This window comes from Staurois parvus, unplaced genomic scaffold (assembly GCF_062004578.1).
Source record: "Staurois parvus isolate SC_StPar_1 unplaced genomic scaffold, SC_StPar_1.0 ptg000136l, whole genome shotgun sequence".
Lineage (NCBI taxonomy): Eukaryota > Metazoa > Chordata > Amphibia > Anura > Ranidae > Staurois > Staurois parvus.
Genome location: NW_028317932.1, coordinates 14606290 through 14750468, shown reverse-complemented (window position 1 = coordinate 14750468; position 144179 = coordinate 14606290). Strand labels below are relative to the sequence as shown.

At 43.4% G+C, this 144179-nt stretch overlaps 1 long non-coding RNA gene across 1 annotated transcript; it reads right to left on the bottom strand.

The window, feature by feature from the left end:
- Positions 1 to 46085: 46085 nt before the first annotated feature.
- LOC149465973 (uncharacterized) lies at positions 46086 to 111252 on the bottom strand. Its single transcript, XR_016312198.1, has 3 exons — positions 111135 to 111252; positions 52098 to 52285; positions 46086 to 46423 (listed from the first exon to the last, which is right to left on the bottom strand). It is a non-coding gene; the product is annotated as an uncharacterized LOC149465973 (long non-coding RNA).
- Between the last annotated feature and the right edge of the window lie 32927 nt (positions 111253 to 144179).

The following is a 144179-nucleotide window of genomic DNA, read 5'->3' as shown; positions in this document are numbered from 1 at the left end:
AAACATTGTATCTATTTGTTTCCATAAATGGATCCATTTATGGAAACAAATAGATACAATGTTTCAACCGCTGTATGGAAGGACAGTCCCAGAACTGTCATTAATAGTCTATTTCTGACAGTTCTATGACATTCCCTCCATACAGCGGTTGAAACAGCTGTATGGAGTGAATGTCCCAGAACTGTCAGAAATAGACTATTTATGACAGTTCTGGGACTGTCCTTCCATACAGCGGTTGAAACATTGTATGTATTTGTTTCCATAAATGGATCCATTTATGGAAACAAATACATACAATGTTTCAACCGCTGTATGGAAGGACAGTCCCAGAACTGTCATTAATAGTCTATTTCTGACAGTTCCATGACATTCCCTCCATACAGCGGTTGAAACAGCTGTATGGAGTGATTGTCCCAGAACTGTCAGAAATAGTCTATTTCTGACAGTTCTGGGACATTCACTCCATACAGCTGTTTCAACCGCTGTATGGAGGGAATGTCATGGAACTGTCAGAAATAGACTATTAATGACAGTTCTGGGACTGTCCTTCCATACAGCGGTTGAAACATTGTATGTATTTGTTTCCATAAATGGATCCATTTATGGAAACAAATACATACAATGTTTCAACCGCTGTATGGAAGGACAGTCCCAGAACTGTCATTAATAGTCTATTTCTGACAGTTCTATGACATTCCCTCCATACAGCGGTTGAAACAGCTGTATGGAGTGAATGTCCCAGAACTGTCAGAAATAGACTATTTATGACAGTTCTGGGACTGTCCTTCCATACAGCGGTTGAAACATTGTATCTATTTTTTTCCATAAATGACATTCTGCAAATACACTTAGAGGAGCGCTGCAGATACACTTTTTGCCGGCTTGGAATTAATCTTATTTTCATCCTACTTCTTCTTCTTCATCCTCATCCTCATAAGAAGAAAAAGAAGAAGTAGGATGAAAATAAGAATAATTCCAAGCCGGCAAAAAGTGTATCTGCAGCGCTCCTCTAAGTGTATCTGCAGAATGTCATTTATGGAAAAAAATAGATACAATGTTTCAACCGCTGTATGGAGTGAATGTCCCAGAACTGTCATAAATAGTCTATTTCTGACAGTTCTGGGACATTCACTCCATACAGCTGTTTCAACCGCTGTATGGAGGGAATGTCATAGAACTGTCAGAAATAGAATGTTTCAACCGCTGTATGGAAGGACAGTCCCAGAACTGTCATTAATAGTCTATTTCTGACAGTTCTATGACATTCCCTCCATACAGCGGTTGAAACAGCTGTATGGAGTGAATGTCCCAGAACTGTCAGAAATAGACTATTTCTGACAGTTCTGGGACATTCCCTCCATACAGCGGTTTCCGGCAAAAAGTGTATGTGCAGAGTTCCTCTATTCTGCAGATACACTTAGAGGAGCTCTGCAGATACACTTAGAGGAGCTCTGCACATACACTTTTTGCCGGCTTGGAATTATTCTTATTTTCATCCTACTTCTTCTTCTTCTTCTTCTTCTTCTTCATCCTCATCCTCATCCTCTTCTTCTTCTTCTGAGGATGAGGATGAGGATGAAGAAGAAGAAGAAGAAGAAGAAGTAGGATGAAAATAAGATTAATTCCAAGCCGGCAAAAAGTGTATGTGCAGAGCTCCTCTAAGTGTATCTGCAGAATAGAGGAACTCTGCACATACACTTTTTGCCGGCTTGCAATTATTCTTATTTTCATCCTACTTCTTCTTCTTCTTCTTCTTCTTCTTCTTCTTCTTCATCCTCTTCTTCTTCTTCTGAGGATGAGGATAAAGAAGAAGAAGAAGAAGAAGAAGTAGGATGAAAATAAGATTAATTCCAAACAGGCAAAAAGTGTATGTGCAGAGCTCCTCTAAGTGTATCTGCAGAATAGAGGAACTCTGCACATACACTTTTTGCCGGCTTGGAATTATTCTTATTTTCATCCTACTGCTTCTTCTTCTTCTTCATCCTCATCCTCATCCTCAGAAGAAGAGGATGAGGATGAGGATGAAGAAGAAGAAGAAGAAGAAGAAGTAGGATGAAAAGAAGAATAATTCCAAGCCGGCAAAAAGTGTATGTGCAGAGTTCCTCTATTTCTGACAGTTCTCTCACAGCTTCTTCACATGTACAGCGGTTGAAACATCTGTATCCTAAATGGAAACTAATAGATACAAATTGTATCTATTAGTTTCCATTTAGGATACAGATGTTTCAACCGCTGTACATGTGAAGAAGCTGTGAGAGAACTGTCAGAAATAGAGGAACTCTGCACATACACTTTTTGCCGGCTTGGAATTATTCTTCTTTTCATCCTACTTCTTCTTCTTCTTCTTCATCCTCATCCTCATCCTCTTCTTCTGAGGATGAAGATGAAGAAGAAGAAGAAGTAGGATGAAAAGAAGAATAATTCCAAGCCGGCAAAAAGTGTATGTGCAGAGTTCCTCTATTTCTGACAGTTCTCTCACAGCTTCTTCACATGAACAGTGGTTGAAACATCTGTATCCTAAATGTAAACTAATAGATACAATGTTTCAACCGCTAAACATGTGTTCCTTCTGTCAGAGAACTGTCAGAAATAGCGGAGCTCACTGCAGGGACACTTTTGCCGGCTGATCGGGAAATGTTCGATTCGCGCACCCGAAGTAGGCAAAATTTCGGTTTCGCCGCGAATCGAATATTTCCTGAAATTCGACTCGAATTCCGGTTCGCCTGGTTCGATTCGCTCATCTCTAATAACAACATCTTTAAAGTTGAATTCCATCCTTAACTTCAGTCTTGCACGGTTGTACAGGCTTCTCTCCTGCACTGAAATTGCTTACTCTCACGAAAGGGGGCTATGTTACAGTATTTTTACTGTTTATTCAGAATATGTAAATACTTTGATGTGCAAAATCTGGACACAGGTTCACTTTAAGGAGGACAATCAGTAAAGTATGTGTTATCCTTTCGGCCGACTGTTATTGATTAAAGCTCCTGTCAGGGGTAAGTGCATTCTTGTCTATTGCAAGCATGCATATCAGTCCGCTAATCCGTAGTTTTTTTAGCAGTCAAATCATGAACTCTCTGGTTTCTATTTAATGTCTATGGCTGACTTCAGTCTGTTTTCATGGAAATGCACTCAAAGGGATTCTATTAAAATGGCACAAATGATCAAATTATAAATAAATCAAATTACCCTAAACGTAAATGTTGGTACATAAGTGCCTTTGGATATCTTACAGTATAACTAAAGGCAAACTTTTTATTTTAAGATTTGGAGAGAGTGGTGATAGGTTATAACCCCAGTCAGTTTTTTTTATATATATATATCAAAGAAGGTTTTATTGAGAACAAACAAACATTGGTGCAGCAGTCTAGTGCTAGGAAGCACCCAAAAAGAAAAATACAGCTCCTAGTCATGTACAAAAGTAAGGTATTCAGGCAATAGGTAGTACAACATTTATGTGTCGCAGATACAAAGAAACCATAGAAACAGATAAAGAATAAAGATAATACACATCAGCCCAAGGGGTCCTGTAAGGGCTACATCTGGGCCAGTACCAGAGGGCCAAGTCCAGAGGTATCCAGCCAGGGGACCCATAACCTCTTAAATTTACCAGGACAGCCTCTATGTTGATATACCTATTTTTCCAAAATGCAGAGGATCGCCAAGAGAGAATATCCATTCCTGCAGGGAGGGAGATGTTACAGATTTCCAATAAATCCAAAGCAATTTACGTGCAACAAACAGGGCTCTGGAGATAGCCTCCTGGCTACATCCCCCAAAATATTCAACAAGCAACACTTGGGGTCTAAAGGTATAGTAACCTGGAATACAGAGTTAACAGTGTCAACCACCCCCTTCCAAAAGAGTTGATGTTTGGGGCATCACCAAAGTAAGTGAATAATATCACCATGATCTTGCTGACATTTAATGCAACAGGCGTCTGACTGGATGCCCATGTAAAGGCAGTGGTGTATAATGTACTCTAAGTAAAATACACAATTGAGACAGTTTTTGAGACACATTGAGAGAGCAGGTGGTAACTGCAGCCCTATCAGGTTTTTATTATTTTTTGTGTCCATGTTTGGGAGATCACCTCTTTCTAATTGTCCTGATCATGAATGTCACTGGGAATGTAAATGATGGAAAATCTGAAATTTTGAATTGCCGCCAGAACAGAAATATAGGAGACATTTTCCAATGGGTACACATGCTCCTGTGACAGCTGTTTAAGATGAGCTATTCCCCACATTGAAAAGTCATCCTCTCACTTCCTGTTGGGACTACAGGAAGTGAAGGGAAATCTATCTAATAAAACAGAACTGACAGTGGATTATATCCACTTCTTACTCTGTCCAAACTGAAAAAAAAAAGTTTGGGTTTTAAATATATTGTACTTTGAGTTAGCTGTTAGAATTTTTGTTTGGATGCGCATTATATACAGTTGTGTTCAAAATAATAGCAGTCAGACATCACTAACCTGATCAATCACTGTTTTTGGTAGAAATGATATTTCTACATGGCAAATAATTTACTAGCAGGTGTAGTAGAGTAATAGAAATCCAACAGACCCAACAGTCATGACATGCATGCTGCTGATTCTGTGTAATTGAATCACTAATTGAAAGGGGCATGTTCAAAATAATAGCAGCGTGGAGTTCTATTAGTGAGGTCATTCATTCTTTGAAAAACAGGCGGCAATTATTGCCCTTATTTAAGGAAGAAAGGCAGCAAATGTTGTACATGCTGGTTACAGTGCATTTCTCTCTGAAATTCTGAGGAAAATGGGTCGTTCCAGACATTGTTCAGAAGAACAGTGTACCTTGATTAAAAAGTTGATTGGAGAGGGGAAAACATATAAAGAAGTGCAGAAAATGATAGGCTGCTCAGCTAAAATGATCGCAAATGCTTTAAAATGGCAACCAAAACCTGAAAGACATGGAAGAAAGCGAAAAACTACCATTCGAATGGATAGAAGAATAGCCAAAATGGCAAGGACTCAGCCAACAATCAGCTCCAGGAAGATCAAAGAAGGTCTAAAGTTACCTGTGAGTACTGTTACAATTAGAAGACGCCTATATGAAGCCAAGCTATCTGCAAGAAGCCCCCGCAAAGTCCCACTGTTGAAAAAAAGACATGTGCTGAAGCGGTTACAATTTGCCAAAGAGCACATTGACTGATGGACTGATGAAAGTAAGATTGTTCTTTTTGGGTCTAGTGGCCAGAGACAGTTTGTCAGACGACCCCCAAACACTGAATTCAAGCCACAGTACAATGTGAAGACAGTGAAGCATGGTTGTGCAAGCATCATGATATGGGGATGTTTCTCATACTACGGTGTTGGGCCTATTTATCGCATACCAGGGATCATGGATCAGTTTGAATACATCAGAATACTTGAAGAGGTCATGTTGCCTTATGCTGAAGAGGAAATGCCCTTGAAATGGGTGTTCCAACAAGACAATGACCCCAAACACACCAGTAAACGTGCAACATCTTGGTTCCAGACCAACAAGATTGACGTTATGGAGTGGCCAGCCCAATCCCCGGATCTTAATCCAATTGAAAACTTGTGGGGTGACATCAAAAATGCAGTTTCTGAGGCAAAACCAAGAAATAGAGAAGAACTGTGGAATGTAGTCCAATCATCCTGGGCTGGAATACCTGTTCACAGGTGCCAGAAGTTGGTTGACTCCATGCAACACAGATGTACAGCAGTTCTCAGAAACAGTGCTTATACAACTAAATATTCATTAAGTGATTCAAATGAAAGCAAAATCTTCAAACATTTTTCAGTTTATATAGTGAATGTTTGAGTTTGTAAAGAAGAATACAAACACTGCTATTTTTTTGAACAGTCTAATATTCACTTTTCTTCAATTTATTTAGAGGAACAACACAAATTTGATATATTTTTCTTCATGTTTTGATTTGGAATAGAATGTGTAGTGTTCCCAATGCATTTGTGTGTATGGAAATAAAAGCTATTAGAAGGATTTTGAGTTTTATTCGCTTTTTGTGTCATTATTGTTATTGGAGCTTACTAACTTAGATGAGGTAGCTGCATTAGTTTTCTCTTTTAATGCGTTTTTCCTATTTTTCACCTGGTGATCTTGCTTGTAAGTTTGTTGTTTCAACTTCCTGTAACAAACCAAGCTGCCCAGCAAAAGTGGCAGTTACAAGGTTGAGACAAACTATTTAACACTGACAAGGGTGCTTGCAATGGTCAGATTTTATTTGTCTTTGTAAAACCTTTATCCAAAACTAAAGAAAAAGGCTTTGATGTTTTATGCACATGAACCCCTCCCTGATGCCTGATGGTGGCAGGCAGGGTTTTCACAAACAGAAGCGACCCTAGTGGTCTCTTCTATCATAATTGTTTCTCCTTGCCTGTCACAGTAATGTACACTAAGCAATGCACTGAGCATGTGCAACTCAAAGCCTTCAGGGCCCTGGTGCAAGAACCATTACAGGTTCCCCCAACACCCACCACTTTCCATCAGTCCCGGGGCCCTTTCCATTTGTATAAGGGTCTTTGCCTCTGGTCCCAGACCCTTCCCTCCGGGCCTTGGTCCCTTTATTCTTGTCGCAAGGCCCTTTATTACTGTCCCACAGTGGGACCCTTTCACATCTTCTGCAGCGGGCCCCCTTCCTGGCATCTTTGTGCCCCCCACAGTGGCAGAAAGCAAGATATATGTCACCAGCCCACCAGGGAACTCCAAATAAGGGTTCAACACAGTGGCAGAACAACCAGAGTCACAAAGGTCACACTTGCGAACAGGCCCTTTTGTTCTGCCACCATGGGGGTTCCCAGCCTTCCCTTGCTGTCCTGCCCCTGCCATTGACAGTGTCAGTCCAGCATTCTTTTCTCCATGGCAGCAGAGACAGCACTTTAGGACCCAGAGCTGGTTACATTATGGGGCTGATGGGCACAGGCGCAGAGGGCCAGCACTTTTGGTTGTAGACAGCCGAGCCCCCACCAGTCACCTAGCAGCAGTGAAACTGCATAGCCCTCTCTGCTGGATGCAATCTGGGCGATGCTCCTGATCAGATCGAATATTAAATACAATAGAGGTTTAATTGACCAGAGCCCCCACCTTACTGGTATGGAACCCACATGGCTGCTGAATATATTGTTGATATATATGTGATTGTACTCTTGACTCTAATAAATACTGTGTTTATGTCCACAGTATTTACAGTATTAGACTCAAGAGTACAATCACATATAATGTATATCATTGAGATTCTAGGCTACAATGAAGCTGGCCATACAAGTGAATTTTGGATCGTTCTTGATGAAGCTGTTGGAGTTAAAACCTTAGTTGGCCTATTGAGGCCCTCCCACTCGCCAGGCAGACAAATGTTAGTTGAACAGTGGCTGCATCCAATCAGATTCAGTCGTTTTTCCAGTATTCCAAGAGCCTTGATCCATACTGTTAGCATGGATGGAGCAGATGTCTCTTGCTCAGCCCTGCTGTGTATATTACAGTGTATGGCCAGCTTTACAGAAGTTCACATCAGAAAACATTATTTTAGCCAAACATTATGCAGATATGAAAAGCACTACTTTTTTATGCAATTAAATTTTTATTTTTTGAATGTCAAAATCATAGTCAAGAAGTTCATAACTCACAAGACACAAGTTCATTTCATAAACCAGAAGCACTCAACAAGGACCCAGGTCGAAGTTCTTTTAGTTTTCAAGAGTATTACACAGATTTGTGACAGCATCAATGCACAATTCATTCTGCAACTTTTCTCATTTAAATTCCTACATAGTACTTCCTAGAAAGTAAATATTGTCGGCTTGCTTGGCATGTTGTATTTTAGTGATACAACTCCCACTTATATACCGGTAGTTTGCTGCAAGATATTTTTGAGCATGGTCTCCAAGCAACCATTCAGGTTTCCCTACTATTAATTTCAGGCCTAGTCCATGATTCATAGGTTTCTCATTTTAAGATAACAGGACCACAACTGCTAATGATAAGAAACCAGGAGAAGTTTGCAGCTGTATCCAAATACATTTCCAAAGATAGCTTCTCTTTTCAATTTGTTTTCACAATGGGACAATAAAACACAAGCCATCAGCAAAAATATGTACCGATATAACATTTAAGCACTTTGAAAGTACTTTTTTTAAGCACTTTAAAACTTTGAAGGAGATAATAAAATCTACCTTAACATATTGTAAATGAGTGTTTTATTATCACCTTACGTCAATAGCATTTTTCATTCTCCCCAACTCCACTTGTATTTTCGCGTTATAGTCAGGTGCTAGAGCCTACTTTTAATGTGTTTATCATTTTTAACTCATTCAAGCCTGAGACCATCCCAATTCTTACCAACAACTCTAAGCCCTGATACAGCGGGCCCCTAAGTATGTTGGCTTGTCTATTTGATTTATGATGGAATAAACTCTTTATGGCCTCTCACTCTTATTGGTCTGGCACACTATCTTTCCTGTACCTTTTGGATTTAACCTGAAACACCCCTTAGAGGCTTCTTCATATTCTTCAGCTGTCAAACAGAACCCTATACTCTTTAACACAGGTTCATTCTTGACTGTGAAATAGATCTGCATTTGGATCCTCCTATCTTCATGTAAGAGAAGCTCAGTACATGTTGTAACAAGAAGGCTATTACATGCTCGTGCTCATAATTCTGAGCTAAGACTCACTGCAAAATGGGCATTGGCATGCACATGCAGACTTATTATCATGCGTACAAAACATATGCACATGCATACATCCTTTACGGGCACTGGCCTATTTAAGCTGGACTATGACATGAATGGATTGCTGAGTGGTTTTCAGCTAGTTCCTGCTTTACCTGAGCCTTGACCTATCTTTCCTGCCTACCAATGTATGACTTGGCTTGTTCCTGACCTGTCTTTGGATTTCTGCCTGCCTGTTGTGCCCTCGGCTTGTATTCTGACTCTGCTCCTGTCTTGCACTCCTGTACCTCAGTGCCCGACTGTGTACTGATCCTGGCTTGTACCATGACTCTGCTTATTTCTGATGATCCTGTACCTTACTGCCTGGCTGTTGATGACATTTTGAGTTGTGTCCTGGATATGCTCTTGTCTGTAGATCAAGTGTGATCATTTTCCAGTTCTGGGTTCCTGCCTGATGATCTTCGGTCATCAGCTTCCTGCAAACACCAGTTGGTACTGCCTGCTACACTGGCCCTTTTGCCACTCTGTGTCCTTATACCTCCTGTCATCACTACCTCTCCAGCTCGATCTCCACCAGGTGTGTGACACTCCATCTCTTAGCAATGAAATGCTGAACAAAGTTCTATCTCACTGTAGTGGCAAATGTGTTTTTATAACTGCCTTTGCTCCTCTTGAGGGAATTTGTCTTCCTGTTCCATGTAAAACCATCAAATAGACACAAACTGGGGAAATGGTCCCTCACTTCCTGTTCTGACACCTATAAAATAGACAATAAGGAATGAGAAAACACCCAAATGGGGACAAAGACAGCAATAAAATATCGACAGAGGTTCTAATTTTTCCATATGCCAAATCATTAAAAGTTTGGCTTTACTGTAAGGTTTGGGTAGTGGCTGACCTGCTGACCCAGGATAGCCACCAAGGGTCACATGGCTGCAGCATAGCCAACCGGAACTCTGCTCCATTGACCCAGGAAACCATAAAGAAACTATGTTTCCCCTTGACTTTCTCTTCAGGCTGTGGTACCACTCAGGTTGAATGCCACCCGCAGTGGGAAGAATAGACTGCACCTACCTACAGCCAGGTACTATTTTAATGAAAATAGTAAATAAGAAAATATTAAAAATGACTTTTGAAATTACATTACATTATGTCATTATATAGGGTATTAGTGGTTAGGATACCTTAACTATACTGCCCTGACACATGAAGTTTATTACTGTTTGTTGTTTTCTCTCCTGTCACAGTCAGTTACTGAACTGTGAAAATAACTGTTCCTTAAGGACTGGCACTGCTATTCATTATAGTAAGGGAGCAGCTTTTCACTTACAATAACCTGAAGAAAGTATCAGTGATTGCACATTATTGCAGTTAGAGCAAGGTGGGTGAAGAACTACACTAATCTGATAAAGCAGAGAGAACAGAGGATATTTATATTGGTGGTGACATAACACATTTCCGATAAAATACCAATTGTGCTTTCTGTCTTCATTATTGTCAAAGAAATAATTGGCGCCTTGGGGAGGGTTGTTCCAATCAATGAATGAAGATATTGTATCTGCTGTAAAAAGTCTATATACGTTTTTGTTCTTTTTTCTTTGTATTCTGTTCTCTACCCTCTCCTATAAAGAGATACCAGCGTTCTTACTTGTAAATTATACACAATGAACTTTGCAAATCACATTGAAACTGCTTCAGTTTTCATTTTAGAGCTGCCAATCTTCCAGATAGTTATGACAGCTGAATAGGCCATTTTAGATCTAACAGCTATAAATGCCTTGGCTCCATTCAAAAAAACAATCTTACAGACATTTTCAAACTTAAAGTTACCCTGTCATTAAAAACAAATAATCCCAAACAGGTCTGCAGATCAAGTGAAAACTTACATTCTCTGCCGTCGATGCTACCAGAATGCTGCACCATATAAGAAATCCTTTGCTGAAATCTCCCGGGGAATTGACACCTATGGGAGTGTTTATTACCTAAGTCCCCCACTGTGCTCAGTGGTTCCGTCCACCGACCTCCACATCACTACAGTACATAGAAGTGATGTGAAAGTTGATGGGAGGAACCACTGGGTGCTGCAGGAGACTGTGGACTAAGGAGATTGATATACCTGGTGTGTTGCTTCCCTAGAAGACTTCAACGGAATATATCTTTTGAATGGTACAGAATTCTGGTTGTGCAGACAGTGAAACAAGTAAATAGTCATTCTCTTATCATGCAGGTCAGCTTGTTTGGGATTCTTTTAATGAGACAGGGTCGAATTAAATGATGACCAAAATAACATGCAAAATAGCCACCAAAATAACTTGAACGTTGGCTCACCTATCAGTTTATTATAATAATTTGTAGATAAATATGTAAATGTTCAGGAGCATATAAAGCCTGAAAATATTTTAAAGTTTTTCTTTCAGTTTGTAATCTGAATTATGATATTTTAGTTACTCACTGACATCTTATATTAAACATTTATAGAATTGCACTCACACATTCTTGTGCACCAGTCCTTAGTGCACCCATGTAAACTGCTTCAATTAAAGCAGTACATATAATGTTATATACCGCTGTTTTCCCTTTAAAATCCCCTTACTTCCAGGTCCATACACTATGACATCACCCAACTCCACCTGACACGTTGCGTCACGTCACATGACTTCATCAGGTGCCCCTGATAGGGGAAGGAGTGAAGGAGTCATTTTGTGGTGGAGTGACATAAACAAGCACAGAATATATATATAGAGGAGCACAGAAGAATATTTACACATATATTTTCCAGCACCTGGGACTGAAAATATTTTGTATTTATTCATGCACAAGAATTTTTGTGAATACATTATGGGTTGTGGGTTTGTTCATCGTGTATAGAACAGCACATGATGGATGGACTGTTTCATTATTTTGTTCTTTTTAATGCGTGCTTTGTAAAGTCAATTTTTTGGGGTAGCACTGCATGCATATATTTATATATGCTTTGTTTAATTGTGTGAAGCACATAATAGTGTGAGCAAGCTACTTAAAAATGACATAGAAGTTAGCAGCGCAGAAGTTTACAGAGTCATTTTTGGTTACCTTATATTGGCCCTGCAATAGGAACATAGCACCACTTTGATGAAAAAAACATGTACTTCAGCCTTCTCATTTTTATTCAGTGTCTTATTAGGAGGATAGTCAGCCCCACCTGCAACCAGCTATTACTGCTAACATGTTTCAGACTGAAAGGAACTTTTACCATTTTACAAAAGACTGGCAGAGACTGCTTACATGTGACAAAACACTAAGGCTCCACGCACACTAGCATTTTTTATAAGCTCGAGAAAAAAAGCTGGATGAAAAATTTTGATAATAGCATTTTTGTGCCAGCTTGTAGTAGCATTATAGTAGCATTTAGAAGCATTTAGAAATGTTAGCATATTTTTCTGCCAGAAAAACGCTCCCAAAAACCCTGAAGCTGTAAAAACAGTGCTAGCCTAAAATAGTATGCATGAACACATAGGATAACACTATTTAGCATCTGGGAACAGAAAAAAATGCTGATAGCTTCTAGGAGCTTAAAAAATGCTAGTGTGCATGGAGCCTGACAGAGATTGCTCGCATGTTTATATTTCTGTTGGCATTGTGCTATACCAGGGAGGTTCTGAACCTGCTGTCTAAAAGAATGGTGGTAAAATCTGTCATTGCACATTTTAGAAATATGTTTATTCATTAGTATGACATTTTTTGTTATTAGTGTATAACGTGAATAGATTCTTCAACCAACCCTGGCCAGCGTGCATCCAGGGTCTGTGTTTCTGTGGAGTTCCACAGCTGATCGGCCAGTTTGTACGTGGCCATTATGCACAGTGTTGCTGTGCTCAGAGGCAGCATGTAGTTACCTCTCAGAACAGCAAACTATTCGCACCCAAGTGGCTGTGTCAATGTAGCCTCAGTGGTTCACTTTAGCTGCAGTTGTCCTTGTTGATTTTTTATATTGTGGCACCAGCATGAATTAAAAAAGTAAAGACAACCTCTATTATTTTTTTTAGTGTAGGTCTGGTTTACCACCATTGTAGATCTCTAAACTCCAAAGGCTGCCCTTTCAGCTTCCTACAATACCAATTTTGGTTACTGCTAATGGGCCACCAGTGGGCTCTCTGCTCTCCTTTTTTGGGACGTTGTACACATTGTTTGGAAAATGCTGTTTTTCATAGGTTGGCGCTGTGCTGTTAAGGAGTAACCTTGGGAGCTACATCTGCCTAGAGCTGTTCCATGTAGCCTTTCACAGATAATTTCCCAGTACAGAAATCTGTAGTTACCTGATAAAGAAGCTTAATAATCCCTCTACCCGGTCACATATTTTTCCCTAATTTTGGAGACCACAAAACCGTCTGTGGGTTCTAAGTACAATTCCTATATAAGCCTAATATAAACTCCATGTGGTACAATTAAAACAATTATTATGGTGCCTAGTAAATCTATCTAGTATTAAAGATATAAAAACTTGCACCTGCCTCTAAAAAATGGATACCCACTTGTGCAAAACAGTAATTTTTAAATAGACAGGCGCTATGTAAACACAATAAACATATATATATATATATATATATATATATATATATATATATATATATGAAAACCGAAAACACACAATGCCCCAAATTCAAAACATCTGTTGTAAATTGCACCTATTTATGTGCTAGGAGCATCCTATTATGTATTAACCATTGAAAGTCCATATGTAACCATATTGATATTAGAATGTGACAGTCCTTTTAAACCACAGTGCTATGGCCCATAAAGGTGTGTCTTCACCATGTGCCTACAAGATATAAGTGAATTGCTCAATCACCAGACCTTTTTGACCCTGGTTAATGCGATCAAATGCGCATATTTAGATAATACATGGAACCATCCACTTCTGGTAATCCTAGGGTGTTCCTCCCCTTCATGAGCTCTCCACAGAACAAGCCCAGGGATGAAGCATTACAGGTTACCAACAAACTCTCCAATTTGACTGGATACTCAATGAGGAATTCTCCTTTCTTTGTGGGGAATAGTACCAAGCCGCTCAAATAAACCAAAAGATTTTCAAAGCGTTCAAAGTGTAGCATATATTAATGTGGCAATAAAACAGCAACAAACAGATATGCACTCATATATGGCGGTGCCTAGTATACCGGCACCAGTATGTACAGCTTGTGAATACGCCGCTGGGCGAAACGTACGTTGAAGCGTGATTACGTCATTTCTTGTGCCGTGGATGTGACGTTTGGCCCTAGCGAGAGCAAGGCTTGGAGCGCAGGTCAGCCATTTACGGTATTCACAAGCTGTACATACTGGTGCCAGTATACTAGGCACCGCCACATGTGAGTGCGTATCTGTTTGTTGCTGTTTTATTGCCACATTAATAAATGCTACACTTAGAATGCTTTCAAAATCTTTTGGTTTATTTGAGCGGCCTGGCACTATTCCTCACAAGGAAAGGAGAATTCCACATTCAGTATCCAGTCAAATTGGAGAGTTTGTTAGTAACCTGTAATGCTACATTTGTGGGATTGTTTTGTGGAGAGCTCATGAAGGGGAGGAACACCCTAGGATTACCAGAAGTGGATGATTCCATGTATAATATAAAATACAGCCTTGTCTTTATCATAACTTTGCTTCACTATTTACAAATTAGCTTTAACTATCAGGAGATTCGAAGGAGGGATTGGATGAATACAGAGGCAAAAAAAAAATATTCAGTGAATTCACCGCTGTGATTAATATCGAATTTGATTGCAATTTCAGTTAAATCCTGTTTTATCCCTTTTTTGGCAGTGGAACACAGAAAATGCTTGATTTTTCCTTATTTTACATTTGCTGCATCTAAATAATTGATTACCTTTAACTGCAATCTCCACATTAAAGTTAGGTATAGTCGGTGTGAAAGTCAGGTACAGTCAGTATGGGAAGTAGATAATAAATCACAGTATGAATATTGCTTCAGTGAGTGTAATTTATACTGTATGTGGTGCACTTGCACTAGAATTTTTGCTTGGGCATAGACAGTAAGCTGTTACAACATATGAGTTGTAGAATCATGAATACAAAATGTTTCATTTACATTCATTAGAGTTCTGCTTCTACAGATTGATGGGAAGCAGAATTACAAACAATGGTGTCCTTCTGTTAGCATAGATATTAGATGATTTAAAGGTATTTGCTTTTCTTTGGTATTTAGAAAGGGCAATAACAGACACACATGTAGCAGCATCTTTCCTGATAAAGTAAAGTAACCAGATTTTCAAACTTAAATCCGGGGACACCCTACTGACCATGCCTTCTTTTATTGAAAGTGGGGTGGGATGGAGCAAGAGTGGGGATAATAGCTGCGCGTGAATCAGGCTACACCAAATGTTTGGTGCGGCCAAATTATACTAACAGTGCAAGTGGCTGATAGGGGGTATGGTTTAATAACGCCTAAGCTCACTTTGCTCTAGGTCAAGCGTGCACAATGGGCACAAGTGTATGAATGTAGACACCAAAAGTAAGTAAACCAAGAGTACCTCTCAGAAAAAATATCCTCCTTCCTCCCAATACAACCCCCCCCCCCTTCCCATGACAAAAGCATTTTCAAGAGGAGCTTCAGTTATTTATTTAAACAATAAAAGTCAGCAGCTACAAAAATTGGAGCTGCTGACTTTTTATAATCATTCACTCACCTGTCCAGGGATCCAACTCTGTCCTCACCTGAACAGGGCAGCTGTGTTTCTAGGTATCCCTAAGTTCTGCACAGCCAGGCATTTCCACACTTTCATCCACAGTCAGTGAATTATTATTATTATACAGTATTTATATAGCGCCAAAAGGTTTGCTCAGTGCTGTACATTATAGTGGGGGACAGTACATGAGACAATACAGTAACAAAACAATACATGAGGGGTTCGAGGGCCCTGCTCTTTCGAGCTTACAATCTAGGAGGGAGGGGATAGTGGTACAGGAGGAAGTGACTGTGGGGGATGGAGTGGTAGGAGGAGTGGAGGAGATCGGCTGTTAGGTGAGGGTGGGGTAGGCTTCCCTGAAGAGATGGGTTTTCAGGGTGCGCCTGAAGGTGAGGAGGGTAGGTGACAGTCTAATGGATTGGGGTAGAGAGTTCCAGAGGATGGGGGAAGTCCTGGAGAAGTCCTGCAGTTTGGCGCGGGAGGAGGAGACCAGGGAGCTAGAAAGTAGTTCTTGTAAGAAGCGAAGATTACGGGTTGGGTGGTATTTGGGTATCAGGTTGGTGAGGTAGTTTGGGGCAGTGTTATGAATGGCTTTGTATGTCTGTGTTAGTAGTTTGAATTTAATGCGTTGGGCAATCGGAAGCCAGTGGAGGGAATGACAGAGGGGGGTGGCAGAAGAGGAGCGGTTGGTAAGGTGGATGTGTCTGGCCGCTCAGTTCAGCATAGACTGAAGAGGGGATAGTCTACGATGAGGTAGGCCGGTGAGAAGGGAGTTGCAGTAGTCCAGACGTGAGATAATAAGTGAACAATCCATGAGTTTGTTTTTTGTTACTTTATTAGGGGAAAATAACTTGGATAGGGTAATAGGGATTATGGGATGCCTAACTATTTACAGAAACAGATCCTGGACTGTTCTTTTCTTTGAAAGCCATCAGTCTTTGTGGATCAGTAGCAACAGCCCCTTACAGGTGAGGGGCACGCAGCCCCCCTTTGAAAATCAGCTTAACTTGTAAACTGCATGCATAGATGTCTCCTCTCCCCTCCCAGCTCCACAGTCTGCAGGCATACCAGCTCTCCTGGCTGATCTGAAGATCTCCCAGAACAAGGATAAAGGATTAAGCATAGGATTGTCCTTTGAAAGCTTGCCACACCCTGGGCATGCTGATGTACTCACCCTGTCCTGCTTGCTCCCACTGCTCTCAGGTCTTGATCACGTTCATGCTGTACTGCTGCATGGACCCTCCTGAGCCAGCTCGTGCCCAGCCTGGAGGCCGGCCCCCCTAGACCTAGGGGACCCCTCCTAGGCCACCGACAGTCTCCTCAGCACTCCATCTACCACCCGACTCCCCTGCCAGCCTGACTCTTCTATATTTATGGGCTGATCCACCACTCTACCAGGGCCTCCAAACCTGGGATTGGTTAGACTCCCATAAACATGCAGATTATGTCAACACCCCTTCCACCCACTTGCTTCTGGAAGGTTCCAATGGTCCTCTAGAACCAGGTGGAGGCCTCTACAACCTGTTAAGAGATCCAACTTGACCTGCAGTAACCCATCCTTAATCACAGACTCACACAGTTACCATAAGTCATACACAATAGATTTGCCTACATTATTCTAGTAGCACACTAGAGCAGCCTTTCTCAACAAGGGTGCCCAGGCACCCTGGGGTGCCTTGAGGTTTCTTCAGGGGTGCCTTGGCAAAATCTCTGAAAATTGCCCAAAACATGTTTAAGAGCCAGCAGGTGGACAAGCCTGCCCTTTATTTACACAAAGGCACAGGTTTTCATTGTGCTCCATTACGACCTTCTAGCTTCCGGCGTCCTGACAACCAATGACATCATCTGTTGATAAGGAGGATGTCAGCTGCCTGCACAGCATTCTAGTTTGACCTTACCCTGCCCCTCTTCATCAGTGCTGGGGTCACATTAGCTCAGTGATGGAGAAAAACTGAAGGAGAAGAAAAACACTGGGATACTAGTCAGTACCAGTGTGCAAAAGTGTATTTGTTTTGGAAGAATAAATCACGTCTAATGTCGGGTGTCCTACATGTGTAGATGTTGCTATTATATAACACTATTAGAATAGTTTTTCACATTCTAGAATGGGGTGCCCTTTTAAAATTATAGACAGTCTTGAGGCACCCTATTTTAGAATGGGGTGCCTCAAGACTGTCCATAATTTTAAAGGGTGCCTCGGGACTGTCCATAATTTTAAAGGGTACCTTGACTGAAAAAAGGTTGAGAAACACTGCACTAGAGGGTGCTTCACAAACAATATGACCATACATGATGCAAGAATAGTGGCACAAACAAGCGGCCAATTGGCACATAAAGTATAATAAGTGCCATGTAGGGACAGGCCTCATAGAGACAAAATGTACTTTTTACTTTCCGGTACAAGCTATTTTCATTAATTTTATTTTGTATTTCCTCCATGCTACTTTTTTTAAACGAATAAAAAAATAGACATCAGGTCTACGACAGATGCAATGTAACTTATCTTGATTATGCTAGTAGAAAACTAGTGGAAATTGTTTAGTAATTTACATGTATTTAGTCGCACAATTATCTGGGCTGCTGACTCTCACTAACAACAACTGAATAATCTACTGCAAAGCACTATGTTACAGAAAAGGAAATTAAGCTGTGCTGACAAATACAGCTGCATTCAGAATGGAAGCAGAAGTCTCTGACATTGTCTCCTCTGTGAGCCATAGCACCAGTTTAGTGCCTCTTGAAATGTCAACAGATCTACATATCTCAGCCATCTGTTTCACAAATGACAAATGTTACACTAATGGTCATAGCAAGGGTACAGTAATCCTTATAATACAGAGAGATTCAGAGAATGGATGCATCAAGCGCTGTGCACACTCCCTGAGGAAATTTACATAACTAGGTTGGAAAATGTACATTTATAGAACAATTCAGGGATCAGACACAGGCATTTTTTAATGCACATGTTTGCTTTAGATATAAATATGTGTGTATTTTTTTTTTAAAGAAATGTGATGTAGGCCTACTTAATAGGGCCTGGATCTGGAACAAGTATGCAGATATGGTGTCCTCAGTTTTTCTCATCTTCAGGCTTATCCCAGGTAAATAACTTAAACTATTGAACCCCAAAAGAGCCAGACAGCTAGTATTCTGAGAAGGAAATTAGCAATGGCTCTGTGATGGACCGCCTGACCCCGCATTGGGTATCTCCACCAGAGACTTGCTTCCTCATCGCTGGAACACAGAAACAAGGGATTATAGCTGGGAATTGCACGCAAGAACTAGACGACACTAGCTTAGGTGCAAACAGGGTGATTGGCACAGAGGGGGGAGGGGCAATTACTGGAACCAATTCCCTGTATGGCTCTCTCTGCAGCAGCTCCCGCTCTGCTTTTAGCTGCTGCAGAGAGCCATACAGGGGATTGGTTCCAGTAATTGCCCCTCCCCTCCCTAAATATGTCACATTTACCAGCCCCTTCCTTTCTTCAATGAATACAATTAGTGATCAGTACCGATCACTCGCTGTGTTCATTCATAACTAAAGAATAGTGTTTATTTGAGGGGGCCCTGTCAGGTTGGCTGTATGGGGCCCTGTGGTTTCTAACAGCAGCCCTGGCTTCTCCCGTGCTGTTTACTTTCAATTTATAAGAACTACATATCACATGGTACCTTGCCGCTCTTGTTAAAATGAGTTCCTGATCTGCTGATCAAGATGATATCAAGTTCTGGGGTTAAGAAGTTCCTTGGTGTGAAGTGAAGTTTGTGTGTCCCTTATCCCCAGGAGAAATATTTGCTGTGGGAAGCTTAGTGCTGTTTGGGAGATGGAAGCTGGTCCAAAAGCAATGGGTGCAACTGCCAAAAGTAGATCCAGTGGGAGAGGTCAGTACACCTGTGTAAGGATTCAGAAAAGACTCCTGGAGGAGAAGATATGAGTCCACTGATGATGAACAGTGAGACCAATGGGTGAAATTTGCAGAGCATAGGGTTGAGTCTTGGAGTAATGCAGGGTGTAGCCTGGGGCACTGGTTAATTGTGCAGCTTGTATACCTCCAGTGGTGCCTTTGGAAAATGTAACTGTATGTAAATGAATGTGTAATTTATTACCCCATTCACTTTAAATGTGGTATTCCAGGTTTGACATGGAAGTCTCCAACTCTCCACAAATGAATCCTTAAAAGTAGCTGGGCACTCAATTTCCCTGTTGCACTGTGTCCTTGCAAGCAAAGAAGAAACTTTTTAAGGGTGCTGGATAGAGAAACAAACCTGGCATGCAGCCACATGCAATCTGCAACACAAGGTAAGCATTTTCTTTTCCTGGTTAAAGATTCACTTTAAAGGAAATCAGGACTGCCATATACTTACCCAAACTGCTACTAACAAAATACAGCAGGCACCTACAGGTCTAATTTTCACTTTAGCAGGCCGTGTTGCCCTAAAGTGATTGTAAAGCTTTGCATTTTATTATTTTGAAATAAGAAACATGTTATACTTACCTGCTCTCTGCCCCAATCCTTTTCTTCTCAGGTCCCCTGCCGGCATTGTCCACTCCACCCCCTTCTGAGTGCCCCCATAGCAAGCCCTTTGCTATGGGGGTACTCATGTGTGCTTGCTCCCGAGCTGGCTTCATGTGTCTATTGACACACAGAGTGTGGCTCAACCCCGACCCCTGCTCCCATGTGGCCAATTAGGTCAATGATGTCACCAGCATCCCCACCCTTGCTGCATTTGATTGACCATCAAGGGGGGAGGGGGAGTGGCAGCAGGAGTTACAACTTCCTTCCAGGTTTGGTCAGAACCCAAGTTCGAACTCAGCCTGAGCTCATCTCCACCAGTGAATGGAAAGGAGGAGCACAGCTAGTGAGCGTATTGCTACCCCCAAAGGAGCTGCTGGTTATGTTGGGTTCCCTGTTCTAAAGTGACTCCAATAAATGCCTCAGCACCAATGACACCCAAGTTTACCCACTTTAACAGGGTCAGGCTAGTGATTTTTTCAATATCTTAGGGTCACCCTGACATCAGGCTTGAGAATTTGTAGCATATAACAGAGTATATTGTCAAGTAATTATCAGATAAGACAGGGCATAGCAGAGAAAATTTTGACAGCATACACAATGTAATGAAGGTTTCCTGAGATATTTAAAGTACTACGGTAAACTCAGATCTGATCAGCATAAACTGTAGCTCTCCTCACTAAATGAGCAGCAATAGGGAACCAAGCTAGGTACCAACACAGTTAAAGGTTAAGTTGCCCATGGGCTCTTGTGATGAGGGAGCTAAGCTTAGGCATTTCACAAAAGAGGATTGCAATGGTAACTGCCCTCAGCAGCAAGTGAACAATGTACAGTCCTCAAAGTTAGTCTTCTGCCGGGTACGTTAGGGTATTTGAAGACATTGGTGCGCTTATTGACATTGGATAGTCCTGCAGTCCAGTGAGATAGTATTAAGAAAACAACAGGTTCCTTAGGACACTGGAGTGGAAGGGGCTGGAAGGGGCCATGTAATGAATCAAAGTTTTTTGATATAGGCTCTGGCCAAATAGCACAAGAAGGCTTGCTAGTGGGCAAATGCAAAAGATGGGAAAGGCAAAAAAAATCAAGCTTCACAAAGAATCTGTACAATGTCAGCAAATAGGACATTAATGGGTCAATGACCAGCTCATCAGCTCCCTCAGATCTGTTGCAGCAGGTTTTACCATTGACAAGATGATGATTCCAGGCAGGTTTCTCTTGTGGTCTGGTGAATGGTGATCCCACTGATGCAGCAGCAGTCTGTCAGTGTCCATGAAGCAGACCTGAGCAGCAGAAAGATCAGATCACTATGCAGGGCTGTATCTAGTGATGGCAGAAAAATGCTGGCGCTCTACATGTCTCAGGCCAGCAATCTGGAGCCAGTGAGTGGCTCTCTGAATAGTGCAGAGCCACTGAAAGCTCAGCTGTACAGTAACAAAGTGGTCTCCTCGGTTTCCCTTCTCTCTCTTTCCCAGTGGCAGCTCCTCACTCTCTGCACTGGCTGGCGGAGAGCTCCCAACAACCCCTGCTCTTTCCCGGGCTTTTCTATTTATACCACTCCTTTGGACTCCCCAGGCATATTGGGGCTAGTAATTTCTTTTCCAGCAGCTGTAATGGCTCTGCTTCCATCCCAAACTATATTTCCCAGCATTCAGTGTTCTACATTTTAGACTCAGGAACTCAAGGTATCTACTAGCTCCATCTTGTGACAAAAAAGGGAACTGTATAATCCTGTAACAATGATTCTGGTTACATGATCTTTGCAGAGGGCCCTTGAAGTGGCAATGAGGTTTTCCATGTATTTGCAGATGTATGCAACAATAACCTCTGTTTTTAACCAAAAAAACTGACACATATTAAGTAGGCTTTTTGTGCTGACTAGGTGGAGAGTGTGCTGAGTAATTTGTGTATAGTTCTATGGGTTCTGTGGAATGCCCCGCTCTTTTGCTAGTAAAAATTGATCTGTGTGGTTGTCATATTTGTTTTATAGGCACAAATGCACACTGGAGTTCTTCAGCTGCCACTGTGTAGCTGTATTTAAGGAGAAAGTGGCTACCTCCAAGGTATACCTGCTCTTTTTTCATCACTGTATACACCCTCAGAAGGTTTTTTTAGCTGGCCATACACACACCACGTCTTGGGCACTTTCAATCATCAGGGAATCAAACATACTATTGAAAGTGTTTGCCTGAAAATAATCAATCTACCACCCACAAGTTTAATCAATCACCTGAATTCAGTTGTTTGAACTGGGCTATAAATTGACAACTTCAGTACAGGTTATTGAAAAATCAATTGAAGCAGAATAAATAGTTTGATTGAGGCAATTTGGATCCCATCCCCTTGCAGTTGATAAAAGTCATACATTTTGATTTAAACTCAATCTAAAGTGGTTGAAATGACTGGACAGTTGCAATATCTATGGCCAGCTTTAGAGGCAGGGACCATGCTTTGCAGATACGTCAGTATAGGCTCTTTCAGACAGCTGGCAGTGCTTACCATTTGTGGTGGATTGCTTGTCAGATGGAGGTAAAGCAGTGGCTAGCAGGTGTTCAAGAGGTGATACTGCCTCCGGATGTCTGGTTTTTTTTTACTTTTTTTTTCTTAATTGCTGAACAACAATGTTTAGCGTTTAACTCGCATTCCAGCCTCAATGATCTCAGTGAGCAAGTTTGGCAAGCGGTGCCACATGACAAACTCTGCAGCCCCAGTTAAAAAATGCTGCAGCTAGGACACACAGCATCATGGCTACAGCATGTGTACAGCCCTGTCAGGCTGTAAAGTTAGAATTCCGGTAGGCAGTTGTGGGCTTCCAAAACCATAACTCAGCTGCCTGTTTTTTCCCAGCCACTCATGTTAAAGAGCCATTATGTTTAACTTTGGAAGAGATATATACATTTTAGAAGAGACTTATAGGAAATATTTACACGTATATTGGATATCAGTGGAGCACGGCACTAATTTCTTGTATTTGTATATTTTAATGCTGTTCTTCTTTATGATAAGCTTAGATAAGTTCTCCTGGGGATTGGTTTGATGCAGAAACTTCTTTACATGTCCTTGTTGCTGATTTCCTACCTTCACTGAATATGTTATCTATCTTCTGCTTCACTCAGTAGTTGCTCTGAAATAGTCTCTTCATTTTCAAATCAAACCGTTAATTCTCTTTGGTTTCCTGTTTGTAAGACCGGTGGCTGCTTTGCCTGCTATTCCCCCAGTCACTGGTCTTGGCATATCCCTTCTGTAGTTCTTTCTCCAGGAAGCAGTGATGTAATTCAGCCCCACTTGCAGTGGTGAGTGGACTGGGAGTCTTAGACACATTCAACATGTACAGGTCTAGTGTACCCTCCAACACTCACTACAATTCCCTGTGGTTGATGGGAACTGTAGTTTCCTTTTACTGCAGAGAGAGAGCAGAGGATATGTTATAATCTCTGCTGTTACACCTCCTCCTTGACAGAGCAGATGCTGTTATCTTTTGAATTACAGAGATGAGGTCATGAAAATTCAATTAGGCTTTTCTCCTAAATGGTAAAGATTTTCAAAATTTCTATTACCTGTTTAGTGTTTTGTGTAAGGGGTATACTAATAGGTTATTTTTTTTTACTATCCTGGAGTTCTTCTAAGAGAAAAATGTAACAAATTTACTGAAGGTGAAACACAGTACAGTGCATACCAGTTGCAACACGACCTAACCCTAACTATCTGTATAGTGGCTGCTCAGACATACCTTTAGAAGTGATAGTCCATACTTGACAGTTCTCTGTTTGGACAGCATCTTCGGGCAGACTTCAGGGCCCAGCAGTCCTCTATGGAGAATGGCGTTATGGCATTCCCATGCCGGGACTGCACCACAGTCCAAAACCAGGCATGACTTCAGCAAGCAGCAAGAACACAGACAAATTCTTCAAGGAAGGACTCCCAATTGCCCCTTGGCACTCGGCATTCTTCCCTTACATTAGAAGCACAGGGTGGGTGGGTTGGGTCCAAAAGGCCAAAAGGTTTAACCTCTTCCCCTAACCTAGGTCAGCCACACTACACTAACTACTGTAGGCAACCTACCTACACATCCTGTATAATATTATGTAGTGGAAGAGTTTTTTTTAATGATTGTGATGAGGTTTACATGTGTTAGTAAGACTCTTGATTGTGGCACAGCAATCAAAGCATATTATATAGGTACAAGGAAGCACCAAATTTGTTTAATCCCCTTCTGCTGTTGTTTGGCCACACTCACTTTTTGCTGCAGGTTATGACCGATCTTAAGTGTCCCTCATTATCAGGTCCTAAGGTGGGAGGTATGTAATAAAGTTTTATGATCTTTTCTTGGATAACAATCCAGCCTGAACAACTATAAAATCAACAAGTGAAGGTACATAAAAAACTGTATATTTAAACTGCTACACGTATATGTTTTAAACACATACGTGTTAAAAATCAAAACCTTTTGGGACAGTCGTCTTTAAAAAAAACAACAACATTTTAAACTATATTAATGGGGCACAGCTACAGACAGGAAGCAAAATAAGACATGGCAGTTTGAAAAAAAGTCAGATAGTCTGGATTGTTAGGTGAACCTATTCTTCCAACACTAAAAGCACACGTTAATTACAGACATCACTCTTTTCAATGCAGTCCTCCAGCAGCTTGGCACTAAGAAGCATAAATCATTGTCATGTTGTAGATAGTTCCCTATTAGTTACAGTCAAAACCAAGCCAATCTGACATTTTAAATGGAAATTCAAAAGTTAGCTAAAGGAGCAGCTTTGTAAAGGAAATAAGAAGTTCAAGTTATCAGCGGTTTGTGTCTCTTCAGAATTCGTCTTCGATAACTATCATGGTGAGAAAGATATGCATTTATCTGCAGCAGCCGCATTTGATTACTGTTGTTTACTGCTGTTTCTTGCTGTTTGCAATGCTAATAAATTGAACTTGTGCTTTGTCCATGCAAAGCAAAGTAACTGGTTCACTTAGCTGCCTTCTCCCCTCTCCCACTGCCGATCTTCAGCTATTGTTCTTCCTCTGTTGGCCCACTTGGCATTGGAGCTCTCGCAAAAGCCACGTGTAAGCTCTAAATTGGTCTGATACACAAGGCTAAGGATGATCCCTTTGCCCCTACATGACAGTGCTCACACATCTTCATAGGGGGAAGTAGTCAGTGCCCCATATCCAGGATTACAGGGTATTTCACTTCACTCCAGCAGATGAACTCCATTGGGGATGCAAAACGATCTCGATTTGAATTCAAAACTACTTTTATGGTAAAATTAAACATCACTTCTAGAGATGAGCGAATCGAAGTAGCCGAAGTGGAATTCGAGTCGAATATCGGAAAAATTTCGATTCGCGCCGAATCCGAAAAATAGCCTAATTCGGACGCGCGAATCGAAATTTTTCCGAAAATGGCGGCTGACATGTGCGGCGACGGAGCGGGGATGTCTGGGAAGGCGCGCAGACAAGGCGCGCTGACCCATAATGCATTCCTCAACGACATGTGATCGCATCAGCCAATCAGCAGCCAGCCAGCTAGCACTGTGTAATGGTCGAGCTATAAATAGCGGCCATTTTGGAATTCTTCATTTGCCTGCAGTCATTGAACAGAGGCAGACCGCTCTGTATTAGGGACAGGGACAGAGTTAGGGCCACAGAAACGATACTTGGGGACAGAGAAACGATACTTAGGGACAGAGAACTATTACTCAGGGACACAGAATTGTTAATTAGGGCCACAGAATCGTTACTTAGGGACAAAGAAACGCTAGTTAGGGCCACAGAATTCATACTCAGGGACAGACAGAATTGTTACTGAGTGCCAGAGAATTGTTACTTAGGGCCACAGAAACGTTATTAGGGCCACAGAATTGTTACTCAGGGTCAGACAGAATTGTTACTGAGTGCCAGAGAATTGTTACTTAGGGCCACAGAAACGTTATTAGGGCCACAGAATTGTTACTCAGGGACAGACAGAATTGTTACTGAGTGCCAGAGAATTGTTACTTAGGGCCACAGAAACGTTATTAGGGCCACAGAATTGTTACTCAGGGACAGACAGAATTGTTACTGAGTGCCAGAGAATTGTTACTTAGGGCCACAGAAACTTTAGTTAGGGCCACAGAATTGTTACTCAGGGACAGACACAGAATTGTTACTGAGGGCCACAGAACTGTTACTTAGGGCCACAGAATTGTTACTCGCACAGACACAGAATTGTTACTCGCACAGACACAGAATTGTTACTGAGGGCCACAGAACTGTTACTTAGGGCAACAGAATTGTTACTCGCACAGACACAGAATTGTTACACAGGGACACAGAACTGTTACTGAGGGCCACAGAACCGTTACTTAGGGCCACAGAATTGTTACTCTCACAGACACAGAATTCTTACTCGCACAGACACAGAATTGTTACTCGCACAGACACAGAATTGTTACTGAGGGCCACAGAACTGTCACTTGGGGCCACAGAAACGTTAATCAGGGACACAGAATTGTTACTGAGGGCCACAGAACTGTTACTTAGGGCCACAGAATTGTTACTCGCACAGACACAGAATTGTTACACAGGGACACAGAACTGTTACTGAGGGCCACAGAACCGTTACTTAGGGCCACAGAATTGTTACTCGCACAGACACAGAATTGTTACTCGCACAGACACAGAATTGTTACTCGCACAGACACAGAATTGTTACTCAGGGACACAGAACTGTTACTGAGGGCCACAGAACTGTTACTTAGGGCCACAGAATTGTTACTCGCACAGACACAGAATTCTTATTCGCACAGACACAGAATTGTTACTCAGGGACACAGAACTGTTACTGAGGGCCACAGAACTGTTACTTAGGGCCACAGAATTGTTACTCGCACAGACACAGAATTGTTACTCGCACAGACACAGAATTGTTACTGAGGGCCACAGAACTGTTACTTGGGGCCACAGAAACGTTAATCAGGGACACAGAATTGTTACTGAGGGCCACAGAACTGTTACTTAGGGCCACAGAATTGTTACTCGCACAGACACAGAATTGTTACTGAGGGCCACAGAACTGTTACTTGGGGCCACAGAAACGTTAATCAGGGACACAGAATTGTTACTGAGGGCCACAGAACTGTTACTTAGGGCCACAGAATTGTTACTCGCACAGACACAGAATTGTTACTGAGGGCCACAGAACTGTTACTTGGGGCCACAGAAACGTTAATCAGGGACACAGAATTGTTACTGAGGGCCACAGAACTGTTACTTAGGGCCACAGAATTGTTACTCGCACAGACACAGAATTGTTACTCAGGGACACAGAACTGTTACTGAGGGCCACAGAACTGTTACTTAGGGCCACAGAATTGTTACTCGCACAGACACAGAATTGTTACTCGCACAGACACAGAATTGTTACTGAGGGCCACAGAACTGTTACTTGGGGCCACAGAAACGTTAATCAGGGACACAGAATTGTTACTGAGGGCCACAGAACTGTTACTTAGGGCCAAAGAATTGTTACTCGCACAGACACAGAATTGTTACACAGGGACACAGAACTGTTACTGAGGGCCACAGAACCGTTACTTAGGGCCACAGAATTGTTACTCGCACAGACACAGAATTGTTACTCGCACAGACACAGAATTGTTACTCGCACAGACACAGAATTGTTACTCAGGGACACAGAACTGTTACTGAGGGCCACAGAACTGTTACTTAGGGCCACAGAATTGTTACTCGCACAGACACAGAATTCTTACTCAGGGACACAGAACTGTTACTGAGGGCCACAGAACTGTTACTTAGGGCCACAGAATTGTTACTCGCACAGACACAGAATTGTTACTCGCACAGACACAGAATTGTTACTGAGGGCCACAGAACTGTTACTTGGGGCCACAGAAACCTTAATCAGGGACACAGAATTGTTACTGAGGGCCACAGAACTGTTACTTAGGGCCACAGAATTGTTACTCGCACAGACACAGAATTGTTACTCGCACAGACACAGAATTGTTACTCAGGGACACAGAACTGTTACTGAGGGCCACAGAACTGTTACTTAGGGCCACAGAATTGTTACTCGCACAGACACAGAATTCTTACTCGCACAGACACAGAATTGTTACTCAGGGACACAGAACTGTTACTGAGGGCCACAGAACTGTTATTTAGGGCCACAGAATTGTTACTCGCACAGACACAGAATTGTTACTCGCACAGACACAGAATTGTTACTGAGGGCCACAGAACTGTTACTTGGGGCCACAGAAACGTTAATCAGGGACACAGAATTGTTACTGAGGGCCACAGAACTGTTACTTAGGGCCACAGAATTGTTACTCGCACAGACACAGAATTGTTACTCGCACAGACACAGAATTGTTACTGAGGGCCACAGAACTGTTACTTGGGGCCACAGAAACGTTAATCAGGGACACAGAATTGTTACTGAGGGCCACAGAACTGTTACTTAGGGCCACAGAATTGTTACTCGCACAGACACAGAATTGTTACTCGCACAGACACAGAATTGTTACTGAGGGCCACAGAACTGTTACTTGGGGCCACAGAAACGTTAATCAGGGACACAGAATTGTTACTGAGGGCCACAGAACTGTTACTTAGGGCCACAGAATTGTTACTCACACAGACACAGAATTGTTACTCGCACAGACACAGAATTGTTACTGAGGGCCACAGAACTGTTACTTGGGGCCACAGAAACGTTAATCAGGGACACAGAATTGTTACTGAGGGCCACAGAACTGTTACTTAGGGCCACAGAATTGTTACTCGCACAGACACAGAATTGTTACTCGCACAGACACAGAATTGTTACTGAGGGCCACAGAACTGTTACTTGGGGCCACAGAAACGTTAATCAGGGACACAGAATTGTTACTGAGGGCCACAGAACTGTTACTTAGGGCCACAGAATTGTTACTCGCACAGACACAGAATTGTTACTCGCACAGACACAGAATTGTTACTGAGGGCCACAGAACTGTTACTTGGGGCCACAGAAACGTTAATCAGGGACACAGAACTGTTACTGAGGGCCACAGAACTGTTACTTAGGGCCACAGAATTGTTACTCGCACAGACACAGAATTGTTACTCGCACAGACACAGAATTGTTACTGAGGGCCACAGAACTGTTACTTGGGGCCACAGAAACGTTAATCAGGGACACAGAATTGTTACTGAGGGCCACAGAACTGTTACTTAGGGCCACAGAATTGTTACTCGCACAGACACAGAATTGTTACTCGCACAGACACAGAATTGTTACTGAGGGCCACAGAACTGTTACTTGGGGCCACAGAAACGTTAATCAGGGACACAGAATTGTTACTGAGGGCCACAGAACTGTTACTTAGGGCCACAGAATTGTTACTCGCACAGACACAGAATTGTTACTCAGGGACACAGAATTGTTACTCAGGGACACAGAATCGTTTAATTAAAGTGTATGTCAGACAACATGCAGAGGAGTGGCAGAGGAGGCAATGTTTTAGGAGCGAGCAGACGTGGCAGCAGAGGAAGGGGTCGAGGCAGCACTATTCGCAGCCAGAGGCCAGTGCTCCCGGTGTCATCCAGCAGTTGTGTCTCCACCGACAACCCTGCCGTCATCGATTGGTTGGCTCGGTCGTCTTCCTCTTCCCAGGTCACCTCTGACACCTACAGCCAACGGTCGGTGGGTACGTCAGACACAACCGTTAGTTGGCATGGCCCGGGACCAAGCCCACTGAAATCACGTGTCCTCTACCTGCCCCTGTCCTTTGGTGTTCCCTCACCAAGCGAAGTATCGCATGCTGTGGGCTCAGCCCCACTGTACAGTGAGGAAGAGCTAACAGAGGGCGGTCAGGAACGGGGGGAGACATCCGCCTTTTCAGCAGCCAGGCGAAGAAGTAGTGGCGAGGAGAGTGGCCCGGTAGCCGGTCTAGAGACAGGTCTGTCTCCTGACCCAGACGCAGCCGAGGGGGCTAGTAGTGAGGCGGAGACCCTACTTGATGATGAGGAGGTTGATCGCACTTGGCAGCCTCGTCGTCATCAGGCAATTTCTTCCGCATCATCAGGAGAAGAGGGTGGCAGCTTGGCAGTGAGCGAAACAGTCGGTGGGTTGCCCAGGAGACAGCAGCAGGGTCGCAGCAGTGTCAGTGGAAGCAGTGTCAGTGGAGCCAAACGGCCACGGAGTAGAGCACCAGCTCCACTGCAGCCTACCACCACGGCCAGTAGTGGTGCCGGTGTGCACGGAGGAAGCAGCAGTCAGCCAGTGAGGAGTATCGGGGGCAAAGTTTCCTACTCGGCGGTGTGGCAATTTTTCGTCAAGCCGCCCGAGGAAGTAAACGTAGCCGTATGTCGACTATGTGGCCAGAAAGTCAAGCGTGGCCAGGGGGCCCATGTTGGGACTACAGCGTATTCATGCCATGTGCCACTTTCAGGTCTCCTCACACTGCTGGTGTGTTGAATTTTTTGACATAGGGTGCTGGCAGATTATGGGCCTCCTATAGCTGCTGCCAGGCCCCTAATCTGCCATAGGCCCCTATATACCGCCTCCTCATGCTGCTGCCAGGTCCAGAGTCTCTCATGGGTCCCTGTACGGCCTCCCATTGCTGCTGTCTCCATCGCCACACTCTGCCATGTGCCACTTTCAGGTCTCCTCACACACTGCTGGTGTGTAGAATTTTTTGACATAGGGTGCTGGCAGATTACGGGCCTCCCATAGCTGCTGCCAGGCCCCTAATCTGCCATAGGCCCCTATATACCGCCTCCTCATGCTGCTGCCAGGTCCAGAGTCTCTCATGGGTCCCTGTACGGCCTCCCATTGCTGCTGTCTCCATCGCCACACTCTGCCATGTGCCACTTTCAGGTCTCCTCACACACTGCTGGTGTGTAGAATTTTTTGACATAGGGTGCTGGCAGATTACGGGCCTCCCATTGCTGCTGCCAGGCCCCTAATCTGCCATGGGCCCCTATACCGCCTCCTCATGCTGCTGCCAAGTCCAGAGTCTCTCATGGGTCCCTGTACGGCCTCCCATTGCTGCTGTCTCCATCGCCACACTCTGCCATGTGCCACTTTCAGGTCTCCTCACACACTGCTGGTGTGTAGAATTTTTTGACATAGGGTGCTGGCAGATTACGGGCCTCCTATAGCTGCTGCCAGGCCCCTAATCTGCCATAGGCCCCTATATACCGCCTCCTCATGCTGCTGCCAGGTCCAGAGTCTCTCATGGGTCCCTGTACGGCCTCCCATTGCTGCTGTCTCCATCGCCACACTCTGCCATGTGCCACTTTCAGGTCTCCTCACACACTGCTGGTGTGTAGAATTTTTTGACATAGGGTGCTGGCAGATTACGGGCCTCCCATAGCTGCTGCCAGGCCCCTAATCTGCCATGGGCCACTATATACCGCCTCCTCATGCTGCTGCCAGGTCCACAGTGTCTCATGCCATGTGCCACTTTCAGGTCTCCTCACACTGCTGGTGTGTTGAATTTTTTGACATAGGGTGCTGGCAGATTACGGGCCTCCCATAGCTGCTGCCAGGCCCCTAATCTGCCATGGGCCCCTATATACCGCCTCCTCATGCTGCTGCCAAGTCCAGAGTCTCTCATGGGTCCCTGTACGGCCTCCCATTGCTGCTGTCTCCATCGCCACACTCTGCCATGTGCCACTTTCAGGTCTCCTCACACACTGCTGGTGTGTAGAATTTTTTGACATAGGGTGCTGGCAGATTACGGGCCTCCCATAGCTGCTGCCAGGCCCCTAATCTGCCATGGGCCCCTATATACCGCCTCCTCATGCTGCTGCCAAGTCCAGAGTCTCTCATGGGTCCCTGTACGGCCTCCCATTGCTGCTGTCTCCATCGCCACACTCTGCCATGTGCCACTTTCAGGTCTCCTCACACACTGCTGGTGTGTAGAATTTTTTGACATAGGGTGCTGGCAGATTACGGGCCTCCTATAGCTGCTGCCAGGCCCCTAATCTGCCATAGGCCCCTATATACCGCCTCCTTATGCTGCTGCCAGGTCCAGAGTCTCTCATTGGTCCCTGTACGGCCTCCCATTGCTGCTGTCTCCATCGCCACACTCTGTCATGTGCCACTTTCAGGTCTCCTCACACACTGCTGGTGTGTAGAATTTTTTGACATAGGGTGCTGGCAGATTACGGGCCTCCCATTGCTGCTGCCAGGCCCCTAATCTGCCATGGGCCCCTATACCGCCTCCTCATGCTGCTGCCAAGTCCAGAGTCTCTCATGGGTCCCTGTACGGCCTCCCATTGCTGCTGTCTCCATCGCCACACTCTGCCATGTGCCACTTTCAGGTCTCCTCACACACTGCTGGTGTGTAGAATTTTTTGACATAGGGTGCTGGCAGATTACGGGCCTCCCATAGCTGCTGCCAGGCCCCTAATCTGCCATGGGCCCCTATATACCGCCTCCTCATGCTGCTGCCAGGTCCACAGTGTCTCATGCCATGTGCCACTTTCAGGTCTCCTCACACTGCTGGTGTGTTGAATTTTTTGACATAGGGTGCTGGCAGATTATGGGCCTCCTATAGCTGCTGCCAGGCCCCTAATCTGCCATGGGCCCCTATATACCGCCTCCTCATGCTGCTGCCAAGTCCAGAGTCTCTCATGGGTCCCTGTACGGCCTCCCATTGCTGCTGTCTCCATCGCCACACTCTGCCATGTGCCACTTTCAGGTCTCCTCACACACTGCTGGTGTGTAGAATTTTTTGACATAGGGTGCTGGCAGATTACGGGCCTCCTATAGCTGCTGCCAGGCCCCTAATCTGCCATAGGCCCCTATATACCGCCTCCTCATGCTGCTGCCAGGTCCAGAGTCTCTCATGGGTCCCTGTACGGCCTCCCATTGCTGCTGTCTCCATCGCCACACTCTGCCATGTGCCACTTTCAGGTCTCCTCACACACTGCTGGTGTGTAGAATTTTTTGACTTAGGGTGCTGGCAGATTACGGGCCTCCCATAGCTGCTGCCAGGCCCCTAATCTGCCATGGGCCCCTATATACCGCCTCCTCATGCTGCTGCCAGGTCCACAGTGTCTCATGCCATGTGCCACTTTCAGGTCTCCTCACACTGCTGGTGTGTTGAATTTTTTGACATAGGGTGCTGGCAGATTATGGGCCTCCTATAGCTGCTGCCAGGCCCCTAATCTGCCATAGGCCCCTATATACCGCCTCCTCATGCTGCTGCCAGGTCCAGAGTCTCTCATGGGTCCCTATACGGCCTCCCATTGCTGCTGTCTCCATCGCCACACTCTGCCATGTGCCACTTTCAGGTCTCCTCACACACTGCTGGTGTGTAGAATTTTTTGACATAGGGTGCTGGCAGATTACGGGCCTCCCATAGCTGCTGCCAGGCCCCTAATCTGCCATGGGCCCCTATATACCGCCTCCTCATGCTGCTGCCAGGTCCAGAGTCTCTCATGGGTCCCTGTACGGCCTCCCATTGCTGCTGTCTCCATCGCCACACTCTGCCATGTGCCACTTTCAGGTCTCCTCACACTGCTGGTGTGTTCAATTTTTTGACATAGGGTGCTGGCAGATTACGGGCCTCCCATAGCTGCTGCCAGGCCCCTAATCTGCCATGGGCCCCTATACCGCCTCCTCATGCTGCTGCCAGGTCCACAGTCTCTCATGCCATGTGCCACTTTCAGGTCTCCTCACACTGCTGGTGTGTTGATTTTTTTGACATAGGGTGCTGGCAGATTACGGGCCTCCCATAGCTGCTGCCAGGCCCCTAATCTGCCATGGGCCCCTATACCGCCTCCTCATGCTGCTGCCAAGTCCAGAGTGTGTCATGGGTCCCTGTACGGCCTCCCATTGCTGCTGTCTCCATAGCCACACTCTGCCATGTGCCACTTTCAGGTCTCCTCACACTGCTGGTGTGTTGAATTTTTTGACATAGGGTGCTGGCAGATTACGGGCCTCCTATAGCTGCTGCCAGGCACGTAATCTGCCATGGGCCCCCGTGCCGACTCCTCATGCTGTGACGTTGCAACAAGGTGGAATTCAACCCTACATATGTTAGACCGCCTTTACGAACAGCGAAAGGCCATCACAGATTTCCTGATGTTAAAAGCGGATAAAGGTACTCCCTGTGTAACTTAGATGTCAGCCATTGGCAGCTCATGCGTGACACCTGCGCTTGCTCAGGCCCTTTGAGGAGGCCACGCTATTCGTGAGTCGGCAGGACTATGGGATGAACGACGTCATTCCTCTGTTGCACGTCCTGGAACAAATGCTGTTAACAATGGCTGGTCAGGGTGCGGTAGACGTGGCGCACAGATCTCAACGCCACATGACCCCTGTGGGGGCAGGACAGGAAGAAGAGGAGGAGGTAGAGGAGGACATTGGTGCTCAGGAATTATTGAGTGAAATGGGTGGTTTTTCCACTCAGCGGACAGGAGTGGAGGAGCAGGAGCATCTGGTAGAGGAGGAGGAGGAGGAGACAGAGGACCCAGACGCACCGTGGCAGTATGCTGTGGAGATGGAGGCAGGGAGTCCCTCGCATTCCTTGGCACAAATGGCCCATAGCATGCTCGGTTGCTTGCGTAGCGACAGCCGAATAATAACCATCAGACAGAGGGATGACTTTTGGCTGTCCACCTTGTTGGACCCTCGCTACCGTTCAAAAATGGTGGCCTTTTTCACACCTGCTGAGAGGGAGGCCAAAATAACGTACTATAAAAACCACCTATGTAGTCAGCTGGTCTCTGCCTGTCTGCGCCAACGTCCATCCTCAGACACTGTGGGCCCTGTGCGCTCGCGTTCCGCTGCCATGGCAGCAGGGGAGGGGTGGGGTGGTAGGAGCAGTGGCAGCTCCACCAGCAGCGGCTGCCTCAGTCTGCAGTCGATGATGAGTAGCTTTCTTCACCAGCGCAGTGAGGAAACTACTAACCAGCCGCAGCAGCAGCAGCAGCAGCAGCAGCAGCATCAGGTGGACCTGGAGCAGGACCTCAAACAACAGGCTTAGGCCTACTTGGACAGCACCCTGCCAACCGAGGTAGACAATCCCCTTGACTACTGGGCAACGAAACTTGACCTTTGGCCCCAACTAGCTGAATTTGCCCTTGAAAGGCTGTCATGCCCGGCCAGTAGCGTGGCATCGGAGCGCGTGTTTAGTGCGGCAGGAGGTATTGTAACTCCGCGGAGGACACGACTGTCCACCCAAAGTGTGGAGAGACTGACGTTTGTGAAAATGAATCAGGCGTGGATTAGTCTGGATTTCAAACCACCAGTTCCTGACACAACTGACTAAATCCGCCATGAATCATGCCCCAAACATGTGCCACTTTCAGGTCTCCTCACACTGCTGGTGTGTTACATTTTTTGTCATAGGGTGCTGGCAGATTATGGGCCTCCCATAGCTGCTGCCAGGCCCCTAATCTGCCATGGGCCCCTATACCGCCTCCTCATGCTGCTGCCAAGTCCAGAGTCTCTCATGGGTCCCTGTACGGCCTCCCATTGCTGCTGTCTCCATCGCCACACTCTGCCATGTGCCACTTTCAGGTCTCCTCACACTGCTGGTGTATTCCATTTTTTGTCATAGGGTGCTGGCAGATTACGGGCCTCCCATAGCTGCTGCCAGGCCCCTAATCTGCCATGGGCCCCTATACCGCCTCCTCATGCTGCTGCCAGGTCCAGAGTCTCTCATGGGTCCCTGTACGGCCTCCCATTGCTGCTGTCTCCATCGCCACACTCTGCCATGTGCCACTTTCAGGTCTCCTCACACTGCTGGTGGGTTCCATTTTTTGTCATAGGGTGCTGGCAGATTACGGGCCTCCCATAGCTGCTGCCAGGCCCCTAATCTGCCATGGGCCCCCGTACCGACTCCTCATGCTGCTGCCAGGCCCGTAATCTGTCATGGGCCCCTGTTGTCGCTTGTTGGCATATTCCGCTCGTTCAGATGCTCCTTCTCCTGCTACTCCTCTTCACGGATTCCGTCAGCAGTCTTTCTTGGAATCCGTTTCCAAGAGACAACAGTTTGCGAGCACGCACCAGACGGTGCAGAAGCTGAACGTCCTCCTGTCCAAGTTGCTGCTGCCAGGCTCGTAATCTGTCATGCGCCCCTGTACCGCCTCCTCATGCTGCTGCCAGGTCCAGAGTGTGTCATGGGCCCCCGTACCGACTCCTCATGCTGCTGCCAGGCCCGTAATCTGTCATGGGCCCCTGTACCGCCTCCCCATGCTGCTGCCAGGTCCAGAGTGTGTCATGGGTCCCTGTACGGCCTCCCATTGCTGCTGCCAGGCCCGTAATCTGCCATGGGCCCCCGTACCGACTCCTCATGCTGCTGCCAGGCCCGTAATCTGCCATGGGCCCCTGTACCGCCTCCTCATGCTGCTGCCAGGTCCAGAGTGTGTCATGGGTCCCTGTACGGCCTCCCATTGCTGCTGTCTCTATCGCCACACTCTGCCATGTGCCACTTTCAGGTCTCCTCACACTGCTGGTGGTTTCCATTTTTGTCATAGGGTGCTGTATGGCCTCCCATTGCTGCTGCCTCCACCGCCACACTGTGGCTCCACACTCTGGTTTTGGCCCCGTGACTGCCCAAATGAGTGAAGTGTGCGGTGATTCTAAGATCGACGGCACTCATCTGCATGTCATACTGCCTGACAGTATTATTTCTCTTCCCCAGCAGACTCCAAGGGCATTTAAATTAAAGGTACAGTGTTCAGCACTAATATTAAGTCTCTCTGAAGCCTAGAAACACCCTTTTTTAAGTTAAATTCACAGCGAATATATTCGACTCGAATCGAAATTTTTCCACGAATTCGCCGAATCAGTCGAATCGAATTTTTGAATACTTCGCTCATCTCTAATCACTTCCCATTTAATTGTCTGAAATGCTGATTTCCGGTGCATATGTTGATGCAGCACCCATACATCACTGTGCTCTCGTGTGTATGCAGCAATACAAACTATCTCCCAGCATTCCTTGCACATATATACAATGGGGAAAATAATTATTCGATCCCCTGCAGATTTTGTAAGTTTGCCCACTTACAAAGAAATGATGGGTCTATAATTTTATCATAGGTGTATTTTAAATGATAGAGACAGAATATCAACCAAAAATCCAGAAAAAAAACACAATACAAATGTTATAAACAGGGTTGCAGTTCAGTGAGTAAAATAAGTACTTGATCCCCTACCAACCAACAATATAAAAATCATAGACCCTTCATTTCTTTGTAAGTGGGCAAACTTACAAAACCTGCAGGGGATCAAATAAATATTTTCGCCACTGTAGAGGTACAGGTTTGTCTAGAATGTGATGCTGTAATCCAGCTGGGGATTGCAGCTTAAAGGATGGCAAGGTAAAAGTAGTAAAAACCTGACAGGTGTTCTAACTCTACCATTCTATACGAAACTATTCAAAAATGTGGCTGGCTATATACTACAATATGCATATTGCTTGACATAATACATACATTTTCATAAACACCAGTGGTGGCTAACTTAAAAATAATGGAGGTCCACGAGTGCAGTCACAGACGATTCCAATAGCAGTACGTTTTCATATATTGAGGTGCTTGCATTGAATTTGGCAGCCCATTCAAAGTGAATGAGTGGCAATGCACCTCAATGCCTCAAAACATTCAGTTGTGCTGCAGATGGACAGGTAAGTGTGTGTTTGTAGCTGCTGATTTGTAATAAACACAAAAACGGCTTGATCTCTGCTTTAACATCCTACCCAAACTTTGCATTTGTGGTCATTGCAGTTACAGTGAAATGTAGCACTGAAATGTGGAGCACTGCAGGCCTGTACACTTAATATCCAGGACAGCATACATAATGGGGTTTGCATGATTATGGGATATTATGGGATATAGAAAGCAGCCCAATCTCACTGGGAATATTTGTGAGCAGACAGCACACTAGATATGAAAAAAGCAGCTGAGAAAAAAAGTATGAGATGGCTAATAAATGGGGCACTGCATTGTTTTTTATAGATGCTGATGAGTGGAGGACTACATATAAATGACCCTTTAATCTTTGGATAACAGGAAATTCCATGTGTAGAAAGTTAATGGAAAGAGATTAGTTGTCTTTTCATCCCAAGGAAGAAGGAGGATTTATGTAGAGCTCTGTGTATGAAAACCAATGCTCAATGGGGTTGATTTCCATGCAGTTAGTTTCCATAAATTATTTTTGTTCACTCACAAAGTCCACCTACTCAAAAAATTGATTACTCCAGGAGAATCATTTCCCTAATTCCCTAGCATAGCCTCCTCCTTCCTTGCACATCATGGCCCTCTTAGAGTGTCTAATTACTGTCTGTGCAGACCCAGCTTCTCCATCTCCCCCCTCACATCCTATATAACCATTTGTGTAGTAGCCATAAAAGATTGAAGGAGAATACTATAGAGAACCCTTTCTCAACCATGGTTTCCATGGAAGCTTAGCATTCCTGCAGAAGCTGTTAGGGGGTTTCTAGAACACTGAGCAATTTCTACTTTTCAGAAAACTGACCACTGACATAAATATTTTTTTTTTACCTATCTGTTGGGGGAGGTTCTTCCCAATGACCACAAATATAAGGAACAATCTTCCCACTGACCATCATGCTAATCTACAATGAGCTGTAGTTAAAGTAATTATTTCCAAAGGTTCCCTGAGACTGGAAAGTTGTTTCAAGGGTTTCTCTGTGTTACTTGAGTGACAGCTCTAAGTCTGTTGGTGCTGCTGACATCACTTCCATTATGTTGGTTCCCATAAGGGCTTTTGGGTGAAAATGCCTAAAACAGATTAAATACACCCATAATCTCAATGGAAAATTGGAATCGAAAGGAATGATCTGGTGGCAGGGACACTTTAATAATTTGCTCCTGTATGACATCCTCCCACCTTTTCATTCTAATAGATTTTTTTGTATCTTTAGCCAAAGTGGTAGATGTGATTCTTTCAGATCTGCATCCACACCTGTATGTGGCTCTTTATTGCCATATGATTTGAACAACCTACCTGAACCATGTAAGGTCACAACCAGGGGTGGACTGACCATTTGGAAACTCGGGCACTGTCCGAGGGCCCGGGGTCAGTAGGGGGCCCCATGAGATGCCCCTGGTACCTTTTTCAGAGGCTTTTTTGAGTTTGGGCAAGGACACAGGGGCCCCATGATCCCCTATTGCCCGGGGGCCCCATGAGTTGTCAGTCCTCCCCTGGTCACAACTGTTTCAAATTGAGCCATCTGCATCAGCTAAGAAGGGCAGATCCTTAGCAGTCACATTTGGAGATGTATTGGCAGTGGAAATCAGACTGCATACATTGTAGTGTTTTGATTCTTCCGTATTAAGGTGATGCTGCTAAATTGAGAGTGTAGCAAGATTCCTATTTTGGCTGCTAATCAGCTTCATTACCCAATACATATTTAAAAGCAGCATCTAGAGCTGGCAGCTAGAGAAAACACATTTGTATACAGTGTTTAATACCAAGATGCTTGCATGATGAAATACCAGTTTCATGACCAAAGAGATGTTTATTAAATTTTGTTTCTAGGGCAAAAGCTGTGGATGAAAATATTAAGCAAGACAAACACTGGCTCACATATAAATATTTCACAGCTGTGAATTTCTAATGATGGGTTCCTGGACCATAAGTAGTTATATCATTATGGTTTAGTATGCATTCATTGATAAAACTTCTCAGCATAGATATGCAAATCTTAACATCACGCTGCCTTTTAATTTGTTTGGCTTAAGATCTACATTACTTGATTACTATATGATTTATAAGGGGCCTTTCAGGTTACAAATATGGAAAATGGCATTGCTAAAGGCAACCAGGGGGTTTGATGTCAATTAAAGTCTAAAATTTGCCAGTCTGCCAACTGCCAAACCTCATAGGGCTCATGCACAGGCCTGCAAAAAATGCAGCATTTATCTCCAATCGCAGGTGTGTGGTGTGCTATGGCCCCGTGCACGCTTAATGAGCAATAAATGTGCACTGCTTTCAAAACATAAAAATCTACATCCACGGTTCTGCATATGGACCATACCTTTTATTGTATGCATGCAAATGTTTGTGCTAACATTTACATATGTACAGTGTCAATGTGCTTTATTGGAGTGCAGGAGCTGCCGGGTCATTTGCATCCTTGAAAAGGAGAAATTTTGGTGGCAAGAGCCACCTAGCAATGAGGAATGCTATTCAGCAATAGCTGCCTGCATCCTAGCAATAAAGGATGCTAGGTGTCAGGAACTGCCTGCTTTCTAACAACAAAGGTTGGTAGGCAGCAATAGCTACCTGAATATTAAAAACAAAGAATGCTGCATCCTAGCAATGAAGGATGCTAGGTGGCTGAAGCTGCCTGCATTGTAGCAACAGAAGGAAGCTAGACACTTTCCTTCTATCAATAGTTTGAAATCCATGTTGCAGGCACCTCTGATTACACATTGTTGGCCTTGAGAAGTAGTGGGGGCCAACAGAGCCAATTTACACTGTAAAGTGTTGCTTCAATGTAATACAAGCAATGTGTGAGCATTTTTCAAATGTTGCACACAGAGATCCTGTTACATAGGATCTGGCTGTCAGATTCTGTCAGCCAGATCCTGCATACTATTTGCCGTATTTTCATTTGGCCATGTGCATGAAGCCTCTCCAGTGTCTCCCATGTTGTAAGTGGGCAGTGTGTGAATTCAGGCAATATAAATTCTAGTTGGTAGGTTGGGCACAGCTGGAGGCTTAAGCAGCATGTTTTGAAATTGTGGGAGGAGCCAAGAAAATGTGGAGGTAATACAGGCAAACATCAGACTCCATGCAGATGAGTGAAGGCCTCCCTCCCTGTTCACACATCAGATACTGTCCAGATAAGGAACGGGAGGGGAGATTGGTGGCAGTAGGTGCGGCCTTTAGCGTGGCTTCTTTTCTTCTGAGGGAACTCAAGTAGCAGAATTGTAAGGATGTTCAGGACCTATTTGAGAAACAGGAGCAATTTTGTTCCAGAATTTATATTTCATCTTCTGCTCCTTCTCTTCAGACAAATGGGCAAATAGCACAGGTAACCCCAAGAGTTTCAGAATAATAGAGTCAGACAACAACCTTGTTCTGCTATGTGATACTAGGTTCTACCCACCATTCAGCTGTTTTTCTGAAACCTGTTGTTACATGCCTTTCTGCTTTCAGTTTAACTGTTTATTTAGCTGCTTGGCCTGATTTCAGTTTTAACTAAGGTCATGTTCAAAGTTTAAACTTGAAAGTAGGAAATGACCTTAAAAAGTACCAGTCACAAATGGGCCTCTGCAGATATGTAAATGATCGGTCCTAAATTGCTGTATGTGTGCATACCAGACGTGCGGCAGACCTTTCAGCCACCCCCTACCCCCAAAAATGATCCACGATAGATTGATTTTCAGATGCATTTGACTTTGGTGTGGAGGTGAAATGTTGCCTTCTCACTGCCTCTTTTTACCTCTTGCTAACTGTGCTATAGCTGAATGATGGCGGTTGTCCAGTTCTGGGAAGGTGTCAAATGACATCCTCCCAGAACGTGCCCTCCTGCGCGCCCCCAGCGGCATGCACCCAGTGATCTCCGTGATCGCTGTGTCCTACAGACACAGCTGATCACGTGATGTGGTAGAAGGCCAATCACAGTGGTGTTTTACCATGTAATCAGCTGTGTCCAATGACAGAGCAGATCACTGGGTAAATGCAGATGCCGGTTATCGGCTGCACTTTCCTCACGCTGTTACAGCGTGAGGAAAGTACTGTTGATAACCAGCAATTGTCAGAGAACAGATTGGCACTGATCATCAGGGCACAGATGATCAGTGCCCAGCAGTGCCGCCCAGTAGTGTCGCCCACCTGTGCCCAGCAGTGCCACTCACCTGTGCCCAGCAGTGCCACCCACCTGTGCCACCCACATGTGCCCATCAGTGCCACCCACTACTGCCCCTCTGCCATTCAGTGCCGCCCATCAGTGCTGCCTATTGGTGGCCATCATTGCCGCCTCATCAGTGCCAGCCCATCAGTGCTGCCTATCAGTGCTGCCTTTCCATGCCACCTCATCATTGCTGCCAATCATTGCCTATCAGTGCAGCCTCATCATCGCACATCAGTGAAGAAGAAAAATATTACCTGTTTGCGAAATTTTATAATAGAAACAAAGAAAATTTTTTTTGTGCTTTTTTTTGTTCATAGTGCAAAAAATAAAACCCCCAGTGGCGATTAAATACCACCAAAATAAAGCTCTATTTGTGAGAAAAAAAATGATAAAAATGTCATATGGGTACAGTGTTGCATGACCACGCAATTGTCATTCAAAGTGCGACAGTGCTGAAAGCTGAATAGTGGCCTGTGCACAAAGGGGGTAAAAGTGCCCGGTAGGAAAGTGATTAACCTTGTAAGTGGCGCAACTCTGCGCAGCAACCACGTATATTGCACGTGATTACAGGGGGTTTGTGGAGCAGCCATGTTTAGTGGCGGTACTTCCCACTGACATGACAGGCCTCGTGTGGCTGCCTTTGCAGCTTATAGGGAAGGGGGTGTAGCTGCCTAATATTTGCTGCCCTGTTAACTACATGACATCATACACTGTCCCCCCTATAGCCACAGGTAACGGACACTGATAATCACTTTTCAGGAGTTTCTCATCATTGAAACCTAAACTGAAGCATGTAAAGTTAATTAGATTCAATCCCAAACAATAAATTACATATAAGCCTTTGCAGGTAATGTAATTTCAATAATCGAATACTAAACAGTACTCACATCTAGGGCCATATGTGTTGAGGGATGTTTGCCCCAACCAGCAGATTCCTGCATACACAGCATACATCCCTGAGTGCATACAGCTCTAAATGTGAGTCTGCTTGGTACAGCATCCAGCCGTAATTTTTTTGTTCAGCTTGTCATAGATTTTGACAGGCTGCTGGCACAGGGGCTGCACACTGCACCTGTGCCTCCTGGGTGCCAGAAAATGCTGGTATTTGATGCTGAGGGGCAAAATCATCCATGTGCATGAAGCCTATGAAATAACTTAGTTCTCTAGAAAACAAAGGACATAAGAAAAAAGCCTCAGTAATTCAAGATTTATTACCGGCTGGTGAGCCCCCTGTATATTTGGGCACAGGACATGTGCCATTTTTGTCAGTATGCTGATTTTAATGTTAGCACAGAAGTGTACATCAAAACGTGTCCACCTTTATTATACTAATCAATGCAACAGTATTGTAAGCAGGTTGAAACGGCTTTATAAGTTACCTAGTTACTGGCCAAGGCTGGGTGGGGAAAGAGTTAAGCTCACTGTCACCCAGTGCACTGGCTTTTTGCAGCCACCTGTGATAAAAAATTGGGGAAAGCTGAGATCCGAGAGCCCCTAGGGAACCCTGTAGAGCCCTCTGAGAGTCATTGTATGTTCCGGTGCTGTGCTACTGTTCCAGTGTCCAGGAGAAGCCCAAGCCATCTTCCTACTACACTGAGAGCCCCATGATGCCACCATCTATGGACTATATGCCACCAACTATGGGCTGTGTAACATCTATGGACTCTGTCTCAATAAACTGTCACCTGCATTATATGCCTGGGCCATCTATTAATCAGGGTTATTGATGGAACCCTTGCACTTTTTATCACACTACTATCTTATCTACTTTTTATCGCACTGCTAACGAACAGTAAAGACTGTTAAACCATGTCCTTGAGCCTGGTCTGAAGTTAAGCAAAAGGGCGCATAATGGGGCTGGCATTTACAAAAAATGCCTGGGCCTGTAATAGCACTAGAGAGTTATGAAGAATATGAAATTACAATGTCAAGTCAGTATACTAAGGAATAGCAAGATTGTTGCTAATGGTAAGCAAGTATACAGTCAAGACACCAAGCAACCGGTGGAGGTGTGGTACCTACATAAGGTGAGTTGTCCTCAGTAGCAAAAGAATTTCTATTTGGGTTTCCTCCCTAGCAGTCCATCTCTCATAGCAACTGGGAGCAGACCAGCATTACAGAGGTCTTCAGCCTGCACTGTACCGAACAGGTACAGTTAATACAGGACACGCATGAGCAGGGCTGCTGTTAGAAATGACGGGGCCCAGTACAGCCAATGTAACAAGACCCCCATGTAAACACAGTTGACTATGCTTCAGTTATGAATGAACATAGTGAGTGATCAGTACTGATCACCATTGTGTTCATTCAGGAAAGGAAGGGGCTGGTAAATGTGACATATTCACCGAACCCTTACCCCACTCTCCATCTTGAAGGATCCTACTGTGTGCTTGCAGCTGCCAGTGGGAATTAGAGGAGGGAAGCTGGCAGTACTGCGGGGGTTGTGGGCGGGGGGCACACAGGGGGCCTTGGGCAGCATGGGGTAATGTGTGGTGCACTGGGAGGGTGCTGCAGAGAGAACCATACAGGGGATCAGTTTCAGTAATTGCTCCCCCCTGCTGTGCCGATCACCCTCCCTGCCCACATCCGGTCCACCCTGCTGCCTGGGCCCCCCTGCTGGTCTGGCCCTGTACAGGAGGACCAGTGGTACCCCCTTATCCACGGCCCCCCATTCTGTTACTGAGAATGAAGTGACAGAGGTATCTGCCACTCCGAATGCAACACATAATAGTCACTAGGTGTAGACCTACGGGACAACATTTTATCAGGAACTCAGCTTCATACTGTGTCAGCTCATCTCTATGTAGGGAGACTGCCTTAAGGTTAGACACATGATCGCAGTTCCTGCGTGGTCCTGGGCATTGGTGAGAATGCTTCTGGCAAAGGTATCCCTAGTGCATGGGTGCAGTAGGCCCCGCCCACAAGATGGCATAGTCGGTAAAACCCAACCACCCTACATTATGCCTTCTGCTATCTGCTGTGCTCTGCCATCCATTTAAGCTCTGCTAGAAATTAACGTGTAACCACCTGATACAGTGTAGGAATTTATGCAGCTCAGAAAAAAAAGAAATGTGTTAAGAAACCCTGCAGTACCCTGTAGTTACGTAAGAGGTCAGATGATGGAATCACAGCATACGGTAGGAAAACTCCCAGGGATGTCCAATGCCAAAGAGCTTGAAGAAGGCTGCAGTGCTGGAATGGAGGGGAGGTACAACGCACGCTCTGACAGAAAAGAGAGTCGAAGAGCTCTTCTTTTGCAGGAACATCTTTAAAAGTTTCAGAAGCCGGGAGGCGGGCGGGGTTTTAGGGTCATGTGACCGCCATGATTCGTGGTCACATGATCGGAAAAGATCCCGATCGCAAGGGGAGATCGGGACCTTTCCATGAATCACGGATATATGTGCTGAGAACGAGCGGGCGTGCGCTCTCAGCACATATGCATTTTCTAATGGTTCGCAAATATGTGGCCACTCGTCATCAAGGCCCAGATGCCGAGAGGCCACATATTTGCGTGCGCTCGGCGTCTAGGGGTTAAAGGTGCCAATCCTTAACGGGGAGCAGAGAACACAGCCTTAAAAAAGAACTTGGGTGGAGCTCCGCTTTAAGTTGCACAGATAGCCAGACGGAGTTGTACACATGCTGTATGTTCCTTGTTACGTTCGGCAGGTAGTACCATCACCAGGCGTGATCAATGCAGCTGAATAGCATCATACTGCAACTGTCCTGCAACCATGTGTAATGCAGCTGTGGCGCAGTGCTGCTGCATTTACAGGGTAAAAGCAGGCAGTGAGGAGATGGCATATCACCTCCTAACGGCCTGTCAAATGCCTCTGAAAAGCAGTCCACTGTGGATCACTTTTTAGAGGGACCACAAGGTCTGCTGCATGTCTAAACTTAGCCTAAGAAATATATACAAAGGCACAACCATTGTGAAGCACCACTAAGCAGTAAGCAGAACCTGCGTATGTAATGTGAAAATATTTTTGTTCGTATGTACATATAAATATATTTAAAAAAACGTAATAGAAACAAGGTTTTCAAACATTAACACACATTTATAACATAATTTACAATAATCTGCATGTGTGAAATTCATGTGTGAAATATTTAAAAGATTATACTGTAATTTGCTGTTAATTCACAATTGAAACATTTGCACTGAAATAATGGCACTTAAGGCCAATGGATGATAAATGGCTATCATCACTGTGATGGAGATTCTCTATTACTCTGTAAGACTGAAGAAAACACACATTGCATCGTGTTTCCTAATTATCCTGCTATTGAATACTAATTTTGCAGAATCAACTTCTCTATCTGCTAAGCCTATGCTTGAAAGACAAAGCAAAATTTAACTGGAAGCCTGTGAATACTCTTTTATCCATTATCTTTAATGAACCATTAGCAAATACAAAACATACAACAATTCTTTGAATACTAATTAGAAGTTCAACTTGTGCAATGTTCAATACTCGTTCTATGTGAAGCAGTAGGAAAATATCCCTGTGGTGAGAGATATTAAAATCTTGAAAGAATTAAATTATATTATTTTCTCCTGGAACAGCATGAAAATAACAATGAAACATTTTCTTATTGATAGGACATAATAATAGTGTATGCGTAATCACATTTAGGTAAGCTAATGTTCAGTTGATGTCATATATTTATTTTCATAAATAAAACCACAGATATGTCGATCTTCATTCTTTTGTTGAACTAGAAAGAGACAATTTTAAGGCAGTATTAGGAAATATATATTTCAAACAATAGAATATAGCCCCTATCATCAATATTTAAAAAACACTTGGTTTAAACATTTGTAGCGTTTGTGATCTTTTATGCAGAAGGAATTCTCATCCTAACTAGCCTTACACCTAATTGCCACCCCACAAACATCTATACTACCAAACTTGCATAAGAAACATGTATATACAGTACTTACCTATTTTCAGGCTGGTAGTGTGGCTTCTTGTGTCAGCCAGTGGCCACTGCAAGGGAGAGGAGGGAGAACCAGCAATGGATGGGTCATTGAAGCCTATGGGTGATATCACCACACCAGGCTTTACTAACTGTTGAGCTCTCTCCTCTCCCATGCAGCCGCTGTTAGCTGACACAGGAGATTACATGAACGGACCAGAGCGGCCTCATAATACATAGGATCATACATCTTTCTTACCCAGGTTAGTTAGCGTAGGATAGGTGTTTGGAGGGGAATGAGTACAGTTTTAGGCTAGTTAGGTGTAAGCTGGAATTCCTTCTTAATACCCAGTACATTTTCTATTTCATCCCCCTCCTTTTAAAAAAAAAACAAAAAAAAAAAAAACTGCAGACTAGTAGAATTGTTCAAAACTTTTCATTTTAGGAACGTCCATTCAATTTTCTAAGAGGGTTCAAATCATTGTTAATTTTTGACCTCAGTGATAAAATTTGAAGGAGCAGGATGGAAATTCTTCACAAACGAATAATTTTCCAACAGTGTATGTGGTTTTCCTTTAGGAAAGTCAATTTATTTCAAAATCTAAAGTTAAAAGCAAACTAAATTTTGAAGCTCTCTTTTTTTTGCTGGTTCTTGTTTCTCAAGAAGAGGTAAATATATATATATATATATATATATATATATATATATACACACACACACACACACACAGAGTTGTGTTCAAAATAATAGCAGTCAGACATCACTAACCTGATCAATCACTGTTTTTGGTAGAAATTATATTTCTACATGGCAAATAATTTACTAGCAGGTGTAGTAGAGTAATAGAAATCCAACAGACCCAACAGTCATGACATGCATGCTGCTGATTCTGTGTAATTGAATCACTAGTTGAAAGGGGCGTGTTCAAAATAATAGCAGTGTGGAGTTCTATTAGTGAGGTCATTCATTCTTTGAAAAACAGGTGGCAATTATTGCCCTTATTTAAGGAAGGAAGGCAGCAAATGTTGTACATGCTGGTTACAGTGCATTTCTCTCTGAAATTCTGAGGAAAATGGGTCGTTCCAGACATTGTTCAGAAGAACAGCGTACCTTGATTAAAAAGTTGATTGGAGAGTTGATTGGAGAGGGGAAAACATATAAAGAAGTGCAGAAAATAATAGGCTGCTCAGCTAAAATGATCGCAAATGCTTTAAAATGGCAACCAAAACCTGAAAGACGTGAAAGAAAGTGAAAAACTACCATTTGAAGAATAGCCAAAATGGCAAGGACTCAGCCAACAATCAGCTCCAGGAAGATCAAAGAAGGTCTAAAGTTACCTGTGAGTACTGTTACAATTAGAAGACGAAAACACTGAATTCAAGCCACAGTACACTGTGAAGACAGTGAAGCATGGTTGCGCAAGCATCATGATATGGGGATGTTTCTCATACTACGGTGTTGGGCCTATTTATCGCATACCAGGGATCATGGATCAGTTTGAATACATCAGAATACTTGAAGAGGTCATGCTGCCTTATGCTGAAGAGGAAATGCCCTTGAAATGGGAGTTCCAACAAGACAATGACCCCAAACACACCAGTAAACGTGCAACATCTTGGTTCCAGACCAACAAGATTGACGTTATGGAGTGGCCAGCCCAATCCCCGGATCTTAATCCAATAGAAAACTTGTGGGGTGACATCAAAAATGCAGTTTCTGAGGCAAAACCAAGAAATAGAGAAGAACTGTGGAATGTAGTCCAATCATCCTGGGCTGGAATACCTGTTCACAGGTGCCAGAAGTTGGTTGACTCCATGCAACACAGATGTACAGCAGTTCTCAGAAACAGTGGTTATGCAACTAAATATTAATTAAGTGATTCAAAGAAAAGCAAAATATTCAAACATTTTTAAGTTTATACAGTGAATGTTTGAGTTTGTAAAGAAGAATACAAACACTGCTATTTTTTGGAACAGTCTAATATTCACTTTTCTTCAATTCTTTTAGAGTAACAACACAAATTTTGATATATTTTTCTTCATGTTTTGATTTGAAATAGAATGTGTAGTGTTCCCAGTGCATTCGTGTGTATGGAAATAAAGCTAATAGAAGGATTTTGAGCTTTATTCACTTTTTTCAACACACTGCTATTATTTTGAACACAACTGTATATATTGCTCAAAAATTAAAGGAACACTTTGAACACACATCAGATCTCAATGTGGAAAAATATAATCGCTGGATATCTATACTGATATGGACTGGGTAATGTGTTAAGAAACTGGATGGACCGAAACATGATATTCAAGAGGTATTCCATTAGATTTAGGTCAGGCGAGCGTGAGGACCATTGAATGGTATCAATTCCTTCATCCTCCAGGAACTCCCTGCATACTCTCGCCACATGAGGCCAGGCATTGTCATGCAACAAGAGGAACCCAGGACCCACTCCACCAGCATAGGATCTGACAATGGGTCCAAGGATTTCATCCCGATACCTAATGGCAGTCAGGGTGCCATTGTCTAGCCTGTAGAGGTCTGTTCATCCCTCCATGGATATGCCTCCCCAGACCATCACTGAACCACTACTAAAACGATCATGCTGAATTATGTTACAGCAGCATAACGTTCTCCACGTTTTCTCCAGACCCTTCCATGTCTGTCACAGGGTGGACCTGCTCTCATCTGTGAAAAGCACAGGGTGCCAGTGGTGCTTCTGCCAATTCTGGTGTTCAATGACAAATGCCAATCGAGCTCTATGGAGCACAGGGCCCACCAGAGAGGCATTCACACCAGTGGCCTGCTGGAGGTCATTTTGCAGGTCTCTGGCAGTGCTCAACCTGTTCCTCCTTGCACAAAGGAACAGATAATGGTGCTGCTGATGGGTTAAGGACCTTCTACAGCCCTGTTCAGCCTCCTAGAGTAACTTCCTGTTTCCTGGAATCTCCTTGATGCTCTTTAGACTGTGCTGGGAGACACAGTAAACCTTCTGGCAATGGCATATATTGATGTGCCATCCTGGAGGAGTTGGACTGCCTGTGAACCTCTGTAGGGTCCAAGTATTGCCTCATGCTACCAGTAGTGACACTGACCCTAGCCAAATGCAAAACTAGTGAAAAACTGTCAGAAAAGATGAGAAGGGAAAAAAATGTCAGTGGCCTCCACCTGTAAAACCATTCCTGTTTTGGGGGAAAGAAAAGACCCAACGCAACTCTCTACAATGACCAATAAAAAAAAAGTGTCCCAAGGTGCACTGTGAAATTGTACATTTAAGATTGGGTGGGTGCACATGTCTGAGATGGGTACCCCTGGGAATGGCGAAAATGCCTTTTTAGTAAATTTAGGCCAGCCGATGTTGGGGCCCATCTGTATGGTGGCGTATGTGTTGCTGTCTCATTAAGACAGCATGCAGTGTATGACTCTTGCGGTGTTGTCAGGGAAGGCTTGCCCATAGTTCAGGTGAAGTTTTGCAGTGCATACTGTACATATGTGCCTGTCACCAAGGCTGGTGCCAAACTACCTATTTAAATGGAGCTACTGCAGTGGCTAATTGCTGTTTGGTCTGCAGCTTCTGTGCGTGTATATCCTGACTCCTGTGTTTGACCTCTGATCTCGACCCGGCTTGCTTCTGACTGCTAGTTTGCTACCTGCCCTGACCTCGGCTTGTTCTCGGATTCTGCCTCTGTCTACTGTCTTTGCCTGATCTACCTCTACCATTGCTGACACTGGCCTGTGACACAAATTCTCTCTCATCTGCCGTTTATGCCTGATCTGCCTGTCTGTTTCCAACTCGGCTCATCTGACCCTGCATCCAACTCATCCAGGCTGTTACAGCTCTGCAGTCCAGCACATCTTCATCTGGTACATCTGCCTGCTGTCAGCTTGTCTGTTACCAGCCTGCTCTGCCGTGACATCTGTCTACTGCCAGTGTGCTCTGCTGATACATCTGCCTACTGCCAGCTGTCCTGTTCCAGGCATCCTTCCAGCAATACCTCAGCTATTACCCACGTAGACCACTGGACTGATCACAGCACTCATACCTTGCCGTGCTCTTGTGGTTGCTGTTCCACTTCCAGTGACCCCTGAACTGGAGCTGTATGAGAGGCCTTCCTCTACACGTCAGGCTCACTACCAGGTATGTGACAGGTGCTATGTAATGGGCAGTCTCTATGATCAGTAACTGCTGACAGTGTTGAGATAAGCACAGTTAATTTCAGTTTCCAATTCTGGAATTCAGCATGTGTCATCCAAAACATTTGGTGGTCTGCTGTCCTCAAGAATCTGATCTCTGTTGGCTCAGTCCTCACGATCAGGTCCTCACAATGTTGAGTCCCCAGTGTTCAGACTCTCACCGGTTCTCCTTGACTGTAGGCACGCACAATAATGGGTCCCTCTGTTTCTAGTCCCAGCACAGGAAACAACCTTTTAGTGGCTCAGTCCTTTAGCCTTCTGGGCACGCAGAACACATCGATGGCACCCTGATCTCCACACAGGCTCTGCTCTCTCTGATGTAGTGCACTGTCCCTGGTTTGGGCACAGAATGCAGGAGCAAATCTGTGTCCCCTCTGAGTCCCCGCAGATATGACACCAATCTGAATGCTCCAGTTTTCAGTTGCCAATGAAGCCCACTCAGTCTCAGAATGCCCGTGAAAAGTCAGTTGTCTCTTCTGTTTGCAAGGCATGCTGGGTGTTGAAGTCCACAGCCCTATCCATTTGCATTGTACAGTGTTCCACCTGGACTACATGTCCCATGGTCCTTCTCCCTGAAGAATCATCTCTTCTTCATAAGCTCACTTATGCTGCCAAGAGGGAGGGGGATGAACGGTTGATTCACACACAGATTGCTCTCCTCACAGCAATCAGTGCACAATGTGGGGGGGGGGGGGGAGAGAAAGAGAAAGCCTGCAGCATTGCTGCTTTGTCTGTGCTGGAAACACAGTGATGGTGGGGTGAGAAGAACACAGCCCACTCTCTGTTCAGCAGCGCAGCTGGCAGCAGACCTGGCGGGGGGTTTCTGGGGGACAGCGCCACAGGAACACACGCCAGCACCCAGCTATACTTCCAATGGGGACACTAGTTCTGGTGACCTGGGGGGCCCCAAGGGATTCCCTTTATTTTCAGGGATTTCTTGTCACTTCTTTTGAAGGACAATCTCCCCTAGGGGACACAGATGGCAAAAAAAACCCTATTTGCCTATAGTTCTGCTATAACATTAGTAAGTTCATTTCTGGTGTCTTGCATGATTGCTTCTTGAGCAAGAGTTTTGGCACTAGATTTTTTCCACTAAAAATTTTGAAATGTGCTTTCTTGATTGTTTGACTGCATGTGTTATACACTTATCACAACTGAGAAATATAATTATAATAGTATAAGCAATAATCACTCACTGAACCTTAAAGTGAAACTACACTGCATCTGAGCACCACCAATTTAAAAACATTGTTTAATTTTTAATATTCAAAGCAAACTCACCCACTCATCCATGTCTCTATGTTTTTTTGCACTTTGAAAACAGGGCAGAAGGGCAGAGGATTCATGTAACATTTACTTCCTGGAATCCATTTGCCCTTAGCTTAGGCATGCAGGCAGGATAGTGTGCTTAGCTGAAAAAAACGTCTCCTTCCCTCCTAAAGACTCCTGGGATGTATGACATCATTTGCCTAGGCATGGAAACAAGAAAGTAACTGAAGAAATGTTAAAGAAAAAGTTTAAAATTAGCAAACATAATATACCTTCCTATCTATTTACTAATATTAGCAGCATAAGGATTACAAATAGTCAATGTAGGCTGAGAAAGTGAAGTTCCATTTTAACCTTAACCCAAAAAAATAACTTCTGGGCATCAAATTAAAATTGACATAGAGCAAAAGCAGCAGGTTCACTTAATGCCAGCCCCTGCAGATACCTATACCTACTTTTTACTTGCTCCCGTAGCACTGTGTTTGCCAATGGAAGCAAGGAGAATTAACCTTGTGAAATCTGCAAGTTGCATTATACACAATGCTGAGGATTCACTCCCAACCACCATGGGACAGCACTGGGTGCCAGATCGGCTAGTCACCAAAACCTAGTGATATAATGTGCAGGCATGAGAATGAATCACATGACCCCCCAAGATAGGTATTAGCAGTGGGGGAGGGTGTTAACATTAAAGTGAACCTATTGCTTTGCATTTTATGACCAAAACATAGGTTCACATTAAATTGACGCTAATCCCTAACAATAAAGCTGGTCATATATGGCTCAGTTTTTTTTGTTCAGCTGGTCGATTTCCCAATCCACACATTCAAAGTAAATGGGGAATCCTCCCCTCTGTGTCATTGGTCATTGTATTCTGACATCGGGACTCCTGGCCATCAGAATACACTGATTAGGGCACTAACTAATTGGCTGCTTGTGCTGATCGAGTGGAAATTTTCCAACAAACCTGTTGATGAAAAATTGATTGTTAGATCGACTACTCATGAACGGGAACGGCCATCCATGGATTGAAATTCAGCCAGTTCCTGCTGAACTGGACAAACTGCTATCCATGTATGGCCAGCTTAACTCTAAAGGCCAAGGAAAATATACGGCCCTATGATGGCACTACCCACCATATTACCCCACAGGTTAATGCTATTACAAGATTCACATCATTTCATGTGTGAAAGTCTTGGTACATATTTACAATGGTGCAACTTAATGGCATACAAATCTGTACATTATATCAGCTCTCTAATACTCTAAAAAAATTTTTTTTTGTACTGGTGCTTTAGCAAATACACAACATGACAGCAAGAAAAATCAATGAACAAGTTGAATATGTCTTCTTTCCTCATACTGACCCCAGTAGCTGATGTTTTCAACCAGGGACACAATGGTGTGATTTCCAACTAAATATACCAACAGACATGAGATTACATGCATGCAAAGCCCAGACCTGCAGGAAAACTTTCTCTTCTTTGAAAATGAGGACATCTGTGTTATTTTTAGAGCAAATGGGAGGAGGATTACGCCAAGTGCAATGTGGATGATTTTACGGATATATTTAAAGTGATTATTTTAACCCTGAATTTTAGCTTTCCCTTTCCCACATACCCACATGTACACGTCTGCTTGTGAAAAGGCTCCTTCTAGATGTTTTCTCTTAAGAAGAAAGTGTCAATTCACTTGTAATTTATTACTGTTTTGGGCAGGCTATTTAAAACTTTTCTGAAGATGGTTCTGTAGCAACTGTAGAGAATTCCTTCACAGGATGTTTCTTGACCTTTAACTCTGTCCTTGTCAAAAGCACATAAAAAATACAACATGAATAATAAAGAGACAAAGAGACTTGGTATATTTAAAATATGTATGTAGCACTTTCCCTGGAAGGAGCCGCTGTTCTTGGGTCACCTGTTCCCATTACTGACAACTCTTTAGGCAGTACTGCACTCTCCGACACATCAAGGCTAAAGGGTGAATATTTATTGTTGCAACATGCCGTAAATGAATGGAAAAGCAAAGGTAAACACTAGAGATGAGCGAATTATTCAAAAATTCGATTCGGCTGATTCGCCGAATTTCAGGAAGAAATTCGATTCGATGCGAATTTATTCGCTACGAAGTTAACTTATAAAAAGGGTTTCTAGGCTTCAGAGAGCCTTTAAATTAGTGCAGAACACTGTACCTTTAATTTAAATGCCCTTGGAGATGAGGAAGGAGAAGGAGAAGGAGAAGGATGAGAAGAAGGAGAAGGAGAAGGATGAGAAGAAGGAGAAGGAGAAGGATGAGAAGAAGGAGAAGGAGAAGGATGAGAAGATGGAGAAGGAGAAGGATGAGAAGAAGGAGAAGGATGAGAAGAAGGAGAAGGATGAGAAGAAGGAGAAGGATGAGAAGAAGGAGAAGGAGAAGGATGAGAAGAAGGAGAAGGAGAAGGATGAGAAGAAGGAGAAGGATGAGAAGAAGGAGAAGGAGAAGGATGAGAAGAAGGAGAAGGATGAGAAGAAGGAGAAGGAGAAGGATGAGAAGAAGGAGAAGGAGAAGGATGAGAAGGAGGAGAAGGAGAAGGATGAGAAGAAGGAGAAGGATGAGAAGAAGGAGAAGGATGAGAAGAAGGAGAAGGATGAGAAGAAGGATGAGAAGAAGGAGAAGGATGAGAAGAAGGATGAGAAGAAGGAGAAGAAGAAGGATGAGAAGAAGGAGAAGGAGAAGGATGAGAAGAAGGAGGAGGATGAGAAGAAGGAGAAGGATGAGAAGAAGGAGAAGGAGAAGGATGAGAAGATGGAAAAGGAGAAGGATGAGAAGAAGGAGAAGGATGAGAAGAAGGAGAAGGAGAAGGATGAGAAGAAGGAGAAGGATGAGAAGAAGGAGAAGGATGAGAAGAAGGAGAAGGAGAAGGATGAGAAGAAGGAGAAGGAGAAGGATGAGAAGATGGAGAAGGAGAAGGATGAGAAGAAGGAGAAGGATGAGAAGAAGGATGAGAAGAAGGATGAGAAGAAGGAGAAGGATGAGAAGAAGGATGAGAAGAAGGAGAAGGATGAGAAGAAGAAGGATGAGAAGAAGGAGAAGGATGAGAAGAAGAAGAAGGATGAGAAGAAGGAGAAGGATGAGAAGAAGGAGAAGGAGAAGGATGAGAAGAAGGAGAAGGAGAAGGATGAGAAGATGGAAAAGGAGAAGGATGAGAAGAAGGAGAAGGATGAGAAGAAGGAGAAGGAGAAGGATGAGAAGAAGGAGAAGGATGAGAAGAAGGAGAAGGATGAGAAGAAGGAGAAGGAGAAGGATGAGAAGAAGGAGAAGGAGAAGGATGAGAAGAAGGAGAAGGATGAGAAGAAGGATGAGAAGAAGGAGAAGGATGAGAAGAAGGAGAAGGATGAGAAGGAGAAGGATGAGAAGAAGGAGAAGGATGAGAAGAAGGAGAAGGATGAGAAGAAGAAGAAGGATGAGAAGAAGGAGAAGGATGAGAAGAAGGAGAAGGAGAAGGATGAGAAGAAGGAGAAGGAGAAGGATGAGAAGATGGAAAAGGAGAAGGATGAGAAGAAGGAGAAGGAGAAGGATGAGAAGAAGGAGAAGGATGAGAAGAAGGAGAAGGATGAGAAGAAGGAGAAGGATGAGAAGAAGGAGAAGGAGAAGGATGAGAAGATGGAGAAGGAGAAGGATGAGAAGAAGGAGAAGGAGAAGGATGAGAAGAAGGAGAAGGATGAGAAGAAGGAGAAGGATGAGAAGAAGGAGAAGGATGAGAAGAAGGATGAGAAGAAGGAGAAGGATGAGAAGAAGAAGGATGAGAAGAAGGAGAAGGATGAGAAGAAGAAGAAGGATGAGAAGAAGGAGAAGGATGAGAAGAAGAAGAAGGATGAGAAGAAGGAGAAGGATGAGAAGAAGGAGAAGGATGAGAAGAAGAAGAAGGATGAGAAGAAGAAGAAGGATGAGAAGAAGAAGAAGGATGAGAAGAAGGAGAATTCCAAGCCGGCAAAAAGTGTATCTGCAGAGCTCCGCTATTTCTTAGGCTATTTCTGACAGTTCTGTGACATTCACTCCATACAGCGGTTGAAACCGCTGTATGGAGTGAATGTCACAGAACTGTCAGAAATAGGCTATTTCTGACAGTTCTGTGACATTCACTCCATACAGCGGTTGAAACATTGTATCTATTTGTTTCCATAAATGGATCCATTTATGGAAACAAATAGATACAATGTTTCAACCGCTGTATGGAGTGAATGTCACAGAACTGTCAGAAATAGCGGAGCTCTGCAGATACACTTTTTGCCGGCTTGGAATTATTCTTATTTTCATCCTACTTCTTCTTCTTCTTCATCCTCATCCTCTTCTTCTTCTTCTGAGGATGAGGATGAGGATGAAGAAGAAGAAGAAGAAGAAGAAGTAGGATGAAAATAAGATTAATTCCAAGCCGGCAAAAAGTGTATCTGCAGAGCTCCTCTAAGTGTATCTGCAGAATAGAGGAGCTCTGCAGATACACTTTTTGCCAGCTTGGAATTATTCTTATTTTCATCCTACTTCTTCTTCTTCTTCTTCTTCTTCTTCTTCATCCTCATCCTCAGAAGAAGAAGAAGAGGATGAGGATGAAGAGGAAGAAGAAGAAGAAGAAGTAGGATGAAAATAAGAATAATTCCAAGCCGGCAAAAAGTGTATCTGCAGAGCTCCTCTATTCTGCAGATACACTTAGAGGAGCTCTGCAGATACACTTTTTGCCGGCTTGGAATTATTCTTATTTTCATCCTACTTCTTCTTCTTCTTCTTCATCCTCATCCTCATCCTCTTCTTCTTCTTCTGAGGATGAGGATGAAGAAGAAGAAGAAGAAGAAGAAGTAGGATGAAAATAAGATTAATTCCAAGCCAGCAAAAAGTGTATCTGCAGAGCTCCTCTAAGTGTATCTACAGAATAGAGGAGCTCTGCAGGTACACTTTTTGCCGGCTTGGAATTATTCTTATTTTCATCCTACTTCTTCTTCTTCTTCTTCTTCATCCTCATCCTCAGAAGAAGAAGAAGATGAGGATGAGGATGAAGAGGAAGAAGAAGAAGAAGAAGAAGAAGAAGAAGTAGGATGAAAATAAGAATAATTCCAAGCCGGCAAAAAGTGTATCTGCAGAGCTCCTCTATTCTGCAGATACACTTAGAGGAGCTCTGCAGATACACTTTTTGCCGGCTTGGAATTATTCTTATTTTCATCCTACTTCTTCTTCTTCTTCATCCTCATCCTCTTCTTCTTCTTCTGAGGATGAGGATGAGGATGAAGAAGAAGAAGTAGGATGAAAATAAGATTAATTCCAAGCCGGCAAAAAGTGTATCTGCAGAGCTCCTCTAAGTGTATCTGCAGAATAGAGGAGCTCTGCAGATACACTTTTTGCCGGCTTGGAATTATTCTTATTTTCATCCTACTTCTTCTTCTTCTTCCTCCTCATCCTCAGAAGAAGAAGAAGAGGATGAGGATGAGGAGGAAGAAGAAGAAGAAGAAGAAGAAGAAGAAGAAGAAGAAGGAGAAGAAGAAGTAGGATGAAAATAAGAATAATTCCAAGCCGGCAAAAAGTGTATCTGCAGAGCTCCTCTATTCTGCAGATACACTTAGAGGAGCTCTGCAGATACACTTTTTGCCGGCTTGGAATTATTCTTATTTTCATCCTACTTCTTCTTCTTCTTCTTCATCCTCATCCTCTTCTTCTTCTTCTGAGGATGAGGATGAGGATGAAGAAGAAGAAGAAGTAGGATGAAAATAAGATTAATTCCAAGCCGGCAAAAAGTGTATCTGCAGAGCTCCTCTAAGTGTATCTGCAGAATAGAGGAGCTCTGCAGATACACTTTTTGCCGGCTTGGAATTATTCTTATTTTCATCCTACTTCTTCTTCTTCTTCATCCTCATCCTCAGAAGAAGAAGAAGAGGATGAGGATGAGGATGAAGAGGAAGAAGAAGAAGAAGAAGTAGGATGAAAATAAGAATAATTCCAAGCCGGCAAAAAGTGTATCTGCAGAGCTCCTCTATTCTGCAGATACACTTAGAGGAGCTCTGCAGATACACTTTTTGCCGGCTTGGAATTATTCTTATTTTCATCCTACTTCTTCTTCTTCTTCTTCTTCATCCTCATCCTCTTCTTCTGAGGATGAGGATGAAGAAGAAGGAGAAGAAGTAGGATGAAAATAAGAATAATTCCAAGCCGGCAAAAAGTGTATCTGGAGAGCTCCTCTAAGTGTATCTGCAGAATAGAGGAGCTCTGCAGATACACTTTTTGCCGGCTTGGAATTATTCTTATTTTCATCCTACTTCTTCATCCTCATCCTCAGAAGAAGAAGAAGAGGATGAGGATGAGGATGAAGAGGAAGAAGAAGAAGAAGTAGGATGAAAATAAGAATAATTCCAAGCCGGCAAAAAGTGTATCTGCAGAGCTCCTCTATTCTGCAGATACACTTAGAGGAGCTCTGCAGATACACTTTTTGCCGGCTTGGAATTATTCTTATTTTCATCCTACTTCTTCTTCTTCTTCTTCTTCATCCTCATCCTCATCCTCTTCTTCTTCTTCTGAGGATGAGGATGAAGAAGAAGAAGAAGAAGAAGAAGTAGGATGAAAATAAGATTAATTCCAAGTTGAAACCGCTGTATGGAGTGAATGTCACAGAACTGTCAGAAATAGGCTATTTCTGACAGTTCTGTGACATTCACTCCATACAGCGGTTGAAACATTGTATCTATTTGTTTCCATAAATGGATCCATTTATGGAAACAAATAGATACAATGTTTCAACCGCTGTATGGAGTGAATGTCACAGAACTGTCAGAAATAGCGGAGCTCTGCAGATACACTTTTTGCCGGCTTGGAATTATTCTTATTTTCATTCTACTTCTTCTTCTTCATCCTCATCCTCTTCTTCTTCTGAGGAGGATGAGGATGAAGAAGAAGAAGAAGAAGTAGGATGAAAATAAGAATTCCAAACCGGCAAAAAGTGTATCTGCAGAGTTCCTCTATTTCTGACAGTTCTCTGACAGCTCCTTCACATGTACAGCGGTTGAAACATCTGTTTCCGAATAAAAACATCTGTATCCTAAATGGAAACAAATAGATACAATGTTTCAACCGCTGTACATGTGTTCCTTCTGTCAGAGAACTGTCAGAAATAGCGGAGCTCTCTGCAGGGACACTTTTGCCGGCTGATCGGGAAAAATCCGATTCGCGCACCCGAAGTAGGCAAATATTCGGATTCGACGCGAATCGAATTTTTCCTGAAATTCGTATCGAATTCCGGTTCGCCTGGTTCGATTCGCTCATCTCTAGTAAACACTCTCTCAAGTATACAAGATAAGTTGCAAAAAACAGTTGCAAAAAATGTGTAACCGAAAATAACAACGGACCAATATCTTTTCCCTTAAACCCTATACTAAAGTGGATCCTAACTAAAGGTGAAGCAAGAATCAGAGGTCCATAGTTGTCCAACCTTCTTCCACTGGCCAGTGCATTGGTGTATGTTGGGGCCCAAATCTGGAGTTGCAGCACTCAAACATGAGTCCTATAAAGCCCTTCTACTAAGGACTTCCCTTCAGTTTCCCTTTCACCTGACAGCAATCCATTGTTTCATCCACATACTTATCTGATGGAGATTTCGTTAAATCCTATCTATCTCTCAGATCTCCATGTCAATTCAGTAGAACCGGCCTGTTCTTTAGTAATCTAATGTTAACATAACCAGGAAACAGAGGCTTGGAATTAGAGCCTAACGTTATGTTTCTTTTCACTTCAAATAGTTTCTTTGGGCCAAGACTTCCTCTGATTGGCTGAAGTAGAGGTTGTGATGTCAGCTGTCCACATCAGCCAGCCAGGGAAAGCATTACACTCCCATATGGAATAAAAATATATTTATAATACATCTTAAAATATTCTTCCCAAATATATCGACATACATTTGAAATGCTACAATTTTGGCCATAGTCAATCTATTTCAATAAATACAGTGTGTATATATATATATATATATATATACAGTGGGGCAAAAAAGTATTTAGTCAGCCACCAATTGTGCAAGTTCTCCCACTTAAAAAGATGAGAGAGGCCTGTAATTGGCATCATAGGTAGACCTCAACTATGAGAGACAAAATGAGAAAAAAAATCCAGACAATTACATTGGCTGATTTGGAAAGAATTTATTTGCAAATTATGGTGGAAAATAAGTATTTGGTCAATATCAAAAGTTCATCTCAATACTTTGTTATATATTCTTTGTTGGCAATGACAGAGGTCAAACGTTTCCTGTAAGTCTTCACAAGGTTGGCACACACTGTTGCTGGTATGTTGGCCCATTGCTCCATGCAGATCTCCTCTAGAGCAGTGATGTTTTGGGGCTGTTGCTGGGCAACACGGACTTTCAACTCCCTCCAAAGGTTTTCTATGGGGTTGAGATCTGGAGGCTGGCTAGGCCACTCCAGGACCTTGATATGCTTCTTACGAAGCCACTCCTTCATTGCCCGGGCGGTATGTTTGGGATCATTGTTGTGTTGGAAGACCCAGCCACGTTTCATCTTCAATGCGCTTGCTGATGGAAGAAGGTTTGCACTCAAAATCTCATGATACATGCCCCCATTCATTCTGTCCTGTACATGGATCAGTCGTCCTGGTCCCTTTGCGGAGAAACAGCCCCAAAGCATGATGTTGCCACCCCCATGCTTCACAGTAGGTATGGTGTTCTTTGGATGCAAGTCAGTATTCTCTCTCCCCCAAACACGACGAGTTGTGTTTCTACCAAACAGTTCTATTTTGGTTTCATCTGACCATATAACATTCTCCCATCCTCTTCTGGATCATCCAAATGCTCTCCAGCAAACTTCAGACGGGCCCGGACATGTACTGGCTTAAGCAGGGGGACACGTCTGGCACTGCAGGATCTGAGTCTCTGGCGGCGTAGTGTGTTACTGATGGTAGCCTTTGTTTCGTTGGTCCCAGCTCTCTGCAGGTCATTCACTAGGTCCCCCCATGTGGTCCTGGGATTTTTGCTCCCCGTTCTTGTGATCATTTTGACCCCACGGGGTGAGATCTTGCGTGGAGCCCCAGATCGAGGGAGATTATCAGTGGTCTTGTGTGTCTTCCATTTTCTAATTATTGCTCCCACAGTTGATTTGTTCACACCAAGCTGCTTGCCTATTGCAGATTCAGTCTTCCCAGCCTGGTGCAGGTCTACAATTTTGTTTCTGGTGTCCTTTGAGAGCTCTTTGGTCTTCACCATAGTGGAGTTTGGAGTGTGACTGTTTGAGGTTGTGGACAGGTGTCTTTTATACTGATAACAAGTTCAAACAGGTGCCATTGATACAGGTAATGAGTGCAGGACAGAGGAGCCTCTTAAAGAAGAAGGTACAGGTCTGTGAGAGCCAAAAATCGTGCTTGTTTGTAGGTGACCAAATACTTATTTTCCACCATAATTTGCAAATAAATTCTTTCCAAATCAGCCAATGTGATTGTCTGGATATTTTTTCTCATTTTGTCTCTCATAGTTGAGGTCTACCTATGATGCCAATTACAGGCCTCTCTCATCTTTTTAAGTGGGAGAACTTGCACAATTGGTGGCTGACTAAATACTTTTTTGACACACTGTATGTTGAAATGCGTTTTTATTACAAAATATATGAAAAATATTTTTAAAAATACATTTCAAATATACTGTATGTCTTTAAAAATACAAATCTACATTTTTGGAATGCATTTACAAATATATGTAAAAATATATGTTAAAATGACTTTTTTATATGTTAAAAAAAAATCTGAAGAATATATTTGGAAAAAATATATATGGGTGTGGTATGGACTGGATACACTTGGTGTTCTGCTTTCATTAGCTTATTCCTTACTAATAGTATTAGCAATGGGTAATTAGCCCTCGCACCAGTCCCTGGGATGCTGCGTTGACCACTAACTGTAGAAAAGGGGGGTTCCCTTGGTCTCTTCCTGAAAGCTTCTGGTGATCAGAGGTGGGAAGTAGAGGGTGAGTGAATGTTCCAGTCTCTTCAGCAGTGGTTTAGGTGCTGTTATGTATCCTCTCTCCCAGTCTCAGGCTTGGATCTCCGCTGGTATGGTCATCCGCTGGCGGGCAAGTATTCAGCGGTACTCTCTCTCTCCATAACTCCCTTGGTGCCAAGAGGATGAACTTTCCCAGGAAATTTAATAAAAATCATCTCTCCACTCCTCATACTGCACAATGCATATTGGGATCTGTAATGTAAGCATTGTAGTGTAGCCATTATATTGCTGCCTTCTCAGACTACAATTCCCAGGATTCCCAGTGCTCTGCATAGAGGTCCGTGGGCTTGCTTGGCTTTATCTCTCCCTCTGCTGGCCGGAGTAGGATGGTGCAGCATAACATCAATGTTTCAGTAGAGGGAGAGAAAAATAAAGGGCAATGTCTCCATCTCCTTGTTGCTGTAGCTCAGCTCTGGCTAAATTATGAAATGCTGATCCAATAATGCAGTGCCCTCCATTTGCACTATCACAACCTCCTTGATTTTACAATTTTTCAAAGTCATCCACCTCTGAAAGCAAGCTTTGAGCAACTTGAAATCTACTAAAGACTCACACAACTATATATTCTCTGAAGTCAGAAAACCTATACATTAACAAAGGTGATATTCACAAATTTTTATGTTGTACAATATTTTTGCAAATGTAAAAAAAAAAATCTTTTTTTTGCACACAAATGTAATAGAATCCCCAACATTTCCAAAAAATATAAGACTATGATAAGTTATAAAACAACAATTATATCAACACAGCATGCACTTTTAAAATTGTGAAAAACTACACCCAAAACTGTAAATATAGTCTAGATTAGTCTAATAGATCCCTCATGCCTTCTCTGCACCCAGACCAATCTGATTGGAGACAAAGGGTCCCTGATCCTTCCGTTAAACAGCTAAACCAAAAAGTGTTGATTTACCACAAGAGAGATCAATGAAAGTTCTTTATTCCCCCTCATTGGTCCCATGCTTATGAGTGTAGGAAAATTTGCAAAAAATACCAGAGTCAGAAGAGAAAGAACCTTTACAAGAATTAGGTCATTGTAGATCGGTAACTAATATTTTATAAAGGAATTCATAACTTTCAGTGAAGTTGAAAAATATCTGCATCTAAGGATCACTTTAATTTGTGAGCTGCCTTTATCTTGAAACAGACTAAGCATGAAAACTACAGGGAAAATTAAATGCACACTCTAAAGTAAAAAAAAAACAAACAAAAAAAAACAAAACCACAACATGTAATGGAGATTGCCATCAACCTGTAGTAATGGGGCTAAACATCCTTATAGCATTATGGATCTGGCTCCTATAACAGGACAACCTTCCCAAGACATTTTGCATTTGATGGAGATATGTGTGTTGCTTGTCATTGATCTCAAATGCAGTGGGTGATCAATAGACTTTGTAAATGAAAAGTATTGTTAATAGCTTAATCCATGTTAATATAAACCCATAATAAATGCGTGTTATATGCTTCAGTGAAAAAGGGGTCTTTTAAGGCTAGTTTTAAGTGTGCTCTGCCTACTTTAAATCATGGCTTCTTTTTTGAACAGAAAGTTCTTGGCCTGAATCTATGCTGTATTCGTAAAGTTCCCCTACTCTAATTTTTTTTTTAATGTGTACCCATGATTAGTGGTGGATAAATCTGTCCAGATTCAATTCAGTAAGGATTTTGTTCAACGTTAGGTGAGCCTGGTTGCTGTGGTCAAAGATGTAGAAGTATGCGGGGGGGGGGGGGGGGCAAATCTTTTCATTTTTAGGGCTAATAGGCAAACTACTGCCAAAAAAGGCATGAGACATTGCATACTGCCATGGGGAGCATGCAGCATTGAATTGGAAAAACAAAATACCCTGCAGCAGAGAGAGGGTTGTTTTATGAATTTTTGAGGGCAACATTAAAATAACACAGATTTAAATAATATGTTTGAGGGATACCTTAAAACTGTACATGGTGTTATGAAACAGTACAATTTTCACGAACAGCCTCAGCAACAGTACACTGCAGAGCAGTGGCATATCATCCATGAATGCAGGGTGCTCACTGAACAGGGAGCAGGGAGAGACACAGACAAAGGGCATCATTCTGTAATTTCCTCCCTCCATAGTGTCTGCACTGATCTCCCTCTGATGACATCTGTGTGCTCCGATCTTCCCTGTGTGCCCGGTCCCGCCCCAGTACTGTCCCACCAGCTGCTGCGGGTACCAAGGCTGGATCTGAGTCCTGTATCTATCAGAACGCAATGCAGGGGGTCTGCTTCCATCTGTTTGATAAAATAAAGCCTGGCGCTGATGGCTTCTGTATGGAGAAGCAGTGCTCTAAGAGGGGCTTTGGGATGTGAGGGGGGGATTCTATGTGTAAAAGAGTGGGAGGAGCGGATTGGCTGAGTGGTGAGAGCTGTGGGGGGGGGGGGGGGGGGGTGGAAGGGTGGATGGGGATGGTGTAGGTGCAGAGGGGTGAGCTATGGATGGGGAGGTGTTCTAGGTGCACATTCTACCCACTGCCATACACGCTGTACCCCTCCCCCTGCACATACTACCCACCACACTCCCTACCCCTCTCCCTGCACATACTACCCACTGCCATACACTCCCTACCCCTCTCCCTGCACATACTACCCACCGCCATACACTCTGCACTCCTCTCCCTGTACAAAACATTAATAAGACCTCACCTGGAATATGCAGTTTAATTTTGGGCACCAATTTACAAAAAGAAAATTGGGGAACTGGAGAAAGTGCAGAGAAGGGCAACCAAGCTGACACGAGGCATGGAGGAGCTCAGCCATGAGGAAAGATTAGAGGAACTGAATTTATTCTCTCTTGAGGAGATTAAGGCGGGATATGATCAACATGTACAAATTCATCAGTGGTTCATATAGTGAACTCGGTGTAGAGTTATTCACCCTGAGGTCATCACAGAGGACAAGGGGGCACTCTTTACATCTGGAGGAAAATAAATTTAATCTCCAAACACGGAAAGGTTTCTTCACAGTAAGAGCTTTGAAAATGTGAAATAGACTCCCTCAAGACTTGGTTCTGGCCAGCTTAGTGGATTGCTTTAAAAAAGGCCTGGATTTATCCCTACATACACAGAATATGACTGGATACTAACATTTGTAGGTAAAGTTGATCCAGGGAATATCCGATTGCCTCTTGGGGGATCAGGAAGGATTTTTTCCCCTGCAGGAGAAAATTGGATCATGCTTTGCTGGGTTTTTTTGCCTTCCTCTAGATCAACTGTCGGTATAGGACTATAATTTTTTTTTTTTTTATGGTTGAACTAGATGGACTTTTGTCTTTTTTAAGCCAGAATAACTATGTAACTATATGCACAAACTACCCACTGCCATACACTCTGCACTCCTCTCCCTGCACATACTACCCACCGACATACACTCTGCGCTCCTCTTCTGCAACATACTACCCACCGTCATACACTCCTCTACCAGCACATACTTCCCAACGCCATACACTCCGTACCCCTCTCCTGCACATACTACCCACTGCCATACACTCTGTACCCCTCTCCTTGCACATACTATCCACCGCCATGCATTCCACATCTGTTCCTGCACATACTATCCACCGCCATACACTCCACACCCCTCTCCCTGCACATACTATCCACCACCGTACATTCCGCATTCCTCTCCCTGCACCTTCTACCCACTGCCATGCACCCCTCTCCCTGTACATACTACCCACCACCATACACTCCACATTCCTCTCTCTGCACATACTACCCACCACTGTAATCTCCGCACTGTACATTCTCTATTTAACATTATCACATTCTGCACTGTAAGTCATATCAGACTCTATTCAACCACACCCCCTTTAAGCCACGCCCAATATTCAGCACAATTTCAACCACACACACTTTTTGCCACTTTTTTTTCTCTATGCCTAGAGCCCATTTTTGATCTTGTAAACGAGCCCACTGATACATCCCTGCTGCAGAGGATACAGCAATGTAAAATTTACCATTAGCAGAACAGTTTTAATTAGGGATAATAGGCTGAAATGTCTTAAAAATTAAGGTAGGTGTTATTTGTTACTACAAGAATTTTTGCTTAATCTTAATCCTTATGAGCTGCTAGTACCTACAAATCTTTCCAGCCCTCTGAGAAGTGCACTCTTTCTGTTAAAATGGAGTTAATCACCTGTGGGAGGGACTACAGTCTTCTCTGGATTCTTATGCTGACAATGTGGGCGGGATCCACCCGCTTCCTTTGGTCTGGGCTCTCTGCTGGCTCCTGCGACTTCACACAACATACACTGCTGCTCTCCTCCTCCCTCCTCTCCCCTCCCTCCTCCAGGCAGAACAATCTTAGCACACACAGCCTCCAGTAAAGCAGCAGATCTGCAATGTACTGAACACAGTAAATGCTCTCTACTCATTGTGCTGTGTTCATTTACAAAATAGAAAAACATTATTATTGTTATTATTATTATTATACAGGATTTATATAGCGCCAACAGTTTGCGCAGCGCTTTACAATATAAGGGAGACAGTACAATTACAATACATTTTAGTACAGAAGGAATAGGAGGGCCCTGCTCGTGGAACTTACTCTAAAGGAAGGGGGAGGTGGTACAAAAGGTGATAGCTGTAGGCGATGTTCTGATGGAGGTGGCTCAAGTACAGTTCTTAGGTGGAGGTGGGGTAGGCTTGCCTGAATAAGTGAGTTTTCAAAGATTGCCTAAAGGCCAACAGGGCGGGGGCTGACCGGACATACTGTGGTGGGGAGTTCCACAGGATGGGTGAGGCTCTGGAGAAGTCCTGGAGGCATACGTGAGAGGAAGTGACCAGGGAGCTAGAGAGAAAGATGTCTTTGGAGGAGTGGAGTGGGCGATTTGGACGATATCTGCAGATGAGGTTGGTGATGTAGCTAGGGGCAGTGTTGTGGATGGCTTTGTATGTTGTCATTAGTATTTTTAATTTTATACGTTGGGTTAGTTGAAGCCAGTGAAGGGATTGGCAGAGAGGGGCAGAAGCATTCGTAATGGATTGAAGGGGGGATAGCCTGTGTAACGGTAGACCAGTGAGGAGGGAGTTGCAGTAATCAAGGTGGGATATAGCCAAGGTATGGATAAGTTGTTTTGTGGTGTAATTGGTCAGAAAGGGGAGGATTTTTAAAAAATGTTCTGGAGGTTGAGGTGGCAGGATTTAGCAAGTGATTGGATGTGGGGCCCAAAGGAAAGGTCAGAGTCTAGGATTACACCTAGCACCCTGGCATTTGTGGAAGGACCAATGGTTGTGCTGTTGATCTTAATGGTAAAGTCATGAGTGGGGGATTGGGAGGAGGAAATATTACAAGCTCAGATTTGGAAAGATTGAGTTTAAGGTAGTGGTGTGACATCCATGCTGATATGTCGCTTAGTAAATTTGTGATACATGAGGAGATTGAGGGGGTGAGCTGGAGAGTGGAGAGATAGATCTGGGTGTCATCAGCATAGAGGTGGTATTGGAAGCCATGGGAGGTTTCAATTGGCCCAGGGAGGAGGTGTAGAGAGAGAAAAGGAGGGGCGCAAGGACAGAGCCTTGGGGTATTCCAACGGAAAGAGGGAGAGGAACAGAGGAGGAGGAGTTGTATGTGACGCTGAAAGTGCGCTGAGAAAGGTAAGAGGAGAACCAGTAGAGGAGAGCAGAGTCAGGGAGGACAATGTAGTGGAGTTTACTGAGGAGAAGCGCTTGGTTGACTGTGTCAAAGGTAGCAGAAAGTCTAGGAGAGTGAGTATGGAGTAATGGCCATTGGTTTTAGCAGTTAGTAGGTCGTTAGTGAGATTTAGTAGGGTAGTTTCAGTGGAATGTTGTGGGTGGAAGCCAGACTGTAGGGGATCAAGAAGGTTATTCTTGGTGAGGTAGCAGTTTATACGGTTGTGAACAAGGCGCTGAAGAAGCTTGGAGGCAAACGGGAGCAGGGAGATGGGTCTTAAATTTTTCAAACAGGTGGGGTCTAGCAAAGGTTTTTTAAGTATGGGGGTAACCAGTACATGTTTGAGCAGACAGGGAAAGGTGCCCATGATGAGTGAGAGGTTGAAGACATAGTAAACAGGGGGGTGATGTTTACCATATCTTCCCTTCTGAATGAACATTGTGGGATGTGTAGAGAGCATTTCATGTGTTCATCCAGGGGAATTAATGAACACGAGAATTGCCACTGACATTCCCCTTTTCTGCTCACCATCCTGAAAACACAATCACCCCTGCTTCCCTAGCAGTAACTGGAGAAGAAGCCAACACAGGCTTTGAAAGCTGCTAAGTGATGGGAAGGGGATCGGAGAACAAGGGAAATCAAAGCCCACAGGGGAGGTGATGGAGAGGGGAGAAGATACATGTAGGAACAGTGCAGCCCAGAACATTAGTCCAGCAGAGCTGCTGGAGGTGAAGAGACAGCACATTTTTTCACATGCCTCCACTTCTCAGTTTTAGCATGTTGCCAAGAGAGGGGGTGGACTGCTGGAATTGTATCCACCCCCTCTCAACTTTCAAACAGAGACAGGACTGTTACTGGCTCCTTCCTGAAAGTTTAAGTGTCTGCACTGCAGAAACTAAAGGAGTGAAAGAAAAATATGTCATGGAAGCATGAGGGTAACATACCTATTCTTGCTTTTCCATACTTCTTTAAACATGGGCCCATGTTTTTTTTTTGTTTTCTTTAGTTTTGAAAGTGCAGCCTATCAGCTGAACTGCTCACAAAATAAATGGAAAAAAAGGCAGCAAAGACATTGATTGCCCATATATCTAGCAATCTGAATCTTTCTTTATGCAGTTTGTTAGCTTTCCCTGCAACAGCTTTCAATTCACTGACAATATGGTTGCATCATTCTTTTATACAGCATAGCAAGTGGACTTGCTTAATCAAATCCACATTTATTGGCCCTATAGTTCAAAAAATGTTCCCAGGCAAATCTGCAGATAAATTCACCAGGACCGTGAATCTCACACCTGCAGGATTCTCCTCAAACCCATGAAAGTGGCAAACCCAAGCCTTATCCCTAGACATGAAGATATCAGTATTTTCCTGTTGTTGACTGTCATGTGCTAATGAATAACATTCCAAAGCAACAAATGCTGTGATAATGGGATTTTAACCTGTGTTGTCAGTCTGCAATAATTAGTAATTCCTTCTATAAAGTGATGGTTGTGTATGAATACATACAGTACGTGTGTTTCTGAACGACAGCATTGTTATTCGTTCACCACAAAACATTTTTCTTCAGCAACTGTTCTTTTGCAGTTGGTACTCTAAATCCTATTTGACAGTGTGAATGGCAGTTTTATGACAGTATTCTTCATTTGTTTCTGTAATAGTTTGGTTGGTAGCCAGAGGATGATCCATTATTATAGTGTTTACAGCTAGCTGTCCGAATGGTCAGAGAAGACTTTTATGACTATAATTTTCCTGAAAGCCTCATGGTGTATGATATAGTTTCATGAGATTTACAGTGCTCAGCATAAATGAGTACACCCCTTTTGAAAAGTAAGATTTTAATCAATATCTCAATGAAAACAAAAACAATTTCCAGAATTTTGACAAAACTGAGTTATATAGAACATTTGTTTAGCTCATTACATGAAAGTAAGGTTAATAATATAACTCAGATTACCAAATCTTCAGTTTTACTCAAATTAATTGATGTAAAAATGAATACACCGCACACCGAAAATCCTCCATTTAGTATTTTGTATGACCTTTATGATTTGTAAGGACAGCACCAAGTCTTCTAGGCATGGAATGAACAAGTTGGCAACATATTGCAACAGCGATCTTTTTCCATTCTTCAAGAACGACCTCTTTTAGAGCCTGGATGCTGGAAGGAGAGTGATGCTCAACTTGTCTTTTCAGAATTCCCCATAGGTGTTTGTTTGGGTTTAGATCAGGAGACATACAAGGCCGCTTAATCACTTTCACCCTGTTCTTCTTCAGAAATGCAATGGCCTTAGATGTGTGTTTTGGATCATTGTCATGTTGGAAAAGGGCAGGGAGTGATGGTAGCATCTTCTCTTTCAATATAGAACTTTACATCTGTGAATTCATGATACCATCAATGAAATGCAGCTCCCTGACACCAGCAGCACTCATGCAGCCCCACAGAAGGACACTCATTATCATCTTTCATTGTAGGCACCATGCATTTTTCTTTGTACTCCTCACCTTTGCGGCGCCATACAGTTTTGAAGCCATCAGTTCCAAAAACATTTATCTTGGTCTCATCACTCCAGAGTCCCACTAGTCTTCATCTTTTTCAGCACGGGCCCTGGAAAATTCTAGGTGGGCTTTTTTGTGCATGGGCTTTAGGAGAGGCTTCCTTCATGGACAAAACCCATGAATGCCATTCCTCTGCAGTGTACGCCGTATTGTGTCACAGGAAACAATCAGCCTAGTTTGGCTTTCTACTTCTTAAGTTAACTGCAGTGAACTTGCATGGCGATATTCTTCAACCTTTCTCTTCAGAAGACGCTCCTGTCGAGGTATTAGGTTCCATGCACATTGGGCGTTTTATTAACACTGGTAACACTAGCTGTGTAAAGTAATGTTACAAATGTGAGTTTTTCAGCGTTTTTGCATTAGTGTTTAGCCTTGTTTTTTTGCGTTTGCGTTTTTTGTGCTTTTTTAGCTCAAAAAATGCGGGTTTGCTGTGGTTTTCAGCATTAGAGCATTTTTACAGCTAAAAAACTCCTCTAGAAAGCCCCTGCCAAAAACCCTGATTACAGTCTATGTGTGCATGGACACATATGATAACATTCTGGGGAGTTTACTGGCTGTGAAAAAAAACAATCAAAAGCCAAAAACAGCAGCTGTAAAAACGTACAGTGTGCATGAGGACTTATATGAACAGCCTGGACGTCTCTGTGAGATGGTTGCAGTTCCATCTTTGTTAACATTCGTATCACTTTTGCTACAGTATTCTGAATGATAACTAAAGCTTTGCTGATATTTTTGTAGCCTTCACATTTCTTGTGTAAAGAAATTTTCTTTCTCAGGCGTTGTGTCATCTTTCATGTGGTGCCATTGCTGACACTTGAAATGGGAAGGGCTTCTCTTTGTTAAGTAACACCCTTTTATAATCAACTGCCTGCTAGACACATATTTAATGAATTAGGCTCACCTGAGTTACTTAGGATTTTGTTATCTAAAATTTAGCTTTGCGTCTAAGACTTTCATTGGGGTGCATTCATTTTTGCAACATAGTCTTGAATGCAGGGGCGGACTGACCATTCGAGCACTGGGGCACTGCCCGAGGGCCTTGGGTCAGTAGGGGGACCCATGAAATGCCCCTGGTACCTTTTATAGGCTTTTTTGGGTGTCCTTTGAGTGTGGGCAAGGACACAGGGGCCCCATGATCCCCTATTGCCCATGAGTTATCAGTCTGCCCCTGCTTGAATAAATTTGTTAGGAAAAATACTTGTTTTGAGCGTGCAAATTAACAAATCTTATTTGCCATTAATGGCCTGCATTTGTGGGAGTGTTTTGTAGTATTGTTTCCCATAGAAAATGTTGATTCGGAAAGAAAAGTAAAGGTTTTCTTGCAAATCTGTTGGGGTGTACTCATTTATGCTGAGCACTGTATCTACTGAATTTACATTAAAAATCCACTGTAGGTGGAATGCATGGATAAGAAACATGGCTTTATCCCTCAGGCCTAGAGAAAAATTGTTATTTCTGGTCAGATAATGTGATGATGCAAAAGGAAAGCCACCATACATGCAAATGCAGGATTTGAAAGTAATATTCTCCAATGGCGCAATAGACGTGAAAGCTTTATCTTGCAGGAGCCCCTGCAGCCCCTTCTCCTGTGGTGGAACGTCTAATATGTAAAAAAGGCCATGGATTAGATGACAAATGTTATGACAGAACCTAACCATTTACAGTGTTATATCCCAACACACAAACATGCATGTGCGTTTTGCAAGGAAGTTTGTACAATAAATCTGGTGATTGCTGGTGCAATGTTTTACAGGCTCCTGCAACCAAAAATAATAAATGCATATTTGTTTACCTGCAAAAAAATGTGCATTTATTATTGTTGGTCAAAAGGTGAACTTATCCTTTAATGAACAGGTCTGAAATCAACGACCATTTTGTTGCCTTAATGAAAAAGATATTAAAAAATGATCATGATGAGCCAGCTCCACCTTTATAAGAACGCAATGAGTTTTGGCTTTGCTTTATCTGTACCTGAAGAAGAGAATTTTCTGACACCCCAAGACAGGAATATGCCAAGAACACTCAGCTCTATTACATACCACTCCCTTGTCTGTTTTCTCTTTTGTCTATTAGGTTTGAGGACATCTACTGCAAATTACACTGTTTATTTGTGTTTACATAGCTGTCATTATGCTATAATTAACCACTTTCCCTCCAGAGGATTTACCCCCCTTCCTGACCAGGCCATTTTTTGCGTTATGGCGCTGTGTTACTTTAACTGACAATTGCGCAGTCATGCAATGCTACACCCAAATGAAATTTAAGTCCTTTCTTTCCCATGAATTGAGCTTTCTTTCAGTGGTATTTGATTGCCTGTGCGTTTTTTATTTTTTGCTCTATAAGCAAAAAAAGACTGCCAATTTTGAGAAAAAAACTATATTTTGGACTTTTTGCTATTAAATATGTTCAGTAAAAAAATCTTAAAAATCAAATTTCGTCATAAATTTAGGCCAAAATGTATTCTGCCCCATGTCTTTGCTAAGAAAAATCCCAATACATGTAAATTAATTGGTTTATGTGAAAGTTATAGCGTTTACAAATGGCGGTATAGATACTGGGATTTTTTTTCCACTAGTAATGGCAGCGATCAGCAACTTTTAGCGAGACTGCAGAACTGCGGTAGACATTCTGACACTGGGGGGGAGCTAACTTGGTGTCACTGACATCCCCAGTGACACCAATACAGTGATCAGTGCTAAAAAACAGCACTGACACTATACTAATGGCACTGGGCAGGAAGGGGTTAATGTGAGGGCGATCAAACAGTTAATTATGTGCAGGGAGCGTATTATTAGGGGGGGGGCGTGCTTCACTGTAAGCACACTGATCGGGATGGCTGTGCTGTGCACAGCCATCTTGAGCAATGTGCTTGAGCTGACAGGGAGGAAGACTGTTTGTAAACAAAACAGTCTTCCTCCCCATCAGTGATTGTTGGCAATCACCAAGCACCAGCGGGTAATCACCGGCCGGGAGCCGGTGATTGACATCCGCGACAGTGAATGGCGGCACGGGTAGGGCGTGTGCGTGGCTTGCGCGCGCCGCTACCCGGAAATGCAAAATCACATATATATACGTGATTTTGCGCACCCGTGCTGCCGTGTAGCAGTGTATCTGCTATACAGCGGCGGGGAAGCGGTTAGTGTCATTAATTTCAATATTAATTTAGTGGCATTTGTCAATACCAAATGGGAGCATGCTGGCTCTAGCAATTGCAATTGCATATATGTTTATATCCTATGCCGTTTCACTTCAAGTTAAAGTGATTGTATATCTTTGTGTATTTTGTTACAATAAACATGTTACATTTACCTGCTCTGTGCAATGATTTTGCACAGAGCAGCCAAGATCCTCCTCTTCTGGGGTCCCCTGCCAGTGCTCCTGGCTCCACCTCTTCTGCGAGTGCTTGGGATTGAGCCCACACAAGTGCCCCCATGGGAAGCAGCTTCCTAAGGGGTACTTGTGTGGGCTCAATCATGAGCTGTGTTGCCTGCATCTATAGACACAGAGTGGCTCTGCCCTGCCCCCATTCTCTCGTAAGAGGATTTAGTTGACAGCAGCAGGAGCCAATGGCTTCACTGCTATGAATCTGCCCTTTGAAGAGGGAGAGAGCTGCTGCTCTCGGGCACAGCACTGGATTGAGATCGAGTTTAGGTAAGTATACGGGGGGGGGCTGGAGGGGAGCCAATGCACAAATTGTTTTTTAAGTTAATGCAAAGAATGCATTAAAAAACATTACATTTTTAGACTCACTTTAATTGTTTATAGTTACAGTATGCTGGCAAGCTGTGGTCATTGTATTAACTGCATTCATTTTCTGTAATCCTTCTCTTTTGTATGATGCGACCTCCTTCCTTCCTCTTTGTGAATTACTGTATTGTTCCTGCACAGGGATGGACTGACAACTCATGGGGCCCACACTCAAACCACACCCAAAAAAGTCTATGAAAAAGGTACCAGGGGCATCTCATGGGGCCCGCTACTGACACCGGGCCCTCGGGCAGTGCCCGTGTTTCCAAATGATCAGTCCGCCCATGTTCCTCCAAGAAGCACATTGAGGTTTGTAAAGAAGTATTTTTTTTACCTTCAAATACTGCAAATGCCAGCATCTACTGCATTATATGTTTGCCTCAACCTTGCTGCATGCAATAAAGATATTTGTGGATGGATGCCAAGCGTTTGGTGAATGTAGCTCACTGATGAAGATTGTCTGTAGTTATGGTCTCTGCTTCATTCAGGCCAGCTATAAGGCTGCATTCACTCCTGAGTGATTTTCCGCTTGAATCTTGTAGCTCTAACACACTCAACAAGCCAAATGCCATTCATTTCAATGGCCATCGTTCACATATGAATGTTCTGTCGACTGAAGCAAAATGCCTGTCGCTCAAAAAAGTACATGAGCTTCTTTTTGGTAGAATTCATGTGTTTTTGGTCCATAGACTTCAATAGAAATGCATGAAAATGTGTAACTTGAGCATTTTATGACCATTTTGTTGCACATTTTCTGCTCAAACAGCAGTTCTCTACCCCTAATTTCCTTCCCCTCACCTCCTCCTAGTGCTTGCTATTGGCTAAACAAAAATGCCTGAAGAAGTAAAACGGTTGTAGTGTGCTTCTAAAACGCTTGTAATACACTTCTAAAACTGCTCAAAAACTCTCAAATAAAAATGCCAGTAAATCGCGATGCTAAGGCATGAATGCAGCCTAAGGCCTGGTTCACACCTATGCATTTTTTAGTGCATTTTGCATAACCACACTACAGTCCATTTACCATGGTTTCCTATGGGACACGTTCACATCTATGTGCTTTCAACCGCTGTGTAGGTCACTATTAGAACAACTGGAGTTAGAATATGGACTGACCCTTTTAATGCATTAGGAATATGTATATCCCTGTTGCATTAAAAGGGTCAGTAGTAGAGGGACAACACAATCAAAGGTACTAAAGGTTCATAAAACTATACTACCATTAGGGATGAGCGAAACTGAGCATTTTTAATTCTCCAAATGTCAGTGAAAATCATGACCCTTTAACAAAATTTCACGATTTTAGTGAAATGCATTAGAGTCAATGGGTAAGGGGAAATTAATGGTTTTAAAAACTGCAATGGGCTTTAAATAGCCTATAGAAATTCCTGTCCTGTACCTCATGATATATTTTTTCCACAGGAAGTAAAAAAGCTAAACTAAAATGTACACAACATGTACACTATAAAAGTTACAATGTGAACATAAACAGTACACAAAAAATGATTAAATACACACATAAAAGATGAAAAAATACAGATACAAAAAATACTAAATAATAAACCCAACATAGGCATCCAAACAAGTGAAAATGCATGGAATTTTTCAGAAAACAAACAAAAAAATTAGTAAGTAATTCTGAATATTGTCAGACTTGCTCTGCTGATTTCTACCTGCCACCATAGAATAGCGTCAGGACTTTTTTTAGGGTGGGGAATTGGCACCCATTTCTAGACCTGGACTTTGCCATTATAGCTGTTATAGCTATAGATTGCCAATACTATAGAAAGGTGGAGCACTTGAACACTTCCATGCATGTGCTACCCCCCGCTACTCTGTGTATAAGTACAATTACAATATCTTGGATGACAAAATTGATTAGGCTCGTAGGCGAGGCCAACTCGCCCTTACGTGTGGGGGACTCGTGAACTCAGTAACGAATGTCTGGGACCAGACAGGACCGCAGTCATGTGGAATCAACATTAAGGCTTTACTGTGAGACACTATTTCACGTGATACTGTATATCTTATCTTCCAGAAAGTAAGGGTCCCGCAGTACACTAAGCATAGACCTCTATGTGTTCACTAATTAGCTCCTTTGTCTCTACCATACCTGTGGATAGGTCCAAGAGGTCTCCATGCCGCATGTATGTTCCCAAATGCTTGAGGGCACCAACCACTGAGGAGGGAGCCAGAGAGCCAACCCCCTCACTAACTGGATGACCCGCCACCCATGCCCCGATACCACTCTCCACTGTCTGCCTGCCATTACAGTCCCACCAATCTTGGTTACCTGTAGAAAACACATGCCTTCCTGCCAACTCCTCTGCTGGGTTAAACCATTGTTATGGCTCTCTAGTTCTTCCTCTTCACTCCCATGTGTATATTACAGGATCTGTTTCTTGGTTGCACTATTTACCTCCATGCACCCCTTGTAGTAACTTCAGACCAGGCATGAATTCAAGAATACAGTCCAGCAACACAGTGATCATAGAACACAGTCCATTCCTAAGTACCTAACGTAGGCTGCCCAGTTTCATACCTTCCCCACAACATGTTTTTTTTTACTCCATAGTTGGTATTGACCTGGCTCAAGGTAAAGTTCCCAAATCGGTGACTCAATAGTAGGGATCAGGAGCTTCATTGTTTAGCAGGTCTTCCCCTCCATTCCCATGTGGGTGCTTCTAACCCCCAGTCCGCCTATCTTCCCTTCTATATATAGGTCCACAACAAAGGGCAGGACCTAAAAATACCCGGGAAAGTTTTGTGATACAATTAACCCCTTCCTACCCTGGGGTGCCTGAACTCCCTGCAGCACAGTGGCTAAATGGTTATCACTTCTGCCTGCCAGTACTAGGGTTGTTAGTTTGAATCCCAACCACAGCACCACCTGCCTGGAGTTTGCATGTGCTCCCTGTGCCTGCATGGGTTTCCTGCAGGTACTCCGGTTTCCTCCCACACTCCAAAGACATGCTGGTAGGTTAATTTGTTCCTGTCTAAATTGGCCCTAGTATGTGTATGTATGAATGTAAGTTAGGGACTTTAGATTGTACACTCCTTAATGGTTAAGGTCTGATGTGAATGTACAATATACTGTAGATATACTCATGTAAAGCACTGAATAAATTGACAGCGCTATACAAGTACCAATAATATATAAATAACCACATCAAGCAATTGATATCTCAGCATGAATTATATATTAATACTTTAAAAGTGCACATACCTGTTGTTTACAAGTTTTTGCACTTTTAAAGTACCAGCCTGTGCCTAGGTGTTTACAGGGTGCCCTTGAATATAATACCAACATGTACACAATAGGTACGCTTTAAAAGCTACAATGTGTACATAAATTGTGTAGCCTTCAGCCTGGGTTCACACTGATGCGGTGCGGCACATCGCATGTGATTTGCACAGGAACTGCACTGCATTCCTATGCAAATCACATGCAATTTCTGTGTGGTGCAATTTGAACCATACATTTTGTATGGCTGAGATCGCACCGCATCTGCACCAAAATAGTGCAGAACCCTTTTTTTTGTCCGCATTAGAATGGATTGCGTGGGTATTCACACCCATGTGATCCGATTCGGCACATCGCACCTCATTTTGCGAACCGATTTTGGGGTTTCATTAACTTAAACACATCCACAGCAGTTCGCATGAACGGAGTGCGATCATGATGCGGTGCGGAAATCGCACAGAAACCGATGCAAATTCCACACCACATCAGTGTGAACCTGGGCTCAGTCATATCTTAATAACATTTGTATTTTGTTTTTCCATTTCCATTCATGTGCAATGTCCATGCCAAGTGCCTTGTTTTTTAGTCTATTAATCCCCAATAGTATTACGTTTCTCATAATGCTTCAAAATCTTAAAATTGCTACTTAGCATTCTTTTAATTCCTTACACTGCAGGGAATTTCTTCATTTCCCACCGCTTTTCCCATTTTTATAGATTATCATTCCTGTCAGTCCTGCAGTAGCACACCCGAAGGATTTTTAATTATTTAAGAATTGCAAACTAAATCCAGAAGTATCACTGCTTGATGGAAATCTTTCAGCTTCTACAGAGAATCTGACGTTTTCAAAAACAAGAAACACTAAGGCAAAATGGTGGGATGCACTAAAAATACACTTTCTCCATGTTTGCAATTGTTTTAACCTAATAGTGTTTTTCTCTTGCCCATAGTGCAATCTCATCGTCTCTTCATGCAGGATTCAGGTTTCATGCTATCACTTACCCTAAATTGGGAGGCTGCTTGAGGGCATTGACACTGCTAGGTGCCTCTACTTTGTACATGTAGTAGTTTAATTTGAGCAAGAGATTCTCTTTCAGGGTTAAAGTGTATGTAAATCTTAAGCAACTTGTCACTTGATATTCAGTTCAAAATCGCATGACAAGTCGCACCCTATCTGTGCCTATGGGACCACTCAATCGGTGTGACTCCAACTTTGCGGTGTGGCAACGATTAAAAGAAAAAAAGTTTTTGGCGATTTAATGTGCGACTTGCATAGACATCTGTGCATGAAGTCACACAGATGTCAGGCAAGCTGCACATGAAATTGCGTTGACCTGTCCCTATAATGGCCTGTAATTTAACCTTGCAGCAGGGGCGGACTGACAACTCATGGGGCCCCCGGGCAATAGGGGATCATGGGGCCCCTGTGTCCTTGCCCAAAATCAAAAAAGCCTATGAAAAAGGTACCAGGGGCATCTCATGGGGCCCCTTACTGACCCCGGGCCCTCGAGCAGTGCCCGAGTTTCCAAATGGTCAGTCCGCCCCTGCCTTGCAGTTAACCCTTTATAAACACAGTAGCCACCACCATGTGTACTCTTGGAAGCGCATTTACTCACCGCCATGCCCATACAGGAGTGGAACAGTTTACACTATGGCACTTCTTCACAAAGGAAAAGTTCTTACACTTCGAATGAAAGCATTCATAGATTATTATTTAGTGTTTATATAGCGCCAATAAGTTTGCTCAGAGCTGTACAATAAAGTGGGGGGACAGTACATGAGACAATACAGTAACAATACAATACACGAGGGGTTCGAGGGCCCTGCTCTTTCGAGCTTACAATCTAGGAGGGAGGGGGTAGAGGTACAGGAGGAAGTGGCTGTGGGGAATGGAGTGGTAGGAGGAGTGGAGGAGAACAGCTGTTAGGTGAGGGTGGGGTAGGCTTCCCTGAAGAAGTGGGTTTTCAGGGAGCGCCTGAAGGTGAGGAGTGTAGGTGACAGTCTGATGGATTGGGGTAGGGAGTTCCAGAGGATAGATTCAGCTTAATGCTTTTTAAATATTATTTAAGGGCTCTTGCATGTGTGTATATTATATATAGTAATATACACCAGCATTTGTGGCACCTGCTGCAAAATTTTGCCTATAGACATGCATTACAGAATATATAGCTAAATGCAGGTAAATGCCTATAACTTGTTTACAAATGCATGTGTATGGACATATTTTCACAAATTCTAAATTTTGCATGCAGAAATATATATTTATACGTGCATTTATTCTTTTAAAGTTGCCTACAGCATACTCTGTAATGCATGAAATAATAATATATGTAATATGAGAAAAATTATGCAGTAGATGTGGCTCCCAGATACCACAGGGTTAGGTGTATTTTACTCTGTACGCCAATATACAGCTATGTATATGAGCCCTTAAGCCCGAGTTCACACTTGTGCAGTGCGGAATATCGCATGTGATTCGCACAGGAACCGGACCGTATTCCTGTGCAAATCACATGTGAGTTCTGTGCGGTACGATTTGAGCCATACATTTTGTATAGCTCAAATCGCACCGCATCCGCTCCAATAATGTGCAGGACCCTCTTTTGGTCCGCACTAGAATGGATCGCATGGGTATTCACACCTATGCGATCTGATTCTGCACATCGTGCCACGTTATGCAGACCAATGTCGGGGTGTTGTTAACTTAACACTAGAAATTCTGAAGGACCCTCTGCACACTGGTATATACCCTTTCAAGCAAACTATGCAATAAATAGGGATATTTGGTTCACACATATTGCACTACATGCTTAAGCTGGCCAACTGCGTCAAAGTAATCCCTCTATGGCCAGTCCTACTCTGCTCTGCCTACGCAAGTGCTACTGTGGACACAATGCTAGCATAGGGGAAAAGACACAATGGGGAGCCAGCTTAAGCATGTATTGCAATATGTGTGAACCAAATATCCCTATTTATTGCATAGTTTGCTTGAAAGGGTATATACCAGTGTGCAGAGGGTCCTTCAGAATTTCTAGAGTTAATGTGGTTACACCCCTTTAGCACCTGATGGATAAATGCATGCACTAGCTGTATGGATTTGAGCACAGGGATCTCTTGTTTGTTGTTAACTTAACATACACACCTGCAGCAGTTCTCATGAACGGGGTGCGTTTGTGATGTGGTGCGAAATTCACACAGAAACCACTGCAAATTCTGCACCACATCAGTGTGAACCAGGGCTAAAGTATAAATCAAGTCAAAACCTAACTAAGCCAAAATCTACTCCCACCCCCATTCTAAGCCGATCCCATCTATCCAATAAAGGAAAGAAGTCTATGCTTACCTATTCTGAAGTCCAGTCATATGGTTGGGTTCCAGCACCAGCTTTAGTGAAGAGGAAGGACAGCTCCATAGTAAGTCTATGGGTGAAGTAATCACGCAGACTCTGCAGCCATTGTCGCAACCCTGTTCTCTACACTGAAGTAGCCGCAAGAAAGATCATGTGACCGGAGTGACTTCAGATTAGGTAAGTATACAGATCTTTCCTTTTACAAGGTAGATAGAATAGGGTTACAATGGAGGTGGGAGTAGATTCAAGCTTAGATAGATTTTGACTGGAATTATACTTTAATGAACAGAAAAATGGTTTAGAAAATATTTACAGAAAAGATATTATACAAACAGACATAATCATCAGTATAATAACAGGGATTAAAAGTGAAAAACAGTTAAATAGAGTTTCACCTGGTCTTCACCCACCTCACCCAAAGCAATCCCACAATTATCGGTTGTCAGTGGTGCTTAAAACCCCCCAAAAACAATTCCATAATCATTGGTCATCAGTGGCATTTTAAAACTTCTACCCCGTATCATTTGTGGTCAGCAGCACTTTTGCTTCCCTCCAAAACAACCCACAATCTCATTGGTGGATTGGTGACATTTTAACTGCCCAAAACAATCATACAATCATTGATGGTAAGTGGCATTTTAAAAATCTTTGGTGGTTTCTGGCACTTTAAATTTCCCCCAAACAGCCCCAAAACATTGGTGGTCAGAGGTCTTTTTGTAGTAGCAACTTTGGGAATACCAGGTAAAACTCCAGACACGAACTTGAGGAAAACAAACTTTTTATTAATCAGCGCTGAGTGACCCAGCAAGAGCTCATGCCAGTGGCTTGAAAAACATCTCACAGAGTATACATATCAGCAATTACGTCACAATACATATATTTCCTCTAGAGCAGTGATGTTTTGGGGCTGTCGCTGGGCAACACGGACTTTCAACTCCCTCCAAAGGTTTTCTATGGGGTTGAGATCTGGAGACTGGCTAGGCCACTCCAGGACCTTGAAATGCTTCATACGAAGCCACTCCTTCGTTGCCCGGGCGCTATGTTTGGGATCATTGTCATGTTGGAAGACCCAGCCACGTTTCATCTTCAATGCCCTTGCTGATGGAAGGAGATTTGCACTCAAAATCTTACGATACATGGCCCCATTCATTCTGTCCTGTATATGGATCAGTCGTCCTGGTCCCTTTGCAGAGAAACAGCCCCAAAGCATGATGTTGCCACCCCCATGCTTCACAGTAGGTATGGTGTTCTTTGGATGCAACTCAGCATTCTCTCTCCTCCAAACATGACGAGTTGTGTTTCTACCAAACAGTTCTATTTTGGTTTCATCTGACCATATGACATTCTCCCAATCCTCTTCTGGATCATCCAAATGCTCTCTAGCAAACATCAGATGGGCCTGGACATGTACTGGCTTAAGCAGGGGACACGTCTGGCACTGCAGGATCTGAGTCCCTGGCGGCGTAGTGTGTTACTGATGGTAGCCTTTGTTACGTTGGTCCCAGCTCTCTGCAGGTCATTCACTAGGTCCCCCCGTGTGGTCCTGGGATTTTTGCTCACCGTTCTTGTGATCATTTTGACCCCACGGGGTGAGATCTTGCGTGGAGCCCCAGATCGAGGGAGATTATCAGTGGTCTTGTATGTCTTCCATTTTCTAATTATTGCTCCCACAGTTGATTTGTTCGCACCAAGCTGCTTGCCTATTGCAGATTCAGTCTTCCCAGCCTGGTGCAGGTCTACAATTTTGTTTCTGGTGTCCTTCGACAGCTCTTTGGTCTTCACCATAGTGGAGTTTGGAGTGTGACTGTTTGAGGTTGCGGACAGGTGTCTTTTATACTAATAACAAGTTCAAACAGGTGCCATTGATACAGGTAATGAGTGCAGGACAGAGGAGCCTCTTAAAGAAGAAGGTACAGGTCTGTGAGAGCCAGAAATCTTGCTTGTTTGTAGGTGACCAAATACTTATTTTCCCCCATAATTTGCAAATAAATTCTTTCCAAATCAGCGAATGTGATTGTCTGGATATTTTTTCTCATTTTGTCTCTCATAGTTGAGGTCTACCTATGATGCCAATTACAGGCCTCTCTCATCTTTTTAAGTGGGAGAACTTGCACAATTGGTGGCTGACTAAATACTTTTTTGCCCCACTGTACATAGTTGCTAAGGAGTTTGTCCTCTGTTGCCATTACCCCTGGGCATCCCATACACCCCTTACCCCATCCAAGTTCAATTCTCCTAATAAAACTTCAAAAAGAAGCTCAAGGAGTAGTTACTGTCTCCTGGATGCAAGTCTGTGTGAAGCAAATGCGTGTTGTCTGGCTTTGCAGGACTATAGGAGGGCCCAAATCTCTAACAACACCTAAGGGGGTAGTGCTACACTAGTGCAAAGCACAGTAGAGCCATTTTAAAGCAGAAAGTATCTGCATGACTCACATGTATTTCAAATGCCAAAATGATAGAGGTATTTCTGATTCCAGCATAGTGGGCAGAGCCATGCAAATAATTTATTTTTGCCCCAGGGCAACCGTGCATTCAAAACTTCTGATTTACAGCACACATACAACCTAAAATAATGGAAACATTTATTCCAACAAGAAACTATAACTAGATGGTTTATGTTGAGGTAGCTAAAATAAAACTCATAAATGTTGAAGCTACAGATAGGTAATAATTGGGAATAGCGACATGGATAATCAGAGGGAAATTTAGGCTTGCTCTGGGCGCCACAAACTCCGTGCACCTAAAAATGAAGTACTGTTTGAGAGAATGTAAGTTATAATTTTGAAGCTTACTGTTTTCATCACTATAATCTTGTCTTGAGCCTTCCATTTCACTACAGAGCTGAAATACAACACATCATATACAAAATGCGCAGCAACAAGAACTGTGACAAACTTATTACTGAGAAAATAAATCAGCTTGTACTCTGACTATAAAGTTCTTCCAGACTGTACTACAGTGGCACCTTCTCCTTATTGCATGTTATTTTATTCTGCCCAGGTTCTGTCTTTCATAGAGCTAGTCTATTCTATTCTAGTATCTTTCAAAATTTTCTCAAGTATCAATGATAATGTATACTTTTAACTACTTGCCCTCCTGAGGATTTACCCCCCTTCCTGACCAGGCCTCTTTTTGCTACTCGACGCTGCACTAATTCAACTGATAATTGCGCGGTCATGCAATGCTGCACCCAAACGAAATTTACGTCCTTTTTTCACACAAATAGAGCTTTCTTTCGGTGGTATTTGATCACCTGTGCACTTTTTATTTTTAATGCCATAAACAAAAAAAGACCGAAAAATTTTAAGAAAAACAATATTTTTTACTACAGCTATAAAAAATATATAGTAAACTCAAAGTTAGTTATACATTTAGGCCAAAATGTGTTCTGCTACATGTTTTTGGTGTGAAAGTTATAGCGTCTACAAACTATGGTATAGATACTGCAATTTACGCCATTTTTTTGCTATACAGAGCTGCGCTAGTTTAACGGACAATTGCGTGGTCATGCAATAGGGAACATTAATGAAATTTATGTTCTTTCTTTCACACAAATAGAGCTTTCTTTTGGTGGTATTTGATCACCTGTGCGCTTTTTATTTTTGGCGCTATAAACAGAAAAATGTTTGAAGAAAAAAACTTTTTTTGAAAAAAACAAACAATTTTGTCATAAATTTAGGCCAAAATGCATTCTGCTACATGTTTTTGGTTAAAAAAATCCCAGTAAGTGTATATTTATTGCTTTGTGTGAAAGTTATAGCGTCTACAAACTATGGTATAGGTAATGGAATTTACACAGCTTTTACTTTCTGACTGCCCATCACATTTCTTGAGGTGCTAAAATACCAGGATAGTACAAACACCCTCAAATGACCCATTTTCGGAAAGTAGACACCCTAAGCTATCTGCTGAGAGGCATATTGAGTCCATGGAAGATTTATTTTTTTTGTTTCCACAAGTTTGTGGAAAATGACAAAAACATTTTTTTTTTTACACAAATTTGTCATTTAAATTATTTATTTCTCACACAAGCCATGGGTATATGTGGAATTACACCCCAAAATACATTCTGCTACTTCTACCGAGTATGGGGATACCACGTGTGTGAGACTTTTTGGGAGCCTAGCCACATACAGGAGCCTGAAATCCAATGACCACTTTGAAAGCCTGAAGGTGCGTAACTTTCTCATTACACTTCCTCACTAATGACCCCTTTCTGGAAAGTAGACACCCCAAGGAATTTAAAAAGAACCATGGCGAGTATTGTGCAGATCTCATTTTTTCTCACAAGGTTTTAAAATATAAAAAAAATAGAAAAAATATGTTTTTGTTTTTTTTCTTCATTTTCCAAAAACTTGTGGCAACAAATGAGATCTGCAAAATACTTACATTGCTTCTTATCAAATTCCTTGGGGTGTCTACTTTCCAAAAAGGGGTGATTTTGGGGGGTTAGGTGCTATCCTGGCATTTCAGGGCCTCCGAAACTGTGATAGGTAGTCTGGAAGTGTAATGAGGAAACAAAGCCCTTTAAAATCCTGAAGGTGCTTGTTGGATTTTGGGGCCCTGTACTTGGCTAGACTGCCAAAACGTCTCTCACATGTGGTACCCCCATACTTGGGAGAAGTAGCAGAATGTATTTTGGGGAGTAATTCAACATCTACCCATGGCATGTGTGAGCAGTAAATCATTTCATTGACAATTTTGTGTAGAAAAAAAAATATTTTTTTTGTCATTTTCCAAAAACTTGTGGTATAAAAATAAATTCCTCTATTGATTCAACATGCCTCTCAGCAAATAGCTTGGGGTGTCTACTTTTCCAAAAAGGGGTCGTTTTGGGGGGTGGGGGCATTCTATGCCCAGCATTAGAAGTTTATGCCACACATCATTCACTCTTCTAACCACCTGAAGATCAAGCCTTTTCTGACACTTTTTGTTCACATGAAAAATTCACAGGAAATTAATTTAAACCCCCAAACATTATATTTTTTTTTAAAGCAGACACCCTAGTGAATAAAATGGTGGGTACTGCAATTGTTTATGGCACATAGTACTCGCGCAGCTATTTTTCAAAAGCAATTTTTTTTAAAAATACACTTTTTTTACTTTTCATGCATAAAAACACAATATATTGGCCAATTATTTGGTAACATATAAAAGATAATGGTATGCCGAGTAAATAGATACCAAACATGACATGCTTTAAAACTGCGCATGCCCCGTGCAATGGCGACAAACTGCATACATTTTTAATATCCATAGGCAATGCTTTTCTATTTTGAGAAATCTGGGCTCTATCAGACTCTGGATATCTCTTCTGCCCTTACATTATCTAATCAAACCTAAATCGGTGTGATCAGATGCTTTCCCAATTTAGAAATGGTGCTGTTTATATCCTGCAAAACTGAAGTGATGAAATGCTTGCAGCTTCCGAATTCTTAGACTATAGAGATGATTGGCACCACTCTGGTCTCCAATCAGCTCTATGGTCAGCTGGCAGAAACACCAGCTGCATTCTCAGGTTCCCCCGATGGCACAGGACTGCCCGAGAAGGCTGTGGAAGGCAGAGGGGGAGGGGGGCATCATCTCCCACTGCTTGTAAAAGCAATCCTGCAGGTAATTAGCCATTAGGATTGCTTTTACATGAAAGTCAATCGCCGGCTGAAAAAAACAATACCAGGATGATGCCTGCAGCTGTAGGCATCATCCTGTTATAACCATTCAATGTCCAGTGATGTACCAGTACATCGCTGATCCATGTATATGCTGTTTTTTTTTTTTTGTATGCAGCCTTTGGACTGAATGAAAAAAAGAGAAGAAATCTCTGCCAGAAAAAGTGTGTGGTATGCCCACCATTAGAATATACCGCCCTGCATCCACCCACTTCTAATGGTGGGCACACATTAGGTCACACTTTGCCACAAGCGCCAGTTCCAAGATCGAACAAATGTTTAAATAGTGGCACACTTGAATAAAAATTGTCCATGTATAAGTGGTACCCCATATGGAAAAAGGATGACACCAAGTCCCAAACTATCTTGCCACTACTCCCCATGTAGTCTGGGCATCTTGGGGGCTCCACGTGACTATGTTTTCTCTCATAAATCCGAAACTTATAAGTATAGCCTGTTGCCTTCTCACAGGTCTTCTACATCTTGACCCCATATCCGGCACGCTTGCAGGGGAGAAATTGTTTGAATGCAAGGCGGCCAGAAAAATTAATCAGGGACTCATCAACGCATATGCTTTGCCGGGGAGTATAGACATCTGCAAATTTTTGGTTAAGGTGATTTGCGAGCGGCTGATATTTGTGGAGCCGGTCAAATTCAAGGTTACCCCGAGGATGACAGAGTGTATTCTCGTTAAAATGCATAAAACACATTATACTCTCATATCTATGCTTGGCCATGGCAGCAGAGAACACGGCATATGATGAATCGGGTCTGTGGACCAATACAACCGCAATTCATTTTTTTTAGTAATGCCCACGTTGAGGGTTAGGCCCAAAAAAAATGTAAATTCGAAAACCGTAATGAGTTTCCATGCGACTGGTCTGGCAAGGTTTGAATTTGGGTTGGTGGCGATAAATTGTTGTGCATATATATTGCTTTGATCCACAATCAACGCATACAGATATTCCGTGAAAAACAGCTCCAAAAATCAAGGGGAGTAGTTAAATTTGCTATTTCCACCTGAATTCCGGGTTGGGCAGTGAATGAGGGAAGTACGGGTGCTGCAGAATTTGTGGGCTATCAATCGGGATTTGCAAGCACATCTACTAGGAGCTCTACAGGCCTGTGTGCGAATTCTTTGTGGTTGCGGGACAATTCTTGTGCTCGCCACCGCACCGGCTTGTACTGCACTTATGAGACTCGCCACGTCACCAACTCATACTGCAGTGCTGGTATTATTATTATTATTATTATACAGGATTTATGGCACCAACAGTTTGCTCAGTGCTACAATATAACGGGAGACAATACAGAACAATACAGTTCAATACAAGAGGGTTAGGAGGGCCTGATCCTGGGAGCTTACAATCTAAGAGATATGTGAAAGACCATGATGTACTAGGCCACTAGTACTCACCAGTTCACCAAAAGGTAGCGTGGCACTAGTACTGGCACTCTGCCGCATATGAGAGTCATCAAAATTTACTGACAAGTGCTAACAGAGATCAGGCCTGTGTCAGGAATCCCCGCTGCGATGGGCTCGGCGCAGGCGCAGTGCACCGCCCTGTGTCAGAATGCGGGCACTGAGACCTGGCCGTCCGCGGCGAGGGAGTTCGCGCATGCGCAGTAGGGAGCGCGGGCGCGCGCGTGGCACCAATGGCAGCGCAGGGCGGGATATTTAAACTGCCCTGAGCTGTCATTCAGTGCCTTCTGGTCTTTCCTTGTATCCTGTATCTGCGAACCTGTTCTAAGTAAGTTATTGACCCGGATTGTACCTGACCTTGTTGCCTTCTCCTGCCCAGACCCTTGCTTTGCCTGACCTCTCTCCTGAATGCCCCCGTTTGGATCTGACCTTCCGTTGCTGACCTGGCGTGTGACCCGACTACTCTCTGCCCGCTGCCTTGTACTGCTCCGTCCCCACTGTTACCGACCCGGCCCGTTTGACCCCGCACTTGCTCAGCCATCCATCCATCCATCCCGACGGGATCACCCGACCTCCTCACATCAGGCTCTTCCCTGCGGGAGCCCCTGGCGAATACCGCTACCACTGACAGGCGTGCTCAGTAGCCACGACCTGGTCTCGGGGTACTTCAAGTCCATCCCCACCATCAGGGGCTCTGGTGAACACGTACCCTGGGGCTTAGATACCGTGCGCTGGGGATGCCTGGCCAGTGGAGTGCTAGTGGTACCGCCTGGTGGTCCCTTACAGTACCAGAAGGCCATGACTGAGCCTGGAGGAGGGTCAGCCCCGCTGGGAGATATTTGCAGGCACCTATCAGCCCTGACACAGGCTGTGGCGACCTTGCAGGACAAATGCACGCACCTGGAAAACCGTTTCCAGACCCGCTCTGCATCTGGCCCTGCTCCACAGGCCCCTGTTTCCACTCCCCCGGTGGAAGAAGCTCTGGGGCCAGCTTCAGGGGCCTCTGCTCCTCTACTGAGGGTTGAACCCCGAGTGCCATTACCGGAGCGTTTTCACGGGGACCGAACACGCTTCAGGGCTTTTCGGGATTCCTGCCTCCTGTTTTTTGAATTGCAACCCCGCACCTTCCTAACGGAATCAGTGAAAGTGGGATTTTTAATTTCACTATTGCAGGGTGAACCCCAAGATTGGGCCCATCGGTTAAGGGCAAACCATGACCCTCACCTGGGAACGGTCAGCGATTTTTTTGAAGCTATGGCCATCCTTTATGATGATCCACAGCGGGCAGCCTCTGCTGAAGCAACGTTATCCACGCTTCGACAGGGCCGCCGGGCGGCAGAAGAATACGCCTCTGAATTTAGGTGTTGGATGGGGGACACACGCTGGAACGAGTTCGCGTTGCGACACCAGTTCCGTATGGGTCTGTCAGAGCCCTTGAAGGATGAGCTGGCCCGAGTGGGGGTTCCCGAGTCACTAGAAGACCTAATAGCCCTGACGATTCAAATAGACCGTAGACTGCGGGAACGCAGGTTTGAGAGGTCCGGTCAGGGTCACGGAAATGCATGGGGTCCAATTCCAGGCCCCAGCCAACAAACCAGAACAAATATCCAGAACCCACTTCCAGGAGATGCGCAGGAACCAATGCAACTAGGCCTGGCTCGGCCTAAATTATCGCCAGAAGAACGCCAGCGGAGACGCTCTCTAAACCTCTGCTTCTACTGCGGTGAAGCCGATCATATGGTACGATCCTGCCCTCAGAAAATGAGTAAGTGCACCTCTTTTTTTTCTCTGGCTATTGGCAAGGTCAGTCCGTCCCAATACTTAGTGGTGCCCCTCTCCTTTCAGCTTCCAGAAAGGACCGTGGAGGTGACGGCCATAGTTGATTCAGGGGCATGCAGTTGTTTCCTGGATTTAGATTTTGCTCATCAGCAGGGGATTCCCCTCCAGCCCAGAAAACGGGGCTTTAACATATTTCTGGCAGATGGCTCCCAGATAAAGTCAGGAGTAGTTAACCAGGAAACTCCCCCTATCGCCACTACCATTGCTAACCAGCATCAGGAATTCCTCCGCCTAGATGCCATTGCGTCACCTCTTTTTCCAGTCATTTTGGGACTCCCTTGGTTGCGGGCCCATAACCCCCAAATTGACTGGGAAACCGGGTCTATCTTGTTTCCGTCCCCGTATTGTCAGGAACACTGTCACACTGCGGGCTCAGCAGCCCCCCAGGTCCTCCTGTGCTCCGAGGGAGACTCTGACCTGAAACAGGTTATTCCCGCAGCATACCACGCTTTCTTAGATGTATTCAGTAAGCGGGGGGCAGACACCTTGCCCCCCCACCGCCCGTATGACTGTCCAATTGATCTGTTGCCCGGCTCCGAGATCCCTTTTGGATGGATTTTTCCCCTGTCTGAGCTAGAATTGGGGGCCCTGAAGGAATACATAGAGGACAGTCTCCAGAAGGGGTTCATCCGTGCCTCTACTTCACCAGCCGGGGCGGGGATCTTCTTTGTAGAGAAAAAAGACAAATCTCTGCGACCCTGCATTGACTATCGTGAACTGAACAGAGTCACGATTAAAAATCGTTACCCACTGCCATTGGTACCCGAATTATTTCAGAGCCTGAAGGCTGCGGCAATATTTACTAAACTTGATCTCAGGGGGGCCTGCAACTTGGTTCGCATAAGGGAGGGGGATGAGTGGAAGACAGCATTTCGTACCCGGTTTGGGCATTTCGAATATCTGGTAATGCCATTTGGACTGTGCAATGCCCCAGCCACATTCCAACATTTTGTAAACGACATTTTCCGGGATTACCTTGACGTTTTTGTAATTGTTTACCTAGACGATATACTGATCTTCTCATCCTCTCTGGAGGATCACAGAATACACGTGACAAAGGTATTGGGTCGATTGCGCCAGCATGGGTTATACGCTAAAGCAGATAAGTGCAGTTTCGAGCAGTCCAGCATTGCGTTTCTGGGGTTGATTATCTCCACCACGGGAATCGCAATGGACCCTCAGAAGGTCTCTGCAATTTTGGATTGGCCTGTGCCCACAGACAAAAAGGGCATCCAGCGCTTTATAGGCTTTGCGAATTTCTATCGGAAATTCATTAGGAACTTCTCGGGTCTGGTCTCCCCCATAACTCAGCTAACCAAACTTGGAACCCGCTTCAGATGGACGCCGGAGGCTCAGGAAGCCTTTGAGGCCTTGAAAAAACTATTTACCACGGCACCCATTTTGGGCCATCCAGACGCTTCCCTGCCCTACGTACTGGAGGTAGACGCATCTGAGAATGCGGTGGGTTCCATCCTGTCCCAGAGAAAAGGCACCAAAGAATTACTCCACCCCATAGCGTTCTTCTCAAGGAAGCTCACCCCAGCCGAGAAGAACTACGATATTGGCGATCGGGAGTTGTTAGCCATCAAAACTGCACTGGAAGAATGGAGGTACTTGCTGGAAGGGGCCTCACACCCCATCTTGATCTTCACTGATCATAAAAATCTCGAGTACCTGAGGACTGCCAAACGGTTACGTCCGCGGCAAGAAAGATGGGCACTGTTTTTCTCCAGATTCATATTCCATATCACTTACAGACCTGGGTCCAAAAATACAAAACTCGATGCGCTATCACGCATGTTCGAAGACTCCAAAGAAGAACCGGTACCTGATACTATTCTGTCCTCAGGGAATTTCTTGGCTCTCCAAACTGACCTTCGGTCCAAACTAATGGATGCATCCACGACCACAGTGACCCCAGCTGGGGTACCCCTCCAAAACAAGGGGGGACTCCTCTGGAAGGAAGGATTGATCATGGTACCCGAAGAGGTCCGAACCCTTGTCTTGGGACAGTGTCATGACCATCCAATGGCGGGACACTTTGGCCCAGCGAAGACCCTGGAACTTCTCCAACGTTCCTTTTGGTGGCCAAACATGGCCAAGGATTGCAGGCTCTACGTAAAATCTTGCACCATCTGTCAAAAGAACAAGCCATCGAGGAACAAGGCCTGGGGGCTGCTGCGGCCCTTGCCGATCCCCGAACGACCTTGGCAAAGGATCGCAATGGACTTTATAGTCGAGCTCCCCCCGTCTCAAGACCACACCGCGATCCTTGTAGTCATTGATCGGTTATCGAAAATGGCTCACTTTTTACCGTTAAAAAAGACTCCGTCAGCAGCCGAGACTGCGCGAATTTTTATCCAGGAAGTTGTAAGACTACATGGAATCCCGGAGGACATCGACTCGGATCGAGGGGTCCAATTCACGTCTAAATTTTGGAGGGCACTGTGCAAGGCCTTGGATATCAAATTATCCCTCTCCTCTGCGTTCCACCCCCAGACCAATGGACAGACCGAGAGGACCAACCAGACCCTAGAACAGTACCTGCGCTGCTACACATCCTTCCTACAGGATAATTGGCTACCACTCTTACCCCTGGCGGAGTTCGCGTACAACAACGCCAACCATTCCACACCAGGGCAATCATTGTTTTTTTCAAACTACGGATTTCACCCTGTCTTTCTCTCTGACTTGGTTCCTGAATGCCCAGTTCCGGTGACACAGGACACGCTAGCTTTCTTCTCCTCCAACAATAAGATACTACAGGAGGCTATTGCTCGGGCCCAGGAGGACTACAAGAAGGCGTTTAACAAAAAACGAAGAGGGGACCTGGTGCTGCAGCCCGGGGATAAAGTGTGGTTGGCAACAACGAACTTGAAAATGCTATGTCCATCGAAGAAATTAGGACCAAAGTTCATAGGCCCCTTTTGCATAAAGCGGGCGGTCAATGAGGTGGCATACGAACTTGTCCTCCCTGACACACTCAAGATACACCCGGTCTTCCATGTGTCCTTGCTGAAACCAGTAATCCCCGATGCCTTCCCAGAACGAGAATCTCGACCTCCGGAGGCCATAACGGTCGAAGGGGAAGAAGAATTTGAGGTGGAAACAATCCTGAAGTGCCGAAGGAGGGGGGGTCAGACTCAATTTTTTATTAAATGGAAGGGCTATGGCCCTGAGGATAATTCATGGGAACCAGCCCATAATGTCCATGCACCCCGACTTGTCCGGAGGTTCCTTCGTGATCACCCGTGGTGGAGAGATCGGGTGGGCACCCAGAGGTTGCCCGTAGGGGGGGGCAATGTCAGGAATCCCCGCTGCGACGGGCTCGGCGCAGGCGCAGTGCACCGCCCTGTGTCAGAATGCGGGCACTGAGACCTGGCCGTCCGCGGCGAGGGAGTTCGCGCATGCGCAGTAGGGACCGCGCGCGCACGCGTGGCACCAATGGCAGCGCAGGGCGGGATATTTAAACGGCCCTGAGCTGTCATTCAGTGCCTTCTGGTCTTTCCTTGTATCCTGTATCTGCGAACCTGTTCTAAGTAAGTTATTGACCCGGATTGTACCTGACCTTGTTGCCATCTCCTGCCCAGACCCTTGCTTTGCCTGACCTCTCTCCTGAATGCCCCCGTTTGGATCTGACCTTCCGTTGCTGACCTGGCGTGTGACCCGACTACTCTCTGCCCGCTGCCTTGTACTGCTCCGTCCCCACTGTTACCGACCCGGCCCGTTTGACCCCGCACTTGCTCAGCCATCCATCCATCTATCCCGACGGGATCACCCGACCTCCTCACATCAGGCTCTTCCCTGCGGGTGCCCCTGGCGAATACCGTTACCACTGACAGGCGTGCTCAGTAGCCACGACCTGGTCTCGGGGTACTTCAAGTCCATCCCCACCATCAGGGGCTCTGGTGAACACGTACCCTGGGGCTTAGATACCGTGCGCTGGGGACGCCTGGCCAGTGGAGTGCTAGTGGTACCGCCTGGTGGTCCCTTACAGCCTGATTCTGCGAACAATGCGGTTTTGTGTGTAATATATCAAGTGACAGTGACCTACTGACACTGCACTTGCTGGAGGAGAAGGGGGGGTAAGCGTAGGGGCTAAACGCAGGTGCTGGCAAGTGCCGGGGCTGATCTCGCTAATGCTGCATTTTTGGGGACACTATATGTGAACGCTGGTATAGTGCTGATCTGATCAAAGATATTGATCCGTTCAGACACTATACTAGCAAAGGAGGTTTATTGTGCATGAGCGTGTTCCTGGCAATCAAGGGGTTAAATGTGATGACTGGTGTACTGAAGGCAATCTGACGCTATCTGGGAGGGGCGTGAAAACCGCAGGAGCGTGAATCACGTATATATATGTGATTTTGTGCACCCATGCCGCCCTGTAGCAGTATTTCTGCTATAGGGCGGTCAGGATGCGGTTACAGAAGCGGTTTTTGTTACGTCGCTGCGTTACTTTAACTGACAATTGCGCGGTCATGCAACACTGCACCCAAATTAAATTTACGTCCTTTTTTCCCCGCAATTTGGGCATTCTTTCGGTGGTATTTGATCGCCTGTGCGTTTTTTATTTTTTGCGCTATAAAAAAAAGGCTGACAATTTTGAGAAAAAAACAATATTTTGGACTTTTTGCTATAAAACATGTCCAGTAAAAAAATTCAAAATCAAATTTCATCTTAAATTTAGGCCAAAATGTATTCTGCGACATGTCTTTGCTAAAAAAATCCCAATACGTGTAAATGAATTGGTTTACGTGAAAGTTATAGCGTTTACAAATGGCGGTATAGATACTGGATATTTAATTTTTTTTTATACTAATAATGGCGGTGATCAGCGACTTATGGCGGGACTGCGGTGGACATTCTGACACTGGGGGGGAACTGACTTGGGGTCACTGACATCCCCAGTGACACCAATACAGTAATCAGTGCAAAAAAAAAAACACGGACACTGTACTAATGGCACTGGGGAGGAAGGGGTTAACTTTTTATAGGCAATGAAAGGGTTAACTTTGTGAGGGGAGTGTTTTACTAGGGTGCGGGGGTGTGTACTTCACGGGAACACGCTGATCCCGAGAGATAAACTCCTTTCTCAGGATCAGCGTGTTCGGAACTGACAGGGAGCAGTGTAAACACTGCAGCCGTGCTTTCTGTCAGTGATTGCCGGTAATCGCCGGGACCCGGCGGGTAATGACCGGCTGGGACTCGATGACTGACACCGGTGGCCGCAAGCAGCGCCACAGATAGGGCGGTCGCGTGCCTCACACGCGCCCCCTACCTGTTTTGCAGAATGATGTTTAAAAACATGATTCTGCGCAGCGGTGCCGCCCTGCCGCAGTAAAAACACTGTGGCTGGACGGCAACCAGTTAAACATTAAGGAATTGGTTATTTACATCATTTAAAAAACATATACACTGCTCAAAAAAATTAAAGGAACACTTTTTAATCAGAGTATATGATCAAGTCAATTAAACTCCTGGGATATTGATCTGGTCAGGTAAGTAGCAGAGGGGTTTTTTAATCAGTTTCAGCTGCTTTGGTGTTAATTAAATTAACAACAGGTGCATTAGATGGGCAACAATGAGGTGACCCCCAAAACAGGAATGGTTGTACAGGTGGAGGTCACTGACATTTTTGTCCTCTGCTCATATTTTCTGACTGTTTTTCACTAGTTTTGCATTTGGCTAGGGTCAGTGTCACTAATGGTACCATGAGGTGATACCTGGACCCTACAGAGGTTGCACAGGCAGTTCAACACCTCCAGGATGGCACATCCATACGTGCCATTGCCAGAAGGTTTGCTGTGTTTCCCACCACAGTCCCAAGAGCATGGAGGAGATTCCAGGAGACAGGGAGTTACTCTAGGAGAGCTGTACAGGGCCATAGAAGGTCCTTAACCCATCAGCAGGACCACTATCTGCTCCTTTGTGCAAGGAGGAACAGGATGAGCACTGCCAGAGCCCTACAAAATGACCTCCAGCAGGCCACTGGTGTGAATGTCTCTGACCAAACAATCAGAAGCAGACTTCATGAGGGTGGCCTGAGGGCCCGACATCCTATAGTGGACCCTGTGCTCACTGCCTGGCACCATAGAGCTCCATTGGCATTTGCCATTGAACACCAGAATTGGCAGGTCCGCCACTGGTGCCCTGTGCTTTTCACAGATGAGAGCAGGTTCACCCTGAGCACATGTGACAGACTTGAAAGGGTCTGGAGAAGCCATGGAGAACATTATGCTGCCTGTAACATCGTTCAGCATGCCTATTTTGTGCTCAGATTATCAATGAAAGCGAGTGGGTTTGGCTGTTGTACTACAGTTATCAGAACTCCGTGTTACAAGTAAGATTTCCAGAATATAAAAGAAAGTATTTCCTTTAATCTTTCTGGGTATATATTTTCTTTATACCTGGTGGATATGTAGGCAGGTGTTGGGCTGCAGTACATCCACTGACCTGAAGGTGGAATTGTGCCATTTCTTTAACTGCTTCCCTACCTGCCCATGTACACAAACGGCCAGATGGGATGCATGCAGATGCAGGTGGATGTTTCTGAACATCCTCCCGCATCAGAGGCTCATGATCGACTCACAGAGCATGCACCCGGGAGCCCAATGATTGGTGTGTACCTCGGAGACAGTGGATGAAATTACCGCTGTGTCTGGGCGATCACATGGTGTTTTACCATGTGATTGCTGTGTCCAATCACAGCAATCACATTGTAAACATGCAAAACCAAAAGTAAAGATTGGTCCTTTCTGCTCTCACACAGATCGGCTGTGGGAGCAGAGAGAACTGTTGCTGCAGCCTGTGACACTGCATGTACACTAACAGACTGCAGTGCTAGCCAGTCCCAGTGTCCCTGATCACTGTCTGTAGTGTAATGTAAACAAACAGTTCAGCCAGCCCCTGTCACCTGTCCTAGTGTCACCAAAGCACACAATAACACTGTCATGTACCATACCAACATCCTGATCATCACCATACCCCATACCAGCGTCATGATCACTGCCATTCTCCATACCAGCGTTCTGATCACAGCCATAAGCCATACCAGCACCCTGATCACCACCATATGCAATACTGGCATCCAGATCATCGCCATTCTCCATACCAGTGCCCAGATCACAGCCATGAGCCATACCAGTGCCCTGATCACCGTCATATGCCATACCAGCAGCCTTATCACCACCATATGCCATACCAGCTCCCTGATTACAGCCATACACCATGCCAGCATCCTGATCACCGCCATATGTAATACTGGCATCCTGATCATTGCCATTCTCTCTACCAGTGCCCAGATCACAGCAATAAGCCATACCAGCAGCCTTATCACCACCATATGCCATACCAGCTCCCTGATTACAGCCATACACCATACCAGCATCCTGATTACTGTCACATCATACCAACTTCCTGATCACCACTCAACACCATAACAGCATACTGATCACGGCCATACCAGCACCTTGATCACTGCCATACCAGCATTCTGATCACTGCCATACCAGCACCCTGATCACCACTATACTCCATACCAGCATCCTGATCACCGCCATACCCCATACCAGCATTCTGATCACCTTTACACACCATACTAGTGTCCTGATCATGGCCATACCCCATACCAGCACCTTGATCACTGCCATACCAGCATTATGATCACTGCCATACCAGCACCCTGATCACCACTATACTCCATACCAGCATCCTGATCACCGCCATACCCCATACCAGCATTCTGATCACCTTTACACGCCATACGCCATACTAGTGTCCTGACCACCGCCATACCCTATACCAGTGCCCTGGTCACCCCATATGCCATACCAGCACCCTGATCACTGCCATACCAATCTCATACCAACATACCCATTTCATACCAACTTCCTGATCATTACCATACCCCATAACAGTGTCCTGATCACCGCCATATACCATACCAGCTTACCATGACCATTTTAGGGTCTCAACTGATCAATTTTCAAGTATATATCCCATAGTTTGTAGACACTATATATTTCACACAGACTAAATAATATACACTGGGTTATTTTTACCCAAAAAGGTAATGGAATACATTTTGGCTTAAATTAATAAAGAAAGATTATTTATTTGCAACATTTAATAACAAAAACTAAGAAAAAGATTTTTTTTTCAAATTTTTTGGTATTTTTTTCATTTATATAGCAAAAAAACAAAAAACCCAGTGGTGAATAAATAACACCAAAAGAAAGTTGTATATGTCTTGGTTACCACCTTAGCACAGAAGTCATTAAATTTACCTTTTATTAAAAAAAATAATAAATGCAAGTGCCTTGCTGAAGATATCACCGTTTTACCCGAAGAAGTGTATGACCTGCAACCTATGTAGTGCCATTGCTGTAATCTGACATATTTCTGTGAACACTCATTTTCTGCAATATAAACAACATTTCACTATCCACATGTGTTGACTCCTTTTACAGGTACACTCGTTTGGCTCCTGCTACAGGTATACCATTCTATGTCAATGCATGGTATAACAAATGTAGATATTAATCTATTGTATTTTACATATTATCTACTCGTGGTGGAGCAATGTGCCATGTGATGATGTCACATAAAAAATACCATGCACAATCACCAATACATATAGTATGTTAAGTATTGCAAGTGTATCATCCTCTAGACTGCTACTAAGGTAGTGTAGGTAAGTTTATTGTGTATGACTTATAACTGTGTGAGTCTATGATTAGGTCAGGTTACTGCAGGTCAGGCTGGATGGCTTAACCGGTTGGGACTCTATTGCCTCCACCTGGTTCTGGAAGACCATGGGAGCTTTCAAAAGCCAGTGGGCAGAAAGGGTGGAGGCCTAATCTGAATGTTTATGAGAGTCTAACCAATCTCAGGTTTGTAGGCCCTGATAAAGTGGTGAGGCCAACCCATTAATATGGGAGAGTCAGGCTGGCAGGGGAGTCGGGTGGAAGATGGAGTGTTGAGGAGGCTGTTGGTGGCCTGGGAGGGGTCCACTAGGTCTAGGGGGCATGGCCTCCAGGCTGGGCTCAGGAGGATCCATTCAGCATCATGGTATGAACAGGATCAGGGCCTGGGAGAAGTGGGAGCAAGGAGGACAGAGTGAGTACATTGGCACACCCAGGGATTTACAAGGGGACAGACTGCCACATGTAGCAAGCTTTCAAAGGACAGCACTGTGCTTAATCCTTATCCTTGTCCTGGGAGATCTTCAGAGCAGCCAGGAAGACTGTTATTGTCTGCAGGCTGTGGAGCTGAGAGCAGTTCTGCAGGAGAGATGAGATATCTCTGCATGAAGATTGCAACAACCTAAGTTAACTTTCAGAGGGGCTGAGAGTCCCTAACCCGTATGGGGCTGTTGCTACAGACCCGTAATGTCTGACCACTTTCAAGGAGAAGAACAGTCCAGGATCTGTTTCTGTAAATAGGAAGGGAGTTGTTACTGTGCATTGATTCAGTCAAGTTGGGTATCCCATAATCCCTATTACCCTATCCAAGTTATATCCCCTAATAAAAATAACAAAAACTAAGCTCATGGACTGTTCACTGACTGTGGATGCAAATGTGGAAAATGCGTGTTGCCCGGCTGTGCGAACCTTAGAGGAATCTAGAAACAGAGACGCCCTTAAGAGGGTAGCGCTATACATAACATACCCTGAATTGGGTGTGCAACAGTTCACCTTCCTACCAACATCAAGTGTCCACCTTGGAAAAATAGCATGCAGATTTCATATGTTTTTCAGACCCTCTTATATGATATGGAAAGTATAGAATAACATACCATTACAGTACTGGGTGGGGGCAACAGTTTACCTTCATCCCCCACATCAAGTATCCACACCATTTCCAGAGCAAAATCTTGATGTGGGGAAGGAAGATAAACTATTGCACACCCAAGAAAAGGTATGTTATGCAATTTTACCTTACCATAGGGATGTGGTGGGGGGGCCTCAATACGTCTATTGCTTTGGGTGTCAATTAAGAATGCCACAGCCTTGTCCCACAAAGTACAGAACACTATATGTTACTTTTAACTAAGTGCAGAAATAGCTAAAGCTCTCCATAAAGATCTGATCCCAGGCATTTGGGAGGCAAGTGATGGTGCCATCCTAAGACCATGTAAAATTTGGATCCCAGCAGCTTCCTCCCAGTGCCAACACACTTGTACCCCCTAAGCACCTCTCTGAAACATGCATATTGAATTAGCTGGCCACATATAGGGATTAGCCGACAGACAACATGCTGTAGAGTGATACTCAGGGAGCAGAAAATGCTGAGACCAGAAACAAGCTTCAGGGAGATACATTTTACAGCTGATAATAGTTAAAAGGCAGCCGTAGAGATACGTTTCATTTACGGCTTTACATTTTTTCCCCCCAAATCCAGAGATTCAATGTTTTTTCAGTTCTGCAATGGAATCCTTATTGCTTGTCACTTGTCATTTTCAGTGACAGTTTCTCAGTTTTATTCTAAAAACACATGGCTTTGTTTTTCTTAAATCTGCAGTTTATTAAAATTGCTTCAGGTTCAGTCCTGTTTATTCAGTTATGACTTTATTCAACAAAACTTATACTTTCTTGCAGTAGGTAATGATAATTTAAAAACAAAATATTTTAATCCATTTCTCAGTTTGCCCCTGGTTACATGTGATTCCCCTACAGCTTTTAATTTTGAATCTAATTATAGTTCTTTGTTACAGTGAAATCTGCAGACTGGGAGATTATATCAATTTAAAGCTGTATTACACCCAAAACCAACAATTTAATGTGTTTTAGCTTTACAATCCATAAATACGATAGCTGCATTTTTTTCTTTTTTTGGCTCCTTTTTTATTTATTTTTACCTGGTGACCCAGCCAATAATACACTTCCTGCCTTATGCAGGCCATAGATGGGTCGAAAATCGGCCGATTTTTCGGGCAAAAATAAAATCGGCCGATTTTCGGATCGTTAGTGGGTTAATTGTTCGGCCGTTTTTCGGTATTTTGGCAGATTTTTTTTATTGGTAAAGTTGGAAAAAGATCGGCAGATTTTGCCGATCGGCTGATTTTCGCTGCAATTATGGGCAAATCGGCCGATCTTTTTACCGATAAAAAATCTGCGCATGAGCAGTGACCTGCAAGAGGAAGACAAAAAGAAGAAGAAGAGGATGAAGAAGAAGAGGAAGAAGAAGAGGATGAAGAAGAAGAAGAGGAAGAAGAAGAGGATGAAGAAGAAGAGGATGATGAAGAAGAGGATGAAGAAGAGGATAAAGAAGATGAAGAGGATGATGAAAAAGAGGAAGAAGAGGATGAAGAGGAAAAAGAGGATGAAGAGGATGATGAAGAAGAGGAAGAGGAAGAAGAAGAGGAAGAAGAAGAAGAGGAAGAAGATGATGATAAAGAAGAGGATGAAGAAGAGGATGATGAAGAAGAGGATGAAGAAGAAGAAGAGGATGAAGAAGAGGATGAATAAGAGGATGAAGAAGAGGATGAAGAGGATGATGAAGAAGAGGATGAAGAGGAAAAAGAGGATGAAGAGGATGATGAAGAAGAGGAAGAGGAAGAAGAAGAGGAAGAAGAAGAAGAGGATGAAGAAGAGGATGATGAAGAAGAGGAAGAAGAAGAGGAAGAAGAAGAGGATGAAGAAGAGGATGAAGAAGAAGAAGAGGATGAAGAAGAGGATGAAGAAGAGGATGAAGAAGAGGATGAAGAAAAAGGATGAAGAGGATGATGAAGAAGAGGATGAAGAGGAAAAAGAGGATGAAGAGGATGATGAAGAAGAGGATGAAGAGGAAAAAGAGGATGAAGAGGATGATGAAGAAGAGGAAGAGGAAGAAGATGATGATGAAGAAGAGGATGATGAAGAAGAGGAAGAAGAAGAGGATGAAGAAGAGGATGAAGAGGATGATGAAGAAGAGGATGAAGAGGAAAAAGAGGATGAAGAGGATGATGAAGAAGAGGATGAAGAAGAGGATGAAGAAGAGGATGAAGAGGATGATGAAGAGGATGAAGAAGAGGATGAAGAAGAGGATGAAGATGATGATGAAGAAGAGGAAGAAGAGGATGAAGAAGAGGACGAAGAAGAGGATGAAGAGGATGAAGAAGAGGATGAAGAAGAGGAAGAAGAGGATGAAGAAGAGGAAGAAGAGGATGAAGAAGAGGAGGAAGAAGAAGAAGAGGAAGAAGATGATGATGAAGAAGAGGAAGAAGAGGAGGAAGAAGAGAATGAAGAAGAGGAAGAAGAGGATGAAGAAGAGGATGATGAAGAAGAGGATGAAGAAGAAGAAGAGGATGAAGAAGAGGATGAATAAGAGGATGAAGAAGAGGATGAAGAGGATGATGAAGAAGAGGATGAAGAGGAAAAAGAGGATGAAGAGGATGACGAAGAAGAGGAAGAAGAAGAGGATGAAGATGATGATGAAGAAGAGGAAGAGGAAGAAGAAGAGGAAGAAGAAGAAGAAGAAGAAGAAGAGGATGAAGATGATGAAGAAGAGGAAGAAGAGGATGAAGAAGAGGATGAAGAAGAGGAAGATGATGAAGAAGAGGATGAAGAAGAGGATGATGAAGAAGAGGAAGAAGAGGATGAAGAAGAGAAAGAAGAGGATGAAGAAGAGGAAGAAGAGGATGAAGAAGAGGAAGAAGAGGAAAAAGAGGATGAAGAGGATGATGAAGAAGAGGATGAACAAGAGGATGAAGAGGATGATGAAGAAGAGGAAGAAGAAGAGGAAGAAGAAGAGGATGAAGAGGAAAAAGAGGATGAAGAGGATGATGAAGAAGAGGAAGAAGAAGAGGATGAAGAAGAGGATGAAGAAGAGGATGAAGAAGAAGATGAAGAAGAGGATGAAGAAGAAGAGGACGAAGAAAGGATGAAGAAGATGAAGAAGAAGAAGAAGAGGATGAGGAAGAAGAAGAAGAAGAGGATGAAGAAGAAGAAGAAGAGGATGAAGAAGAAGAAGAGGATGAAGAAGAAGAAGAAGAAGAAGAGGATGAAGAAGAAGAAGAAGAAGAGGATGAAGAAGAAGAGGATGAAGAAGAAGAGGATGAAGAAGAATTCCAGTCCGGCAAAAAGTGTCCCTGCAGAGAGCTCCGCTATTTCTTTGACAGTGCTTTGACAGTTATAGCGGTTTGCTTTGCCTGACCTCTCTCCTGAATGCCCCCTATTGGATTTGACCTGCTGTTGCTGACCTGGCGTGTGACCCGACCATTCTATGCCCGCTGCCTTGTACCTTGCCGTCCTCTCTGTTACCGACCCGGCCCGTCTGACCTTGCTCATCCATCCATCCATCCCTTGCAGTGGGGTCTGCTGACCTCCTCATATCAGACTCTTCCCCGTGGGAGCCCTTGGCGCATACCACTACCACTGACGGACGCACCCAGTAGCCACGACCTGGTCTCAGGGGGCTCCAAGTCCATCCCCACCATCAGGGGCCCTGGTGAACAAGCACCCTGGGACTTAGACTCCGTGCGCTGGGGACGCCTATTCAGTGGAGAGCTAGTGGTACCACCAGGCGGTCCCTTACAGTACCAGAAGGCCATGACTGAGTCTAGAGGAGGGCCCTCGCCGCTTGAGGAGATCTGCAGGCACCTGTCTAACTTGACACAGGCCGTATCGGCCCTGCAGGACAGATGTCAGCAGATTGAGAATCACTTCCAGACCTGCACTATATCCGTTCCTGCCCCACAGGCCGCGGTCCCCGCACCCCCGGCCGTAGCAGCCCCTGCACCGGTGTCTGGGGCATCTGCCCCACTCCCGGCGGCCGAACCCCGAGTACCTTTACCGGAACGTTTTCACGGGGACCGCACACGCTTCAGGTCATTCCGTGAGTCCTGTCTTCTCCATTTTGAGTTGCAACCACGAACCTTTGTGACTGAATCCGTGAAGGTGGGGTTCGTCATCTCCCTCCTGCAGGGTGAACCCCAAGACTGGGCCCACCGACTGCGGGGAAAAAATGACCCTCACCTTAGTTCGGTTGACAATTTTTTTGACGCAATGGCCATCCTATACGATGACCCACAGCGGGCAGCTTCTGCTGAAGCTACTTTGTACACGCTCCGGCAAGGCCGCCGAGCGGCGGAGGAGTACGCGTCTGAATTTAGGCGCTGGATGGGGGACACACGCATGAACGAGTTTGCTCTCCTGCATCAGTTCCGTATAGGCCTATCAGAAGGCCTGAAAGATGAGCTCGCCCGGGTGGAGGTGCCTGAGACTTTAGAGGACTTAATTGCACTGACTATTAAGATTGACCGTAGGCTGCGGGAACGCAGGTTTGAGAGGTCCGGCCAGGGTCATGGAAATCCCTGGGGGTCATTTCAGGGTCCCAGTCAAGCACCTAGGCCAAACATCCAGAACCGGCCACCTGGAGATATCCCTGAACCTATGCAACTCGGCCTGGCACGGCCTAAACTATCTCCAGAGGAACACCAGCGCAGACGATCCCAGCACCTGTGCCTCTACTGTGGTGAAGCTGGTCATATGGTACGATCCTGCCCGCAGAAGCTGAGTAAGTGCACCTCTTCTTCCTTGTCCATTGGCAATGTTAGTCCATCCCAATACTTAGTGGTGCCCCTTTCCTTTCAGCTTCCGGAAAGGACCGTGGAAGTGTCAGCCATAGTTGATTCGGGGGCATGCAGCTGCTTCTTGGACATTAATTTTGCTCACCAGCAGGGTATTCCTCTCCAATTGAAACAAAAGGGGTTCAATATTTATTTGGCCGACGGTTCCCGGATAAAATCAGGCGTAGTGAACCAGGAAATCCCCTCCATCGCCACTGTCATTGCCGGCCAGCACCAGGAACTGCTCCGCCTGGATGCTATAGCTTCACCCCCTCTTCCCAGTCATTTTGGGGCTCCCATGGTTACGGGCCCATAACCCCCAAATTGGGAGACCGGAGTAATTTCGTTCCCTTCTCCATACTGTCGGGTATACTGCCGCACTTCGGGCCCGGGGGTCCCCCAAATCCTCCTGTGCTCTGAGGGGGAAGCCGAATTAAAACAGGTAATCCCGGCAGCCTACCATGAGTTTCTAGATGTGTTCAGCAAGCGGGGAGCTGATACTCTACCCCCCCACCGCCCTTATGACTGTCCCGTTGACCTGTTACCCGGTTCAGAAATTCCTTTTGGGCGAATCTTCCCCCTTTCAGAGCTCGAATTGGGGGCCCTGAAGGAATATATCGAGGACAGCCTCCAGAAGGGGTTCATCCGCCCCTCCACTTCACCGGCGGGGGCAGGAATTTTCTTTGTTGAAGAAAAGGACAAAACCTTGAGGCCGTGTATCGATTACAGGGAGTTGAACAGGGTCACGATAAAGAACCGTTACCCACTGCCGTTAGTACCAGAGTTATTCCAAAGTTTAAAAACAGCAGTGGTTTTTACAAAGCTGGATTTGAGGGGAGCATACAACTTGGTTCGCATAAGGGAGGGGGACGAGTGGAAGACGGCCTTCCGCACCCGCTTTGGCCATTTTGAATATTTGGTCATGCCATTCGGGTTGTGTAATGCTCCGGCCACGTTTCAACACTTTGTGAATGATATTTTTAGGGACTTCCTGGATGTCTTTGTTATCGTCTATTTAGACGACATTTTGATTTTCTCCCCTTCCTTGGGGGAACACAGAATACATGTAGCGAGGGTATTGGGGCGATTGCGGCAGCATGGGTTGTACGCCAAGGCAGAGAAATGTTGTTTCGAACAATCCAGCAATACTTTCTTGGGCCTGATTATCTCCACCGCGGGGGTCGCGATGGATCCCCAGAAAGTCGCTGCAATACTGGATTGGCCTGAACCCACGGACAGGAAAGGCGTCCAACGATTTATTGGTTTTGCAAATTTTTACCGAAAGTTCATCAAGAACTTCTCGGGTCTGGTCTCCCCCATTACTCAGCTAACCAAGCTGGGAACCCGGTTCAGATGGACACCAGAAGCTCAGGAAGCTTTTGAAGCCTTGAAGAAGTTGTTCACCTCGCACCCATTTTGGGTCATCCAGACGCCGCCCTGCCCTACATCCTGGAAGTGGATGCATCGGAGAATGCGGTAGGTTCCATCCTCTCCCAGCGGAAAGGCACCAAGGAATTGCTCCATCCTGTAGCATTCTTCTCACGGAAGCTTACCCCAGCAGAGAAGAATTATGATATCGGTGATCGAGAGCTACTGGCGATCAAAACGGCATTAGAGGAATGGAGGTACCTGCTGGAAGGTGCTGTGCACCCCATCTTAATATTTACTGATCACAAAAACCTAGAATATCTGAGAACCGCCAAGCGTCTACGCCCGCAACAGGCAAGATGGGCACTATTCTTTTCTAGATTCAACTTCCACATTACGTACCGGCCTGGATCAAAGAACACTAAGCCAGATGCGTTATCACGTATGTACGAGGACGCCAAGGAGATCCCAGTACCCGACACCATCCTGTCCTCGGGTAACTTCTTGGCCCTTCAGTCGGACCTTCGTTCCAAGATAATGGAGGCATCCACAACCGTCTCTACCCCAGCCGGAGGGCTCCTCCAGAACAAGGGGGGACTCCTATGGAGGGAAGATCGGATTGTCTTGGGCCATTGCCATGACCACCCGATGGCGGGGCACTTTGGCCCAGAAAAGACCCTGGAACTTCTCCGACGCTCCTTCTGGTGGCCGGACATGGCTAAAGATTGTAAGGGCTATGTAAGGTCCTGTATCACCTGCCAAAAGAACAAGCCATCCAGAAATAAAGTTTGGGGTCTGCTGCGACCCTTACCAATTCCTGAACGGCCTTGGCAAAAGATCTCGTTAGACTTTATAGTCGAGCTTCCGCCATCACTAGACCACACGGCAATCCTGGTGGTCGTGGACCGCTTGTCCAAGATGGCCCACTTCATCCCGTTGAAGAAAACCCCCTCGGCAGCCGAGACTGCGCGAGTTTTCATTCGTGAGGTAGTAAGGCTGCATGGGGTCCCCGAAGACATTGTCTCGGACCGAGGGGTCCAGTTCACGTCAAGATTTTGGAGGGCACTGTGCAAAGCCCTGGACATCAAATTGTCCCTTTCCTCTGCATTCCACCCTCAAACTAACGGTCAAACCGAAAGGACCAATCAGACCCTGGAGCAATACTTGAGATGCTACACTTCGTTTACTCAAGATGACTGGATGCCACTTCTCCCCCTAGCGGAATTCGCGTACAACAACGCCCGTCACTCAGCGACGGGGCAGTCCCCGTTCTTTGCCAACTATGGTTTTCACCCCGTCTTCCTCCCGGATTTGGTCCCGGAATGCCCAGTACCAGCAACGCAAGATGTAGTAACGTTTTTCTCCACGAACAATAAGAAGCTTCAAGAGGCTATCAGTCGGGCCCAGGAAGACTACAGGAAGGCATTCAACAGGAAACGGAGGGGAGATCTGGTGTTGCGGCCTGGGGAGAAGGTTTGGCTAGCGACATCCAATTTAAAGATGCTTTGTCCGTCGAAGAAATTGGGACCCAAGTTTATAGGCCCCTTCTGCATTAAACGGATGGTCAACAAAGCGGCCTACGAACTCGTCCTTCCTGACACACTCAAAATCCACCCAGTCTTCCATGTGTCATCGCTGAAGCCAGTAATCCCAGATGCCTTCCCTGACCGAGAATCGAGACCCCCGGAAGCCATAACGGTCGAGGGAGAAGAAGAATTTGAGGTGGAATCAATCCTAAAGTGCCGAAGGAGGGGGGGCCAGGCCCAATTCCTAATCAAATGGAAGGGCTATGGCCCTGAGGACAATTCTTGGAAACCAGCCCAGAATGTCCATGCACCTAGACTTGTCCGAAGGTTCTTTCGCGATCATCCGTGGTGGAGAGATCGGGTGGGCATCCGGAGGTTGCCCGTAGGGGGGGGGCAATGTCAGGGATCCCCTCGATCCCCGTTGCGATGGTCCCGGCGCAGGCGCAGTGTGCCGCCCTGTGCAGGGACTCGAGCACTAGGTCCGGGCCGGCCGCGGCGTTCGAGTTCACGCATGCGCCGTAGAAGCCGCGGCCACCCGCTGGGCACCAATGGCAGCGCAGGGCGGGATATTTAAACGACCCTGAGCTGTCATTCAGTGCCTTCTGGTCTTACCTGTATCCTGTATCTGCGAACCTGTGTATTGTAAGTTGCTGCCTTGACCTTGCTGTATTTCTCCTGCCCTGACCTTTGCTTTGCCTGACCTCTCTCCTGAATGCCCCCTATTGGATTTGACCTGCTGTTGCTGACCTGGCGTGTGACCCGACCATTCTATGCCCGCTGCCTTGTACCTTGCCGTCCTCTCTGTTACCGACCCGGCCCGTCTGACCTTGCTCATCCATCCATCCATCCCGTGCAGTGGGGTCTGCTGACCTCCTCATATCAGACTCTTCCCCGTGGGAGCCCTTGGCGCATACCACTACCACTGACGGACGCACCCAGTAGCCACGACCTGGTCTCAGGGGGCTCCAAGTCCATCCCCACCATCAGGGGCCCTGGTGAACAAGCACCCTGGGACTTAGACTCCGTGCGCTGGGGACGCCTATTCAGTGGAGAGCTAGTGGTACAGCCAGGCGGTCCCTTACAGTCAGTTTATTACCAAACTCAAGTGCTTCAAGAGGGGGGCTGCAGAAACCCCCCCCCCCACCAAACACCATTAGCTTGCTGCTTACACGAACAGGGCTCTCCTGCACCTCTAATACCTGATAGATAAAAGTACCTTGCCGCTAAGTCCAGGCTATTCCTATTGGCCCATAGCTATGTTCAAAAGTCTCAATGGCCAATAGGGATCTTCAGGAAACATGACAGGGCAGGCAAGCTTCAGCACTTTCCGGGAAGTGATGAAGATATTTCTGTTAGAACGACTAGGTCAGGACAGGGAGGTTTGGGAGGCTGTTGCTTCTCTGTATAAACACCTTTAGGTGCCTCCACTTTATTACCTGGGGCAGTTTGTTATTTAATGGCAGAGTCTCTTTAACTGACCAACTTTTTTCTATTGTTAATACTTATTTTACAAAGCTTTATTTTTCCCTTTATGATATTTTTAAGCCTTTTATCATTTCCAAAAAAAGAAAACAAGATAAAGAAGGAGGCACAGGAGACCTCCAGGGAGCATCATGAGCTACAGTGCAATAATAAACCTTATGAGTGCCTCTTCTCGGTGAATAAAGATATCATGGATAGCTCTGCTTCTGTTGCCGAGCCAGTACACTTAAATGTAACATCTTACTGAGAAAGATATTAGTGTAAACAGGCCATAAACGTGAAGAATATGAAACTCTTTCATCTTATTTATTATTAAAGCACATATGCTTCTTCACCTGAATATCGGTCCCACAGCATCACTCATTTCTCATATTTAATGGGATAACAAAACAGAAAGACTTCATTTTATAGGAAATTAAATAAAAGACGCCCAAGTATTCCTCTGTTGACCTTCCTGGAAAGTTGTTTTATTTCTAACATAACCAGACATTTCCTTTATAGGCATTTGAGAGAGTTCAGGCAAGGTTTTTTCTCCTCCGCCATGCATACCTTAATATACAGTAGAGTTTGCTGGTGATGCATGATAATGTCAAGTACACTGCATATGGCAACTTAATGATGCTAACTCACTTAAAGTGATAGCTGACCTCTAAGCCAGATGGAGCAGGGACCAAATCAGGTTAGCTAAATAAAAGATGCTGCATCTCTTCCTCTAGCATGATAGAAATAAACACTTACTGTACAATTTATTAGGAACACTATACTAATGCTGATGAAAATTCTCCTTCTCAAATTGCCTCAGTTCGTTGTGGCATGGCCTCCACATATTAGAAACATTACTTTGAGATATCAGCCCATGTTGAAATTATAGCATCGCACAATTTATGTAGATTTGTCAGTTAACGCATTCCAAAGGTTTTCCTATTGCATTCAGATTGGGTGACTGACCTTCTACTGCCCACAGCAGGCCTAGCTTTTCATTTCTGGCTGACAGGAATGGAACTCAACACGGTATGTTAGCCCATCTTTCTCAAAACTTTGATGTGTTGTATGTTCAGGGATGCTTTTCTTTTCACTACAGTATTAAAGTGTTATATGAGATACCTCAGCCATTCTATCAGCCCCAACCAGTCTGCCCATTCTCTTCTGATCTGTCTCATCAACAAGTCATTTATGTCCGCAGAACTACAACTGATTGTTTTTTTTTTTTTCTCCCCATTCTGAGTGTAGCTCCACCTCCAAAGGAGCTGCTGGTTTAGTTAGACCCTCAGGTGCTGACCTCAACCTTCTTAAACCCCTCAGCCTCTCTGACACACCCAGCTGAGTGCACAGACTTGAATTTCACGAGAAGGGCATCAGCAACACTTCAAAGTTCAACAATAATACTATCGGAAAGGAGTACACAACAGCACAGTGAATGGTAGAAGTCAATATTGAACCCTACAGACTAAGACTGGGATGCCATTAAAGTTCATCTGTATGTAAAGGCAGGCGTCCCAATACTTTTGACAATATAGTATGTGTGTGTATATATACAGTATATATATTTCTCCTTGTATTGTATTTCTTCTTATTACTATTTTGTATTCTGTCATTTCCTCTCTCACCTTTGAGGGTTGTATGCCCTGGCCCCTGTTGTGCATACATTCCTAGGTATGTATTCTCCTTTTTTATATATAAAGTGTTGGAATTTTATCACATTTAATATATTAGGCTGCTTCTTTTAAATTTGTTTCCATTACTTTTGCACTAGGTAATTAGATATTCATTTATTTGAGTCTGTAAAAATACAATGTGGTTTATTCTATAGTAGACATATGCATATTGTCAGCACTGTTGCATTTACACTCTCAAAGGATCAATGATCTTAACTGCACGGCTGGATCCAAACTGTCCCTTTCCACATAGTATGTCAGTCAGGTCCTCTGCTGTTCATGGTGCTTGGTATTTCTCTCGCAGGCTCCACCTAGGTCCCTCTAATTGGTCCCTGCTGGCCGGGCTGACAGCTTTAAATGCTCTTCCCCTTCCTATGGCAGGTCAACTTGACAAAGAAGGTGGGGCCTCGGAAAAGCCCCCCCCCCCCGTTTGTCATGGTTCTGGGAGAAATGCATTCAGCCCCTAATTTACTCTATATTCTGAATTCACAGTGTCTCTGCTAAAATGAAAACTCAAGCATTGCTATCAGTCTGGCCCAATTGCTTTACTACAGAGCACCTCCCCTTCTTTTCCTCTCTATAACATGAATGGTGCTTTATAGTTCACCAGAGGAGAACTGGGCATGGTTGATAACACTGCTTGGAATTTCAGTGTGGCAGAGGCAAATTTTTCAGACTGCTATTGGAGTTAGAAGCTGAGTGCATTTCTGTAAAATAAGAAACACAGAGCGCATTGACCTTGTGAAGTACTCAAAAGCTATTAAATAAAAGATGAATACTACTCACAAGTGTAAGCAATCAATCATCATGTGAGATTTGTTCACCAGGCAGCATGAATAGGAACAACGGCTACCACCAGTATATGACAAGTAGAACAGCACAACTCAATACTGGAAATGGCTCTGAGTACATTTCTGGCAGAATCAAAAGATAATTTTCTGTACTTGTAGTGTTTTTTTTTACAGATAATGTTACCTACCTGACTGTCCCCACGTTACCTGCAAAAAACACTGAGGAAATCCAGAGATGAATCCTGGGACGAAGGGTCCTTGCTCCTCCTCCACTTTTATTGAAATTTACACAGTTCAGATCCAGTCAATAACCTAAACAATCCAAAGGCAAGGGGTAAACTGTCAGAGGTGAAAAAAAGGTTGGGTTAACAAAAACTGAAACATTTTGTACATTTCAGTTACACAAAAAGGTCTTTTTCAGGAAAGAAGTAATGGGTTAACAATTCACAGTTTTTTTGCAGCAATGTAAGTAAAGGAGGCCTTGAATGTTTATGCTAACAATTCCTACAGGTGTCCTAATAATTGTTGATTAATTACAAGCTCTCTGTATAAAAGCGGTGTTGAAACAGACTGTGTTACTACACTCTCTTAAGCAGTATTTGGAAAATATTGTACTACAGTAAGTAAGATATTGCACTCAAAACGGCCAGAAAAAAAGGCAGTTAGCAAAGGAAGACAGACAGACCATGATAACCCTTAAAAGTCTTTCCATTAGAGAAAGCCAAGGCGTCAGTGAGCACAGTTTCCTACACTATCAAAAAGCACTTGGAAAGTGGAGGAAATATCAGGAGGAGGTCTGACAGGCCCAAACAGAATCAGAAGACAAGTTTCTGAGAGCCAATAGTTTGCACGGCAGGCAGCTCACAGGACAATAGCTTGAAGCACAGCTTAACACTGATTGAAGTAAGCACTGTGAAGAGAAGACAGATTTGACAGGTCATGTGGCTGTAAGAAAGCCATTGCCAAGATGGCAAAATAAGAAAAAGGAGGCTTGCCTGGGCCATGAAGCACTGCCAGTGGAATATTAAATACTGGAGAATGTCTTATGGAAAGATGAAAAAAAATTTGATATCTTCAGTTCATCAAGCAGGGTTTTTGAAAGCCGTTGAGTAGGTGAAAGAATGGTTCATCAGTGTGTGACACCAACTTAAACCCCATGGAGCTGGCTTGGGCTGAGCTGGACAGATGGGTGAAAGCAAAGCAACCTACGAGTACAACACATCAGTGGGAACTTCTGCAACAGTGTTGGGAAGAACTTTTCTGCACAATACTTGATTTCCCTTGTAGAAAGAAAACTACAACTGTGTTTGACTGTTATATCTCCTAGATTGTAAGCTCGAAAGAGCAGGGCCCTCAATCCCCTCATGTTTTGCATTGTATTGGTATTGTTCTGTCACATGTTCTGTCCCCCTCTGTAATGTACAGCGCTGAGCAAACTATTGGCGCTTTATAAATACTGTATAATAATAATAATAATAATAATATCTTCAAAAGATAGCTACTTTGATCAATCAAAAATTTAGATTACATTTTGTTCAAGAAAATTATTCCATGTTTTTTTTTTATGTCCAATTGTTTATTTGTTCTATGCTTTATTTTCAGAGTACATTGAGACATTTAAGTGTATACATTTCAATAAAAACTGGAAAAATGGGGGTGTTCTAAAACATTTGACTGGTAAAGTATTAGTCTGCTATTTGGGCTGGGCTGTGTTAAGCTGCATTATTCAACTCAAGGTATTGGTGTGCTTTGAAATAAAAGGGACATTGGTGCACGCTGAAATTTAGAGAACATGTAGTATTTATGAGGAGCATATTCCAATGTACTGTGGTGCATGGTAAAGTATCTATAAATATATTGAGGCACAAGGCAAGTTAAAAAGTGCATATTAGCACATGTTTAATGCATTAGTGCATATTAGCACACATTTTAAGAGTGTTATGGTGTGAACAAGTCCCAAAACTGACATATGCCTCTGGCATTCACACATGCAAGTAAGCAGAACTGCGTTTTCCATTTTTCCTCTCCATTTTCAAAAAACATTAGAACACCATATTACCTAATTTTCCTGATTTACCAATTTGTGAGTTAGATATTTGCTGGCATAAAGAATTTGGGGTTTACGTTGTGCAAAGCAGCTGAAATTTAATTGATTTGCTCATATTTAATGGTAATTGTGCTTTTGGAGCTGTACAGTGACATTTAATTTTGTGGGGAGTAATAAAGCTCTTTTTTTTCAATATAAAGATACTTTCTTTTGGGTGATAGAATACTGAATTATTTAGTAGAGAGCGCAAGAACTGCTTACTAATGTGTGCATTTTGGAATCATATGTGCATAAATATCAGAGATAACAGAAGCAGATGGTTGTGGTGATTCATATATTGTATTTCGTTGGAGGAAATTTTAAATGTCTGTAATGCGCTTAACCACTTTAAAGTAGAGCTTTGTTAGACACAGTCCATAGAGGAAGGTTCCCTGCCTCCTGCAAAACCCTGGACTTTTTAGGCTTTTAGATTTCACTTGGACTATTGTAGGTTGAAACTAATATGGTGAAAACATTTAGGCTAAAGGTCTATTCTCACTTATGCCTTGCAGTAATGCAGATTTAACAGCGTATTACTGCAATACAATGGCTCAATGTGTTTCAGTGCTGTTCATTTGTAATATCACACCAACACATTTACAATAGTAGGCACTGCAGCATACCACATTGCACAGCATTCCAGTGTGTGCAGTAAAAAAAAAAAACACGAAAACAGCAACAACACCAAAAAATAGGTAAATGTCCAATTTTTTGTATGTTCAGGTAAAAAAATGAGCTGCCTTAAAGTAGGGTGATGTAACACACTAACACATTGCGCTATTACACGTACTGTTTGTTGAAGCAGCAAATGGTCTGAATGGGCCTTTACATTTAAACCTGATCTCTAGGCAGATATAAAAGACACAAATTAATGAAGTTATATATTAATAATTACATCAGTAGGCCCTTTTAACACACGTGTCCAGTCTGATCAACAGGGGATCCCCTGTGGAATAGAAGCAAAACTGAACAGAAGTCACTTTTGTGTCCATGCAGTTCTTTGCTGCGGGAGCATTGCGTACCCAGATCACATCAGACTCTATTCCATCGTGTTTAGGCTAGAAAAAAACAGAAAATAAACACAGACCTTTTTGCATTTTTGTTTTGGACTTGGACAGTCTAGGAGGTAATCAGATATAGACAGATGCATGTTTAACTAACATTGAGCTTCTGATCAGGTCCGCTTGAAAATTCACAGGTAGACCTGACTGGACCACCTGTTTTAAAGGGGTATAAATGTATTCTTTTTAATGCAAGATTGTAAGTACCTGAAGTTGACCTGGTGTAACACCCTGCATTAATACTGGCTGCAGGATGTTAAGTAAATACAAGATAGCAGTGTTCTGTGGTTCAGCTATATGAAGAAAAGCTTGTAGAAATTGTATTCTGGTAGCAGAATTTTTGTTTTCAGACAAGGAGTAAACAGACTACATTTCCCAGAAGAGTTGGCAAAGGGGCAGGAACATATATATTCAGAAGCCCAGGAACCTTACAGGAAGGAAGTGGATAGTGAAGGAAAGCAGACGGTGTAACAATTGTGCAAAACAGAGACATGGAGCTGTACGCGAAATGCCATCTTGTAAAGGTCTCAGCAATTTTGTTTTTCATGAGCAATGATCTTCCTCCCCTCCCTCCTCCTGAAAAATATAGAATTTGTAGCTGTAACTTTTAACGAACTTCAAAAGAACCTCTTACCTTAATTAAACCCAGAGCAGGCCAGGCTGTAAAAAGCTAATTAGTTTTGGCAGGATGTCTGTTTCTACTAACCATGGAAAAGACTTTCCCCGGCCATATTGTAAAACAATAATAACTTAGTCACACATGACATGTAGGGCCATTAAGGCTCTAAGAATGCAGAGCATGCCATAAAACATCTATTCCACAACTTAACAATTCCACATACAATTCATAGAATTCAACAAGAACAGGACACATTAATATTAGGTATATATTTGAATGGGGAATATCATACTGAACAAATCAAGCTCATACACAACTATGTTAGCACATACATAACTCCTTTCTTTTATTTCTCTGTTGCATTATTGTTCTCTTTGTTTCTTTGTAACATCCCTTTCCATAAATATTTTAATTGCATCATTCGACCTTTTCATTAATAAACCCTATTTTGAAAAGTGTTAAAATGATCTCTAAATGATCTCTAAGGCATTTAATGCAAACTAGAGAATCCCTTTCTCTTGAAGAGTGCTACTGTATATAATAACCCTCTGAATATACAGTACTTGTCTGTGGAGACAATGTGTGTTACAGATGTTTATTGTTCACATTTGATCTTGTTAACAGTGATAGTCCCAAAGCTATCTGGTGGCAGTTTGGAGTTTGAAGGGTTAATTGCGTAATTAACCTAACAATTGCTCTCAGGCTGCTGGCACATAACTTGTGGTCCCAATAGGTGGAAAATCTTTGTGCAGGGCTTAGCTGAGAGAGGCATTGTTACGCAAGTGACAGCATGGTGTGAGATTGGCTGGTCCTTTGTCACGAGTTGGTATGAAGGGCAGGGGTCGGGCACCGCGTTCATCACAGACGGGTGTGGAGAAGGCTGTGCTGGATGCCGGAGGTCCAGGCCAGTGAAGAGAGATTGCAGACCGCTGGGCAGACAGGACAAGCAGGACAGACAATCCTGCAGGCAGGCAGATCGTGGTGCTGCCATCAGCATCGCTCCTTAACTGAGGGACCAAGAGAACACAGGGGGCCCCCCTATTGAGAGACTGCCTGTTCTACTACCGAGGCTGCAGATTGGGTGAGAGGGTTCCATACCCAGATCATCATAAGTTGCAAGTGACTGTGGTAAGTTCAATTGTTTCTTTCAGTTTAGTACACCCTGCATCACAACTTATCAAACTGAGACCCAGAGTGTCCAGCTTACTCTGGCCTACTGATTAGTGCTTTATTAACATCCTGAGGAGCAGGAATTTTCTATAGTAAATGCACCCTGCAGACATAATCACATTTGGTCTTCTTTCAAGTCTCTTCTAACTCCCAAGGAACTTGCTTCTTCAGACTAGCTCACTACTTTTGAGAAGGAGTCCACCTCTGCTAAAGTCTGCTTCCAAACTTTTCTACAATCATAGTAAATCTTTGTCTTCATCCTTTGTATTAAAGAGCTTCCACCTAATTTCATGAGATTGCACCATTTTGAGGGAAACTTGCTTTCACATAAGGAAAGATCTGAACCTTAATGTGCACCAACTAGGGCCCCATTGAGCACACAGAAGTTTGGACATCTTTGCTAAAAGAGATACCAAAAAGGGATATTGTTGCTTTTCACCAAAGACTACACCTTCAGAGTTAAACCCAGTCACCAGCAGCTGAGAGCCCAAAATTGAGTTAGTCTGATAGTTTGATAGTTCCTCACAGCTCACTTGGGTAGATATACTGTATCTCAGAGGCTGGGACTGATGCTGAATTCTGATCCTACAGGACATTTTGGAACTGCTTAAAGTGATACTGTGTTACAACACCTTGTTGAACCTTCTAGACCACGATATACCAGAATACTTGTTCACCCTAAACTGTGTATGTTTATTTTATGGTTCCAAGCCAGGGGGGTCCTCCTGGTCAAAGGTTTATGGTGGTGTCAGCAAGGGTTGAGCTTTCAAAGCAGGCTCAGGACAGACAGGGAACCCAAAAATACTCAGCAGCACTTAAAGGGGTAGAGCTATGCTGCTATTATCTTCTTGCAGCCCCAATATAGCAGAGCTCAGAGTGGGGCAAGAAGAGAAATACAGGAAGTCAATCAGTTCATGTCATGTGCTGACAAGGAGGTGACAGGTGGTGAAAACAGAATGACATAGGAGGTGAACACAGCACTGTGCTTCTTCTCCTTCATTGTCCAGTCAGAGGCTGTAGTCAGGCCCAGGCAGGCACACAGGCGAGCACTTAAGTGGGTTAACTGATACTGGCCATCATTTAACCTAGAAAACTGAAGATTTCTGCTGGTGTAAAAGGAGTTTTAAGGGGGAGACAGCTTGGAAATGATATTTACTATTGCAGCAATGAAAATTACAACTTTTATATCTCATATTTTATTGGGCTTATTGTTTTTTAAAATATTTTATGCTGCAGTTCTGGTTTAAACAAAAAAAATATACTTGCAAAAAAACTTTTTTACAAAAGAAATGACCACCAGAAATATCACTTATTCACAATCTATGGATAGTAAGGAAAAGTGGCAGATAATATTACAATGATACTTCCAGGTGCCAGACATGGGCATGTGTATTGTGTACATTCATGCAATTCAAAACAATTAACAATTAGCAATTAACAAAAAAATTCAAAACATTAACAATAACATTTTAACTCTGCCCAAAATTACATCACCAATCTTGTCTCCAAATATCACCCAAACCGTACTCTCTGCTCCTCGCACGACCTCCTGCTCTCTAGCTCCCGTGTCTCCTCCTCCTATGCTCGTCTCCAGGACTTCTCCAGAGCTTCCCCCATCCTCTGGAACTCTCTACCCCAATGTATCAGACTATCGCCTACTCTGCTCACTTTTAAGCGATCTCTGAAAACCTATCTCTTCAGGAAAGCCTATCTTGCCCTCAGCTAATAATGGAATATTCTAGTCCCCCTTCCAGTCCATCCCCCACAGTTACTACCTTTTGTACCACTAGACCCTCCCTCTTAGATTTTAAGCTCCAAGGAGCAGGGCCCTCCTATCCCTCTTGTATTGAACTGTATTGTTGCTGTATTGTCTCCCATTATATTGTAAAGCGCTGAGCAAACTGTTGGCGCTATATAAATCCTGTATAATAATAATATAATAATTCATTTAGTTATCTCTAGATGGAAAATAAACATGCAAAAAGACTAACTGTTGGATGGAGAATGGCGGAAAAAGTACAGTTGTTCAGATTTATGCTCCTGTCCAAAACATTTTTTTGTACAATCTTTTCAGGATTTTTCTTAGGTGCACAAACGTCCATTTGGAATTGCCCTTTTCTTCAGACTGCTCTCTTATGTTTCTGGGTAACCTTGGTCTACTTAAAATGTAAACAGCAGACTAATGGTTCTTCTGACAAAGATACCTTGCCTTTGCTTTGGTAGAGAAGTGTGAAACAGGGTTTCCCTTTAAAGTAGAGAAGACCTTACAGGGAATGCATTGCCTTTTTAATTTTTTAGTTTTATATTTATAAAATATATTTTTTAAAAAAAGTCTTAATTTTTACACAGGTAAACATTGTATTGTATTGTATTTTTTAGCTAGAAGGTAGAGTTCACGGCTACTTTCCTTATACCTCTTTACAGCAGTTGCAATTGAATATTTATCAGATCTTTGATTGATGATTTGAATAAATGTATATGAGTTTATATATATATTTTAAAAATAATAGAACTAATTGTGACTTCTGAATATTCAGCATATTTTATATACATATATACACATACCGCATATATTTATCCATATTTATATAGTATATATATCTTGTAGCAGGAAACTGTTGGATTATCAGAAATCAATATGCATATAAAAAAAACATTTCTGACCTGATTGTTTAGGGGATGTACTTTTTGGTGATCGTTTTTTGTGCAAGGGTATAACACAAGGCAGCTGTGGGATGATAGGAAATACATTGAATAAACTATAGTAAATATATTAAAAACATACTGAAAATACAAAAAAGTGATGAAATCCACGTGGTGAACTTAGGCTAGGCTCTATGGACACTTTATGAACTGTGTTGGGGTTTGAGTTAGAGTTTTGCACTTTTTTTTATAAAGTTGGACTTTTATATATTTTGATCTTGGAGGTGAATTAAGGGACATACAATTTTGCCATTACAGAGATTAAATATATATATGTAGCATCCTCTAGTGTGCTGCTATGGTAGTGTAGGTACATTTAATGTGAATGACTCATGGTAACTGTGTGAGTCTGTAAATGGACTGGGTTACTGCAGGTCAGGCTGCACTACTTAACAAGTTGGGACTCTATCACCTCCACTTGGTTCTGGAGGACCATAGAAGCTTCCAGAAGCCAGTGGGCTGAAGTGGTGGAGACCTAATCTGTAGGTTTATGGGAGCCTAACCAATTCAGATTTGGTGGCCCTGGTAGTGTGGTGAAGCCAGCCCATAAATATGGCAGAGTCAGTCTAGCAGAGGAGTCGGGTGGAAGATGGAGTGCTGAGGAGGCTGTCATTGACCTTGGAGGGGTCCCCTAGGTCTAGAAGGTCTGGCCTCCACAGTCAGCTCAGGCAGTGGGAGCAAGGAGGATAGAGTACATTATTATTATTATACAGGATTTATATAGCATCAACAGTTTGCGCAGCGCTTTACAATATAAGAGAGACAGTACAATTACAATACATTTCAGTACAGAAGGAATGTGAGGGCCCTGCTCATGGAGCTTACAATCTAAAGGAAGGGCGAGGTGATACAAAAGGTGATAGCTGCGGGGGACGATCTGGCGGAGGTGATTCCAGTACAGTTCTTAGGTGAAGGTGGGGTAGGCTTCCCTGAAGAAGTGAGTTTTCAAAGATAGCCTAAAGGCAGACAGGGTGGGGGCTGACCGGTCATGCTGTGGTAGGGAGTTCCAGAGGATGCGAGAGTCTTTGGAGAAGTCCTGGAGGCGAGCGTGGGAGGAGGTGATGAGGGAGCTGGAGAGGAAGATATCTTGGGAGGAGCGGAGAAGGCGATTTGGGCGGTATCTGTGGATGAGGTTGGTGATGTAGCTAGGGGCAGTGTTGTGGATAGCTTTGTAAGCTGTGGTTAGTATTTTGAATTTTATACGTTGGGTTAGTGGAAGCCAGTGGAGGGATTGGCAGAGAGGGGCAGCAGTCGCTGATCAGTTGGTAAGGTGTATGAGTCTTGCAGCAGCATTCATAATAGACTGAAGGGGGGATAGCCTGTGTAACGGTAGACCAGTGAGGAGTTGCAGTAATCGAGGCAGGATATAACCAAGGAGTGGATAAGTTGTTTTGTGGTGTCATTGGTCAGGAAGGGGTGGATTTTGGAAATGTTCCGGAGGTTGAGGCGGCAGGATTTAGCCAGTGAGTGGATATGGGGCCCAAAGGAGAGGTCAGAGTCTAGGATTACGCCTAGCACCCTGGCATGAGGGGAAGGACCAATGGTTGTGCTGTTGATCTTAATGGTAAAGTCGTGAGTGGGGGATCGGGAGATTGAGGGTACATCAGCACACCCAGGGAGAGACTGGCACGTGTAGCAAGCTTTCAAAGGACAGCGCTGTGCTTAATCCTTTATCCTTATCCTGGGAGATCTTCAATGCAGCCAGGAAGGCTGGTAGTGTCTGCAGGTTGTGGAACTGGAGGCAGTTCTGCAGGAGAGAGGAGATATCTCGGCATGCAATTTGAAACAATCTAAGCTAATTTTCAGAGGGGCTGAGAGTCCATAGCCCATAAGGGGCTGCTTCTACTGAGCTGTAAAAACTGAAAGCTTTCAAGGAAAAGAACAGCCCAGGATTTGCCTCTGTGAATAGGAAGGAAGTTGTCCCTGTGCATTGATCCAGTCAAGTTGGACATCTCATAATTCCTATTACCCTATCCAAGTTATTTCCCCTAATAAAATTACAAAAACCAAGCTCAATGACTGTTCACTGACTGTGGATGCAAGTGTGAAAAATGCATGTTGCCTGGCTGTGTGGAGCTTAGGGGGACCTAGAAACACAGTGGCCCTCAAGAGGGTAGCGCTACATATTTATAGTATTAAAAATATGTATGCAAAATATGTGTAGACAAGGTTTAGAGCTCATGTACATTGCAGCTGATAAACGCACTTTCAGGAACTTTTCTGCATTTTTGTGAGCAGCCCCTGAACTCTCCCTATTGTTTTCCTATTTGTCCATGTACACATAGTCCTTTACAGTCGTTTACAGGCAGTTGAGTTAACAGTCATTTTTTGAATGCACCAAACTTGCATTCAGGAGTAGATTTTATCAGCATTTCAAATGGCAAACGCTTGTAAACACATTTATAAGCGTTTGCATTTATAAGCGTTTTTTAACTGTTCCATATCCAGATGCTGTCCAGAGCCTTTTTTCATCATCAGAAATGCATGCAAAGTATTTTCCATGTATTCAAATGGACCCGGTACACCAGTGCAGTCAGTTCCAGGTTTTGCGTAAAGGAAAAAATGGTAGAATGTGCTGCATTATGCTCATGATGGGATCCATAGTGAATACAATCAGAAAAGACAGGTCATCTCAACACATACTGCTCTCTCTGCTTCTGCTCTCTTTATTTCTCTCAAAATGTCTGAAATAGTTAATTTTTTACTGTTTTTCAGTGCATTCTGAGCATTTTGGAAGGTCTCCTGAAGTTAACTTAAAAAAACGCTTCTAAACGCAAACGCTCATAAACGCATGTAAACGCGGTATGCAAACGTAGCTAAGCAGACATTTTTAATCTGTTTTCCAGCAGTCAGTTTCCAACATTCAGAACACTTTTCCAAATGTCCCGTGTACATGGAGCCTTACAAAGTATAAACTATATATTTAAACACCTTAGAACTTTCAACATGCACAATACAAAACAGTATTACTGTAGAGATAAATCCTATTAATAACATTTAGCTTGCTAAAGCAGTGTGGACAATACACAATTGCTATTTTCTTATAATAAAATATCAATTTTCACCTTTAACCTTTGGTGTGTCTGAGTGCTGTTGCCTCTTTGTACATTAGCTGCTTCCTGTCTAGAAGCATGCACTTCAGCAAGGCAAGGACAGCATTATCACCCTGTAACAGAAAATTCCTGAACAAGGACTTTCACGGCAGATTATTATTATACATTCTCCAGGTATTAAAAAAAAAGAGAGAAAAAAATCTATAAATTTCCACCTTTGTCATTATGCCAGATTTTGGACTATTTCTAAAAATTACATCAAAAGGGTATTGGGGGGGGGGGGAAGAGGGTGTCATTTTAGCAAATATAATTTATCTATACAGGAAAAGGAGGCCTAAAGGATGTTACATGATGATAACAAAAAATTATGTAATAAAAAATGTCTGGCAAAGGATCTAATGTGGCTATTATGGATTGCCATAAATATGGACTAATGTGTTATAGAATCCTACTAGATTTACATATGCTATAAATTGTTGAACATTGTAGTTACAGAACATTTCTGTTCAAAAGGGAAATGGTAGAAACAGCCTTTATTACTCTGTGTTGTAACAGTGAGATTCATTAAACACACAACAAAACTTGAAATATAAAACAAGCTAAAGCAGAATTTCAGCCAAAACTATTTAAAAAATGTAGAGTTCCAAAAGGACTCTGTTCAGGTGATTTCCCCTTACTTTCGATATTGTCACCAAGGCAGGAACAGATGATTAATAAGAAAATAAGAATAAAAGCACTAATGTTAATGGACTGGGGAAGTTAGATGTTAAGTTTTGAGGTCATCAGTGTACCCTATGGGAAGCTTTTAAAGCAGAATTTTACTTAAAAAGTGAAGTACTGCTGGTTCACTCCTTCTCCGTTTCCACTTCTGTAATCCTCACCTAGACAAGGATGATGCCTCTTGCCCTCCTTCTCCCCTCCCATGGCCTCTTGGGACACATCACATGTCCCAGAAGACTGCAGGACCATCCACAGAGTGGCACATGTTGGCAGCTGTTAGTTCCCCTAATTGTAACTCCTCCTGTAGTGATGTAATTGGTGGAGATAGTGCTCCATTATATGCCAGCTGTGGGTAGGGCTCAGTGAAGTTGAGGTATGTGAGCAGGACACCCCTGAACTGCAAGGTGTAGAGCTGTGCTGGAGGAAAGAAAAGAGCCCTCTGCAGGGATGAACTGCCAAAGTGGTGAGTGAGGACACATTGGAGACAGAAAGAGAAACCTTGCCACCTCCGATCCACTGGTCTGTGACTTGGTTTAGTATGGCCTTGGGGCCTAAGGAGAAGCAGGACTTTGTGTAAGAAGAATGCACTCCCTGTGCATGGAACATCTGAGATAAGAGGCTTTAACATTTGGGGAAGATGGCTGCAATAGTTTTATGAAATATTTGAGTTTTCCGCATTTGAGAGAAACCGTTGTATGGGGAGTCATGAGCAGGAAAGGGTTCTGCACCATAGACTTCTGTTCAGTGAGCTGAGTTAATGTTACCTGCAATGTAAATCGACTGTAACTACAAGAGTTGCGCTGGAGTGAAGTACATCAAAGAATTTAAATGTGGACTGGACATTTATTTATTCTGGTTACCAGGCCTCAGGCTGAGAATATGTCTGAGAGTGGGCCTCAGGCCTGGAAAAGTGTAAAACTATATGATGGAGTATCTTCAAACAAAAGGTAGGTGACTATCTCATCCAAGAAAAGCATGGCACAAACAGCTACCCAAAAAGGGACCCTCACATGCGAGAGCTCATGAATGCACAGTGGGGTAGCTAGCTCCTATATCCAAGACGGTAGCTCCAAGGACCTGCAGTGGTATGAAGATCCAGCTGCAGGAAGACAACGCTGTAAATATTTGTAAGTACCTGAATATTAGGGGCTCATCCAGACATGTGAATAATCCTGGCCTATGTGAAGAGCTACTGTGAGAGGACTGTGCATCCACCTCAGAGCTGTGTGCAAGCAGCCTATAAAAGTTGATGCACATGCTGCACCTGCACAGACACAAATGCATTTCAACTTTGACGATGCGTCTAGGACCGGGAGCTTGGAAATATACACAGACAATGTAAACCTCCTTGTAAACCACGAAATACCTCTGACAATGGCTTTGGATGGAGGACAGGATTAATCACTTGTCTTATTGAGCCCTAAAAGTCAGCAGCTAGAGTATTTGTAGCTGCTGACTTTAAAAAAACCCCATGAAGTTCCATGTTACCATTTCCCATGCATTCAATTGGTAGAGGAAGTGAGGGAAAAATCTCCCAGTAGGGAAACAGACAGAAAAAACATGAGTGGTACCAACACTTTCCTAATTTATCAAAGAACTAGTAAACAGTTTTTGGAATTCTGCTTTGATTACAAGGTTACAAGGAAATTAAAAGACTACCTTGAAGTGGGGCTCCCCTGCGCACTGCAGGGGTTCAATGCTAATTTTTTCCCTGAGGTACAATTAAAAAGCAGTTTTACTTCAGCCTATCTTAGCTGTATGGAAATTTGGCCATTTCAACAGGGACATCTGAATTATGATGCAATTATGGCCATTCCCGTCTGACAGAAATCAATCTAACAATCAACTTCCGTTGAATGAGAAAGTTGAAAATGTTTCTTTTGATAAGCAGCTATTATTATTATACAGGACTTATATAGTGCCGACAGTTTGCTCAGCGCTTTACATTATGGAGGGAGACACTACAGCAACAATACAGTTCAATACAAGAGGGATTAGAGGGCCCTGCTCCTTGGAGCTTACAATCTAGGATTATCCAGCCTTAGTTTATGCCTTGCTCTCTACACCTGTTCTCCCTGGTGCTCCAGGCTGTGGGTGTGCTCCTGGCATTCTCAATTACAGTGAAGGTCTTTGATGATGTCAAAGTGCAACCAACGGGAAAAGAATCAGCGTAAATGGATGTCTCATTGAGAGGAGGACCCTGCAAGAACAAGGGATCAGGTAAGTAAACTGCTTTTTAATAGTAGTCTAGGCAAAAATTAGCATTTAAAGTGTTTCTAAACCCATTACCCTTCATTCACTATATCAGGTCTTCCACAGTACACAGAACATGCAAATGAAAATAATAAATTTAAACTGTTAAATATATTTTCTCACCAGCAGTATATAGCAGTCTTGTGACTTCTATCAGTGTCTGGCTGATCGCTGTTTAATCTTGTAGGAGTTTTCATTCTCCTCTGACTGTCCTATGAGGCTGCATGACCCCTGACCCTCTGTCCGGACAGCGCTGATTGACCCTGTGCCAGTCACATGCACCCTCCCATAAAAAACCCAAACTCTTTAGCAATACACACCAAACAGAACAGATTTGGCACTGCTCCTCTACACTATCAGCAGATGAACTGGGGACAGTAAAAGAAGGAGAGGATCAGAGAAGACAGGATCAAGCAGCCTTTTTACACAATGCAGTTGATTAACCCCTTAGGTTCCACAGTGAGTATAACAAGCATGCTTTACTGCATATACAGACTGATTTTCCTGTTGTGTGTTTAGTAACACTTTAAACCCTCGCAGTGTGAGGGAAGCTCCCCTCCAGGGGTCATTTTTACATTTTCCAAACACAAGAGAAAAGAAACAGAGTTTGTAAATTTCTCCGGACTTAATATTTCAGTTTGAAAGACCAATTTAAAAATCTGCACATTCACCTTCATCTGGCTTTTTCCAGGCTGTTTTACATTGATACCTTTCATTGGAAACGAATGCATTGTATTTGTAATACATTCTTTCAAGTAGGATTGACATATCAGTGTGTTGAACTATTGTTATTCTGCAGACATACACAGTTGCAGAACAGAATTCCACTGGCAGTGGCACAATGGGAAATAGAAATTATTTACCTCTTACCATTTCTGTACCTCATGTTGTAAAACAAACTACTACATTTTACTTTTACTCAGCTGGGATTGCTATTGTGTACAGCTACAATTTACTAGTATTGTGGAAGGATCTCAGATGGGTTTAGGCCACAGTGACCTTTGTAAATATGTACTGTGTAGGAATAAATGTCTCAAGCACACCCACATGTTTGCTGCCATTCCCTACATTTATAAGGCCTGGTGTTTTGCCAACAATACGAAGTATGCACTTTGCTTACCAGATCTTTCTATCTAAATGTCCACTTAAAGCTGAACTCCAGACTCCAAGAGTAAAATACACAGATGAAAAACATATACAGTACATAACCTGACCCAAATGCCAAAATATTTGTAATTCTCTAAGGTCACTATTGTGCAGGGCTGTGGATAAGGGGGTACCACCAGTTCTCCTGTATGGGGCCCAGCCCAGCAGGGGGGCTCAGGCAGCTGGGTGAATAGGATGTGGGCAGGGTGGGTGATCAGCGTGGGGTGGGGGGATTACTGATACAACAGGGGAACTGATCCCCTGTATGGCTCTTCCTGCAGCAGCTGAAAGCTGGATTCTTCTTCTCTTCATAGTTACATAGTCTGGCTGAAAAAAGACAAAAGTCCATCCAGTTGAACCATTAAAAAAAAAAAAGTTATAATCCTATACCCACAATTAATTCAGGGGAAGGCAACCCCCTCCCCCCCACCCCCTGCCAAAGCATGAGCCAGTTTGCTCCTGCAGGGAAAAAAATTCCTTCCTGATCCCCCGAGAGGCAATCGGATATTCCCTGGATCAACTTTACCTATAAATGTTAGTAACTAGTTATTTTCTAAGAAAGAGTCCAGGCCTTTTTTGAAGCAATCCACTGAGCTGGCCAGGACCAACTCTTGAGAGCGTCTATTACACATTTTCACAGCTTTTACTGTGAAGAAACCTTTCCGTGTTTGGAGAATAAATTTCTTTTCCTCCAGACATAAAGAGTGCCCCCTTGCCCCTCTGTGATGACCTCAAGGTGAATAACTCTACACCGAGTATACTATTTGAACCACATATATATTTATACCCCTACAGTGGGGGGGGGGGGGTGGGGGGGAGCCTCACTTCAAGGTAGTCTTTTAATTTCCTCGGCGTTAACCTTATAATCAAAGCAGAATTCTAGAAACTGTTTACTAGTTCTTTGATAAATTTGGAAAATGTTGGTACCTCTGCTGCCCAGGCCCCCCTGTGTGCCCCCACCCCTGCAGTGCTGCCAGCTTGCCTCCTCTGCTTCCCACCCACATTTACCAGCCCCTTTCTTTCCTGAATGAACACAATGAGTGGTCGATACCCATCACTCACTGTGTTCATTCATAACTGAACCATCATAAACTGTTTTTTTTGGAGGGGGCCCTGTCAGGTCGGCTGTATGGGTCCCATGGTTTCTAACAGCAGCTCTACTATTGTGATCCAAGCATTCCTGTCTAGTATTATAGCAGAGTGAGTGACCCCAATTTTCTTTATTGCAGTTAAGCAACACAGTTTGGTCACCATCCCACCCCAGAATGCTGGTTGGACAATGAAGAGCTGTAGCATACTAATCATCCCTCTACTGTAAGTATTGTCAGGAAGGGAGACTGATAGCATTGTGTCATGCAGTAAAGATAAAATAATTATACCTTAAGTACATGTAATCCTTTTTAACAACATATGCCTTCTTTTAATTCTGTTGTTTTATAATTTATTTTAATGATTGCATTTTTCAATTCGTAACAGTTAAAATACCAGTGTTATTAAAAAAATATTGATAACGCAATGGCTAATGATAAATCTCATGTTATTATCATCATACCAAATAATGAAAAGAAAATTCCTGACTCAACGAATATTTACTTGAATGAAAAAAAGCTGGTACCACGTATATTCTGAAACTAATATAAGGATCTTTTAGTCACAGAGGATTATTTCCTGATATATTTATGGCCTTTGATATTGACAGTTGGAGGGGTTTACTTTTAGTGTCTGGATTTTTGATCCATTTATACATCTGGAATTTTAATTTCATTTTTAATTTTAATTTATTTTTTATATTTTTTAATTTTTCATCTTTCTAATATTATAGTTTTATATGTTTTTGTTTAAAAACACTAGATGGTGCCCTATTTGTCAGCTCTAGTAGGTTGGCTTATTAGTAAATAAAAGTTTTAATATTTTTTGTTTGTCACCACAGGGTGGAGCTATGTTTCAATTTTTGCACATCCTAAGTGGTTTAATACCATTTCCAATTGCCATTTGGTCTTCTAACACCAGATGTTGACATTTCTAGTTGAAGGACAGATTGATTATTCTGCAATCTGTGGCCAATCGGTGTGATCCTCTGGGGCTTCAGGTCTTATATAAGGAGCGTGGATAAGCGTGTGAGCGTGCCCCTGATGATGTTACTTGTGATGAAACACGTAGGGCGGAGCCACACAAACATGCTACTGTTCATGCTCGACAGGCCGGTAGCCAATTTGGAAATTGGAAAAGTTTGAAATTTTACCTATCTATGCTCAGTGATGTCCGTTCTTATGTGAGTGCAACCATACTTCAAATAAATGTTGTCTTACACTATGTGGAGCACTCTTTTTTTGCATGTTTCTTACCACAAGTCTGAATCCCATCTGGAGTGGTGTAGTTATCCTAATTAGGATCCATTGCTTGGAGGATCTTTACTTTTCTCTCTTGGTGATCTGGAAAAGGACCTGGTTGTCCAGATTTCTGGGTTGTTTACAACAAAGCGTGATTGACTACTCTTAACAGGGGTCATGCTTTTCTGGTAAGCCTTTCATATGAGTGGTTGGTGACACAACAGCTGTCCTTGGATTTCCTGTTTCATCACAGCCTCTGGGGACTTTTTCTTTATCTGAATATTTTTTGATGGACAATTTTTTGTATGATACATTTTTCACAGTTTTTTTCACTAATCATTTGTCACTTTATTAAGCGCTGCACTTTATGTATATAATATAAGGATATAAATTATTGTTCCATATAGTTAGCTCTATTGGTCTTAGTGGCAGAAAAACAAACAAAATAATATTAAAGAGAGAGAAGGCAAATAAAAAATAACAATAGGGACCTGTCTCCTACTGTCAAGCTCTCCCCATATCTTGAAATAAGCACCAGCATTATTTTTTAAGCTTTCTTATATTGTTTGAAATTCCAGCCAGGTAGACCATATTTTATTAAATTCTGCTTCTCTGTTTGGTAAAAGAATTGTGAGCTCTTCTCATTTTCTTATTGTATTTTGTTGTCAAACCCAATTGCTTACCGAAGGCATAGTTTATTGTTTACAGAATCTAGAAATGGGTATACTAGATAACTTCACCAATTCCTAGATATTTAGCTACAGCAAAGACAGGGCCAAATTGTTTGGTAGCTCAACTTCAGTTAAAGTAGTAAACTGAAGGCAATTTTTTACTTTGGAGTTGGAGTGGGGCTGTGCTGGCACTGCATGAGTTAAATGGCCCCCTGCTGTCCAGTGGTCTTGTATATGTACTGTTCCTGACATAAGCACGCCCAATGCTTGCTCCACAGACAGGAACAGTGCACCACTGGACCGTGGGGGAGTGCGGTTTTCCGTAGGATCTGCGCGTCAGGTGAGTATGAACTTAGCCCTCACCCTAGAAAAAACGAGCAGCTGATCCATGCAGTGGGGGCACAGACCCACTGCATGGTATACCCCCCCAAAAAAATGGAGTTCAGCTTTGAGTAAGGAAAGGTTATAACCCGTCAGTATGTTTGTGCCATCTATGTTCCATTGTGGAGATTTTCTTATATTTCCTGTCCTTTAGCCACAACAGATAGTTAAAGAAAATCTCTCTAAACTGAGGGAAACCATGGTATTCACCAGGGTCACCAGAACTAGTGTCTCCAGTGTAAGATTCCTCTTTTGATGACCACTTCAGAAATAAGGGTCTCCAGGACCCACAGAGAGGGTGAACACAGACAGCAGTAAATAGCTGAAGTGTTCTAACCTCTCTTCATTTTATCTAAAATGAAAAAAAAAAAGAATCACTCAGTTACACTTTAAAGTAAATGCAAACCCAACAACTTTCTAAAACACTACCTTTTTTAAAGTGGAAAAGTGAAAATAATGTCCTGCTAGATCACTTCAGGCTGGCCCCTTTTGCACATATAGCTATAAACATTAAAAAAAATTGCCTATACTGTTTAAAATCCAGTAATACGCTACTCCACACTACTCTGCACATGCTCAGTTGCGCTTTATTTTTTGGCATTGTTCCAAAAATCAGAGCAACTAAAGGCCGATCTGCTGACAGCCTAAAGATTTACTGCTGTTCAGGGGCTCTGAGCTTCAGCAAAATGGTAGCCTCCAGCAAACAGAATCAAGAACAATGCTGGAGGCAAATTACAGCACACACTAATTTTGTTAGCATAATTATTAATGTGGAATGTATGTGTTCTGCTAAAAAACATTATTTTTAATCAAATTGTTATGTGTAAAGTTGTAAAGAGTTGCCGATCTTGCAACCTCTTTGCTGTCCAGATTCATGCACTATAGAGATGGCTACATGGCATTTACCGGGGTGTGTCTCCCAATTGTGACAACAGTGGACCATGCCTGCATAGTGTTTGTTGCAGCTGCCACTTTCAATCTCCATCATATTTTGTGTCATAGGGTGACTATTCAGGAACATAACTGAGAGACAGATCTTTGTCACCCTATAACAGGAAGTGATTAAATGAGGACCTCCTTGGCAGGATCATCAGCAAATATTTTAATGAAGACTAAAGAAACTAAAAATATAAAAAAGTATTTTGAAATGACAATAATGTTAAAACATTAATAAGATTTAGGTGATTAGATTTAAATGTTCTGTAAGCTAATAAATGTATGCCTGTTCCTTTGGGTAATTCCAACTGATTTCATTAGTGGAGAGTTACAGGAATCATAACTGGAGAAGACAGCAGGAGATAAATGTAATGTGTTAATTACATATACCTGCAAGCTATCCTTTCTTAATTGTGGCTCTCCATAAACAGTTCAGGTAGGAGAGCGGCACTGTTAGCCAAGTGCTTCCATTCCGTGCTGTTTTGTGAATGGAAGCCACTTGTAGTGACTTTTTTAATTGTAATTAAAGTGTTACCAAACCCATAACAGTAAAATCAGCCTGTGTATGCAGTGAAGCATGCTTGTTATACTCACTGTGGAACCGAAGGAGTTAATCTTCTGCATAGAGCAAACAGACTGTTTGATCCTGTCTCCTTTGATCCTCCCCTTCTTCTGCTGTACCCAATCCATCTGCTGATAGCACAGAGTTCTAGAAGTCACTCTGCACATGCTCAGCTCAGTGTGTACGGTTAGAGAGTTTTTTTCCCTTTGTGAGTGTGCATGTGAGCAGCACAGGGCCAATCAGCACTGTCCAGACAGAGGGTCAAGGGTCATGCAGCCTCGTAGGACAAGGGGAGAATGAAATCTCCTACAAGATTAACCAGTGCTCGGCCGAACACTGATAGAAGTCACAAGACTCTATATACTGCTGATGAGAAAAGGTATTTTACAGTTTATATTTACTAAAAAAATTGCATTTCCATGTAGTGTGTACTGTGGATATAGTGAATGCAGGGTCCTGGGTTTAGTAACACACAAGAAAAGTGACCATCCACATTGCAATTTGGTAGTACAGTCTATTAAGTTATTTTGCATTGTGGAGAAAGGTAAAGATGTGTATGTTACATAAAATCCAATTGGATGCATCTGTATGGAACATTGACTGGAAACTCAAACATTTAAACAGATTGTAAAGCAACACACTGATAGCACAGGCTTTTTTTGTTTTCAGAAACTATGTAGCATTAGGGCTCTTTCACACAGGCAGCCAGAGACAGTAAAACAGGAGACAGAGCTGTGGTTTTACGGACCCCCCCCCCCCCCAGTCACGCAACTGAATACTAACATAACAGCGTTTTTCACTTGGGCTGCAGAGTTTGACTCGGCCATTGAATTCAATTGGACCATGCCACAGCTGCGTACAAGGCACGCAATTGCAGCAGAGCAGTGCAGCATCACCAGGTTTAAATCAGGTATTGGGAAGGCAACGCAAGGCCTCCTCACTGCCTGTCAAATGCCCTCTGAAAGGTGATCCTATTGGAATACATTATTCATGTATTTTGTACAACAACTATCAGTATTAAGTAGAGATATATTCTTCAACCAGCAGATGACATTGTTAATAAGTTTGTAGCTGCATCTACGACTATACTCTATGTCTTTTATCTATAATAAAGTTCCTGTTTCCTGTTTGCAGAGAAGCAGCAGATAAAGAAACTAAAAAATAAGGACCTAACCAAAAATAAACTACCAGGGCTTTTTTAGGCACCATACCAACAGAAATTATAAAAAAATGATAGCCTTATTGGACATCATTAAAACCACAATTGAAATAGAAAATGTGAGCACAAACGTAGCTCAATAATTAAAAACATATAACCATTGCATATTGTAACTTTACAGAACATCAGCTTGTTACAAAATACTCCAAATGATTCCCATACATAGTACAGTAGGTGTATATATAGCTCATATGTCATTTCTTTAGAATTTTTCCCAATGTTTGACAAAGTTTGCTTCCTCAGGGAGATTTAGCATAGGATTCTAAAATTATAAACAAAGCAATACTAAACAAAACAAAACATATGAAAAACTAAAACATCAGTCACCAAAATATTTACATTTACCAGAAGATGGCTTCCAAATATTCATGGGACAACTAAGGAACCATAACCATTTGAATCCAAGAAGAACCTTCCATCAAAAATTGCAAAAGAAGAAAAGAGATATGGGCCAGGTGGGCTTTTCTGAAGCAGCATTGAACCACATGTGGACTATGCACTGTCTGTTCTGTAGGGCTTTATACAGAATCTCTAACTTTGCTTTTTAGAGAGCACAGCAGGGCACGCAAGTATGAAAGAGCCCTTACAGTTTACCAGATTATATTTCAATAGAGTGGGTTGCTGAATACACTACTTAACTGACTGTTTATTTATGGTTACATTTTTGTACCATTCAGCCTACATGTAATAGATTGTGTAAGCAGATTGTGGGAAGCTTAAAGAGGCTAAACTGTGGTAGTATTGTCCAATAAAAAAAAAAAAAAAACCACAGGACAAATGACTTTTCAATAATATTGCCTATGTTCTACCTGCAGCTGATCCCTTTCCCATTACTGATTTAACATGTCCGGTTCTGCATTGTGTCTCTTTATGAAGGTGGCCATTTTGGTAGAGGCAGGTCTTTGTTTACTCATGTCAGAGCTGATGACTGATGATCTCATGACTTGTGGGACTGATGATAAAATAAGCATCAGGAGAGCAGAAAGTACAGATCCAAAGAATGAATGAAGCATCAGCAGGGTGATACCAGCACTGAAGCTTTCTCTCCAGCTGGGAGAACAGTGAGCAGCACAACAGTGTTTTCAGCAGAGCAGGCTTGTAGTACAAGGGGAGGGTGAAGCAAGGCAGCTAGATTAATATATAAATACAAGGTAAAATACACTGCTCAGCAAAATTAAAGGAACACATCAGAAAACACATCAGATCTCAACAGGGAAAATATCATGCTGGATATCTACACTGATATGGACTGGGTAATGTGTTAGGAACGTAAGGATGCCCCATCGTTTGATGGAAATGAAAATGATCAGCCTACAGAGGACTGAACTCAAAAACACCCCGAAAATCAAAGTGAAAAAATGATGCATCAGGCTAGTCCATTTTGCTGAAATTTCATTGCAGCAACTCAAAATGGTACTCAATAGTATGTATGGCCCCCATGTACTTGTATGCATGTCTGACAATGTCATAGCATGCTCTTAATGAGACGACGGATGGTGTCCTGGGGTGTTTCCTCCCAGATCTGGACCAGAGCATCAGAGAGCTCCTGGACACTCTGAAGTGCAAAGTGGCAGCGGCGGATGGACCGAAACATGATACCCCAGAGGTGTTCTATTGGATTTAGGTCAGGCGAGCATGGGGGCCATTCAATGGTATCAAGTCCTTCATCCTCCAGGAATTGCCTGCATCCTCTCGCCACATGAGGCTGGGTATTGTCGTGCACCAGGAATTCAGGACCCACTGCACCAGCATAGCGTCCAACAATGGGTCCAAGGATTTCATTACGATACCTAATGGCAGTCAGGGTGCCAGTATCTAGCCTGTAGAGGTCTGTGTGTCCCTCCATGCATACGCCTCCCCAGACCATCACTGACCCACCACCAAATGGTCATGCTGAACAATGATATAGGCAGCATAACATTCCCCATGGCTTCTCCTTATACCTTCACATCTGTCACATGTGCTCAGGGTGAACCATTGAATTAATTTGTGAAAAGCACGGGGTGCCAGTGGCAGACCTGCCAATTCTTGTTTTAATGGAAAATACCAATCGAGCTCTATGGTGCCAGGCAGTGAGCACAGGTCCCACTAGAGAACATTGGGCCCTCAGGCCACCCTCATGAAGTCTGTTTCTGATTGTTGGTCAGAGACATTCACACCAGTGGCCTGCTGAAGGTCATTTTGTAGGGTTTTGACAGTGCTCATCCTAGTTCCTCCTTGCACAAAGGAGCAGATACCGGTCCTGCTGATGGGTTAAGGACTTTCTACAGCCCTGTCCAGCTCTCCTAGAGTAACTGCCTGTCTCCTGGAATCTCTTCCATGCTCTTGAGACTCTGCTGGGAGACACAGCAAACCTTCTGGCAATGACACATATTGATGTGCCATCCTGGAGTAGTTGGACTGCCTGTGCAACCTCTGTAGCGTCCAGGTATCGCCTCATGCTACCAGTAGTGACACTGATCCTACCCAAATTCAAAACTAGTAAAAAACAGCCAGAAAAGATGAGTAAGGAAAAAAATGTCAATGGCCTCCACCTGTAAAACCATTCCTGTTTTGGGGGTCATCTCATTGTTGCCCATCTAGTGTACCTGTTGTTAATTTAATTAACACCAAAGCAGCTGAAACTGATTACTAACCCCCTCTGCTACTTAACTGATTGGATCAATATCCCAGGAGTTTAATTGACTTGATGCTATACAAGTGTAAGGATGAGTGATCTGAAGATGAATCAAACTCTAAAAGTTACAGTATGCCAAAAAAGTCAGAGAGATGGCAATGCAGTAGTCACTAGCATTGCCTGTGGTCTCCCTGCAGCTGATTTGTTATCATGCCTTGTTCTAGACTGTGTCTGTGTGGAGGTGGTTATGTTGGTAGAGGCAGGTCTTTACTTCCTCATGCTAGAGCCTCAAGCAAGGAGAACAGGGAGCTGCACAAGAGTAATATCAAATCTCACACTGCAGATATAGAGCTCTGTGGTTGTAAGTACAGGAGTGCCTAGGCACACTTACATACCAGAAACGACACTGCTATTTTTCATGAAGAATTCAAGACAAAAGATAAATAATTCATGTTTTGAGTTCTATTCCACTTTAACCAGCTCCTTACAGTCAATAGATACAGCTGGTACTTGCACAGTACCGCAGTAAGGCCTGGAATCCGGCACAGGCCAGTCAGGAGGGAATGAGGGGGGTGGGGATTTTGGGGAAATTTTATATAAAAATTTCAGTCCCACTTTAAATTGATATTCATGATTGTCATCAGTAGCTCATTCACTAGAGAAACATTTTCATTTCAGGTTTGCTGATCCTTTCAGTCTGTTCTGCTTCTTTCAATAGTAATTTCACACTTCCTTTCCTCTCTTTATATTTTATACATATTTTCTCATTGACTGCTTGGTAATACTATAACACCAAGGTTGCTACAATAGATTTATCAAGTAAGATCTGAAAAATTGGTAATTCATGCTGCAGCCTGACTAAAAGAAAAAAACACAATATCTATTTACTCCATACACACCTTTTAAGAGAAATGTCAATACTGTCCCTGCTATGTTAGAGTGCATATGCCATGTAGGATTCTGCTGTGTGTTGGAATGTTTCAGCAGGTTGTCAAGGGCAAGAGAACAAGGTCTAAGTCAGTATGGGCCTGCACCAACATATTTTGTTTGCATCAGAACTGCTTCTCTATCCATACGAGTCAATGGTAAAGCAAAGCAACTTGAATTAAGTTGATGCAGCTTGGAAAGTCAAATGCAGGTCAGAAGGTGCTCAATTTCTGGTCAAATGTACTTGCCAATGAGCTTGGAAGGATCTCATAAGTGTCTTAAACTGATAGCAAATGCAGGCTGCAAATTGCATTTTCCTATCAACACAAACCCTAAATGTGCTCCCCTGTTGGTTTCCAACTTGAACAGTTATGCCAGAATCAAATCAAACAGTGTGCTGTACTGATTGAAGTAAACCTTTAAGGATCACATAGAGGGTCACAGCTACTTCATTACAGATAAAATAGTATTAGTTGCAAAATGTTGGAAAGAAGTGAAGTTTTTATCAACAGGAGAACAGCTGGGGCATCGTTTAATTTAAATAACTAAACTAGAGAGTCACAAGCTGGAGTCCATTCCCACGAAGGGGTTGACTGGCTAATCAGAACTTTTTTATTGCAGCTGGTGCTAGGCACCCAGAGCACACAGAGAACTGTGATGAGTCTTTGAGTAGTGGGTTACCTATTGGCACCTACAGGCAAGCTCAGTGTGTCTGCCCATACAGTGAAGGTGACAACCATTAGAAGCACCATGGTGCAGAACCTAAGGAACTGCCTTGTCTTCACCAGAGCTCTGAAGGTGGAAATTGGTTTTTCTGCAGGCAACACCCAGGTTGCAACCCTCTGACTTACCTTTGCAGGTAGCTACTGAGGACTCATAGTGGATAAGCAGGGGAGAGTCCTTACAGCACCGAAATAATGGGATCACATGTCTGTAGGTACACAAGCCTGGACGGTGGCAGAAGTGCACAGAGTCATTGGAGCAAGATGTAGACAGGGGAACACGGGGATCACAGGCTAGATGCAGACTGGAGTACATGAGGATTTCTTGGAGGAATGCTGTGGTCACAAATGCAACATGAGGCACTGGAGATCACAGGAAAGATCACTAAGAAAAGTAAGGATTCCAGCTTCTGGTGTGTGGATACATTGTTTGACCACCGAGCAACCTGCGTTTTAGCCCCATAAGACAGTGCCCCCTCTGTTATTGGCTGCTGCACTGGAGGAAGCTGGCAACCACACACTCAGAGGGAAAGACCTGGTGCTAGAGTGTGAAACAGATGCATGTGACCTAGACAAGGCCTGCAAGGAAGTAAGAGGGCTTCTCTCATTTGACATGCCTGATTTAGTGCGTAAACGGGTTTGATCACCTGAATGTGATAATAAATGAAAGGAAAACACTTTCCTACATCCTATAAAAAACCTCCCAACTTTCTGAGATGGGAAAGAGGGACAACCTTTAGCACAAGATGTGTAAGCCAAAGGAACAAAAAAATAACTGGCTAAACCCCAAAGTTTCATCACTATGTTTCCTGTATAGTGTTTTTTTTTAAAACAATAATGTGATAATAAATAGGTTTGTGTGGAAGGTTTAGTGTAGTGTTAGTGTAGTGTGACTTGATAGTTAGGTATTATATATATTATAGAGGTCTACACATCTGTCCAGAATGAATAAACATCAGCTGTCCCATAAATAAAAGTCAACTCCACCCAGAAAGAATCAGGCACTGGCTTCTTACATGACATAGTGACACTTACTATTATGACCCCTTAGATTCCTCCCTTCCTTTAAATAGAACTAAGGCTTCCCAGCTGCAGCACTTAATTATCGATACATCTGCACTTACAGTTTTCTCTTAGCCCCCTGCAAAGTACCACAAATATCTGTTGATCCTGCCAGTGCAGTCCACCTAAGGCAGCTTCCTGTAATAGTGTGGAAATGATGCTCTACTATGCTGAATTCAGAACAGAGCTTCCACTCTCATGTAGGCTTGCTTGCACTACAATAGTATGAAAAAATTGTTGCAGGAGGCTTGACTATCAGCATTGTCACTGCTGAATTACAAGCCTGTAACTTGCCATTCCAGCACCAGGCCAACCCACTGCTTTCTGAATTGACAGCATTGCTTCTGTTGCTAAGTCCTTCCCACTGTGAGCTTCAGTGCCGGGGAGGGAAGTGTTTGTCACAAATGAAAGTTTTTTGTTTTCTTCATGAGATTTTTGTATCACACAATAACCTGATTTGGTACTTGTTTAGACTATCATACAGTAGCATTTAGTTGTACTTGTTCCTCCAGACAAAATTAAAATAAATTAAATTTAAAATAAAAATTAATTGTCTATAACAATAAATAAATAAATAAATAAATAAATGGTTTAACGTTCATATATATATAAAGAAATATAATGACACAGTGGTAGCAAACATAATATTATGGCATAATCCCAAATAATCATAAATGATACTAAGTGGTGTCTTAATAATGCCCTGATCCCATCTGGGATCTGAAGGTGACACAGAACAGTGGATAAAACAACCAAAAATTGTGATCTCAAAATATACCCAATGTGGTATATTCATACAGAAAAAGTGCTCACAACTACCCAGATCCTTAATTAGTTAATCAGTTACTGACCATAACAAAATTAGTGAGATAAACAGGTGATCCCAGCATTGGGGGATGTATCGTTCAAATATAGTGAACAGTGCTTAGTGAAAAAAACTTAAAAAAATCACATATATAATATACCATGCCACAATCTCAACCAAAAACTTATACCTAAAAAAAAAAACATATATAATTCAAGTGAATCACACAGCAAAACTTTATTTTGACATATAAATCACAAAACTTGAAAAAAAGTCCAACACAAATGGTGCATGTAAACCTGGTGTTCCACCAATAATAAACATGCAAATAGTGCTGTGGATGTGCGTTACAGCCGCTGGTGATGAATCCAAAATTAGCTGAATTGCCTCCTCACCTCCTTACTGTGACCTAATGGGCCAGACAGCTTTTGGATCACCCCTGGATCCTCCAAGTGCAATTTCCCTTTAATGGAATCCTTCCAAATAGCAGTATAACATCACATCTAAGCTCCCCGTTAGGGATGCGTGATATAGCCAACTCCCACAGGACTCATAATAAAGACATGGAAGAGAGAGCCTCTATAGTGTAATACTGTTTAATTTATAGATATATACAAAAACAAGCCAATTTCCCACTCACTTTTTGTCAGAAGAATACAGGCGTTTTAACCTCATGCTATGGGTGTAGTATTGCATGGGTTCGTATGGAGTACAAAGATGGCATCCACGCCAGATATTGCGTCACCTACGCGTTGCGTCATGGCACACGTGACTTCATCAGGGTCAAAGTCTATAACAAGGTTTACTTAATATGTCCTATCACAGTCTATGGTCAGGCTCAGAGGCCAGTGCCTGTAGCAGTAGAGAGGTTCATGCAGTTGTCAGTTCTTTGAATACACAAGCAGATCTTTCAAGAGGCTGGCACAGGCCAGTCTTCACTAGAACTCCTGATAGTGGAGATGGGTTTTGCTGGGTGCTAATTCCAGGTCACAGCCCTCTGGACTGCCCCAGCAGGAAGAGAGCAAGTGGGGTAGCAGACAGGTGGTCGATGAACAAGCCAAAAGGTCAGGAACGGATAGTAGCTGGATGGGATCAAGCAGAAGCAAAGTCAATGAGCCAGCCAAAAGATCAGTAATGAGTAATAGCTGGATAGGATCAGGCAGAAGAATAGTCGATGAACAAGTCAAGGGTTGATAACAAGTGGCAGCGAAGGTAAGGAAAGCAGTAGGCATGCAAGGTGCAAGATATTGGCTGGGGAGAGCACAATAATCTGGCAAATAATTAGTGCAAGCACATGGCTAAAATAGGAAGTTCAAGGGAGGAACATAGATTTCAAAGTTTAAGAGGGACAATGTATAAAACAGGAATGTCCATTGGACCAGACAAGGAACTATCCAGCATTTCACAGTGAGAAGAGCCAAAGCCATACACTGCAGAGATCCCAGGTTCAGATCCTGAAATGTACAATGCTACTATGTTTATTTATCTCAGTCTAATTTATCGTTATTAAGTTACCTGCTAACCCTGGAGTTTCCCTGTTCAGCCTTTATTGAAGTGGTTGATTCACCAAGCTGTTCTGCTCTTTATATATGCATAAACTCAGAGCCTGTTCCTAGTGTGTATGTGCTGTTATCAGGTCTGAACTCTGACAACACTCTGCAAGGCACTTACAGCTCCTCCCTCATTGAGATCTATGCTACTGTCACCACTAAGCAAAATGTCTGCCACCATTGAGAGACGAAAGGTACTGTGGGTTAGTGGTTGTGTGTCCACACATAAAGACTTTAAAAAAAGGTAAACAAATGGTGATTTTAAGTAAATATCACAAAATTATAAAATAGTGGGCCAGTGTTGATATGATACCATTACATCTACATTAAGGTAGTATTGTTTTCCGCATGTAAGTTCCATTTATTTGTTTATTCATCATTTTAAAAATTCCACTAAGTGACTGTGACACCATAGTTTAGCTTAGTTGTCAACATTTGAAAAAAGTTTTTAGGGACACTTTTTTTTCTCTGTGGCGGGAAAGCCTCTGTAGACTAATTACTTTAATTAGGGGTGGGGCATTCATATGTTATGGGCATGGTTGTAGCCAAGGCAAAAAAAAAGTAGTCATGGTTTAAAAATATACCAAATATTGGGCGTGCCCTAAAGGGGGTGTGGTTAAAAAGAGTTTGAGATGACTTACCTAGTACAGAATTTGGTAATGTTAAATATGGAATGTATAGTAAAGAACAAGGGAAGATGGAGATGACTGTGTGTGTGTGTGCAGGATGGGAGTGACTGGATGGAGGTGTGTGTTTGTATATAGGATGGAGTTGACAGGGTGGAGATGACTGTGTGTGTAGGATGGAGATGACTGGATAAAGGTGACTGTGTGTTTGTGTGAAGGATGTAGATGACTGGATGGAGGTTTATTTAGGATGGAGATGACTGGATGGTGTTGTGTGTAGGATGGAGATGACTGACAGCCAAATGGCTGCTGCTTGCTTCCACCATCGAAAAAAACACAGAGAGAGACCCTTAGCCATCATGATCCCCCCCAGAGATGGAGAGGCAAAGAGAGCAAAAATTGCAGCACTAATATACCTCGTTAGGTCCACTGCAGTCTCACATATGTTGCCAGTGTACTGGAAATCCGAGATCAGGGCGGGGGCAGCAGTAAACGGGGGTTGCTAATTCTGCAACAGCCTAGAGTATTTAAAAGATTAAAAACCTTCCTTGCCTTATTTTCTCAGTGGGAAGGGTGGTCTGTGGCAGACTGGGGACTATTTCTCCATTTTCGGGTGCCGTGGACTAATCTGTAGTGCAACGGTTCCCATGCGTTAAACTAATGTCCCAGCCTCTTCTACATCAATCCGCCAGAGCGATCCGGCAGATTGATACAAAAGTGGCTGGGAGTTTAGTTTACTAAGAAACAGCGTCACTACAGAATTCTCCGCTGCTCCAGAAAATTGAGAAATTGGTCCCAAGTCTGTTGCGGCTCCCCCTTCGCACTGAGCAAGTAAAGCCAGGAAAGTTTTTAATCTTTTAGCTACTCTAGGTTCTTGAAAAATTAGGAACCCATAGAGCTGCTCCCTCCCATCTTGATCTCAGCTTTCCAGGACACTGGCTGGGACCCCCGTCCTGATCTCGGATTTCCATGGCACTGGCCAGGACTGAGGCATGGTGGGACATCATTCAAAAATTTGTGACTGTCCCAAGCAATACATGACAGCGTTTTACTGACCATGACAGTTGGGCAAACCCTGGAATTCAGCCAAATGATCCACTGGAATTACTGAGGCATTTAAGAAGCCTGCATGACATTTGACTTGCCTTGACTTGATTTTGAAAGCGATTTCTAAAAACATACCAGTATCGGATGGCATTGGATTTTAAACAGGCCACCTTCTATGACATTTTATATAGATGACAATACACTAGCCCTGTTTTTAATTTCTGAAGTCAGAAGAACCTAGGGCACCCTGCCAGTAGTAACCCACTCTGCAGCTACCAGTTTATAGTGATGTAATTGGGGGGGGGGGGGGCAGGAAGGTGGATGAAGTGTAATAGCAAACATCATGGAGACACTGGCATGTGGAGGTACCGACAAAATATTATTAATATTATTACAGGTATATACAGATTTTATATAGTGCCAACAGTTTGCGCAGTGCCTTACAATATAAAGGGAGACAGTACAATTACAATACAATAAAGTACAAGAGGGTTAAGAGGGCTCTGCTCATAAGAGCTTACAACCTAATAGGGTGGGTCAAGTGGTACAAAAAGTTATAACTGTAGGGGATTAGCTGAGGGAAATGATAAAAGTTGGAGGCATGATAGGCTTCCGTGAAGAAATGAGTTTTCAGGGATCGCCTAAAAGCAGCCAGAGTAGGGGATAGCTGGACAGATTGAGGTAGAGAGTTCCAGAGGATTGGAGAGGCTCTGGAGAAGTCCTGGAGATGAGCATGTGAGCAGGAGACAAGGGAGCATGAGAGCAGGAGGTCATGAGAGCAGCAGAGAACACTGTTTGGGTGATATTAATGCAAACCTCTCAAAGGATACAATATTCAGATTAGGTTGGTAGCACACTTCACAGATGTAGAGTAACCACTGAAAAGTGAACTTTGGGGACTCAAACTCTAACAGAAGCAATACCTCTACTTGACAGAAGCTTACTCTGAGCTAGTGCTGTGCATCACCACGTGTTCAGATCTGAACCTGCAAACTGTGTTGTGTATGGCAGTATCTCTTCTTGCTTAGCCACCTGAGATGCTGGACATCACCCTGCCTGATTTCTTACAGAACCTTAGCTTGTGCCTTGTTTTTCTTGAACCCTGAACCCTTCGCTCCTCTCATGAACCTCCTATTTAAGCTATGTACTTCCTATTTTCCAGATTATTGTGCTCTCTCCAGCCAACCTCTTACTCTTGTCGCTCCTGCTGCTGTTCATATCTTTGCTACCACTCCTTACTGACCTTTTCCTTGTTACTCTCCTACGCTTCTGCTTGATCTCGTTACTGACCTTTGGCTTGTTCCTTGACTATGCGTCTGCTTGATCCCTACCTGCTTTATCTGCCACTGGACCCCGGCTTGCTCACCTCATGATGGGGCAATCCTGAGGACAATGACCTGGCACTAACACCTTCAGGAGCTCTGGGGAGTACCGGTTAGTACTTCATGCACCATGGTGATCTGCTTGTATACCTATCCTGTTGGTCGGTGGAAGCCTCTCTACTGCTATAGCCACTGGTCTCCATGCTTGACCCTCTGACCGTGGCACCACCTCGGCAGAATCCTGAAAGCAATCTACCATTTATCAAGGAAAGCTACAGCCATTATGTCAATATTCTAATATCCAGCACACTTTAGAGGACAACAGGAACTGAAATCCAATAAAATAATTAGATAATAATTAGACTGGGAAATGTATGAGAAAATGTGTGGCTAAATGCTAGCAATAACTAACGAATTCTTACTGAGTAGACTATTGTTTAGACAGTTAATTAGTACTGATGAACTAAATGAATATTATTCTGAAATTAAAGTGTAACAGTTAAAAGCGCACTGAATGAGTCTGATAAGGTATTACTGCTGTAGAGCTGTAATGGCACTAAAGCAGGGTCAAGAAAGAAGTAAGTGTGTTATAGATTGGCCTGTGTGTTCCTCAGATGATATGTATGGCTGGAACAGGAGCCATAACAATCCAGCAGCATCTACAAATCAAATTGTTCAAAATGACACATTTCAGACTGGCTGATATGTCATTTTTATTCATGCACTGCAATTTAGGAGCATAGCCCGAGGCCAGGAAATATAACAAACTTTGAGTTTTGTTACACAAATAAAGTATGCATTTTGTTGGGAAGTAAAATCTAATTCAGAATTCTCTGGAAGGTTTTCAACATTTCTGCGATGAAGAATGGCTAAGGATAAATGGTGCGTTTGTTTCAAATAGCAATGGCACAAAAATGCATTATTATAATATGCACAAGTGTTCAAAAACAGAGAAGGTCACATATTTGTTTACAAGTATACTATAACTTGAGGCTATAACTGGTGGATGTTATAATTTTCAACAATGATGCAAAATTAAATTATTATTATTATTGTTATTATAATACAGGATTTATATAGCACCAACAGTTTGCGCTGCACTTTATAAAATGAAGGTAGACATTACAGTTAGAATCAGGGGCAGACTGACAACTCATGGGGCCCCTGTGTCCTTGCCCAAACTCAAAAAAGCCTATGAAAAAGGTACCAGGGGCATCTCATGGGGCCCCCTACTGACCCCAGGCCCTCGGGCAGTGCCAGAGTGTCCAAATGGTCAGTCCACCCCTGGTTAGAATACAATTTGGTACAGAGGGCCCTGCTTGTTAGAGCTTACAATGTAGGAATTAAGATTTATTTAGTGCAAACAGAAAAGCTTAAAGTGATATCAAACCTAAAAATGTTTTTTACCTGAATGCATTGCTTGAATTAAGGTAAAAAAAAGTTTTTAGGTTCCCTTTGCTCCCCCTTCCCTGCATAGCCATAGGTCTTGCTGCTGTCAATCAAGTGCGGTGAAGAGGAAGTGGGGGGGGCTAAGCCCTGCTGTGTGTGTCTATGGAGCGCAGCCAGGAGAGAGCACGCAATGTGTGTACCCTAGCAAATGGCTTGCAATGGGGACACACAAAGAAGAGCTGGAGCCAGGATCACC